The sequence below is a fragment of the Mirounga angustirostris genome, unplaced genomic scaffold (assembly GCF_029215605.1).
Source record: "Mirounga angustirostris isolate CCGP_5_RB_7025 unplaced genomic scaffold, mMirAng1.0.hap1 SCAF_4, whole genome shotgun sequence".
Taxonomy (NCBI): Eukaryota; Metazoa; Chordata; class Mammalia; order Carnivora; family Phocidae; genus Mirounga; species Mirounga angustirostris.
In genome coordinates this window covers 98,642,324-98,782,918 of record NW_026991712.1, presented here as the reverse complement: position 1 = coordinate 98,782,918, position 140,595 = coordinate 98,642,324, and the positions used below count along the sequence as shown (strand labels likewise).

Here is a 140,595-nt window from a genome sequence, read left to right as displayed (position 1 = left end):
CAACTCCTGGAGGAGAACTGGGTGAGAGCCCCATGCTGGGCTCCAGCCGCTCCAGCCCCCAGGTCCCAGCACTGCTCTGAGATCCTGGATGCCTGCTCCTAGCCACTCTGCTGTCTGGTCCCTTTGAGTGTGTGCACCCAGTGAGGGCTGTGGAGGCCAGAGCCTCATCTTCAGTCACTCATTCCTTTCCCTGTGTATTGCTAGACACTGAGCACAAAATGGTGAGCCAAAGAGTCTGTGAGGGAGACAGGTATTAGTCAGTCACACAGATAAGTATCTAACCATAAGACCAAAACAGAGGTAGGAAGATACAGGCTCTGGGAGAGCTTATAACAGAGGACCTGACCAAGGATGCAGGGCCGTGCAGGCCTACAGGAAAATCAAGGCAGAGGAAGCCATAGAAGGATTTCAAGCCATGTGGCGTGGTCTAGTCCTCTTCCTTATTCAACTCTGCCAACAATATGAACAACTTTCATTGATTAATTGCCTGGTGTGAGTGAGGCACTCTCTAAAAATGCAATGTCATTCCATCCTACAATAGCCCCATGAGTGGGTGATAATCTGCTCTTTTATAGATGTAGAAACTAAGGTTTAGTGACACTTAAAACTTGGCCAGGGTCACAGCAGGTGGTAAGTGGCAGAGCCTAGCTTGGAACCCCAACCTGGCTATTTTCAAAGTCTTGTCTGTCTTGTCAGATCACACTCTAGTAGGCATTTAACAGATGCTTGTTACATCTGTCACAACAAATGGGGACTTCATGCCAGTCTGGCAGGCTTTGAGCATCCCCAGGGCCTTAGCATCCTCCCTCTTCTTTCCCTCAGAAGGATTGTTTAGTCTGGCGCTGGGCAGGGGTACCTATGACAGATTCCTACTCAGATTTGTATCTGGCCCTGCTGCTAACCCTACATCTACCAGGAAAGGAGGAGGGGCTTTCCAGGGTGCTGTGCCCACCACCTGGGCCTCTGGGAAAGGAACTTCTTTTTTTTTTTTTAAGATTTTATTTATTTATTCAACAGAGAGAGATAGCAAGAGCAGGAACACAAGCAGGGGGAGTGGGAGAGGGAGAAGCAGGCTTCCCACCGAGCAAGGAGCCCGATGTGGGGCTCGATCCCCGGACCCTGAGACCATGACCTGAGCCGAAGGCAGACACTTAAAGACTGAGCCACCCAGGCGCCCCCCCTTTTTTGGGGGGGAAAGGCCCTTCTTGACTGGCAACCTCTCCACTGACTTCCTTTGGCTGGATCTTTTGTGACCCTTGTGTTTTCTCCCTGCCCACCCTTTGGGCATCTCCCAGGCCCCTGGCTAATTACTGGCCCAGGTGACATCTGGGCACTGATCACTTTAGCTGGCAACAGGCTTTGATATTATTCTTATTTTGCCTGATCATGACCTTCCTGGGAGAAGAGACTGGAAATATGCTCACCATACAACCAGCCAGATCTCCAGAGGAGGTTGTCATAGGCTGGGATTGCATGAGCAAGGTTGAATCAGGATCACTGAGTGTGACATCTGCAAGTTTGACACACTCTAGTCATTCTGGGGATACAGGGAAAAGGCTAAGGACATAACCCTCCCTCTGCCTGTGATATTTGGGGGAGCCTCAAAGAGGCATCGTTATCAGAGTGCTCTGTGGACACTCAATCCACGTTGGTTTTCCTGAAACGAGCTCCATGCCTACATGCAAGAAGCTCTCTCTACTCTCCCAAAGAACAGCTTTAGTCTTGAAGAGAATTTGGCCCAAGGCCTATGTTATGTTTGGAGTATTTTACTATAGCAGCGAAAACAACAAACCCTGGGGAGGGAGTAGAAATCTGATTTCCAGAATTGTTGCATTATATTCTTTTGAAAATCTGGTTCTAACAACAACAACAGCAAATTACAAGGTGTGTAAAGATGCAAGAAAGTTGGTTCATACATGAGGGGGAAAAAAGCAACCAATAGAAATTGTCCCTGGGGAAGCACAGACATTAGACTTACTAGGCAAAGACATTAAATGAAGTATTTTAAGTGTGTTCAAAGACTACAGGAAACCAGGTCTAAAGAATTAAAGGAAGGAGCGTCTGGCTGTTTCAGTTGGTGGAGCATGCAACTCTTGGTTTGTGAGTTTGAACCCCACATTGGGTGTAGAAATTACTTAAAAATAAATTCCTAAAAAAAATAAAGAGCTAAAGGAAAATATGAGACTAATATCTTACCAAAGAGAGAATATCAACAAAGATATAGAAATTATAAAAAAGGATCCAAATAGAAATTCTGGAGTTGAAAAGTACAATAACTGAAAGGAAAATTTCACCAGAGAGACTCAACAGTAGGCCTGAACAGCCAGAGACCTTCAGCTCAGGTCATGATCCTGGAGTCCTGGGATCACAGCCCTGCGTCAGGGTCCCCGCTCAGCGGGCAGTCTGCTTCTCCTTCTCCCTGTGCCTCTCCCCCTCACCCATATACACTCTCTCTCTCTTTCTAATGAAGAATTAAATCTTAAAAATCAGTGAATTTGAAGATAAACCCATTGAGATTATCCTGCCTGAATAACAGAAAGAATGAAGGAAAAACCAATGAAGTCTCAGAGACCAACGGAACAACAAGCCACACCAACATATGCATAATAGGAGTCCCATGCATAATGGGGTGCCTGGGTGACTCAGTCAGTCAAGCATTTGACTTTGCTCAGGTCATGATCTCGGGGTCCTGGGACTGAGTTCTGTGTGGGGCTCCCAGCTTAGCAGGGAGTCTGGTTCTCCCTCTCCCTCTGCACCCCCACCCTACTCATGCTCTCTCTCTCTCTCTCTCTTTCAAACAAGTAAATAAAATCTTTTTTAAAAAGGGAGAGGGAAGACAAAGCAGTAGAAAGAATATTTGAAGAAATAGTTCGACACTTTCCAAATTTGACAAAAAACATTAAACTACACATTCAAGAAGCTCAATGAACTCCAAGTAGGAATACTCAAAGACACCCACACCTAGAATCATCATAATCAAACTTTCAGAAGACAAGGAGACCTTGGAAAGCAGCAGGAGAGAAATGACTTACACAGTACAAGGACACCTCAATAAGGGTAACAGCTGAGTTTTCATCAGAAACCATGGAGGCTAGAGCACAGTGAGATGATATGCACAGTGTGCTGACAGGAAAAATACCTCTCTACCAAGAATTCCAAGAATTCTAAATCCAGCAAGAATTCTATATGCAGCCTTCAAAAATGAAGGCGAAATTAAGACTTTTCCAGATAAATAAGAACTGAGAGTTTGTCACTGAGCAGATGTGACCCATGAGAAATACCAAGGGAGTTCTTGGGCTGAAATGAAAATATACTACATAGTGGGGTGCCTGGGTGGCTCAGTTGGTTAAGTGTCTGCCTTCAGCTCAGGTCATGATCCTGGAGTCCTGGGATCACAGCCCTGTGTCAGGGTCCCCGCTCAGCGGGCAGTCTGCTTCTCCTTCTCCCTCTGCCTCTCCCCTCTCACCCATATACACTCTCTCTGTTTCTAATGAAGAATTAAATCTTAAAAAAAAAAAAAAAAGAAAATATACTACATAGTAACCTGAATCCACATAAAGAAATAAAGAGTGTGTAAAGGTAAATATGTAGGTACATACAAAAGACAGTGTATTTTTTTCTTACCTGATTTAAAAGAAAACTGCATAAAGCAATAATTATAAGTCTATGTCAATGGGCAAAAAAAATGTGTAAAGATGTCATTTGTGAAAATAACAGCATTAAGGAGGGGGAGTATGGAGCAATATAGGAGCAAATTTCTGGTGTACTATCAAAATTAAATTAGTGTATTTCCCTAATTGCCTCATTTGTTTGTTTCCTGGTTTGCCATTTCATTTGATTCAAGATCTTTATAAGATCCATAATTTGCAACTTCTGTATGTGAAGTCCCCCCCCACTTTTTTTTTTAAAGGTTTTATTTATTTGACAGAGAGAGACATAGCGAGAGCAGAACCCAAGCAGGGGGAGTGGGAGAGGGAGAAGCAGGCTTCTTGCCAAGCAGGGAGCCCAATGTGGGGCTTGATCCCAGGACCCTGGGATCATGACCTGAGCCAAAGGCAAACGCTTAAGACTGAGCCACCCAGACGCCCGTGAAGTCCCCTTTTTTAAAAGATTTTATTTATTTATTATTTGAGAGAGAGAGTGAGAGAGCACCAGTGGGGGGAGGGGCAGGGGGAGAGGGAGAGAGAGACTCTCAACACGGGGCTCGATTTCACGACCCTGCGATCATGACCTGAGCTGAAATCAAGAGTGGGACGCTCAACCAACTGAGCCACCCAGGCGCCCCATGTATGTGAAGTCTCTTTCAATCTCTGTAGCACATCCACGTTGGGTCTTTAAGAGATATGAAAATGTTTACAGATAATATCATGCACTCTCAGGGGGTACCAGGTGGCTCAGTCGGTTAAGCGCCCCACTCCTGGTTTTGGTTCAGGTCATGATCTCGGGGTCATGAGATCCAGCCCGGCATGGGTATCTGCGCTCAGCACAGAGTCTGCTTGAAATTCTCTCCCTCTCTCTAGGTCCCTCCCCCGACTTGCTAAATAAATAAATAAATAAATAGATAGATAGATAGATAGATAAAATCTTTTTAAAAACCCACTGTGCACTCTCAGGAATCTGCTTCAGAGTCATTCTATGGGAATAGAACCCAAATCATTTATGAGTTGACAATTTTCAAGGTAAGATGACAGATGCACGGGAGTTGGTTTTTCTCTAATCTTTGCTTTTGCAGATTTTTGAAAATTTTCAGAACAATATTTTAATATAAATAGTATACTCAATTCACTGTTCATATCACAATGCTTGAGAAAAATTAAACATTTTTCTCAGTATTTACAAATTTAAATTGGTGTAATCTAAGCCAGATTGTTCTAAAATGCTAATGGTAATCCCCAGGACAATCATCAAGAAAATAATTCAAAACACACACAACAAAAACAAAACAAAAAAATTCAAAACCCCCCAAAAAAACAAAAGGAAAATAATTCAAGAATATATAATAAAAGAAACAACAAGGGAATTAAAATGGTGTACCTGAGTGTTTTTTTATGAAAGGCTCACTCTCAGCTGTCAATGAAAAATTGGGGAGCCTTAATTCCCCGAGGAGGGGAAAGGGGCAGATTCTCCTGGACCTCATGCTCTACTCATTCCTTGAGATGAAATACTAATGTTACTTAGTTTTCAAAGCACTTTCCCAGATAAGATCATGTTTCCTCCTCACAACAACCTTATAAGGCAGACTTTATAATATCAGTTTTTTTTAAGATTTTATTGATTTATTTGAGAGAGAAAATGAGAGAGAGAGAGAGAGAGAGCGAGCATGAGAGGGGGAGGGTCAGAGGGAGAAGCAGACTCCCCGCCGAGCAGGGAGCCAGGTGCGGGACTCGATCCCGGGACTCCAGGATCATGACCTGAGCCGAAGGCAGTCGCTTAACCAACTGAGCCACCCAGGCGCCCCTATAATATTAGTTTTAAAAGTGAGGGCTCTGGGGCTCAGAGAGGTTAAGTAAAAGTCCAAGGACACACAGTCAGCATGTGAAAGGTGGGACTAAAATGAGGTCTGTCATATTCAAGTGCGAGGCTCTTTCCTCCAGAGCTCAGCTCAGCACTTGGCCATCAGAGATGCTGGTTTCCTATTCCTTTGTTCCCTTTTCTAACTTTTAATTCTAGAAAATATCAAACATACAGCAAAGTAAAGAGATAGTAACGTGAACCTTCACACACCCATCACTCAGCTTCAACAACTATGGCCAATCTTGACCCACCTATACCCCCACTCGCTATCTCCTGCCCCCTTCCCATTATTTTGAAGCAAATCCCAAATATATCCTTTCAAATGTAAAATATTAGCATGCATCTTTAAAAGGTAGGGATTTGTTTTTAAAACATAACCACAGGGGCGCCTGGGTGGCTCAGTCGTTAAGCGCCTGCCTTCCGCTCGGTCATGGTCTCGGGGTCCTGGGATCGAGCCCAGCATCAGGCTCCCTGCTCTGCGGGGAGCCTGCTTCTCCCTCTCTGCACCCCCTACTTGTGTTCCCTCTCTCGCTGTGTCTCTCTCTGTCAAATAAATAAATAAAATCTTAAAAAAAAAAAACAAAAAACATAACCACAAAGACTCTTACACTTCTGAAAAATTAATAATTCCTTAATATTATCAAATATCTAAGTTAGTGTTTCAATTTTCTGTCTCATAAATATTTTTTTGGAGTTTGTTTGCATATGAACCCAAATATCATTTGTACACTGAAGCCTCTTTCAGTCACAGATTCCCCTTTCCTCATTTCTTCCCCCCACCGCCCCCACCCCCCGGCAGTTTCCTTCCTGAAAACTCTGGTTCATTGGTCCTGTAGAGTTTCCCAGAATCCAGATTTTCCTAAATGTGGTGTCATCGTGTCACTGATTTGTTTCTCTGTCACTCGTTTCTTATAAATTGGAGGTTAGATCTAGAGACTTTATCAGATTCACATTCAATTTTTTTGACAAACATCCTTCATAGGTGCTGGGGTGTACTTTGGTCAGGACATACCCAGGGCTGATTATCTCCTTTTTTTCCTCATGACATTTTTATTTCTAAAACATAGAAACAGCTTCAATGCCTGATACCAGGAGAATAGTTACATAATGATGGTTCGTTGTTAACCATGGAATTTTATGCAGTCCTTAGCAATCATAGTTTTCAAAGAATACTGAGTGATGTGGGGAAAGCTTATCAGATCATTTTAAGGGAAAGAAGCAGGAATAAAAAATACATACAGTATGCTGTATATCTGTACAGAGGGAAAAGATTAGGAGGAACCACTAATAACAAGAAAAACAATTATGGTAATAGAGGCTATTACTAAAGGCTAGGATTATGGGGGATTTCTTGTCTCTCTTTTTTCTGCATTTTCTAATTTTTTTTTTAAAGATTTTATTTATTTATTTGACAGAGAGAGACACAGCGAGAGAGGGAACACAAGCAGGGGGAGTGGGAGAGGGAGAAGCAGGCTTCCCGCGGAGCAGGGAGCCTGATGTGGGACTTGATCCCAGGACCCTGGGATCACGACCTGAGCCGAAGGCAGTCGCTCAACCGACTGAGCCACCCAGGCGCCCTGCATTTTCTAATTTTTAATAAAATGTTCATATTGTTTTTATAATCGGTAAAAATAACTCAAAATATTTTGTAAAACTTCTACTTCTGTGTGTGAGGTTGTGATCTTCCTGAAGCCATCCTCCAGACCACAAAATGTTACCTTCTGAGGCGAGATCTAAACAAACCAAAGCAGTCTGACCAATTGAACAAATTACTGGTCAGTTGCTAGTTGGTGACTGGTTGTTTGATGTCTCTGAATGGTCATTTTGGTCACAGACAGCAGTCTGCTGGGGTGCACGGGCCTAGAAAGAGCAGACCCTTCAACTTAGCCAGCTGGGCCAGTGGGCCTGGGTTTTCAGAGAGCCCAATCCCACCGCCCTGGGCCCTCCTCCAAATTACTCACTATAAGACCTTTCACACACAGCCACAGAGACACAATGCCCCCAGCAACAGAGATAACTGGGGACAGCTACAGGTGCATGGAGCAAGGCTGGACCGGTCCAGCAGCCCACCGCCGGAGGTGAGCCTGAGTGGCCCTCGGCCAGGACAGCAGGACCAGGCTGCAGGGTTGACCCAGACAGAGCAAGAAGTGAGAATTCCATGTATGATTTCAATCTTCTCCTTCCGATCTAGGCTAACCCAGATCAATTCCCTGAACAAAGTAGGCATTGGATATTGATGTATAAGAGGAGGAGATTCGATTTTAGGATCTCTATTGGCCCTTTTCCAGCCCGGACACTCTAGTCTTTTCTGGGACCAGTTTCCTCCAAAGCCTATAAGCCATTTGAACTATATTAAAGGAAGAGATCTTTCACTTTCTCATTCATAAGTAACCATTTACACTATGTTCTCAAGTGTATACAACACACACACACACACACACAGAGGCTGTGAAATCCACACCACAACCCAAATTCCCCTCAACCCCCCAGGGAGACCACAGATCACCAGGGCAAACTTCCAGTCATGTTGTTCTCGCTTTCCTCTAAGTGGATGATATATTTGAAAACTTTCATTTTTCTGTTTATGAAGTTCGCATAAGCCAATTATACATGAATGGGAAAAGAGAAAAAGTATACACAAGAAAATAAAAAAGTCACTCTTAGCTACACCATTCTGTGACAACTACTGCCAACATTCTTTTGTATTTCCTTCCAGTATAGGACTAGTACTATGTTTATATTTGTATATAGTTAATATCATAATGTATATTCAGTTTTATATCAATCTTATACTTAATATTATAATCGTGAAATGTTTCCCACATCATTATAACTTTTACAGATATTCTTTTATTCTTTTAGCCTCTATATTTTCCTGAGCCGATTCATCTAATCCACAATTACTTACTGAACATCTGCTATGTACAAGATAGGCACCGTGGAGCATTCAAAGGGATGAGACCATAACAGCATTTCTGTCCATGGTGACACAGATGTGCAAAACTTTCAGACAAGGCCAGGGAGGAGTGGAAGACACAGGATGGGTGACTGTGGAGACCGCATTTTCTGAGCTGGAAATTGGTCCACAAGCTCTGACCAACGAGACCCGGGCGAGTCATCGAATAGCCCAGTGCCTCAGTTTCCTCATCTGTAAAGTAGGGATGATAATAGTGTCTATCTCTAAACTGCCCTGGAAAAATAGCACTATGCAAGTGTTCGCTGTTTGTATTATTTGGGGGATACAAAAGTATTTCAGAAGCTGTTGCTTGGTTGTCAAAATATTTGTGTTTCTAGCACATTCTAATGTAGGGATTGTGGAGCAAAATATTTGAACTATGAAGTGTCCTGGGAGATATAGAGTAAAGGCCATCCTTGGAGGAAGGGGGGATGGGGAAGGGAGGGAGAGACAGAGAGACATAAAGAGACAGAGGCAGAAAGAGACACAGAGACAGAGTTGTTCCAGCTAAGGATCAGTGAAGATACACAGAGGAAGAAAGATTTGAAATGGGCTCTAGAGTCTTCCTGAAAAATTATAACCCTTTGAGTTAAAAGTTCAAACACTGAGAGAGAGGAACCACATCTGACACATAGCCTCACCAGGTTTGAACTCCAACCCCAGAGCCTGCCCACCGCGTAGCACACGGCGGGCGGAGGAGACACTTCGTTCACCTCTGTGGAGCCGAAAGGAACAAAACAGAAAGTGAGAACACATGCAACTTCTAAACCGATGATTTCCCTCTTTAGTTTTCGCCAGGAGCCAAACCCTGAGCTGGGACTTTTGTTCTACTGCAAACCCTCAACCACCAATTTTTCAGCACAATGTCATCTGATAGGGGAATATCAGCAGAGGGCCAAACGGAGCATACTTTACGCAGCATTTGACTTTCTGGCTTACAGTCACAGATCATCTTTCCCAGAAACGATTCTCTTCATCCTTCCACATATTTGACAATAAGCAACTTTCTCATTAAAAAAAAAAAGGTTTCACCTGAGCAGTATTTATTTATTTATCTGTTTATTTATTTATTTATTTTAAAGATTTTATTTATTTATTTGACAGAGACACAGCGAGAGAGGGAACACAAGCAGGGGGAGTGGGGGAGGGAGAGGCAGGCTTCCCTACAAGCAGGGAGCCCCATGGGGGGCTCGATGACCTGAGCCGAAGGCAGACGCTTAACGACTGAGCCACCCAGGCTCCCCTCACCTGAGCAGTATTTAAAAAAAAAAAAAAGATGAATGAAGCCCAATGCCTAACTCTGTTGTTGTTGAAATAGCACGGATCGTGAGGTGAGCCCTGATTGCAGTCCCACAACCTGGGTTCAACTCTGAACGCCTTACGGAGGAGCCGGGAGCCACTCTAAGGTGAAGGTGGTGGAAACAGGGAAATCTGCAGACTTAGAAGGGTTTATGGAGATACTGGTATTCAGCCCTATAATATGATTCATAGGTTACAAAACAGCTTTGCACATATTTTATTACTTGGTCCTCACAACATCTGGTGAAGCAGCTCTTTTTATTATTCACCCAGAAAGAACTGAACCCAAAGAATTGAAGGAACTGGTCCAATGTAAGGACACCCAGGGCTTTCATGCCAGGTTTTCCCCTGCTTGACCTGAAACTCCTTGAGGACAAGAACTCTGCTGTATTCATCCTCAGATCCCCATCGAACTCAACATAGGACCTCGCTCAGAGCAGATAATAAATGTGTGCTTGGAGGATGCACATGTGTAGGCTTCGGACGATGCCTCATCTCTCCACACCTCAGAATGCTGGGTGAATGGCCCTTCTCCATTTGGAAGAGTCAATGACCAACTCCTCTCCTCTCTGAATTCCCTTCGGACACCTGTATGCACTGTCAACAGGGCAATAGGGCATCCGTTCTATTCTGTGTGCCTTACTGCGCTGAACGCTGGTGTACCCATTTCCTATTGCTTTTGTACCCACTTACCACAAACTTAACGGCTTAGAACAGCTCAAACTAATTTTCATACTGTTTTGGAAAACATTAGTCAGAAATCAGTTTCCACTTTCACTGGGCTAAAATCAAGGTGTCTTGATCAGGGCTGGTTCCTTCTGGAGCCTCGGAAGGGAGACGCTCTTTCCTGGCCTTTTTCAGCTTCCAGAAGCCACCCACATTCCTGGCCCTGTGGCTCCGCATTCAAAGCGCATCCCTCCAGCCTCTCCTTCTCCCCTCACATCGCCGTCTTCTCTTTTGGGGTCACATTTCCACCTGCCTTTTTCTTGTAAGGACACCTGTGATTCCATTTAGGTTCACCTGGATCAGGTAACATTCTCAGGGAGGAGGATTTGCATATTTTTAGGGAGCATTATTCAGATGACCACATTTATCGTTATTTGATACTGACAATTTACCTTTTAATTTTATACGTGCCTGTCTTTCCAGGACACTGTGAATGACTTGAGAGCAAGGACTGTACCTTGTTTACTTCCATGTTTTTGGCTCCTCATACAGTGCCTCACGTCCAGTAGAGGCTTCGTAAGTGATTATGTGCATAAATAATCCCATATCTGTGGATTGCTTCTGCCCTAGGATCATCACTGTAGAGCATTCCAAAGAAATCTAAATCTGACTTCAAAAAGCCTTAAAAGATGAGTCAGTCTTTAGCAAAATTCTCTTGGGGACATAGTGGAGGAGGGTACACAGCATAGTACATAGCAAAGCTTCTTTCAAAAAATGCCCTGGAGACATTTCTCCTTCCCCTCCAGACTCCTTCACTCAGTCTTTCCCTTTTTCTGCCCATCCACTGCCCCAAGCAGCCAGATTTGTCATTGTTCCTAGGGAAGATGCAGGAGCATCAGGATTTAATTTTGACAGTACCCATTCTTAACCAATGGGCAGGTCTCACTAGGAGAAGAAGAAGAAGGAAAAAAAAGCACTCTGCACTTCCTAAATCCCTGGGTGTGTTCCTGGATCTGTCTGCCACACAGGGTCTGCGAGGCATTGTGTCTAATTCCCAGTGATCCCATTTGGACCATAAATGGGACCAGCCCTCTGTTCTCCAGCCAGCGCCCAGAGGCTGACTCCGAGGGGTCAGGGGAGCGAGCTGCCTGGAGGCCTGTCTGGCCCCAAGGCTCTGGAACGTGCAACCTTCCCAAGGCAGCCCAGCATCTCCAGCGTGAACGTCTTGAAGGCCTTAGGCCTTCCTTCTTCCTCTTTCCAAGTTAAAGTCAAAAACCAAAAAATGAGTCTGAGTAAAATCTCACTTGCTTTAGTAACTCTTGGCTCTAAATTCCTGATGCTCTGACACCATCCAGCCCGTCCTGATTCTGCAAGCTTTGCTTCTAGGCACTTTGCTTGTGTGGGCAGGTCACTCCGAGGGCATAGTAATGACAAGAGTCTCAATGTTTTATTTACTTCCTTGTGGGTAAGTTTCCTAAAATGGAATAAATAGTCCGGAAGATATGACTGGACAGAATGAAAATTTTTGTAACTTTTGGTACATATCATTTGATTGTTTAAGGAATTACCCAAACATATCATCGCCAGCAACATGTAAGTACATACTGCCCCACAGTTTTGTTAACATGAGATTTATCATTTTTATTTGTTTTTACTAGTTTAATAGTTCCAGAATGGTATCTTAAAGTTGTTTAGATACATTTTTCTTTATTGCTTTCAAAGCTGTATATTTTTCTATGTGATGTTTGTTCTTCCTTTTTATTTGTTAATAAACTACTCATCTCCTCTGGCAACTTACAGACTGGAATCCAGACACAACTATATATTTGTATCAGTTCTTCCCTATTTCGCAATAAGCTTCCAATAATTATATTTTTCACATATATTTTTCCTATAGCCTGTGTCTACCGTAAGTTTTTTTTTTTTTATGTTTTATTTATTTATTCATGAGAGTCAGAGAAAGAGAGAGAGAGAGAGGCAGAGGCAGAGGGAGAAGCAGGCTCCCCGCCTAGCAGGGAGCCCGATGCAGGACTCGATCCCAGGACCCTGGGATCATGACCTGAGCTGAAGGCAGACGCCCAACCATCTGAGCTACCCAGGCGCTCCTCTACCGTAAGTTTTAAAATAATCTTTATTTTTTAAGAATGATGTTTATGTATTCATATTTCTCTATCTTGTCCTCAATATTTGTCATTTCTTCAGTAGACAGACCTTTATCACTCCTTTAAACACAAGATTTTTTTCTTTTTTTTTTTTTAAAGATTTTATTTATTTATTTGTGACAGAGAGAATGAGAGACAGCATGAGAGGGAGGAGGGTCAGAGGGAGAAGCAGACTCCCCGCCGAGAAGGGAGCCCGATGTGGGACTCGATCCCGGGACTCCAGGATCATGACCTGAGCCGAAGGCAGTCGCCCAACCAACTGAGCCACCCAGGCGCCCCCACAAGATTTTTTTCTTATTCTTGAAAATACTAGTGTGTGTTTCACTCTGAAATTATTCAATATGTTATAATGTATTACTCTAAAGTAATACATGGCATAAAGTAATGAACTTCCTTTCTATCATCCCATCGCCTGAACAATTAGTAAGCGATGAAATCTTTCTGCATTGTTGTATTGTTTGTTTTAAATTAAGTTTATAAAGTAGGACATCTGAGCCACAGGAATTTCTGTTCTGTTTCGTTCACTCAACAAAAAATTTTTTTGAGCACCTACTGTATGCCAGGACTGTTCTAGGTGCTAAGGATACAGTGTGAGCAAAACAAGCATTTCTGCCCACATGGAGCTAACATTCTGGTGAAGGAGTGGAAGAGGGAAAAACAAATTTTAAAAAATACATGATAGATGGATAAATAAATAACAAGTAAGGTAGGAAAAATGTTAGGGAGCCTGGCATTGGGTTGAAATTTCCAATGGGGAACTTCAGGACCTCACTGAGAAGGTGACATTTGAGCAGAGACCTGAAAGAAGGGAGAGAACAAGCGTGCAAATATGGGGGTGGGGGTGGTGGCACCTGGGTGGCTCAGTCCATTGAGCGATTTTGGTTTCGGCTCAGGTCCTGGTCTCAGGATGGTGGGACTGATCCTCGGGCTCCATGCTGAGTGTGGAGTGTGCTTGGAGATTCTCTCCGTCTGCCCCTGCCCCTCTGGTGCATTACTCGCTCTCGCGCTCTCTCTCTCTCTCTGTGTCAAGTAAATAAATAAATCTTTAACACACAGACACACACATATCTGGGGGAAAGCAGGTTCAAGAAGAGAGCAGCAATTGTAAAGGATCATCAAGTTCCTAACGTGCTCTGGCTGGGGGGCTAGAAAGCCCGTAAGAGAAAACGGAAATCTGTGAGGATCTGTGAGGAGGCTCCAGGCTATGGTAGGGACAGAAGGCCATGGGGAAACTCCATCAGGGGCCCCGGAGGTGGGCCAGCGAGAAGTGGTGGGTTCTGGATCTATTTTTGACCTGAAATAAAGAAGGTTAAGGATGACTCCACATATTTTGGCCAGACCATTGGAAGGTTTTGCCTTTCCTGAGATGGGAACAGGGAACTGGTTCTGCTTTAAGCTTAAGATGCTATACCCAACAGAGATGTTCCGCTGATTTTTTTTTTTTTTCCTGTTTGGGGACCTATCATTTTGATAAATGTGCTTTTTACAATGCATTTTCAATCATGTGAGAGATTCCTCATTTTTTCCCACTGTTCTCTAAGATTGATATCAGTTATTCAGCTTCTGTAAGTATTTTATAAAGCCTTAAACTAATATTGCATTAAATCTATCAACTTTGAAAACACTGTCACATTTATTAAATTTTGTTTTTCATTAATGATGCAGTATATCTCTCCATTTGTTCACATCCTCTTTTCCTTTTCCTGTTATGGCTTAATAATCATCTCGGAATAAATACTGTGGCTCAAAGAAAATCCTCAACCAAATTTGTTTTTGGTTTGCGGTTATGAATGGAATCTTTCTCTTTTCTTTATTTTATCTTTTTATTAATATGCGGCTGTATTTCACTAACAGCTAGAAATGCAGTTGTTCTGTGTGGGCTTCTTTTGGCTACATCTTTGCTGGATTCATTTATTATTTCTAGTAATTTAGGGGTTGCTTTTCTTGGAACTTTCAGGTATGTAATCCTGTCAACTACAGAAAGTAATATTTTTTTAATCCCTATATTTTTATGTCCTTCCCAAATAGTATTACCATTTCCATTACCATGTTGAAAGAATAGCCCTGGGTGAAACCTCTGCTCCTGCTTTCAATGGGAGGAACCATCCTCAATCTCCAGTAAGTGTGACATTGACCCTTCAGAAAAAGTACATGGTTCTTCTCATCGAAGAATAAAAATCTCCACATCTTATTTTGAAGCTTTAATGAGGAATTAATATTAAACTTTATTGACTGTCTTTTCATCAACTGTTACATAAATGAGTACACACTTAAAATTGCTTTTCTTTTTCACCCCTGATTTAATTTGCTACATTTTCTCTCTTTCTAAAATGGAAATTAACTAGTTAATGGAGGGCCAAGGAATCCAAATGCAATTATATTTTTCTTTCTTTCTCTTTAATTTTTACCAGCTTTTGGCTTATGTCTATTATTCTATTATTTAGGACCTAAAACTCGATAATTGTTAGGCACTTACTGTTCGATGTATGTTATCCCCCTTAATATTTGTGACCATAAGATCTACTTTATTTGACATCCTGTTTTTTACATACTCATAATAGAACTTAGAATATGCCCATCATTTTAGTTTTTTTTTTTAAAGTCTTTTGGGGGGGCGCATGGAGGGCTCAGTCGTTAGGCGTCTGCCTTCAGCTCAGGTCATGGTCCTGGGATCCTGGGATCGAGCCCCGCATCGGGCTCCGTGCTCAGCGGGAGGCCGGCTTCTCTCTCTGCCGCTCCCCCTGCTTGTGTTCCCCCTCTCGCTGTCTCTCTGTGTCAAATAAATAATGGTAATTGGTTCCACAGCAATAGAAAACTAATTTCGACACCCACCTTTCTTATCACATTATTTACAGACTTGGGGGCAGAGGCTGTAAGTTATTATCTATTTATTTACTTTAATCTTAAATGTATCTTTTAAAATAGGTAAAGGGCGCCTGGGTGGCTCAGTCAGTTAAGCGTCTGACTCTTGATTTCGGCTCAGGTCGTGATCTCAGGGTCGTGAGATCGAGCCCCGCATTGGGTTCTGTGCTGGGCGTGGAGCCTGCTTGGGACTCTCTCCCTCTCCCTCTCTCTCCCTCTCTCTAATAAAACAATTTTTTAAATAAAATAAAATAGGTAATACACCATTATACATTCATTATAACATTTAAAAGACCAACATACCAAATATTGGCAAGGATGTGGAGCAACTGGATTTCTCATGCCCTGCTAGTGGGAATAGAGAAGGGTCCAATCACTTTGCAAAACTGGCATTTCTTAAGACGTTAACATACACACATCTACAATCTAACCTTTCCACTCTGAGGTATTTACTCAAAAGAAATGAAAACATATTTTCACCCAAAGATTTATAGGCAAAAGTTCACAGCAGCCTTATTTGCATAACCCAAATCTGTAAACAACCCGCATGTTCATCAACATTTGGCTGGATAAACAAAATGTGGTACAACCATACAACAAAATACTATTCAGGAACATGCTCTTGAATACACAAAATAACATGAATAAATCTCTAAGCCATCACGCAATGTGCAAGAGCCAGATGCGAAAGAGATACCGCTTGATTCCATTTATATAAAATGCAAGCTGGCCTCAAATGACAGAGGGCAGTTCAGTGGTTGTAGGGGGCCAGGGTGGAGAGAGAGGGACAGCAAAGGGGCATGAGGAATCCTTGGGGGATGAGGCAAATATTCTGTATCCAGATTGTGATGGTGGTTTCACAAGTGTATACAATTTTTAAAATGTATTGCTTTGTGCATTTTAGACGGATGTAGTTTAACTGTGCAATAAACTCAGTAAACTTGGCAAGGAAAAACAGATCCACGTGGTTCAAAATTCAAAACGTACAAAAGGTGCAAAGTGGCCTTTTTTTAGTGGCCCTAACGGAGGCAACCACTGTTACCAATTTCCTGGGTAGCTTTCTGTAGATATTTTTACTTAATATAAAGTGAAGATCTTTACATATCAGCACATTAAAAAAGAAAGCCCTCCTCTTTCTTCTTTTTAATAGCTGTTTAATTGTCCCTTTATGGTTGTACCATAATTTACTGAACTAGTTTTTAATTGCTGGACATTAGGTTATTTCCAATCTTTTTACAAAGAAAACAACAATGAGCACAAACTGGTGGGTTATAGAATATGTGAATTTTTTTTATTTTTAAAGGTATTACTAAATTACTCTCCATAGAGGTCATAGCAATACCTATTCCCACCAGCAGCAAGAGTGCCTATTTTCCACAGCCTTGCTGGAGTACTATGTTATCAGCCTGTTCAATGGGCTAGATAAAAAAAGTATAGATCATTATAATTTTATTTTTTATTTCTCCTATTATGAGTAGGGTTGAGGGTCTTTTCACATTTTTTTTTAAGATTTTATTTATTTATTTGACAGACAGAGACACAGCGAGAGAGGGAACACAAGCCGGGGGAGTGGGAGAGGGAGAAGCAGGCTTCCCACGGAGCAGGGAGCCCAAAGCAGGGCTCGATCCCAGGACCCTGGGATCATGACCTGAACCTTAGGCAGACACTTAACAATTGAACCACCCAGGCACCCCATCTTTTCATATTTTTAAAGAGTTATTTATAGTTGTCTTTGCAGTTACCTTTTTGTGAAATGGTTATTCCTATCTGCCTATTTTTCTGTAGTGTTGTTGGGCTTTTTCATATTGCCTTCTAATAGTTCTTTATACCTGGTCTTGACTCAGATGCCCTAGGAAACTGGCTGAGACAAAGCTCACATTCTAATGCTTTACTGCGGGAGCACAATGTCAGGACTGCAAGAACGAAGAGAGATATAGAAGTGAGGCCAAAAAGTAGGGAAAGCAAATACAAGGTGGTACATTACCAAGCTGGTCACAGATTCACAAAGAAACAGATCATTGCGCGGTTATGTGAATATCAGGGGCCAGGGCTGGTGAGAATGAGGAGAAAGGGATATCCTCTGTCAGTTCCCTCCCAACTACAGTCTCTCAGAGGTCAATATTTGCCTCGCAGGGTGCTAATTGCCTTGCACTTCTGGGTGCCATGCCCAGCACAGCTGGTGGGGAAGCCAGATTTTGTGTCCTGTGGCATGGTGTTTCTCTGAGTCCAGAAGAGGGGGAGGCATAGCTCCCAGATCTGGGCAATCGTGGCTGCTGCCCAGCCTTCATCCTGGCAGAAGACAAGCCAGGCAGTGTGTTGGGGACAAGGCAATGAGGGCAGTGGCTAGGGGACTCCACTGAGCAAGCAACTGAGGTCCTGGAGAGCCCCAGGTAGATCTGAGCTATTCTGGAGAAAATTTTATATATTTTTTTACATAAAATTATAAATTTTATAGATACATTTCCCCTCTAATTGCTTAGATCTACCTGCAATATCCAAAAAGGATAATAATGTGTATATATATATAAATATATATAAGGACATTATATTTTATTGTATATATAATATATATTACATATAAATATATATCAATATAAATGAATATATATTACATATAAATGATATTATATATTATTATATATGTTATCCTTTGTGCTGTATTCTAAGTTTCAGATACTCCCTCCTGCCCAGTTTGTTATTTGATTTGACTATTTATGGTGATTTTTTTGTTAGGCAGAAAAGTTTTATTTTTATGGGACTGAATTTATCAATACTTTCTCTTATGGCTTCAACCCTTTCCCACTCTGAGATTATGAAAATTAAAAAAAAAAATCTTCCCATGTTTCCTTCTGGTGCTTCTAGGATTTCATTTTTGAAAGTTTAGATATCTCAGATTCATCTTGATTTTATTTTAGTATAAGGGCATATAGTATGGATCCAAGTTTATTTTTGTTCTAAATGGCCACACAGTTGATCCCGGTATAAAAGGACACCTTTATCATCTATTACGTTTCCTTACTTTTGAAGACTTTTTATTGAACTCGCTTTTGCCTACTGGGTCTGAGACTCACAAGGTGGAAGCAATGATTTAGGAGACGAGGGTCACGCAGTTAACGGAGCTCCACTTTGTCTCACACCGTGGTCCACTCCAGAGAGGGCAATGGTGGGAAAAGAGCAGGCAGTTATTTTTTTGTTATGTTATTTTTTTAACATAACTAATACTGCATTTTGTGATGCTGTGTGTCACGATTTGGACTATGATACATCAAAATGGGGTGATATCTGTATAACTAACAACACCTTGGGGAAATGAAGGAGATGGAACTTTGAATTATGGCTTCTTCCCCTGGAGAATGTCATAAAACATAAATGTAGTTTTGGATGTGCTATTTTTATTTGGCATGGTCTGTGGGAGATCCTCAAAGGTGTTTCAAGTGCAAAAAAGTCCAGACAGGAAAAAGGGGGGGGGGGGGATGAGTTCTTTTAAAAGAAACTGGGCCTCTGAGGCCACCCTTGGCCTAGAGCACTAACTCTGTCTTTGTGCCCCCCAGTGCAGTTTCAGTGACAGTGAATGATTTATGATCCATCCTTCCTGGCTAGGCATACATTTCTTAGGGGTGTAGGCTGAACCGAGCCCCGGCTACATTTAATCCCAGGGATTAGCCTAAAGCCTGAAACACAGTCATTGCTTCACATGTGTTTCTGGAATGAATGAAATAAAGATAATGATAATGAATCAACTCAGATCTCCTCCTGTGAAGCTTTTCCTGACACCATCACTGTTCCCTTCAACCCAACCTGGACTCTGGGAGTCCACTGAGTCCTTTGATTTAACCACTGACTTCCCCACTTCTCCTTTTATGCATCCCTCTTCCCTGTAACAGTGTGAACTCTTTTTTTTTTTTTAAAGATTTTATTTATTTGACAGAGAGAGACAGCGAGAGCAGGAACACAAGCAGGGGGAGTGGGAGAGGGAGAAGCAGGCTTCCCGCCGAGCAGGGAGCCCGATGTGGGACTCGATCCCAGGACCCTGGGATCATGACCTGAGCTGAAGGCAGACGCTCAACGACTGAGCCACCCAGGCGCCCAACAGTGTGAACTCTTTAGACACATGAACTGTCTTAATCAATCTTATGGCCCTAGCACTAGTAAACACTCAATAAATGTTTGTGGAGTGAATGAGTGAAGGAATGAATGGTCTGTAGACAGACTGTTAGAAAAGGTCTGAATGTTGCTAAGGGCTAGCTGGTGTCTCTAGTCTTCATGTCCAGAAAGGGGATTATCTTTCCAGAGGAGAAAATATGGTCAAGCGGGAAGAATATAGGCTTTGGACAGAGAACATCTGAGTTCTGATTCCAGCTCTGCCACTTCCTTTGGACAAGTCAACTTCTCTTTTCTGAGCTTTAGGGTCTTGCACTGTAGAGTAGATATAATGAGGATTGGAGATGAGGTTTGCCAAGCCCCCCCCCCCACCCCACCCAGGGCATGGCGTGTTCTAGGCCCTCTCTAACAGCCGTGCTGTTGCTGCTGTTATAATTATTATTTACCACTATGGTTATTTAGAGGTGTGGAGGAAGTATGGAGGAAGCTGTTACCTGTACAGTTTGGGGACAGGATGGAGTGTGGGGAGACCTTCGATAATTGCAATGGTGATAATGACCAGCAGATACTGAGCACCGAGTCTGTCGGGCATTCCACACACACCCTTTCGTTAAATCCTCACCACAACCCTTAACGTTGGTGGTATCACCCCACTTGTTGAAACGAGGAAGCTGAACCTCAAAGCACTTCTCTGAGATTCAAGGTCATAGAGGTAGTAGATGGTTGAGCTGGGTTCAACCCCAATCCATTTTGAAAGCTTTGCGTTAGGTTTGAACTCCTACTCTATCTTGAGTAACCCAGGAGCTAAGAATATTCTGGGAATGAAACCTAGGTTAGAGACCTGCCAAGAACCTAGATATTGAGTTAACTTATGTAGAATTACAAGAACATACACCCCCAACTTTTTTCATGAACCCATGCTTATCCCTCCTGCTGTCATTAATGATGTCTTAGTATTTAAACAACTGGGCTTGCCTAGACCAAATGGACTGTACCAGGTGTGGGGAAGTAGACTTGGGTGAAAAAAAATCTTCACCTGCACCTATTCCTTCAGCAGGGGCAAAGTACCCGTGGTTTTAGGACAGCTGTCTTTTAGGAAACTGCCCTGGGCCTGGCTCATCCCCTAATGGGAAATGTCATTGGTTTGCATTTCCCCAGCACGCATCAGATGTTGGCCTTAGCATACCATACATTCTCCAAGCATGGGGGACAGGAAGACTCACCCCAGGCATGACTGTCACAAAGCTTCCTCTGGCTGTAGCCTCTTTAACCCCTTCTCTAGTGCACGAGCTCGTCCTGGTGAGACTTCCCTTGGGCATCATAGAGTTTAGAACCGGATTCTGAATTCCCAGGCAGTGGGGCCATCATTGTGTTGGCCTTCTCTCCATCAGCCAGATGGTCTTAAATGTGCTCTGACTCCCCCCGCCCAGCACCCCCAATAAGTTGCACCTTGTAGGTCCTCAATAAATATGCCCTGAAAGGAGAGGTTAGCTGAGCAAGAGGAGTTGAGCAATACCACCTCTTGGCATCGGTTTTATGTGGCATTAGTATTCAGGAACGGTTGAGGGGATGCAGAGCAAGATTGATTTGTTTAAAACCCCTTTGTTTGTATATATGTCTCTCCCACAGAGAGGCCCGCTGAAAATAAACATAGCCTGCCCTGTGTGTCTCCACCACAGGAGGGGTATACGGCATGGATTAGAACTGTCTTCTTTGGGGGAGCTTTTCCAAAGGACACTATCTATTTACTCAGCAAATATTTACCGAGCAAGATGGGAGGAGGAAGGGCATTCCAGGGAGAGAGAACAGTTTGAACAAAGTTAAAGAGAGGGGAAACCGGGGATATGCTTGGGGTCCAGTGAGTAGTGAAATTCAGGAAGGAACATTTGAAAGGTAGGAAGGAACAGATCAAGAGCTTTGAATGTTTGGCACGGGAATTTGGTTTTATTTCAACAGGTAGGAGGGAGTCAAAGATTCTGAGCAAGATGGATGTAATCAAAACTGCTCATTAGGAAAATTAATTTGACAGTAGTGCCTAAAATGGACTGAGATGAAGAATAATTATACAGAGCAGCCAGCAATGACTGGGTACTTACTCTGTACCCAGCACCATGCCAAGTCGTTCATACACATTGTCTCATTCAATAAAAATAATAGATACTGCATTTAAGACTCAGTGCCTGGCTCCTTGTCTTTTCTAATCTTCACAATGAACCTGTGAGTTGAATATTATTCTTACCTCAATTTTACAGATGATGCCTGAGGTGCAAACAGGTTAAATACATTATACCCAAGGTCAGAAGTGTTAAGTGGCAGGGGCGCCCGGGGGGGCGCAGTCGGCTGAGCACCCAACTCTTGGTTTCAGCTCGGATCGTGATCTCAGGCTCATGAGATGGAGCCCCACCTCCAGCCCTGCGCTTAGTGCGGAGTCTGCTTGGGATTCTCTTTCCTTCTGCTTCTGTCCCTCCCCTCCCCCCAATGCTCGCTCACTCTCTCTTAAATAAATAAAGCTTTTTTAAAAAAAGTATTAAAAGCAGAGCCAGGGTTTAAACTCAGATCGGTCTGACTCTAAAGCGAACTCTTAAGGGAGGACATGTTAGGAAGTAATTGCAAAATCCTGACCAGTTTGATGAACTGGAAGAGGGGCAGGAGGGAAGGAAAAGAGAAAAGGGATGCACAACTGAACTGTGGATACATGACAGACATGACGTAGCAACTGGGGGACTATTGGAGAGACAGAGTGGTCAGAGATGGCCCAAGGTTTAGAGGATGGGTGACCAACAGAAAGGAGGCACTATAATGAAAATGAAGAACATAGGCAGTAAAGCAAGTTAAAGGAATTCCAACCATGTTGAGTTTGATGTGTTGATGGCATTATCATGTAGAGATATCTTGCAAGCATTTGGAAAACCCACCTTATTCCTTTTTTTTTTTTTAAGATTTTATTTATTTGTTTGAGAGAGAATGAGAGAGAGCGAGAGAGCACATGAGAGGGGGGAGGGTCAGAGGGAGAAGCAGACTCCCTGCTGGACTCCAGGATCATGACCTGAGCCAAAGGCAGTCGCTTAACCAACTGAGCCACCCAGGCACCCTGGAAAACCCACCTTACTCCTTACACCTTGTTCCTCATTTATAATGTCTCATTCTTAAGTGTCTCATTCTTTTCTTTTTTTAGATGTTATTTTTTTTTAAAAAGATTTTTTTATTTATTTGACAGAGAGAGCACAAGCAGAAAGAGAGGGAGAAGCAGGCTCCCCGCTGAGCAAGGAGCCTGATGTGGGACTCGATCCCAGGACCCTGGGATCATGACCCGGGCCGAAGGCAGCCGCTTAACCGACTGAGCCACCCAGGTGTTATTTTTTATTTTATTGTGATAAAATATGCCTAATATAAAATTTACCTTTTAACCATTTTAAGAGTCTTATTTTTTTAAACTAATATGAAATTGACTTCTGGTTACTGCTCCAGCATGGAAGGAGCTTGGAAGTCATCAGTCCATCCACCCAACAAGTAAAAAGCTGAACAAACTGAAAAAATCAACTCTTCTTAGATCTATCAGAACCCTGAGGTCGCAGAACACATTGCTGCCCCCCAGAACGGAGAGAGACAGGTACATACAAAGTATCGCAACTTTGCGTAGCAGAAACCTCCGTGGGAGTCAGTCCTGGGGGAGGAGAACCTAAACTGTAGCTGACAAGTTGCTGGAGGCTCAGTGTGGACAAGTCTGAGAGTGAAAAACTCCAGGGGGCAATCATGGGGATGTATCAGGCTCTCACTGAGCTTATCAGAGAAAAATCCCCTTGTACTTCCTTCCAGCACAGGAAGGAAAAAGTGACCATTTTGAAATATGCCAGAGCATTCCATTCTTCTTAACGAAGCCCTGCTCCCAAGAGAAACTATTTTACCACAGCCTAACCTATCGGGGTTTTCCCAGAGCTTAATCCTTAACTGAGGGAAGGGAAATACCCAACTTGAGCCCCTACTCCACCTCAGGGGAGAGAGAATGGAGAGGCCTATGTGAAGTTCACAGCCCAGGAACACAGCCTCACTAAAAGCCTGAGACCTAATCATCAGACTACAGAATGCTTCCCCTCCCCACATACCTGACCACCTCACCACTAAAGGCCTATTTCCCAGAGTTCCTTTTACCCAGTACATTATGGCAGGCTTTCAATAACCAAAACACACACACACAAAAACAAAACAAACAAACAAACAAAAGCTCTGCAAGGCATACTAAAAGGCGAAAACCACAGTTTGAAGAGGCAGAGCAAGCATCAGAACCAGATTCAGATATGGTAGGGGTGTCCTATTATCAGCCTGGGAATTAAAAACAACTACGATTAATACGCTAACGGCTCCAATGGAAAAAGTACACAACATGCAAGAACAGATGGGTAACGTAAACAGAGAGATGGAGAGTCTTAGAAAGAATCAAAAAGACATGCTAGAGATAAAACAACAACAACACCACAGTAACAGAAATAAAGAATGCCTTTGATGGGCTCATTAATAGACTGAGACAGCTGAGGAAAGAATCTCTGAGCTAGAGGATATGTCAATGGAAATTTCCAAGACTAAAAATCAAAGAGGAGGGGCACCTGGGTGGCTCAGCCGTTAAGCATCTGCCTTCGGCTCAGGTCATGATCCCAGGGTCCTGGGGTTGAGCCCCGCATTGGCTCCCTGTTCTGCGGGAAGCCTGCTTCTCCCTCTCCCGCTCCCCCTGCTTGTGTTCCCTCTCTCGCTGTGTCTCTCTCTGTCAAATAAATAAATAAAATATTTTTAAAAAATAAATATAATATAGATCATATATATAAATAAATATGATTACAAGTAAAGGAATGGGGAAAGATACACAATGCCAATCCTAACCAAAAAAGAGTGAGTGTAGCTTCTTTCACTCAGCATAATATCTTTGGCAGTCATCAAAGTTGTTTTATATATTAATAGTTTATTCCTTTTTAATCCATTGTATAGATGAACCACAGTTTTTTTTTCTCCATTAACTTATTGAAGGATATTTGGATTATTTCAGGTTTTGGCAATTATGAATAGAGCTGCTATAAATATTCCTGTGCAGGTTTTTGTGTAAACATAAACTTTCATTTCTCTAGGATAACTGCCCATGCGCGCAACTACTGGGTCGTAAGGTAATTTGTGTTTCATTTTATAAGAATTTATCCAAGGGCGCCTGGGTGGCTCAGTCGTTAAGCGTCTGCCTTCGGCTCAGGTCATGATCCCAGGGTCCTGGGATCGAGTCCCACATCGGGCTCCCTGCTTGGCAGGAAGCCTGCTTCTCCCTCTCCCACTCCCCCTGCTTGTGTTCCTGCTCTTGCTATGTCTCTGTCAAAAAAAGAAATAAAATCTTTAAAAAAAAAAAAAAAGAATTTATCCAATTGTTTCCCAGTGTGGCTGTACCCTTTTTCATCCCCACCAGCAATGTATCGGAACCACGTTCCAATGTATGACAGCATCTCATCAGCACTTGGTATTGTCAGGGGTTTTATTTTAGCCATTCTAACATGTGTACTGCTATCTCATTATTTTTTTTTTCTCAGATTTTATTTATTTATTTGAGAGAGAGAGAGAGCGCATGTGCATGAGCAGGGGATGGGGCAGAGGGAGAGGGAGAAGCAGACTCCCCGCTGAGCAGGGAGCCAGCCTGACGAAGGGGCTAAGGGGGCTCAGGGCTCTGGGCTCAATCCCAGGACCCTGGGATAATGACCTGAGCTGAAGGCAGGCGCTTAACTGATGGAGCCACCCAGGCGCCCCTCAAAGTTTTTAATAATGAAGTCCATTATATTTGTATTTTTCTTTTATGGATCACTGTTTTCTTGTCAAGTCTCAGAATTCTTTGCCTCACCCCCAGGTCATGAAGATTCTCCTGTTTTCTTCTGAAAGTTTTTTGTTTTGTTTTTTTAAGATTTTATTTATTTATTTATTTGACAGAGAGCGAGAGAGAGAACACAAGCAGGGGCAGCGGGAGAAGGAGAAGCAGGCTTCCTGCTGAGCAAGGAACCCGATGTAGGGCTTCATCCCAGGACCCTGGGATCACGACCTGAGCCAAGGCAGATGTTGGCTGAGCCACCCAGGCACCCCAAGGAGTTTTTAATGATAGCATAATACATATTAACGACAGAAAATGTAAATAATATAGACAGGCAAAAATGAAGCAACATCCTCTTTCTTTTTCCCAGCCCAAATCCTGTTCCCTTAAAATAGCCAGAAGAAGAGTTTGACTTATTCTTCCAATACACTTCATTTCTCTATAGATATACATCAGCTCAAAAAAACCTCATAGGATCATCTCGCAGCCACTTTTAGGCATTGCTCTCTTAACCTAACAATACAGATTCACCTCAGTCTTTTTAGAGGCATTGTCGTTGTAGAACTCCATCCAGCACCATGCAGTCCACAGCACAGTTTAAGGAATTTCATCAGCCGCTCAGATGCATGGACAGCAGATTATATTTTGTGAATTGCAGTAATTTATGCATCTTACAGATGCAGAGTATTTTAGGGTCTATTATCCTAAGGGGGATTTGAAAACAAAATTAAGAGCAACTGTAGCACAAGCTCCATTGTATGAGGCCCTCTTCCCTGGAGAATATTTAACCCCACGCCAGCGCTTCAGAGTTCTCTGGTCTTAGTCCCAGGGGTGCTGTGGCTTCTGAATTCTCAAAGTAGAATGCTTGATTTCTATTGCTCTTGCAAATTCTTTTCTTTCTTCTTTCCTCTTCTGAAAGTTTTATAGTTTGATGTTTTACATTGAAAATTACATGGATTAAACATCCATTCTGAGTTAATTTTTGTACATGGCATGAGGTTTGTTTTTCTGCTTATGGATCTCCAACTGTTTCAGCACAATTTGTTGGTAAAAAAAAAAACCTGTCCTTTTCTGCGCTGGATTGCCTTTGTGCCTTTGTGAGATATCAATTAGCCATATTTGTGTGTATCTGTTTCTAGATTCTCTATTTTGTTTCACTGATGTATGTGTCTCTCCTGTTTTGATTAATATAGCTTTGTAGCAAGTCTTAAAATCAGGTGATGTGATTCTCCCAGCTTTGTTCTTCTTTTGCAAAATTGTTTTAGTTCCTTTGCCTTTCTGTATAAATTTTAGAAACTGCTTGTCTATATCTACCAAAAATCTGCTGAGGTTTTGATAGGAACTGAGTTAAATTTATTGATCAAGTTGGAGAGAATCAAATCTATACCCTATTGAGTCTTCCAGTCCCTGAACATGGCATGATTTTCTATTTTATTAGGTCCTCTTTGATTTCTTTCATTAGTCTTTTATACTTTTAAGCATATAGATCCTGTATATGTTTTAGGAGATTTGTATCTAAATTTTTGATTTTCTTAGCTATTGAAAGTGATATTGGTTTTTTGAATTTTGGTTTCCAATTTTTATTGCTAGTATATAGATATAGGATGTGTGGATCTTACCTTTTGCAATATTGCTAAACTCAGTGCTAGGTGATGTTTTGTGTGTGTCTATGAATTCTTTGGGGTTATCTGTGAACAGAGACAGTTTTATTTCTTTCTTCCAATCCATATGACTTTTATTTCTTTTTTCTAAAATCATAAATAGATGTGAATTTTGTCAGGTGTTTTTTATGCATCAATTGCTGTAATCATGTTTTTTTTTTTTTTTTTAATGCTAAATGTGGGAATTACACTGCTTGGCTTTCAGATAATTTCAGATAATGAGTAATCCCTGCACTCCTTGGATAAACCCTATTTGGGCATGGTGTGTTATTCCCTTTTTATATAGTGATGGATCTGATTTTCTAATAATCTGTTGAGGATTTGTATCTATGTTCATGAGAATTATTTGTTTTTAATTTTCTTCTCTTGTGATGTGTTTTTTTGGTTTGGGTATAATGCTATTCTATTAATGGATCAATCCTTTATTTTAAGGAGGATTGAACCTAAGAAATGACAAGGATTCTGCAAACATCCCATGAACACAATTCCTGGATTCCAAACCAGTGCCATTTGCTGTGCTGTGAATTATATATAATTTCTTGTGTGTTTTGCTCCTGGATCTACTGTTGGCTACAGTGATAACTGACTTCTGTAATCTCAATATCTCATTGCCAATTATTAAAACTGTCTTCTTCCCTGCTGACACATTTTCAGTATTTGATATAACAAATGTTTCCATTTTCCTACAGCTGCACTGTCGACCTGATCTCTTTTTCCCTTCCTTTTTGCAGTCACCCCTGGAACTGCATAAAATCTACCAGCCAGGTAAGCCCAGGCTTCTGTGTGATTCAGAGCTACACGTAGTCCCTGACTTATGTATGGTTCGACTTAAGACCTTTCGGCTTTACGATGGTGCAAAAGCAATATATTCAATAGAAACTGTACTACGAATTTTGAGTTTTGATCTTTTCCATGGCTATCTAGACACCTTCCGATCTTCTCTCAGGATGCTGGGCCCTGGGAGCCAGCTGCAGCTCCCGGTCAGCCAGATGAGCAGGAAGGGTAAACAACCCCTATGTGTACAACCATACAGCTATTCTGTTTCTCACTTTTAGTACAGTATTCAATAAATTACATGTGATCTTTGACACTGTATGATGAAATGGGCTTATGTTAGATGATTCTGCCCAACTCTAGGCTAATGTAAGTGTTCTGAGCATGTTTAAGGTAGGCTCCACTAAGCTATGATATTCAGTGGTTTAGGTGTCTTAAATGCATTTTCAACCTAAAGATATTTTTGACTTATTATGGGTTTATTGAGATAACCCCATCATAAGCGGAAGAAGATCTGTATATTGATTTCCAGAGGGCTTAGGGAATTTCTGCTTCTTTCTCTCCAGAAAGGGACAAATAGTTCAGATAACCCCGGGCCTCTAGGTAGCATGCATTTGGCTGAATAGATTGCCTGTCTGGGGCTCATGATCATTCAGGTGAAGGCCAGCCAGGTCATCAGTGTGAAAGTAGATAAGGGGGGAACTTTCCACCAGGCAGCCCCTCTCCAAGTGATGAAAGGAATAGATGAGAAGTCAGCTACTCATTTGTTCTGTTTAATTTAATTTAATTTTTAAAATTTTATTTATTTATTTGAGAGAAAGAGACAGAGAGGAGCAAGAGCATGAGCTGTCGGGGGTGAGGGGGAGGCAAAGGCAGAGGGAGAAGCAGACTCCCCACTGAGCAGGGAGCCCAACACAGGGCTCCATCCTAGGACACTGGGATCATGACCTGAGCCAAAGGCAGACACTTAACCGGCTGAGCCACCCAGGTGCCCACATTTCGTTTAATTTTTAAAAAACACAATTTTAAATGTTTTCCTAAGTATTAAGTTGATATAGTCTTAATGTGGGGCGATGTCTATAAAATAGAGTGGGAAATTAAATAATAAATACATTATTTATGTATTATACCATTCAGGTAGTGCTTTTATATGCCAGGCACGGCTCTAAGCCTTTTACATATATGAAATCATTTAATTGTGACAAAACCCCCAACAAGGTAGGTATCATTGTAATCTCAATTTTACCAGGTAACTGTCACAAGAGGGGTTGTAGAATAATATGAATAGCCTTATTTATGCAATAAAAAAATCCCATCTATGAAAATACAAAAAATATTATGTGGAGGTGAGGTTCCCCACTCTAAGCCTGGAGTGTGTGCTTCACTTTTGTTGTACATACATTTGTTTGCTTAGATTTCTTTTTACAAGGATACATTACTTTTATATTGAAAATTACATTTTTATTCAAATTGCTCACCAAAAGTAATATGCACTGACTGTCAAATTTTTAGAAAATGAAAACACACACAAATGAGAAAATAGAAATGACCTGTGATCTCACCTCAGAGAGGAAATAAGCATTTTGGTGTTTATCTTTTTAGTTCTTTTCTCTTTGTATAAATAAGTGATTTTACATTTACCAAAAAGTTGGTTCACACTTGAGAGATAACAGAAAATATATATTGGCCTCTGTCGCCCATTCCTGGCTCCTAAAGAGCTCCTAAAACCCTTGTAATTTCCCATATGATCAGAGCCCCAGGAGTATCTCTTGTTCTAGCGAGGTGACTATTGGTGGGCTTCTGAGTGGGGGCTGGTCAATGGAAAGAGCAAACCATGACTTGAAGCTCGGAATCTTCAGGCTCTTCAAGAAGGAATGGCTGAAAATGGAGTTAATGATTGATCATACCTCTGTGAGACTAAGTCCATCAATGCCCACAGGTAAAGGCTCAGAAAGCTTTCAGGCTGACGACTATGTGGAGGTACGGGGAGAGGGGTCACTCCATGTCCCTTCTCACATACCTCACCCTGGGCATCTCTCCCATCTGGGTGTTCATCCTTTATCATATCCTTTATATAAGAAACTGGCAAATATAAGTCAGTGTTTCCCTGACTTCCGTGAGCAGCTCTGGCGAAGTAATCAAACCCAAGGTGGGGTCACTGGAATCTCTGATCTACAGCTGGCTGGTCAGAAACACGAGTGACAGCCTGAGCATGCGACTGGACTGGCGCCTGAAGTGGGGCTGGCGGGGAGGTGTCTGTGTTGTGGGACTGAGCCCTTCACCTGTGGCATCTGATGCTGTCTCCTAATTAGACGGTGTTGGAATGGGGTCGAATTATGGGAACCCCAGCTGGTGTCACAGAGAATTGCTTGCTCTGGGGAAAAACCTCTACACATTTGGAGACCAGAAGTGAGGTGCTCTGTCTAAAAGTAAAGAAGATACACAGGAGAGACACACATTGGGCAGGAGCTGGGTTTTCCCCATTCATAGGTGGAAAACGGAGTCTTTCCATACACAGTGCTGTAACGCTGTTTGAAAATCTGACTTTTTTGGCTAGCCATTTCACGATGAGCATCTGTCCGGGTCATTAAGCCTTCTTGCATGGTATGGCCTTGACCATAGTTTTGGTTGCCTGCAGCTACACTTTTCTTTTGCTATTGGAAATGGGAGAGCGTGATTAATTGAACATTTAAAGTGGTGGGATAATGTGATTGAGAAATCAGCTATATGTGGTTTTCTTGGCTGTGGACTCTTCAGGAAAGAATGTGAAGTATTTTCCCCACATCCTCCCAGGAGGGTAGCTAGACCTTCCAGTCCTGGAGGTCAAAGGGGAATTGGAGCTGGTTTTCCAAGCTGGAGAAGCGAGAGCCTTACCTTCGGGGCCGTTAGTTCTAGTACCTGAGAAGAAGGCGCGAGATCACGAGTGTCCACAAGTGGCAGATGTTGAGATCCAGCTGGAACACACATCCCCTGACCCCGCGCCAACCCCCCCTGGCCCCCCCGGGTGGTGGAATCTGGTTTGGGATGGCTGTGTGGAGGAACCAATAGTCACAGACAGAAAGGACCAGCGTTCAGCATGTAGTACAGGGAGCAGATGTTACTGTGGTCATTTCCCCTGAATAAAGACCAGCTGCCCCAGTTTTACAAGATCAAACCTTTGTTTGTTTGTTTGGGCATTTTTGGGTTTCTGTGGGTTTTGTTTTGTTTTTTGTTAAATCCAATGGGCCAGGGGATGAGGACCTAATAATGATTTTAAACTCACCAACTGTGGATGGGGCTTGTGATCAGATTTAAATAAACCTGGCAAAATGAAAAATACTGGCATTTCTTCTCCATCAAGTGTCATGGAACTATTCGTTTCCTCATTTATGCACGATGATATGAGGCACATTCATGTGACTAAATCTGTGTTCATCCTTGATCGCTGGCTGTTCATTTCAAACATCTCTTGGCCTGGAAAGCGGGGCAAGGTCAGCTGGGCCAGTCAGCTCCATGGATTAAGAGACCAAACTGGGCAAAGACGGATAAGAGTAGGGGAACCAGGTTCCAGTCCTCACTCTGTCGCTACTGTGCTTTATAACGCTGAGCAAGTCTCTTTAGCTCTCTGTGCCTCCGTTTTCCGGTCTGGGAAGTTCTGTGGGCCTGTAAGTCCTTGCTTCTCGGAGCCCTCAGTCTGTAGGAAGTTAAGAGAACTTGCCAGTAAATTAAATGACATATTCATGGAAACCATAAGCAGCTCAGTATCCTCCCATGTGCTCTGGTCAAACTAGATTGTGGGCCATGTTCCAGAACATGCGCTGAGGTTTACACGTCCGCGGTTTTGCTCTTGCTGTTCTCCTAGAACAAGTGGCCCTCGCTCCTGCCTGTGGAAATCCCACTAGGCCTTTGAAACTAGTGAAATAGTTCCATGACACTTGATGGAGAAGAAATGCCAGTATTTTTCATTTTGCCAAAACGACTCTCCACAAGGCCACCCCCCTTGGGACCCCCCTTCTTTTCTTTTTTCTTTCTTTTCCTTTCTTTCTTTCTTTCTTTCTTTCTTTCTTTCTTTCTTTCTTTCTTTCTTTCTTTCTTCCCTTCTTTCCTTCTCTTTCTTTCTTTCCTTCTTTCCTTCTCTTTCTTTCTTCCTTTCTTTCTTTTTCTTTCTTTCTTTCTTTCTTTCTTTCTTTCTTTCTTTCTTTCTTTCTTTCTTTCCTTCCTTCCTTCCTTCTTTCCTTCTCTTTCTTTCTTTCTTTCTTTCTTTCTTTCTTTCTTTCTCTCTCTCTTTCTTTCTTTTTTCCTCTCGCATCTTATGCCTGAGACTACAGTCATCAGGGTACATTTTTCGAGCTCCCTGAGGGCAGGGGCTGGGCCTCACTCCTCTCTGTGGCCCCCACAGGACCCAGCCCAGGATGCTACATGTTATGGTGCAGCCAAATGTTTGTGGAACTAAAATTGGGACCTGGGCCTAGGCTTGGCTCAAGTTTCAGGCTATTTCAGGCCCAGGAATGGGTGGGGCGATGAGGGGAATGCTGGGACTGCGAGATAAAAGGCCTGAGCAGGAATGTGGCCTAGGCTTCACAGCCTGGAAGGGCATCTCTGCCTCCTTCCTCTCCCCGCCACCCAGGCTGGTGCAGGGAAACGCTGTGTACTAGGAACTCTTCCATCAGACCCCTGCGGGCCCCTTAGGACCCTAGCCCTGCCCATCCCTTCCCTGGGTCCCTGGGGCGGGGGAGGGGTGGGCCAAGGCCCAAGCAGGTCTGCAGGAAATGGTTGGAGGGGCTGTGGGGAGAGGTTAAGGTCCAAGCTCCTGGTCTCCGCTTGGGCCCCACTGTTGCTTGTGGTCTAAAACATTGTGTTGACCCTTTGTCCGGGCTCTGTTTGGAGTGTGGAAGTGGCATGAGCTCATGCAAGAGGCCGAGGAGCCTTTCCTCACTGCTGCAGAATGGGACAAATGCTGAGGGTGGGGATGAGGGAGTTTAACTCTTTTCCTGGGGAAGAGTCCAGGCTTGCCATGCCTAAGGTGGAGGTTTCAACCCTCAGATGGCCGCCCACGCAGAACTCCTGCACATGACAGAGCAGAACGGAGGTTTGCGAGATCCAGACAGACGGGTGTGAGGGGCAGCGCTGGGAATCTAAGTCAGCTATAGGAAGGCCCGGGAGGGTGAAATGGTTAAAGGCTTGTTGAAAAACAGGGAGAGTCCCTCCTCCAGGGGCCCAGCTGGCTGCAAAGCCAGGAGCAGAGGCTCCAAGGGTGATGCAATGGGGCCCGCCCTGCACACCAGAGAGGGTGAGGAAGGCGGGCTCCCACCCAGCAGCAGCCTCCACACTGACAGCTGACCATACTCCTCCAGCTCCAACAAGCCAACCTTGGAGCAGGGCCTTTGGGGTAAAGGGGGCAGGATCCCAGCCACCGGAGACTTAGAGGGTTGAAGCTTCTGGCTGGCTGTCCCATTGCATCCAGCCCCAGTGTCCTTCCCGTCAAGGCAAATCCCTCTCTGAGCCCCCAACAGCAGATCTAATCAACCTGGCCAACCTCTTGTCTCTCCCAAATCCAAGACCATTTCCAGCCCTAGGGGCAGGTGGCCAGCGGTAGGTGGGAAGCCAAGGCTGGTGAGAGGTGGAGACAGGTTATGCAGTCCCCGATCCCGGCAAACTGGTACCTCCGCCTCACCAGCCCACTCTCCATGGTCTTGGGACAGGATATCTGCCAGGGAGACAGTATTCCAGGAACTTCTAAAACTCCAGGACAGAGCCAGGGGTTGGTAAGTCGATGCAAACTCTGGAGATGGACGGCCATCCTCCTCCCCACCCTGAGGTCTGGCATGGCAAATGCAGTTTACTTCTCAGAAGGACTTTGCAGGGTGGGGCACATGGAGAGAGGAAGGAAGAGGGCCCTACTCTGAAAAGGTATGGCGGGGGACAGATTTTGTGACCGAGTCCCGCTATTGACTCTAAGCCCCATGAGGACAGGAAGAGTGTCTGTCTTGTTGACTGCAGGCGCCCTGGCATCCAGCTCATCCCCTGACAAAAAGCCTGTGCTTAATAAATAACTGACTGGAAGAGACCTGGCCACAGTCTGGTGCCCAAGGCCAGTTTCACAATTTCTGGAGTCTGCTTTTTTGGTAAACTCCTTACCACTAACACACACGCGCGCGCGTGCGCGCCCCCCCCCCCCCCCACTCACAGGCACAAGAAAGTACACAAAGTAGCACAAAGAACCATCAAAACAGATTCCTTGAACATTGTTTACAATGACTGGATGCTTGCTCAGCCTTAACTTTTCCGGGCTGCAGCTTTGGAAAACGCAAACTGAAGAAAGATACATCAGGCTCTCCGGTCCAACCCAGGAGAAAGCATTTGAGGAAGTCTGCAGGGGCTCCTGGATACACAGTAGCCAGAGCCCCGGCCAGGCTGCACCAGGGAGGTGGCAGCTCTTCATGACTGGGACGGTTCCAGCTGCAATTCTCAAGGAAGTACAGTCCCAGTGTAAGCAAGGACTCAGCACCAGCACTGACAAGCAAGTAGCTACTGCTCTTCATTCTGGGAAGCGGGGCACCGAGAGAACTCCAAATTCTCCACGATAACACCTTCCCCTCTCGACTTTTAGCTGGAGCCACATTTTGGTAACTTGCATTTGCACAATACTTGTAACTTGTTCAAAGCTCTTTGATACTTATTATTTTATGAGATTGGATCATCACAAGCCCCAGATGGAGAGCTATCCCCCTGTTTTGCATGAAGAATCGGAGGCCCGGAAAGGCCCAGGATTCCAGCAGCCAAGTTGGTGTAGCAGAGTCAAGACTTGAGAGGCCACATCGCCGTCTGTCCGGATGCCCGGCTTCCCTCCACGCCATGCAGCACCCGCCGGCCCCCAGTGAGTTAGCCACCACGAATTCCAAGCCCTGGGCCACACATCCCCTATGGCCGAAAGGTGCCTTCCCCCCAGTTTCTATTTATAGCCAGGACAATTGACCCCACTCTTTACATTTTTGCTCCTTCTCTCTGGCAGGACCTGGGGGCTGTGACCCAACCTTGTCTATTTTGTTTGAAAGCCTGTCCCACTCTGACTCCTACTCTGACCCACACTTTATTCAGATGGCACTAAGTTGGACACCAGGGCCCAGCACGGGGAGCACGACCTAGCTAACTTTTATGGCAAGATGATGGAGTGCTTGGGAAATGCTGACAAGGACAAGCATGTAAGCAATCTCTGTATGTGGTAATGTGTTTTCGAAATATTGTAATCTGATCAAAGCAGAACACAAAGCGACATGCACCTACTAATCACAGGTATGTAAATGCCAGCTTCTGCAAATGGCCAAGAACCAGAAGTGAACTTAGAGAGATGTGAAGAGATTTTTATCTTCGCAGGTTTTTCTTTCCTATAGTGTTCCAAACAATAATAAATTATAAATATGATTGTCAGAAGCAGAGGAGGAGCAGAGAAGGAGAAGGCCCCTGGGGGACTGTCCATCTTCTCAAAAGGGCTAGAGTTACAAAGGGAGGGGGAGGACTGGACATGGGGAGTGAAGGAGCTGGGTGGGAGGCGGGAGCCAAGCATGGTTGCAGAGCCAGAGGCCCCATGCCCCCCTCCCCCGGCCCCGAGATGCAGAGGTGCATCTGGGAGCCTCGCCTCTGGGGGTCCCTCAGGACCAGGAGGGCAGATTAGCAATCTGGAGTCCTGCTTCAGGGATCCCCTACATGTCAATGTTCATGGTGCCTCCCAGAGTTGTGCAACATGGAGGCCCCGGGACAGAAAGAAGATGGGAGGCGATCCGCCGAACGTAGAGCCACTGAGCCTTGCTCCCTTGCTTCTGAGGTCATCCAAGATCTCTTGCAATTTTTCTGCACCTTTCATTTCAGAGGGCTAAAGGGAGGCCTGGCCTACAGACAGTGAAATGCCTCCAGGGCAAGGCCAGCCTTGCTCTGTGGGGTGCCAGCCTGGCAGGGAGCCAGCAGGTATGAAAGGCACCAACCTAGGCTCCCCTGGGACTTGGGAACAGTGCTCTCCATGGACATACCAAACTCGACATGTCTGAAGCTGACTCCTTATCTCAGCAGCCCCTCCACCCAGACTTGCTTCTCCTCCCATGTTCCCTATCCTGGTGGACGTCACCACCACCCGCCCTCGGCTTGTGAGGATCTGCAGGATCTGGCTCCACCTTCAGCTCTCACTCTGCTCCATTTTGCACCCTAGGCCCCACCTGCACTGAAATATTTACAGTGACTATGATACACCAAGTTATTTCATTGCCCTGACTTTTCTCATGCTATCCCTTCCCTACCTTGTCCAGCTGCTTATATGTCAAGAGTCAGCTCAAGGAGCATCTGTCTCTACAAAGCCTATCCTGCTCATCCCCACCCCCTACCCCCCCAGACCCCCCCATCTGTCCCCCAGTAGAGATCAGTACTTCTTTTGTCTCTGTGGCCCCACTATCTAGCGCTGCTCCTGGCACATCTTCAGCATTCGATGTATATTTTATGAATTTATTTATTTATTTATTTATTTATTTATTTATTTATTTTTAAAGATTTTATTTATTTATTTGAGAGAGAGAGAATGAGAGACAGACAGCATGAGAGGGAGGAGGGTCAGAGGGAGAAGCAGACCCCCTGCCGAGCAGGGAGCCCGATGCGGGACTCGATCCTGGGACTCCAGGATCATGACCTGAGCCGAAGGCAGTGGCTTAACCAACGGAGCCACCCAGGCGCCTCTATTTTATGAATTTAAAAAAATGAATGAATGCGGAGGGTACGCTTTGGGGTAGACAGAAGGGTCAATTTGATTAACCAGACCAAGCCCAGATGTGATGTGTGATACCCCAGGGCCCGCACATTTCTGGTGAGGGCATCTCCCAATTCATCTCTACCCTCAGGCTACTTCTTTCTAGAGCAGGGTCACTTCTGGCCCCAAGGCTCGTTGGCACCTTCCCTCCGCCACACACAACAGAGGCACCTGTCCTTGGGGCTCTGCTCTTCTCAAACGTGGGCCCCTGGTCATTGTTCTCCTCTGTGTGTGGATTGTGCTGTTCACGGGAGTGAGCCCTGACTCATCCACCTGACTTTACCTCAGAGGTGCCGAGTCAGATAGGTGATAGGTGGGTGGGTGGGCTGAGGACAGGTCATTTCTTGTCATCCATGAGAAGCGACCCCCTTAGCTGGGCCAAGTGGGACTGTCTAGGAGGGAGAGGGGCGGCGTGCAACAGTTCTCACCCGGGTGAGTTCTTGGGGCTCTAGCCCACAAAGGTGGGGGCAATAGCATCTACCCTTGTCCTCTGTGGCAGGCTGGTTTCCGGAAAGGCCCTGGGCCCTGGTCCAATGTGAACCACATAGCCCTGCTGCCTTTTCCAGGGCAGGGAGGGAGGACTGTCCCTCCTGCCTTCCAGTCTAAGCACCCAGTTCCCCTAGCTCGGCCTCCCCAGCCTGCCAGTTTCCTTCCTGGCTCAAACTGCAAAGGTACTGCTCTGTCAGGGCCTGGCTCTATTTTCAGCATCCTCAGCAGCAGCAGCGGCCAGTTCTATGAGTGAGGTGTTAGGGAAAACCTGTTACTTTGATGCAGGAGGAGTCAGAGAAAAGGGATCTTCCATCTCCAGGAGTCTCAGTCTGATTGCTAACACGCATGGCAGAACTTGGGCTTGGAGAGACAAAGCTCTCAGACAATGGGAGTTTTAAAGATCAAATCCAAAGGACAGACACATCTACTTTTTTTGTGTTTTTGTTTTTTTTTTTCTTTTTTCTTTTTTTTTGGTTTTTGTTGTTGTTTTTAATAAGCTATCCTAAGTCACATGTTTTCCTATTCTAGGGATGTGGAGTTTTCACCTCTGTTCCAACTGGCTCTGCCTCTGTTCTCTGAGCAGGCACCTCTGATCCCTGGACTCTGACAACAGTTTGGGCAAACCCACAGGATACGAGCTACTTTAGGCTATAGGTCCAAAGACTCCTGGGTGGGCAAGTATGGCTCGTGGCCCCTGCTGAGAGATAAAGAGGAAGGTACCAGTCTGGCACCCTTGTGGATGAATCTGGTATTCTGGTCCTCCTGCTCTCTGTCCCTTGTGGGACAGGAATACAGCTGAGAAGGAAGTTGGGGGCTTGAAAGAGGGGTCAGAGGAGAGAATTCTAACAGTTAGGATGAGGATCTGCAGAAGTATGCTTCCTTTTGGGCACTTTCGAAGCCTGATTTAAACAGATGGCCCCCTGGGGTGGGGTGGTTGGAACATGAGCTTCTCTGACTAAGACTCTAGGGCCCCAGAGGCATATATTTCACACTCTCCCCAGTCTTGAACACAAAGCAGTGAAAAAGATGTCATTTCAAAGCACAGCTTCTTTCTTGAAGAGTTGAGCCTGTCAAAGACCTGGTGGGCTTCTGGATATAAGGCGGTGGGCTTGGTGAGGCAGGGAGAATTTGAGAAAAGGGCACTGGGAAGACCTGAATTACTCATCACAGTAGAGAGGAATCTGGCTTCCCAGAGTCATTCAAGGAGGAGAGGGGGAGGTGGAAGAATGGGAAGGGAGTAACGGATGGGGTAACTGGGTGACTGGGCATTAAGGAGGACACATATTATAATGAGCCCTGGGTGTTATATACAATTGATGAATCACTGAACTCTACCTCTGAAACGAATAATATACTATATGTTAATTAATTCAATTTAAATAAAATAATATAGGAAGGGAGTAACAGGAGGAAGCACAATAGACAGCAGTGGGCTAGAGGAGCTTTGTGGGGTGGTGTGGCCAGTGAGAAACCCCAGGTGACAGGACAGCCAAAATAACTTTTCAGAACATTTCAGAAATGTGATTTTAAATTGTTTGCTGTGTGATGTAATCTCTCCCCTGTGGCCCACAAACCTTCATTAAAAGTTCTGCTACATGTTACAGCATTATTTTTGCAATTGTTTTGGAATAGGGGTGGGGGCTGTGTTCCATATTTGAATTGACAGCAGGAACTGAAGAAACGGCCAACACCGCTAGAATAGTGAATACAACTTCAGATATGGCAGAAAACTAGAGCCAGAGGTAACCATGAAAATCTAAGTCCCCCCCACCCCCGCCCCAGTAATTCACAGAAATCCTGGGGAGGGCACTGGACTTTCCACAGGACATGGGCATTCAGCCAGTGTCATTTAAATCTCAAAGGACATGCTACCTCAGCTGACATTAGGTTCCAAATAGGCTTTGCCTTTGCAGCTGGACTAAGCCTTGCAAAACAAAATGTATCACACACACCTTTACCATCCAGGGCCTTAGCATAGAGCACATATTGGGGCCAGTAAAAGAATGCCCTGGGTGCCACCGGGAGTTGGCAGAGTCTATGCTGGGGGTGGGGGTGGGGGAGCAAGAAAACCATTCGGGGCAGGACTTGTCTCTCCCACCCCCAAATCCCTCTCCTTCTCTCCACTCTCTATCCATTAGCCCTATCCCAATGGCCAGATATTAGCTCTGCGGCCTCAAGGTCTTGTAAACAAGCAAGACCCAGCGGAGACGGTGGTGGAGGAGGTCACAAAAGGTTGTGCGGAAGCCAAACTGCTCTGAGTCTGTTCTGCTCACCCCGTAAGTGTGAGCAGAAGGGGAAGAGGCTCCTGGTCCAAAGGGTCTGGGGCAGTGAATGGGTTGTCTGGGTCCCCGACTATTTCCTGGTACTGGCTGTAGAATATGTCGCGTGGGGCTCTGGTCTTTGCTTCCAAACATCCCCCATACGCCCTTCTGAGGCCTTGCGGGGAACCCCACAGCCCAAAGAAACCCTCCCTCTTCCCGCCAAGTTCCGAGGCGTCCTTGCGGAAACCACGCGCCGCTCACAGGGCTGATGCCGCCATCTGGCGGCGGAAAGTGTCCGGCTCACTCTGGGACCCAGAGAGGCAGGAAGAAGAAGGCGTGGCTTTCGAAGCCCGGTCCAGCGTGGTGACGTCATGACAGGGCGCCCTTTCTCCCCGCCTCTTCCCCTTACCCCGCCCCGCTCGGAGCTGCCAGTACTTGACGTGGCGTCACCGCCCTCTACCCTTACTTTGCGTGCGTGTTTGCGTGCGGCGGAGGTGGCGGCGCGGGCCGGTCGGAGCTCGGCGTTGCTGCTCTTGGTGCTCCTGTCGCCGCCGTCGCTGTCCGGCTGGTCTAGACTGCCGAGCGGACGAGACGCTGGCCACAGCACCTTAGCACCGGACGCAGCTCCGCGCGGGCCCGGCGGGAGGGTGGGCGAACGCGTGTCGGAGGGTGCCGCGCGGGCGGGCGGGCGGGCGCCGGTGAGGGAAAGAGGCGGGGGCGGCGGGTCAGCCGCGGGCCGGGCCGGCCGGGGGATGTCGATGCCTGACGCGATGCCGCTGCCCGGGGTCGGGGAGGAGCTGAAGCAGGCCAAGGAGATTGAGGACGCTGAAAAGTACTCCTTCATGGCCACCGTCACCAAGGCGCCCAAGAAGGTGCGGGGGCTCTGGGTGGCGGCGGGGGCCTGGGATGGGGCCTCGCGGAAGGGGCGCGAGCGAGCCCAGGGCCCGGGCTCCAGCTAGTTCGGGACTTAAGGGGCCAGGTTTGAGGTGGTCCGGGCCGACTGAAGTGTGAGGGGTGGCGGGTGAGTGACCCCAGGCCTATCCCGAGCTGGAAAGGCCGCCCCTGACCTCACTTTCCTTTGTCCCTCGGCCCTAGTCCTCCGGGATCTTTCTGAAATCCGAAAGGGCCGGGCCTTTAATTTGCGGCGGAGTTTTCCTGGATGAAGGGCCTTTCGAAGACGGGAGGGGGGGTGGTGAGCCAACTCAGTCGACCCTTGTGACCAGCCCCCGGGGATGGCGCTGTACAGAAAATCTCCCCTCAGGTGAGTGGGTAAATCCGGCAGAGCTGCTTTGGGCAAATCCTTGGGAGCAGTGGCTGGTTTATCCAACAACTGCGTGCTAGCTTGGAGGCCAGAGGAAAAAATACGTGGAGCTAGCTCTTCTATGCAGGTGAAAGCAGCGAGGGCAGTGTGAGATTGAAAAGGAAAGTAAGATTCTCACCTTCTGTGGTCATCCAGTTGCTTCGAGATATGTAAGATGTTAAGGTTTGCAGGTTGGTGACAGACACTGTCATGGATACAGGTTGATCGTAGTCATGTGAGTAGATCACTTAGCATCCCTTGAGAAAGGAGCTTGGGTGGGTTGGAGGGGTGGGTGGTAAGGAAGGATTGCTCATTCTTTACCGCACTTAACTGAGGCAGAACAAGTTTAGTCTATTGTGCTGCAGGTTGAGCTCAGAGGACACCCTTCTAATTCTCTTGTCGTGAAAGATTAAATAGCAGCCTTTGGAGATTTTAGTCTAACTAGCTCTCTGAACGATGGAATTGGGATCCCAAGTGCTTTGTGAGCATTTGCTGCCAACCACATCTTGACTTTCCACATACCTGGCACCCAGTTAACAGTAGACGGGAGAACCTTTGCAGAGAGGTGACCTTTCTGAAACTGATGAGAAGCTGGGTAAATATTTTCCTCCTGTAAAGACAGAGTTTCAAGGCTGTCTCTGCCTGCAGTGTTTGATGGGATGCAGTGCTTGTATAAGCTGAATACATGGTTTGCAGGAATACAGTCCTTGAGGCTTCTACACCTGAATTAGTTATACTGTCATAGTGGGAGGGATGACTTTGTTTTTAAATGAGATTAATCTACCACTCCAGAAATCAAATGCAGGATTGAAAAGACGGGTTGCCATGGTGCGCTGTAGCTCCCTTTTCCCACAAAATTAAGGAACTTACCGATAGAATGCCTTAAAAAGGTAGTAGAAGATCCTTTGATTCTGTGGAGTCTGATTAACCTTATTTTTAGTGCTCTCAGTTCAGTTGACTGCTTTGTTGGGGCAGTAACTGTAATCTGCAGTATTTGGAGACACAGTCACAGTCTTTCTAAGAATGCTTAAGGGTAATACCTACGATGAGTTAGGGGAAAAGCTCTGGTACCCTAATTCCCTGAACTCTTCCTCTCCCCATTAGCCTATCCTCTTTTGTCTAGTTGCTTCAGGGATTAAGCGTCTTTATTCTTACGTGCCTTAATTTTAGTAAGCCCGTATTCTTGCCAAGTGCCACTAATTAGTAGTGCAAAGTTTGTATTGTAGATTGTAAACTCCATAAAGGCAGGGACTCTTATTCACCGGTGTATGTATTGTGCCTAGCTCTATACCTAGCATACAGTAGATATTCAAAACTTAATTTCCCACCTGGCTAACTAGTAATTGAGATGTCTGTAGGACCACCTACCAGGAATAAATATTCCTTTTCCTCTTTTCTTCCCAGGAGGAATATTGTTAATATGTATTATTGTCAAGCCAAATGCTAATGATTTTAAAGAGTCATTCCATTAGCTGAAATGAGGAGTCTCTGCCAGGAATGTGGGAAGACCCTATTATAAGTTTCCGTTTGTTGGTAAATGTCCCTCGTGTTTCTTATTAATCTTGCTCTTTCTGAGGTTTGTTGTTTAGCATTTACACAGCACTTTGTATTAGAGTGATTTATGATGACTAATTACCCTTTCCCTAGTGATGATTAAAGGCATTTATTTAGTTAATGAGTTGACTGAGGACTAGTCAAGGTCACATAGCAAGTTCTAGGTGATCCGTTTTTTCAGAACAACTGAATTGGATATTGTGTCTTAAGTCACTTTTGTACCTCTGCCATGTGTGGATAATGTGAGAAAGCATGAGAAAAGAGAAAAAATGTAGCTTGGTGTGTACTGAATGATGTAAGAAAAAGGCCTCTTCAAAAGGTGCTGGCCTTACCCTATGAGGATTCCAGTGTGGCTCTAGACCAAGTAATCCTTAGATCATTCCAAGGCCCCTCAGGAAGTGAGGTGCCAGTCAATCTATAGATTACTTTAGGGTGACCTTGATGGTCCTTAGATCGGATTCCAGTGTAACTGGTGAAATCTTACTCATTTTGGGGGAAGAGTAGATGTCCATCAATTAAAAGCATAGATTGAGATTCTTCAACTGTAATCCTAACTTAGTTTTGTATGCCTGAGGGTCTACCACAGTACTGTGAAGTTAATAGGACTTGTTGGTTTGATTCAAGGTTTGATCTGGGTGTCAAGAAGTCAACTAAATGGGTACCACCTTAAGCAAGTGAGGTTCCGTGCCTCAGTTTCCTCATCTACCAAAAAGTACTTTTTATTTGGAATAGGTAGAGACAGGTGCATGTTAGGAGCTAAGATTGCATAAGTGGTTTTAAGGAAGTCTATTAGTATACTTACACTCCCTCTTTTTAGTGAGCATTTGAGATGGCTTATAACACAAGACACATACAATATAAATAGAAAGTCAAAACTAGGGGTGCCTGGGTGGCTCAGTCAGTTAAGTGTCTGCCTTCAGCTCAGGTCATAATCCCAGGGTCCTGAGATCGAGTCCCGCATAGGGCTCCCTGCTTACTGGGGAGCCTGCTTCTCCCTCTCCCCTCTGTTCGTGCGTTCGCTAACTCTCTCAAATAAATAAATAAATCTTAAAAAAAAAAGAAAAAGTCAAAACTATAGAAGGAAGGGAAAAAATACTAACCGTAAGGGCTAAGACAGGTGATGAGGCTGATCGTCACATGCAGCTCCACACTTCCTAGAAGTCAGAGGATAAAGGGAATCACATTAGCAGACACGGGAAATAATACATATACCATTTTCTTGGGAAGACAGCTTTGGCTGACACAGATTTCTAAAGGAGATGTTCATGGGACAGTATTAACAAGCTATAGTATGAGTCAACATGGTAAGGCTTGTTCACAACTCTTACTGTTTATTTCAGATTGTATTGCCAGGAAAATTTGGGTGAGAAAAGGGGTCCCTTACTTGTAAGGGTAGTATATATTATGCCACAACTAAAGAGGATCCTTGTTTAATGTTGGCAGTTATCAGTAGACCCAAATAAACCGGCTAGTTACTCCTAATCCCTGGTTATTTATCCCTCTTCCTGCTACTTTGTATTGTGGGAGTGAGAGCTGTCCTTGGGCCTTTGGAAATTGACATTGTATCAAGTTAATTTTTTTTTTCTAAGAGTAAACCCAAGTCTCCACCTTGATGAAACTTCCTAAGACAAGCTTCTCTGGAAGGCCTATCAGAGCATTCGCTATTCTCTGCACTTCTGAACATTTATGGGGGGTAGGGGCTGTCTGTACATCTGAATATTTATTGGGGGGTACTCTCCAGAGTGCTATATTAGGCACTGAACCTAAGATCTATGCAGACAGACTTTTACCACCAGCACAGTAGAGGGAAAGAGAAGACATAAAACAACTGCTTTTGATTGTAGGATATTCTTTATTTGAATAAGGCATATATAGCAGCCTCAGTTTATCAAAAGGGTCGGCTAGGACTTCGGAAGCACACTAAGTAGAGCCCTAGTGAGTACTCCTTAGCTGTTAACCTGTTGGGTGAGATGCAGGATGCTCCTCTTCTCATCAGGGCTGTATTATGGCTAATTCTTGGTACAGTTTTATAGAATTTGCACGGATACTTCTTAGATTCACCGAGAAGAGGTTTGACAGGTGGATATTTCCTATCTTCTCTACATCATCAGTATCTCTTGATCTCTTCAGGGCAGCTACTGTTTTAGTGACAGTCTTCAAACAGAAGTCAGGGGTGCAAGAAGATCTTGTTTGGATTTCTCCACAGATACTGATTATCTCTTTTTCTTATTTGAGTTGTTAATAGTGTCCAAATTACTTTGTTCTAAGTTCCTTTAGACTTTTATCTTGTAACAGAGAGAAATCTGTATATTGTCTAGATCCCTTGCTGACAAGATGACAATTGTGTTATCTTTTATTTTATCAGAGGGTTATCATTTGGATCCAGTGTGTGTTACCCAATGTATTCTTGTAAAGTTATTTATGAAGGATATTTTGATACATAGAATCATGTAGATTTCTAGTTGCCTGTGACTCTTCATAAATTTACTCTGCCACCTCAAGTAGTTATGATCTGTAAACAAGATTCTTACCACAATTGTCTTTCCCACCCTTGTCAACGGTGTCAGCATCTTGCATATGATAAGCAGTTAAAACTTCACAGAGAAGTATTGTCACCTTTTCTCTTACGATTCCATATTTCCCTTTGACTCATTCAGGTAGTTCTCTTGCTCTCCCACTCTTGGCTTGGCTGTTACATAAGATCTCTTTAACTTCCCCTTTTTGGTCCTAAAACTGAGGAGTACAATGTACATCAAGCACTTGATTTTTGGAGTCAGGTTTACCTCCAGTCCCCACCATCCAAAAACCATGTGACTTTGGGCAAGTGACTTAACCTGTGGAGCCTCCATTTTCTTGTCTGTAAAATGAGGAATAATGATAGTACTACAGGATTGTTCAGGGGATTAGCATTTAGTAAATATTCTTAGTGCTTTTGTTCCTTTATAACTGGACTGACCATATTTCTCGTTTGCCTGGTGCAGTTCTGGTTTAGACCTGTTATCCCATCATGCTGTTCAATGACTGCCTCTGTAAACTTTGAAAAGCACCCTGGTTTATATGGAATTTTGAAATAGTGTTAAAGAGCCAAAACAAAGATGTTTCTATTGGAATATCTTTTAAACAGGAAAAAAATTTTCCCTGAGAAAAATGTTATTTTATGTACGGCTTAAACCTATTGAACACTAAAATTTTGGATTTCTTTTTTTTTTTTTTAAGATTTTATTTATTTATTTGATAGAGACACAGCAAGAGAGGGAACACAAGCAGGGGGAGTGGGAGAGGGAGAAGCAGGCTGCCCGCTGAGCAGGGAGCCCGATGTGGGGCTCCATCCCAGGACCCTGGGATCATGACCTGAGACGAAGGCAGCCGCTTAACGACTGAGGCACCCAGTCGCCCCTAAAATTTTGGATTTCTAAGAGGTACGCAGACAACGGGAGAACTTAGAGCTTGTGATAGAACTGGGATGTGCTCTACCTGACCCCTCCTCCCCCACCCCCTGCAGTACACAGTGCCTCTGTAGAAGGTGGGCGCCTTTCAGACAGTGGGCTAGCTGAGTCCAGGAGTTTATTTCCTCAAACTGCAATCATCTGGGAGCCTTTCCAAACTGGAATCCTTGAATTACATGAAACAATTCCAAAGACCCTTTTGAGGTGTGACTTTATCTTTTTATATAATCACCTTCAGATCACATCCCTGTGTACTCCCAACTCCCTCCCTCAGGTACTGTTTCTCTTTGCTCTAAACAGCCTGCTTCTCATTACATTTAACTGATTTTCTCCTGCAGAAGTGTGTGGCCTTTGCCCCAAAGCAATTACAGAGCTAGGGTGGAACACCCATGCTTTTGTTGACACTCAGACTGGTTTCATTTTTTTCCTTTCTCTGTTCAGTCTCTCTAAAGGATTCAGTCCGGTGCCTTAATCTCAGAATGAGTGTAATGATTGGTGCTACTCAGCAATATACAATGGGGCTTAATCATTTACTACCCAAACAGGCCACAAAGTGAAAAAGTATAATGAACCACCGGTAAAAGGTGGTATTTGGAATCCTGTGGCCGAGACGAGGAAAAGACTTTGAAGAAACACAAATAGAGGACTGGCCCAGCATGCTCCTGCTTTCTTGCCACAGAAGTCCCAGTGCCTCAGCTGACATGCCTCTGTACTTAACCGGTAGAGCTTAATGGGCTGAAAATGTTCTCCTTCACCAGCCCAAACCAGTTCACTGCTAAAATGGACACACCGTACTCAGTTGTGTGCTCGAATGAGGCGTGAGCAGGAGAGTCTTGGGACTGCTCACTGTTCCATGCTGTTCATCTTGGACCTGCCTCAGGCTTAGTTCTTTACAATCTGAAGAACTGCCCAGCTAGAACAGGCCCTCTTGTCTATTTTTCTCGAAGAGCGTGTGTGTGTTCAGTGCCATCAGCGGAATCCCACTGAGCATGCTGTGTGCTCCAGGTGCCAAGGGAAACACTAGCGTGCTGATCCGCTGATCCGCAGTGGTGCACAGCTCTGTGAGCTGGATGATGAACTGGTGAGTGACCCAGTGAGGGGTTAAAGGCCCGAGGAGATGAGTGTAACCATGTTTCATTTCCGTCTCCTGAATGAAGCTGTCCATTTCACTGTGTTTGAATAATGTCAGGATTTTGGAAGTTCTGTTTTTAATAGTAAATGTTTCTAGCTCTTATGGTACTTATTAAAGTGAACCTTTGGGGCACAGGTTTCCATGGGCATAATGGGAATTACTTTATTCCTTTCCCCCAGGACTGGCTTGACCTCAAGTCAGAGTTTTTGGGCTATGACTTGTCTTCATTATGATCTTAGGATCCTGAAATCAAAAAAGGGACCTATCAGAAAAGTAAGTAGGACAGTGGTTCTGCTCTGCCCTTTTTGACCACCTCCTTCCTCAGAGGTCTTATGAAAGATTTGTTTGGGCTCTCGGGATGGTTAGCTTTATTTTGGAGATGTAGAGACGATCTCTTCGCCTTGAATTTTTAAAGTGCACACCCTCATCTCTGTTTCTACTTTTAGGAGACAGGTCAGTAAGTAGGTAAGTGTGTGGAAGGTAGAGAACTGGAATAGGTTTCTCTTTTGCCAGTTTGAGGGATGCTCCTGAGATAGTCACTGGATTAGAAACTCTAGAATGATGGTTCTTGATCTTTTGAGTCACAGATCCCTTTAAGAATCTTATGAAAATTATAGTTCTTTGGGAAAATTCAGGAACACAAAAACTTACATATATGTTTCAAAGGACTTGTGGTACTTCCTGAAACTCATTCATGGATCCTGGGTTTAAAAACCCTGTTAAAAGAGGAGGTCTCTAAGCCATGGTATCTCTTTTCTTTACAGATCCAGAAACTGCTGAGACTGTTTTCAGCTTGCAGTTTGTCCTTGAAACAAAGCTGAGGTTGTTGATGTTCTTTGTCATCTCCCTCTTTGGGATATTCCTCAGCTTCCCAAGAGACTCATTATCAGTGCCTTGAGGGTTCAGCTCAGGAACTTAGGCATACTGAAACCAACATTTCAGCAGCTTCTGGGGGTTCTTGGACTATCTCATACCCTCTGCCCTTCATATGAACTGTGGTGCCTCTAAAGCTTCAGAGCTGATTCTCAGGAGTGCTTAAGGAACTCACGTGCTATACTATCAAAACCAAACAAAATAACTTGTTCCTCTGTATAAAAAATAGGACTGTTTTCAGGACTGACTTGATATCTGAATCTTAATTTTCATTTGATTTCTGTAAACCAGGCATATTGAGGGCAAGGACCATATCTCACACTTAATGTATAGTATGCAGTGCTTGGCATGTAAGTACTGTCAGTATTTGTTTATTGAGTAAAATATTGTGAGATGATTATCACTAGGAGAAAGTGAGTTGGACTCACTGGGTTGTTTTGGCTCCCTGTCCCTTTCAGTTGGCAAAACGTTGTTTTTCTAACTCAGATCCCTCTCATTTGGGTGATAATGGAAATACCAAGAACTGCAGGTGAGAAATTGATAAGAATTTCCAACAGCTTAGTAGATCCTTTTATAATGCCAGAAATAGGAGGTAAGGGAGGAGACTGTTGAGATACAAGGCCTCCAGCTTCTTCGCCCAGTAGCTGAGAACCACAGGGCAGTAGGCTAGAAGCTTCGGGATATCCTTACATGTAATGGGAAGGTAATTTGATGTCCCACCAAGTTTTAAACCCTTGTCATTAGGGACACTGCCCTAAGTTGAAAGTGGTGTTCTGGTTTACACATGCTCTTGATTTAAGGAACAGAGGCTTACTCTTAGGGTGTTTGAGATTTGAGGGCCAGTAGTGAGTTGGACAGTTTCATTTTGGAATTTGTGTTGGAAAGTAATAAACAACAGCGCTGCCCGGCAATGCTGGGCAAACTTCTGATTCTTATTCTGCAACCCTAGCTGCCCCTTCTGAACCAACAGCTGAGCTCCATGTTCAAAAGCTTTATATGCCCTTGTCTTTGAAATACACCTTCTTTAGAGTTACAGTCTTCTGGGAACTGGGCCAATGCTTGTCCTAACCAGGAATCAGACTCTAGTTGGCATTGAGGATTTTGTGTGTTTTTGTTTCCCTAAGTATGTGACGTAAGCAGGATTCAGGGGAAAGGGAGATCTTCAGAATTTTGTAGTTTTGCAAGTAGAAATAGGCACTTCGTAAAGATGGCAGATGTGTTCGATTGTTCTGGTAACTAATTCAGTTTCCTGTGGGTGGCCAGGTAGTATCCTACTTCTAAATCAGTACTTGAGTTTTTAGTGCCCAGCTTCAGAACACCAGACTTCTTAGCACGCAAGACATGAAGATTCCCAATGTTCAATTCTTATGGAGAGTAGCCCAGCTGGCTTGTCATGCTGGACTAGATGAATTGTGAATGTTAATTATACTGATCAATACAGTGGCCTTGGTAACAGACTTGTAGCTGCTGTAGAATCTGTTTACTTCAGGTTTATAACAGAAAAGAGACCAAGCTGGTTGGGAACATGATGTTCTAAATGTAATAAGCTGTATTGTAAGTCCAGGGAAAATGCATGCTGGAGGCACTGACCCTATTGCACCCTTCCCCAGAATTTCCCAGAGGAAAGCATTACTCTGGGGGTGGTTTCTGTTCTTATTTGCCAGTTGAAAATGAATTAAGGTTGGCAGAGGCATGGCTTTTGTGAGATGGGGTAAAGGATATTTACAAATCCTAAAGGTTAGATGGAGAGCACCCATGTTGGGAGGCATCTCATTCCTCTACCTAGCGTGTAATTAGGAGTGGAGAGTTGATGAGATTAGTTGCAACCCTTGCATTCAGAAGAAGGAACCCCTCCTATTTGAGGAATAGAGGGTTCAGAATTCTGCACATTCTTTTCTGACTCCACAGGGAGGGGATTAGCTGAACACTGGGCATGGTTGGAATGAGAGCACCTTGCCAATTCTTACTGGTTTTGGACCAAGCCATTGTAAAAATACAGTCTCTCTTCCTGTAACAAGCTCTTTGTCATGTTCTCCTAAACCCTGTAGATCTATTTGATGGATTGCCTGTACCTGACAGATGGAGTTGGTATTAAAGAGGCAGATTTTCTGCTTCCTTTGCCTTATTTGTTTTATCTCTGAACAAGATATGTCTAGCCTGTTTGTTCCCTGTGTGCCTTCAGTTGCTTTATCAAGAGCCTGGTAAACTCAGTGTGCTTGTGTTTGCTTTTTCAGATCCTGCTTAGACTGTCTCCGATGAGTACTTCTCATGGAGTGGAAGGAATGGAAGGAATCAGTCACCTAGAGAGCTTTTCAAAACATTCATTTCAGGGCCCTAACCTAGATCTACTTAATCAGAATGGGAAGGGTTGAGGGATAAGGGGCAAGTAGAGAATAGGATAGTATGTGCTTTTTGAAACAGCTTAAACTTGAAAGATCCCATATTTAGAACCAGTCTTTTAGATTATCTAGCAAGACTGGCCAAAATTGTTATGAAATCTGATACTGGGATGGTAATGTAGCTCCCACCTACCTCGAATGACTTTGGCCATGAGGAAAAATCGTGTGCCCCATGTGAGAGGTCCTGAAAATAGCCTATGGTTACTCTTCTTTTCCAGAGTATTCAGAGTAAGCCGTGGCCAGAAATTATGCAGCTCTATCAGCTCAGGGTTGAGCACCTACTACTATATCTGAGGACCTGTACTGGGCACTTAGGATTCATCAGTGAACAAGACAAAGATCCATATCCTCTGGAGTTTACATTCTTGTGAGGTTATTATTCAGGTCACATAAATCTAGTGTAGTGGTTCTTAACCATTTGGGGCTTGGAGCCCTATCAGAGCTGTGTTCATCTTCCAGAAAAGTAAACACACATTTTTATATAAGTACATATGTGTATATATATGACATATAAGGGGAGTTGGCAGCCTGAAGCCCATCCATGAACCCAGGCTAAAAACCTAGAATGCTTGCCTAGAATTGAGAACCTGGTGATTGGGATCAGGCCAGGCCATGGGTTGGGTGTTTGGGTCTATTATCTGCTAGCCACACTGGTTTATAGTTTTTTCTTCTGTATAGCCAAGGCCATTTGCAAAGAACTTGAGGGTGTCTCTAAAAAAAAGCAAGTGCAAGGAATTACTAGGCCTCCACTACACCAATGGCATCTCTTGAGTCTGTGCTCTCTTTGAATGATTTTGACTCTGTTCCCATTCCCACCTCTTGATTTCTGGTTGGCTGAGCTTCTTGGACTCAGTAGATTAAAAATCAGGTCAGAAGATGAGAATTTCCTTAACACGATAATTTATACTATCAATTCCTGGACTAAGAGTGGTAGTAAAATTATAAAGATCATGAGAGGACATTTTAGCGGAATTCTGGCTTCAGAACACAACCTCACAGAAGGAGCTGATTGATGAGGGGCTGAGGAAATAGCCAAGGAGTAAAGACTGGAGAGAGATGAGAGGAAATAAAGGAGGGCAGAACTCAGGCAGTTGAGCCGGCAAGCCAGGTAGCCTTAAGCCAAAAGGAGTGGATTTGAGACCCAGACCAAAAAAAAAAAAAGATTCCTTTTTAGTCCTGAAGGGTCTGTCACTATTCCTTTATTATCAAACAGAACTCAGGATAAAAAGGGGAGGGCAGATGAGGTCTTGCTCTATGTATACCAGTATCAGTATGTCTCTATCCTTGGAAAAGTTGGTGTTTGAGTTGAATGAGTGGCTGAACCCTGCCTCGGGGTTAGTACCATGTATAACATATACTGCAGAAGTATGAATGAAATTTCATTTGGGACACTGGGAGAAAGAATTATTTAGAATGATGTGGCCAGATTTAGAGGTTTGGAGTGCAGGGAGCACACAGAGTCTTGTGCCAGTTCTACCTTTACCTCCCTGGAATCTGATCTTTAGTGTAACTGCAGATCAAGACCTCTTGAAGGGTGGTCTTTCCAGGGAATTCTTGTTTCTCTGCCTGAGATCTAATGGGAACTTTCCAGACCCACACTGAGGGATTGCTGAAAAAGTGCCGTATTCAAGACCTTCTAGGCCAAACTGCTATACCCTCAGAGCCTATTAAAGAACAGAGCCCACAGTTCTCCCCACAGGAGTCTGGAGGCTCTAGATGATTCCAGTTGTAACTGCTCTAGTTTGTCCAGCATACAGAAAAGCTGTTCTATGAAACTTTCCAACCTGTTAGTATATGGACATCTCATTGTTTGCTCAATGATGCATTAAAACCAAAGCTCCCTAATCTAGGGGAATAGAATCACACCACTAATTTATTTTCTATTTTTAAAGAAGCCCTTTGAATGATCAAAGGAATTTCAGACCTCACTTCCTGGGACTGTTTAAGGTTCTATTCAGTGTGTAAGCTATGTAGTTAAAACCTGCTACTCGGCTTTTGGAAAGAGTCTCCTAAAAACCATATAGCCAGAATGTTTTTTTCATTCATTAAATGAGTAGTTTAAATAAATATCTACTGTGGATATGAAATCAAAATTCAATAATCATATTGCTTAAATCCAGAATACCTCAATAAAATTAATAACGTTATAAGAACTTTTTTTTAGTCGTAGTAAAGTCAGAGAATTTGTTTTGTATTTGAAAAATCTGACTTTGCAAGATCTTTCAGACGTGTTATAAGATGCAGGGTGACTTGGAGTAGATACTGTTTGAGTACCACACCACAGATGAGAAAGGGACCTGGTGGAGTTCTCAGTTTAAGGGCATGAACTCTGATTGTGCTGTGTGTGAGAGAAAAGTGCCCAGATTCCCATTGTGCACAACATAAATAAGTTGCCTTAAAAAGCGCATTTAAAATATCTTGTCTGTTGCATATTTTAAAGTATGGTCATTTCTTATGAAAATAGCAGGTTTCCCAGATGATGGGGGAAAAAAAATCATTGGTTGGTTTTAACCATACCTAATTTGAACCTCCTTGTGTAAGTAATCACAGGTGGAATTTCTACATTGCTCTTGATGCCTACAAGACATTCTCAGGTCATTTCTCTCATCCTAATGGTCAGGATTAGGTTGTCCATGCATTCTCCTCCTCCCCATCCCACCCCCAGAAGACAGTGGACGTATATGCTAGAACAGAGCTTTTTGCTTCCACGATGTTTGGACTCTTACTCTCTTCTCAGCCTTTCCACCCTGAGGAACCATACCCCTCAAGGCAATTCATTGGCAACTTTAATATATTACATTTCTTTGCATCATTGCACTTCTCCCAAAATCAGTGTAGATTTTGGAACAGAAAGAATTCTTTTCCTTCTCTAGAGTTCACAGGTGTTCATCTGGAAGCTCAGAAAGTTTCAGTGCAATAGTAGACTACTCTGTAGCTGACCTCTTGAAAATAAGGGGGAAAGCTGCTGTTTTCCCCAGCCTATTCCAAAAGAAGGATAATAGTACAGGGCCGGTAGGGATTTTTTTTCTCCCTTGCTTTTTTCCTTTTTTTTTTTTTTTAATCTCAGTATTGTTAGCAAATTTGCCTTCAGCAAGTCACTTAATCCCCACCCCTGTTCTGTTTTTTTCATCTGTGAAGAGTAAATCCTGTACTCAAAAGATTCTAAAATTTTTTGAAAATACAAATCCTCTATAAGGAAATCATATCTGCAGGCCACTGATGTTGAAGCAGAGTGCTTAAACTAGAATGTCACAGAAATCTAGGCATTCAGGGGATGCCTGGGTGGATCCGTCGGTTAAGCGTCTGCCTTTGGCTCAGGTCATGATCTCAGGGTGCTGGGAGTAGATTTGGGCTCCTTGCTCAGCAGGGATCCTGCTTCTCCCTCTACCTGCTGCTCCCCCTGCTTGTGCGTCTTCGCTCTCTCTCTCGACAAATAAAATAAAAATCTTAAAAAAAAAAAAAAATCTAGGCTTTCAGGACCTTTGTTTTTACGATACTGGTAAGTGTGGATTTTGAATTTATAATCAACTTTAAGTAAAATCCTGATGTAATGGTCGAAGGTGGTTTTACTTGTTCTTTGTATGCCAAAATTTAAACAAAAATGATTTGAAAAATATTGAGATCAGTGATGTTCTGACATTGTTATTTATTGATAAAATTTGCTGAGTAACTCTTCTATACCAAACTTGATTTCGACTTTTAGTTTGCAATATAGCCTAAAGCGAGAGATCTTTATCCTTGTGCGTCTGTCCACTTTACTCATTAGAAAATGTTTAGGAAGTCATGGGTCAGGAAAACTCCACTTTGGTATTTTGGTCTGGGAAATATAGAGTGAGGGGATTGTACTGTATTCATTCTGGAGCAACAGGTAGTTTGTTTTTTGGGGTTTTTGTGTTTGGTATTTTGTTTTTGATTTTTTTGTTTTGGTTTTTTTTGAGAGAGCATGAGTGAGCGCATGGGGCTGGGGGTGGGGGGATGGGAGGGGGAGAGGAAGCAAATCTTAAGCAGGCTCCACACTCAGTGCAGAGCCAATGCAGGGCTTGCCCTCAAGACCCTGAAATCATGAGAGCTAAAATCAAGAGTCGGATGCTTAACCAACTGAGCTGCCCAGGTAGTTCTTATTTTTAAATAGCCCCAAAGACATTACAGCCAACAATTCCTTTCAGTTTCTTTCTTACAGGCGATCTAAGGTCATGATTTCATACTGAGACTTTTATCTAAAATTGAACATATACACCTTGAGTTTAGAAAGCCAGGAAGAGATGGCAAATATTACCTCTCTAAAATGAAAAATGTAGTTATGTTTTTGATGTGACCGATTGTCAGATTCTTGTCCTTGTGTTATATCTCTAGTCTCCTTCTAGAAGTTTAATATTTTGTGTTTTGTTAAGAGCTGTGGAAACTAAAGCCACCTGCAGCTGATCTTTAAAGTGATTTTACCTTGTTTTTTTGAAATTGAAACTATTCTACCTCTCTACAGAGTGGATTCCGAAAGATCCCGTTGACCCATACTACATAGTTACTGTTTAGTATTAGGTCTTTAAAGTCAGATTTTTTTATTTAATGTTTTGATGGCTTTTTCCTCCCCTGAGCCAGTACTTTATGGGAAGTGGTGGATGGTAACTAAAAAACTGATGTGGTTTCTGTCTTATTAACCTTTGTTGGGCGTTAGCCTGGGGTTTAGAAAGCACACCTACGTAAACTGAGCTGCCACTTTTTTGGAGCTACTTGTAGTTCTTCTGCCATAAACTATTTGGCAAGGATTTGCATGTCTTGCACCTCTCAATGGATATAGCCTTCCCAAAAGCTGCTCTGACTTACAGGTGGGATTCATTCACTCAAGCAAATGTGTGTAGAGGGTTTGAATTTGTAAGATGTAATTGGCTTTCAATTTCATTTAAGCTAAACTTCTAGATCAAGGAAGGAAGAATTGTTTTTGTACATCTCCAATCTTGTTCCTTCTTGGCAGGCTAAGATATTATACAGATGGCATTTACTCAGTCTGTGTGGCCACCTTCCAAAATATCAGAAACTCCGTCTTCCTTCTAGACCTGTCCATTGATCGATTGCTTGCTTTCACTGTTAACTTTTCTTCTCATAAAAATTCGTTTGACGAATACATATTTACCTATTTATAAGCATTTGACAAATTTTCATCTTAACGAACATCCCAGCATACCTTGCAGTGGGATTTGCCTGTTTAATTTCTTGTGAGCTTTATTTAAAGTCAAGATTGGCTTTAGGCTATTGACTTTTTATTACAAACATATAAGGTGAACAGTAGTAACCTGGCTCAGTCCTTCCTAGCATTTAAGAATTACTGATTCTTATACAAAGTGATTCCTAAGTAAAAAAAAAAAAAAGTGCAGAATATTTTAGCATTCTATTTTTTGAGTAAGAAAAGAAAAGAAGTATAAATATATACTTGCTTTTTTTCTACCTCCAGAAATGAACATAAACCAGAAACCAATGAAAATGGTGATGGGGGGGGGTGGTTAGAAATGGCAGTGAGACTTCTCTGAATATACCTTTAAAACTTTTTGAGACATGTGTTTCATATGTAAAAAAAAGAGTAAAAAGGAAACCTTAAAATTGCTGTAATAGACACAAATGAATCTAACTACATATCAAATTGATTATATAATCACCCAGAAAACCATACTTGAACTATACATCATTTGTGAGATATTTCCTAAAGACAAAAAGGACTTCAGTGAAATATTAGCACTTCACTATGTAGAATATTGTTAGTAATATTACCCTTACAATTTTGAAATTGTTTTAGATGTATTATAGAATAAAACAAGTAAGTGTATCATTGGTAATAGAGACCAAGATTGTCAACATATAAGGGGAAAGAAATACAAATAGGAAAATTAAAAGTTTTTAAAAAGGTAATGTTAAATTTGAAATGGATATATCAGTACAAACTCATGAATAAAAAGATTTCTCTGCCCCCTGAAAGAACTTATTAGCACTGACACCTCTAATAACAATTAGCCCACTTTATACTCAGATATTATTTTCTAAATAACATTCCCCACTGAAAGATATCAGTGCTCTTTGGAGAAATGGCTGATTCCAGGTCTGAAGCAGAGAAAGAACAAGGTGAGCCTGGTGTATCTTCTTATGCCAGAAAGGAAGGAAGCACTTAAACAGAAGAGTCAGCTTGAAGGAGACTCCCACTGGCTCAGTTTGGGACAATTGGAGCATTCAGTGTACTCATTGTATAATTTAGTGTAACAGATTGAATAAATAAAAATATGAATGACAAGTAAAGAAACAAGTGAAAGAGGGAGAAGAAAAGCCTTTCTTTACAAAATAATGCCAGCTAATACATGTGGAAAGAATGATAGGGAAAAAACCATGATTCTGAAACAGTCCCACCAATATAATTGGTTCAGGCAAGGATTATGAACAGATGGTAAAGTCACTAGGGAACAGGATATTCACAGGCTGAAAAATATCACCCCACAGTTTAACCTTTACTTGTAAAGGAGAAAATACACCTTTCAGAGACTGATGGTCTCACTTTAACTAGGGTTCAGCTTGGTGTCACTAATCATGGAACAACCTGACGTTATGTGCTGCCTGATATGATGCAAAGTAAAGTATACAACATTATCTATGAAATATTCTTTTTAAATTTTTATTTACTTTTTTAAGGATTATTTGACAGAGAGAGAGAGAGCACAAGTAAGCAGAGTGGCAGGCAGAGGGAGAGGGAGAAGCAAATTCCCCACTGAGCAGGGAGCCTGATGTGGGGCTTGATCCCAGACCCTGGGATCATGACCTGAGCTGAAGGCAGCTGCTTAACTGACTGAGCCACCTAGGTGCCCCTATCTATGAAATATTCTTGCCAAAATTTTAATCTCTTTCAAATCAGACCTCAAAACTGAACTTCCAGTTTACAGGAAAGAACTAATCTAAAAAATTCAGAATATAGGAGATTCCATAAGGCAACTGGCCTGGACTCTTCCAGGAAAAAATATCACAGGGGAAAAAAAATAAAAGCAAGAGAACTGTTCTAGATTACCAGACTAGCTAAAGGAACCTAACAACCAAATGCATTTAGTGAACCTTGATTCCATCCTGGGTTGGAAGAGTTGGGGAGGCATTTGGGTCTATAACTATGAAAGATTCTTTTTTTTTTTTTTTAAAGATTTTATTTATTTATTAGAGAGAATGAGATAGAGAGAGCATGAGAGGGAGGAGGGTCAGAGGGAGAAGCAGACTCCCCGCCGAGCAGGGAGCCCGATGCGGGACTCGATCCCGGGACTCCAGGATCATGACCTGAGCCGAAGGCAGTCGCTTAACCAACTGAGCCACCCAGGCGCCCCGAAAGATTCTTTTTTTAAATTGCTCAAGTATGATTAACACAGTGTTATATTAGTTTTAGGTGTACAATATAATGATACGGCAATTCTGTACATTACTCAGTGCTCATCAAGATAAGTCTTAATCTCCTTTATTTCAACCCCACTGCCCCCAACCATTTCTCTGTCAACCACCAATTTGTTCTCTGTACTTAAAGAGTTTTTTGTTTGTCTCTTTTTTTTGTTTGCTTTTTTAAATTCCACATACGAGTGAAATTTATATGGTATTTGTCTTTCTCTGATTGACTTATTTCCCTTAGCATAATACCCCTGGTTGCTGCAGATGGCAAGATTTCATACTTTGTTATGGCCACATAATATTCCATTGTGCACATACCACATCTTCATGAAAGGTATTCCTGAGATAATTGGAGAAGTTTGAATACAGCCTGGATGAGATAGGGTTATTAATATTCATAAAAATATGAGAATGTTATTGTGGTTCTGTAAGAGAATATCCTTATTCTTAGGAGATTCATTCTTAAGAATTTATTGGTGAGTTTTCATGTTTGCAATTTTTTTTTGGCAGGATCACTTGAAAGTTTGCATATGTACATGTGTGTATATATACAGAGGAAGAAACCTAATGTGGAAAATGGGAGGATTCAGTGTAGATGGAGGGTATACAGGTGTTCATTCTACTATTTTAAAGTGTTTACATGTAGAAAATGATAATAAAGTTGGGAAAATGGGACAGTGGGGGTGGAGAGTGAGTTGGAAGGGAACTTTGGTGTATCACTGAAGTCATGGGTATGTTCCAGGAATCTAGATTTCTTTAGTCACCTGTACAAAAATAAATAAATATAAATATATATTTATATGTATAAGTATATAAATATATATATATATATAAATAACCTAGAGTGATGATAATTGAATGTCAGGGGAAAAGGAAGAATGACCAGCATATTTTCATATAATACTGGTAGCAGATTGAGGATGAGGAAAGTATGGACAGGCCAGGCAGTTGGACAGGCAGATAGCTAAATAGACATTGAAATATAGTGGAGAATGTGTTGTAAATTACGGTTTTCAAAAGATTAGGAAGCCCCTCCCTGTCCTACTTGTTGCCACTTTTTAACCTCTTAATTTTACCTCTGGTTGGCAGTTGGAGGCCCAGATCATTCACTTTCATTAGACCATTTTAGGAGCTAACAGAAAGCCACTGAGGTACGTTGTCTCATATGAAGGGTGGAGGATGGGGGAGTGGCTGATAAGGGTAAAACCACTCCTTGGCAGAGGTTTTCAAGCTTTATGTTACTTCCTCGCCAGTTAAGTGACTTGGCAGTGAGCCCTGGTGTTGCCTCACCCCTTCCTCCCACCGACATTGATGAAAGATCAAGTTAAGTCCCATTTTTGAAAGGAGTGTTTCTTCTGGAAGTGGATTCTAGCAGTATGTGTGTGCACGCACACGCTCATATTATGTCCTGTTACCCTTGCAACGGAGATGGGTGGAGTGGAAGGAGATGTGTGCTGTGATTAGTCAGCTTGCTGTCTCCCTGCCCACCCCCCTCCCCGCCGAAGCTCAAGCCCCATCTGGGGAAACTGAGAACTTAAGAAACTTGAGACAGGGAAGGAGGACAGGGAGCAGCCAAAACCTGCTGAGTCTCAGAAGACTGGTTTCTGCACTAGGGAATGGAAGAAGTGACTGAAGGAGGCCGTGGATTTGACTCTGTGGCCTGAGATTGATTCCCTTGAGATAAATTATTTTCTGGTGGTGTACTTGAGAGCAACGTGTTGGGAAGAGGATACCCTTCTTTGGGAAATTTCTTTTACCTAATTGAAGGTCTGAAAGATGTGCAGACTTACATAGTTCTTGTACCAAAAAATTGGTGTTTATTGATAACTATTTCTTTGGATTCATCTGAAATGGAATCAGACTGATCACTGGTATCAAGGAAAGGTCAGGCACCTATTTAGTTTAGGCTGACAGCCATACCCTCTTCCTTCCCTCTGAAAAGAGAGCAGATGAGAGTAGATTCTGTAGAAGAAGAAGGAATCTATTAGCCAGAAGATGTGTGAAAGATGGATTAGAAAAGATGTAGGAATCCTGGAAGGTGTTATGACACGTTGCTTAGTAATTGACCTTGTTAAAATTTTTAGCTTCTGATAGTCTTTTTGCTCAGTTGCTAAGTATTAGCTAAGAAATATGCTGACCATCATTTCAAAACAGAGAATTCTGCACACAGTATGCTAGAGGAGACAGGGTGACAGATTATATAAATTTGGGAATGCCTCAGGAAATCAGCAGTGTACCAGAAGGAGAGATACTGGCCTCTCACATACTCCTCAGCAGTTAAGACAGACCAGTCCCTCTATGCACTTCTAAGCTATGCTTGCTTAATGGTTAGTTTTCCTAATAATTGCTATTTACCTTTGAGTCTAGTCCTTCGCCCTTAGGAGGAAACCTTTCTGAGGAAATTAAAAGCTGCTAGATAGGCATGTGAAATCACAGGTTTTGTGAGATGTCTAGCCTAACCTCTGATTTTTGGAGGCCTAAGCTGAACAATATCCAGATAAGCCTGTTAAGACTGCAATATCTATGGGGTGCCTGGGTGGCTTAGTCAGTTAAGCGTCTACCTTCGGCTCGGGTCATGATCCCGGGGTCCTGGGATCGAGTCCCATGTCGGGCTCTCTGCTTTGCGGGGAGCCTGCTTCTCCCTCTCCCCCTGCTCTTTCTCTCTCTCTCTCTCTCTCTGTCAAATAAATAAAATCTTAAAAAAAAAAAAAAGACTGCAATATCTAGGATCTTCCTTAAGAAGCAGTAAAAATTCGGGCGCCTGGGTGGCTCAGTTGGTTAAGCGACTGCCTTCGGCTCAGGTCATGGTCCCGGAGTCCCGGGATCGAGTCCCACATCGGGCTCCCGGCTCAGCAGGGAGCCTGCTTCTCCCTCTGACCCTCTCCCCTCTCATGCTGTCTCTCATTCTCTCTCTCTCAAATAAATAAATAAAATCTTTAAAAAAAAAAAGCAGTAAAAATTCTGTAACAGCCATTTGTGTTATTGTTACCCTCTTGGTCAAACCAAATCTACAGATTGTAAGGGCCCATATTTGCTTTCATAGACCTTTCCTGGGATAACGCTGGTTGCTTAGTTGGTGCCTCCCAAATGTGTCAACCAAAAGAATATAATCCATGAATATTATCCTGATCACCATCCTTTGGCTATAGTGTCATAGTGCAATTCTGATGGCTTTCAGTTCTCTGGGATTCAGCAGCTAGACAGCAAAATTGGGTGGGACCTGGGAAGGAAGTGTGGCTAAGCTATTATTTAACATCTGGGGAGATAGAACATGTGTTTGTGGAAGTAAATTTCAGCTTCTAATGGTAAAAAATATCAGTTGGGATAAATTGAGCCAGTAGTATACAACAGTTTTTCTTCCCTGGAGGGTTATAACTGTTTTGGGTTGCCTGTGATCCCTTTTTTTTGATAAATTATATACAGCAATTCTTTCAGATCACTTTGTCACCAGACTTAACCACGAGGTGGTGGGTGCACTGTATCCCAAATTGTTTCTTTGGAAAGCTTCTTTTCATCATTTTCAGTGTCAAATGGAAGAAAGTTTATACCCACTGAGCCCTTTGAAGAGGTGCTTTAAAATAGCACATTGAGGGGCGCCTGGGTGGCTCAGTCGTTAAGCGTCTGCCTTAGGCTCAGGTCATGATTCCAGGGTGCTGGGATCTAGTCCCACATCGGGCTCCCTCCTCAGGGGGAAGCCTGCTTCTCCCTCTCCCACTCCCGCTGCTTGTGTTCCTGCTCTCGCTATCTCTGTCTCTGTCAAATAAATAAATAAAATCTAAAAAAAAAAAAAAGAAAAGAAAATAGCACATTGAATTGGCCTGGTATTTAATTGAGTTTTTAAGGCACAGCAAATAGACTTCTGTATTTGGATGTGCTATTTGGAGAATGGGTCAATCTGACCTTCTAACCTTTCTCAGATGTAATATTAGTTCAAGAGTGAAACACTGGCATGCTTGTTGTGGGTAAGGCTGTTTATGGAGTGGCGAGTATTCAAAGTCATTCTTTAACATAGGACTTTTTGATTTTCAGATACTTTTTTTTTTTAAGATTTTATTTATTTATTTGACAGAGACAAAGTGAGAGAGGGAACACAAGCAGGAGGAGCGGCAGGCAGAGGGAGAAGCAGGCTTCCCGCCAAGCAGGGAGCCCGATGCGGGGCTCGATCCTAGGACCCTGGGATCATGACCTGAGCCGAATGCAGACGCTTAATGACTGAGCCACCCAGGCGCCCCTGATTTTCAGATACTTTTTGAAGTTCCAACTACCTTATCTCTTTTTCCTTCCCCCTCTTTCCCATTCTGCATCATATTTAGAACTAGCCTTCCTTACAGATACAGCTTTGAAGAAACACTGAAGTACACCAGTTGAGACTTAATTATGATTGGAAGAAATGATGACAATAGGAAGTAATGTAAACAGAACAGTTTTGCAGCCATCCTTGGATTTCATTTTTACCTAAATGATCATATTGTGTCAATGTGGTGAATCCATCCCAATTTAGAGGGCTGTTACTGAGATCTGGTTTCACTAGAGGGAAAACCTGTGATACTCAAAAACTGCTTTTGACAACAGTGTCTTGGTTTACAATGTGAAGGTGAATAGCATTCCAGGAGGTACTTCCAAAGGAGGACAGAGCTACAGGCTGTAAGGCGGCCGTGGAGCGAGCAGGCCTGGTGGAAACTGGCAGAGCAGCAGTTGTGATCTAGGTTCTCTTTAGCATGCAGTTTGGTGGTGGGAGGGGAGACAGGTTATCATGCATCTTCGTATAGCCGGACCACCTTATTTGTAAGAAGTGAAAATATTAAAGAGCTCTGAGAATAGACAGCCACCCATCCGTGTCACGGCTTGAGTTAACAGTCTGCCCACTTCAAATATGGACCATACTCATTATTTGAGACGTGGGGCACTGCACTATCAGTAAGCTGCTTGCAACACAGTCTAATATTTTTAGATGGGAAAGATTTTGCTAAGCTTTAGGCTACTGTTGAGCTGCATTAATACAAGGTAGGATTATGACTATTAAATTAGTTCTTAGGTTGCTGAAGAAACACGTTTCTATCTTGCCACAGCCACCTCTCTTTTTATTTAAGAAACGGCGAATGTTACTGCATTTCCCTCCCCCACCCCCGCCACCACCAGGTAGGTGGTGTCTGGGAATATGCCCGGAGCCTTTTGAAAAAAGATGAACAGGGGAGGAAATCGTAACAGCTAAGAGAGAAGACTAGCTTCCGACTAGACTGCCCATGCCAGGAACAAGGAGGCTGATGGAGGAAGGGCTGCCTCTGGAGAGTGTTAAAAGGCATGCCGGTCTCTTGGCTGTATTTTTTCTGCCACCAAAAGAACTGCATATTGGGTTGAAAGTCATTACGTTGGTCCTGGATTAATCTCTTCACTAAAACTAGCTTTGCTGACTGCAGAAGTCATGTGAACATGCGATGGGAAATCCTATCTAGAAGGGCAGACGCTGACCTGTGGCCACTTCAACGAGTGGGTTTTTTGTTTGTTTTGTTTTTAGATTTATCTATCTGAGAGTGAGAAAGAGAGAGCACATGGGGGGAGGGGCAGAGGCAGAGGGAGAGAAATTTAAGCAGACTCCATGCTGAGCACAGAGCCAGGGCTCGATCTCATGACCCCGAGATCCCGACCCGAACTGAAACCAAGGGTGGGTCGCTTAACCAAACGTGCCACCCAGGTGCCCCTCAAGAGTGGGGTTGGTTGGTTTGTTGGTTGGTTTTTCTGAAAGGCACTGTGCTTTTAGCATTTTAAACTACTTAAGTTTTAGTACCTAAACTAAACAAGCTGCTTAGGATGTATAAAGGTATTTGTTAATCAGGTTCTGGTGCCATGTATGTTGTTTAGGCTGAGTCCCTTTTACTTTCTTCTTCTGTGTTGCACATTTAAGCCTGATTCTCACATGCTAGCTGATGCTACCCTAGCTGGAGGGCACGTGTGTCAGAGGAGGGGGATGTTTTGCAGCTGTAACAGATGGGCAGTTTACTGTTCTGGCTTCAAAGTGGGTATAACCACGTTGCTAGCATTTTTTTTTTTTTTAAGATTTTATTTATTTATTTGACAGATAGCGAGAGCAGGAACACAAGCAGCGGGAGTGGGAGAGGGAGAAGCAGGCTTCCCGCCGAGCAGGAAGCCTGATGCAGGGCTCGATCCCAGGACTCTGGGATCATGACCTGAGCTGAAGGCAGACACTTAATGACTGAGCCACCCAGGCACCGCCCCCCCCCCCCCACATTGCTAGCATTATGGGGAGAAGACTTTTAATCTGTAATAGCTTTTATATTTCCAGAGATCCCTGCTGAAGACTTAGCTTAATGGAGTCTCCATGGGAACCTTTTCAGATTTAGTCAGATTGTGAGGAGAATCTCAATTCATAGTCTCAAACTGTTTTGTTTTTCAGGAGGCTGAAGCTTATTTTATATCTTAAAGGGTTTATCAGAGCTTAAATAAAAAGTTCAGGAGGAAGGTTTAAACCATTTAATAGAAAAAAATGTTTTCATACACCTTAGAAGCATCCATTAATTTGACTGTAAATTGTATTGTAAGGTATTTGCCATTTGTTAAAGCCAATTTTCCAAGTATCCTTCAAACAATTACTTAGTTTTGGTGTATTTCATTTAAAGAAGTTTTTAATACAGAATTTACCAAGTCATTTATTTTCTCCTTCAAATTAGTCCTATAATTAGTTGGATTTTACTGTGGAGTGCACAGATTTTTTTTTTTTTTTAATTTTGCTTTCTTTACTGTATGCAAGTATTTTACTGGATGTAGAAAGTTCTGGGCATACTACATTGCCTTTGTGAAGTATAGGTATGATTGGACTCTGACCTGGCACCCCAGTACCCATTACCATTTCAAGGCAGCTCCATAATTTTTCAAACAGCAAGACCATTGCTGATTTTAGGATAAGAATGTGCTACAAGAGAATCTTCTGGGGAAAAAACAAAAACAAAAAAAAACAAGCAGAAGCACTAGGAGATTGTGCTATTTTTTGGTAGAGTTGGGAGGAAGGGTAAAGAGCTTAATGTGTGTCAAGGTTGTAAGAGGAAAGAAAACTATGGAATGTGAGAAGAAAGATTTGTGAAATTTGGACAGAATGCTAAAAGAAGTTGTGTTTAAGCTCTCCCCGCCCCCCCAACAAAAAAATTCTACAATTGGAAAGAGGCAGTAATTGGCATTTGGGGAGGAGTCAGCAAGTCGCCTCTGCCCACCCTCGTTCTGGTGGGAGAGTTGCTGGCTTAGTAGGAGCTATATAATAACATTAGGTTTTAGGGAAGGAAATGTATGGCCTTAAAAAATGGAACATTTCATAGAATGCTTGTTGTAAGTTTTCAACTGTTTGTCTTCCTCTTACAGCAAATCCAGTTTGCTGATGACATGCAGGAGTTCACCAAATTCCCCACCAAGACAGGCCGGCGATCTTTGTCTCGCTCCATCTCCCAGTCCTCCACTGACAGCTACAGTTCAGGTAGGTATGAACTTTGTGTCCACTCTGATCTCTCTTCCCAGTTCTAGAGCCGTAAGCTAGTTCTCTACCCACTGCTCTGTTTATCTAGAATCTAAAAGTATCTCATATCAGAACTTCCCATCTTTCTGCTGAAAGCTGATAATTAGCACTTGGGCAATGGGAATGTTCCCACCCAGGCTTGTAGCTGGGGAGGCTTTTGTCATCTGGAGATTTCTCTTCCCCTGGCTGTCTCTGTGTGTGGTCTGCGGCCAGTGCCTGTTTGGTAGTACTGGGCTGGTTCCCATTCCCACGTTTCTCCGCCCACGTCACAAAGGGAGAAAATCAATTCTATTTTGGCTGACGGAACGGGCCTTGAAAAAAAGGTGTACTTTGGAAGCATGATTTCCAACTTTGTTGTTTAAGATATACCCCGCCACCTGTCTTTTTCTTTCTTGGCTCCAAGACTGCCTGAATGGTGACAGGAAGAATGAGTATTTGGGCTCCTTTTATTTGCTAGGTTACCCTTTATGTTGAAGTGTCCTCCCCTGTTCACCTCTGGAGTAGGAAAGGTTCAACTACGGTAATGTGGCTCCAGCTCTGTTTCTTTTTAGTCCTCCTGTCCTATTTTAACCCTATATAAGTCGGCTTTTTTTTTTTTAATTGTGTCCTTCTCAACTTTAGAGGGAGTACTGGAAAGTTAATGTGGAAAAGGATGTAGAATTTAGGATTTGAGTACTAGCGGAATAGACACTGAAAGATCCACAGGGGCATCTGATCTAACCCCTGCCCTCTCATTGTTCAACTGAGGAAACATTTAAGAGTTTAAGAGCCTTGCCCAAGGTCATAGATTGCTGTTAGTTTTAGCATAGAGATTTGCTGTCTCCATAAATGACTTTACCAGAATACTGTTTGTACAGTGTTATTAACATTAAGGACCAGGCTTGAGCAAGTGAATGGATTGTAAAAAAAAACAACAAGTAAATGCATTTTAAAAAAACGTGTCCTCTGCTCTGTGCCATTGATAACCCAGCGTAGGTGAGATAGGCAGATAGGAGCAATTTTGTGGTCTACAGGATGAAGTACTGAAATAAATGAATATTCAGAGTCACTGTGGCATGTGTGCAAGAAAAGTTTCCAAATATAATGGCTGTCATAAATAAAAGGTGTCTTGGAGTGACAGATACCAAAGAGTGGGAGTGATAAGCAGACCGATTCCAGCTAAGAGAGAATTAATTATGAAAAACTGGGCTATAAGAGGAAGAAGGAAGGAGTGAGTGAAGAAAGCTTTGGCAAAGTTCTCAAAGATCTTGATGTCCATGTATTAACAAGAGCCTATCAGAGCATTTTTAAAAGCTTTATGAGCCAGGGGCGCCTGGGTGGCTCAGTCGTTGGGTGTCTGGCTTCGGCTCAGGTCATGATCCCAGGGTCTTGGGATCGAGCCCCGCATTGGGCCTCCTGCTCAGCGGGAAGTCTGCTTCTCCCTCTCCCTCTGCCTCTCCCCGTGCTTGTGTTCCCTCTTTCACTGTGTCTCTCTCTGTCAAATAAATAAAATCTTAAAAAAAAAAAAGCTTTATGATCTAGTTAAATTGTCCCGGTGGGACAGATACCTTTGGGAGTATTTGTGTTAGCTAGCAGTGTGTAGAAGACAGCGAGAGAGACCTGATGCACTGGCAGAGACAGAGACCAAGAAATACTCGTCGATTCACAGAGGAAAGAAGTGAATTGAGAGTGGGGGAGTGATTATTGTATGTCCCCCTGCATATTGTCTGAAAGGACATTTTTATATGAAGCTGCTTTTTTTCCTTAAAGTTGAACATATTGAGTGATCTCAGGGCTGACAGTAGAACCAGAACTACTTACTCACCTTTTGAGTTTCTTTCCATTTCTGTATTCCTTGAGCACAACCTAGTGTAAAATCCCTTGTAAGATTCTCTTATCACTGTCATCCGTTTTAGTGGTTCTCAGAGTGTGGTCTTCTGAACGGTGGCAGCAGCAACACCTGGGGACTTGTTAGAAATGCTAATTCTTGGGCCCCACCTGAGACCTACTGAGTGGGAATCTCTGGCGGTGGGGCCTAGCCATTTGTATTTTAACAAACCTTCCACATGATTCTGATGAATGCTGTAGATGCTTGAGTTTGAGAAGCAGTGTTCTACAGAAATGGTGTTCCTTACATGCCCTAAAGTATTCTTCCATTTTTGCCATGTCTGGTTCCAGTCCACATTGGGACCAAGTGCCTCTGTTAGCTGGGATCCCTAGAGCTGGTTCAAGAGTGGGATCCGTAGCTTCTATTACAGGGACTAATGGCAGAGTATCATCAGGGTGGATGAAGGGGCCACAACACTGAAAGAGCCACAACACTTTCATTCATCTGTTAGACTCTGAAGGAGTAGAGCTGAGAGTGATGTAAAAGGTGACTCCAATTCCGAGGTCGTTTAACTTAAATGAGAGTCCTTTGGGGAGTGCATTTTGTGGAGTTGGGACCGTTGCGGTTTTTCTATCCTTGTTTCTTTCTCTCCTGGCTCTAGCTGCATCCTACACCGATAGCTCTGATGATGAGGTTTCCCCCCGAGAGAAACAGCAAACCAACTCCAAGGGCAGCAGCAATTTCTGTGTGAAGAACATCAAGCAGGCAGAATTTGGACGCCGGGAGATTGAGATTGCAGAGCAAGGTAAAGAAAGGGAGTGGGTAGGGGACCAGAAGCAACCCACTTGCTGGTCATGAGGATCCACAGACAACTTCACACTTGAAAGCTAACTTGAAAGTCGCCTCAAAAAATTCAGCACTGTGGACTCTTGTATTAGCAGATCTCTCTGTGTGCAGCTTGAGCCTCAGGGTTCTTGTTCTCCTTGCTTCCTGTTCTCAGCACATAGTAATTACACAGAGTAGTTTCTGTTTTCCTCCCCCCATGACACCATATTTGGAGATCTCCTTTTGGAGTCAGCAAGTCCCGGATCACTACATGGTGGTTAGGTCTGCGGGATTCTACCAGAGCTGCCAATCTCAGAGACCCACATTTCCCAGAAGCAGCAGATGTGGGAGGGTTTTCAGCTAGGGATGTGGTGACCAGGGTCTCTTTGGTCTTTGGTCCTTAGCACCCTCTGCTGGAGCAAGAGTGGAAGTGACTGACAGTCGGTTAGATCTTGGTTTCCCCACCCACCCCACTCCTGATAAGGTCTTTTTACTCATTACTTTCACACTGAAGACGTGCTCTCTACTGGGGGGAAGTATGGAAACCAAACAGACTGACAGAATGGGGTTAGGTAGAATAGAAAAAGCAGGAAGTGCTCTTCTGCTGAGGGTGAAGTCTTCCTTCCTGGTTTGATGGTTATATATAGGAGTCCATTAGCCAATGCCGTAACCACTTCCCTCTCCTCCGCAGTGAATAATAAGACTCCCCCTCCATTTTGACCAGATGTGAGAATTTACTTCATTCTCCATTCAGTCCTCTGCATAGAAGGCTGAAATGGTGGAGGAAGAGAGACATTTCCAAGTCGTTGGATGATAACTCCCCAACTGTCTTTCTGCTGTTGAAGCCTCCAGTCATCATGGAAATTTGCTTAGAGTGTTTCTACCCTATCTTGTAGTATCTCAGCAGATCCAGACCACCCCTAGATGTTGCTGGGGCAGAAATTGATAATACTGCTAGTGCAGACCTAGCTCAAATCCTCTGTTCTTTCACAGACATGTCTGCTCTGATTTCACTCAGGAAACGTGCTCAGGGGGAGAAGCCCTTGGCTGGTGCTAAAATAGTGGGCTGCACACACATCACAGCCCAGACAGCGGTGAGTTTGTTGGGAGACACAAGAGGGACTTCAGATGAGGGGAAAAAAGAAAGTTTTTTTTACTTGCTTTTCCTTCCCTATCTATCCAGTCTCCAAATGCTAATGACTATTAGGTGGGACCTCCTGTTGCACAGGAATGGGGTTTTCTACTCTGTGTGGATAGCTATAACCTATGTTTAACAGACCTGACTCAGGGAGATCTAGGTCTGCAAAAATCTGCCTGTTAACGAAAATGTTAAGACTTTCAGGAACACATCTTCTGGGTGAAGTTAGATACCAGTAGGCTCCCTCGCAGAACCATAGCCTCTTGTAACTTCCCAGTGTAGCACCAGTTGCCGCAGAGTTACTGGGTACTGCCCTCTTGTGTGCCGCCCCTACCTGGCCCTCCTCTTTCTCACCCTGTCTTCCTGAATGTCTATGTAGGTGTTGATTGAGACACTCTGTGCCCTGGGGGCTCAGTGCCGCTGGTCCGCTTGCAACATCTACTCCACTCAGAATGAAGTGGCTGCAGCCCTGGCTGAGGCTGGTAAGTTTCGCTTTTTTCACCAACTTTACCTTGAAATAATTATCTAAATAGAATATTTTCAGATCAAAATTGTCTTTACAGTTACACGTATGTCTAGGGGCTGTAAAACATGGAGGGTAATAAGAATAGCCACAGGAAGAAAGTGGGTGATAAAATGAAGGTCCATATCCCTGATGAAATATCATATGGTCATTAAGAATGACCTTTGAAAAGAATCATAAATACATGGGGAGATGCATAATTCTAATGGTAAGTGAACAAGGAGGAATATTAAACTGTATGAGGTATATGAGTTCAGCTGGTCTCTTTTCACCAAAGGCTCATCACTTTTGAGGGAACACAAGTAAGAAGTGCCTTCTAGATTAGTAGCTCATTAGATATTGCACTGAAAATACATGGACTACTTATAAGTTCAGTTTAGGTTGAAACAGTTTTTATTGTAAAGATATTCAAAGAAAATCACCATGAAGTTTCTTGAAGGACTTACCATGTCCCTGGGATCCTCAGAGAGCAACTTTATAATACTTTTGTTTTTCTTGTTCTTTTCTGGTGTTTATTGCAGAAAATTTAGGAGTTTCCAGAATGATAATAATAATCCTACTTCACAGGGATAATATTTGACACATTTTTCCTTTTTTCTATTCACTTTTTAAAGAGATAAATAAATCTCAATATACAATTGATAACCTAAAACATAACATTTTCAGAAGTAGTTTTCCATGTCACTGAAAACTTCTTGAAAGCATCATTTGTAATAATCATACGGCCACGTGATTTTACTTCACTGTTTTACTCACATTGAACATTTTGGTTGTTTCAAGATTCTTGCTAATACAAATAATGTTCTAGTGAACAACTTTATTTTGATTCCCATTTCATTATCTCCTGAGGTTGGAGTTCCAAGTATAAAATTGGCCAAAGAGAATAACATTTTAAAATTCTAAAATATTTTTATAAACAAAAATCTCTTAAATTTGTTACCGATTTCTGAACTACAGGTGCCGTTTTGACTTTTTGCCCTTTCGAAGTTGTTTCCTTTCCATCATAGTTTCTGTAGCCTTTTTCTCTTCACATGGATCTCAGGAAGTGGTATTGGTATAGCAAACTCCCAGAAGGAGGAATCAGCTGATCTGTTCCCATCCTACAGGAGTTGCGGTGTTTGCTTGGAAGGGCGAGTCGGAAGATGACTTCTGGTGGTGTATTGACCGCTGTGTGAACATGGATGGTTGGCAAGCTAACATGGTAATGATGTATATTCATCCTACACTTTGACCATAGATTTGTTTCCCTTTTTTCCCCTCAAAGCATGGTTCCCTAAATATGTTTTGGATGTATGTTCTGATATACTTACTCTGTTGCCAAAGTGTTTAGCTGATACCTGTTCAGAATGGGTCTGAGTACTGAACGGAAAGGTGGGGGAAGGGTAGGACTAAAGTGAACACATGTGGCTCAAACACAGCAGAGTGAAATAGAAAGAAATAATGTGGTTCCTCTTTGGAGTAGAATTCTGGTTTCTTTCCTTCCTGCCCCAGCTCTCCTTTTGCATCCCACGGAGCTATATATTTCAAGACTCTAGACTAAAAACGAGTCTATGATTAGCCTAATACTCTTCACTATAGCCAAGAACAAACTTAGGAATCCTTTTAACCATTCTACACCAACAGATTTGACTGTGTTTCCACTGTCTAAACCTGCTCTAAGGAGCCCTGAGGAGTGCTCTTCCAAAACATACAGGGCTCTCTTACTAGTACAGAAAGTGGGTTCGAAGTTCCCCCCAGCTCTAGCAGCCTGAATGCCCATAGAAGTCTTCTGGCTGTTCTATAGATCCTGGATGATGGGGGAGACTTAACCCACTGGGTTTATAAGAAGTATCCAAACGTGTTTAAGAAGATCCGAGGCATTGTGGAAGAGAGCGTGACTGGTGTTCACAGGTAACAGATTCTGGAGTAGCTGCCCCTTGTGTCCTTGCCTCAGCAAACTCTCCTGGTCTCCGTTAGGCTCGAGGGCTGTGTTTCAGACTTGTAACTAAATGGGAATACCTTCATTAGATAAAACTACTCCGTTTTTACCTCTAAAGAATCCAGGAGATCCTAAAAGGAAGTTATCTCAGGTTCTAGTTCACACATTTTTCTTTCCCACTTATTCCACTGTGAGTCTCAACCAGTATTGGGAGGTGTAGGAATGAATATATCTGGAAAAACTGTATTCAATATTGTATTATAATTTTATATTTGAAATATGAAAAAAAATCTTATTGTAAAACTATAAATTATACACACTACAAAAAGTAAAACTGGGCAAAATATTCTTGGCTTGTCGAAAACCCTGGAAGATCTCTCTCTGAAAGAGTGTTTCTCAGTTGGGGGCACACTGCACATGCTCACACATGCACACATAGGGAACTGAAGCAGAGTTATTGATAATCTTTGTTTATCAGAAGTAGGCATGTTCAGTTTTCTTAATTGAGAAAATGCTGGTCTAAGGAAATACATCCCCTTTTATGGAAGAGAAGTCCATTTCTTCTGTTGAAAGGGTTTTTTTTTTTTTTTCCCCTTTCCAAGAAAAGGGCGGGGGCCCAGGGGGGGAGAAAATGAAAAGAGGTGAGGAGGGATGACAAGGAAATGATCTTGTTTACTAATATCCTTGGGCAGTAAATACAGCTGGGGTGGGCAGCATGGAGCTCGCAGAGAATTAGGCAGATTTCGCCACATAGTATGTTTTACCAGCTAACTTTGGTTTTGTTTGTTTTTGTGGCTTCTTCTCCCTTTAGGCTGTATCAGCTCTCCAAAGCTGGGAAGCTCTGTGTTCCGGCCATGAATGTCAATGACTCTGTTACCAAACAGAAGTTTGATAACTTGTACTGCTGCCGAGAGTCTATTTTGGATGGGTAGGTTGAAATGTATAGATACTTAAACTTCTAAGGGGACAGGTTTGGGTTGGGTCGCAGTGTTAGTCTGATACCACTCCAGTCTTGTCCCGTGGTCTTCCTTTGCCGTTAAAGTTTCGTTAGAGGGGTTCATGTCATACTGAGCCCAGCCAGCTTCCAGCTGGAGTTCTCGTGGGGCATTGCCTCACACTTTTGCTTTTGTGCAGAGTGACTGTGTTTGGGCTAATAATGTTTAAGTTGAGCCCTTATCTGTTTTCCCACAGCCTGAAGAGGACCACAGATGTGATGTTTGGTGGGAAACAAGTGGTGGTGTGTGGCTATGGTGAGGTAAATAGCTGGGCCTCAGTGTCTTTTCATAGACTTACTAGAAATGTTGAGTGAAGGACATCTGTGCTGTCAGTGTGGTCACTGATGTGGGGTTAAAATATGCTTTGAGATGATCTCAATAACAGAAGTGCTTTATTCAGATTTATGAAGAGAGAAATACAAAATCCATTGAGTTCTCAGATCTCACCACACTATCTTGTGGAATGGCATGTTGGCATCATCCGCCCCTCCCCCCACCATAACAGTTACCTCTTAAGAGACTTACTTCAAGTGAATATGTAGCATTTTAGTCACATAAGTGACCTGGTATTAGAGTGAAGGGTGGGATCCGAAGTGGTATGTAGTTATCTCTAAACTAGACTAGGTGTAGGAGATTGTGTTGTCATCCGTGACCCATGGTGGTTCCTGAACTGCTGGGCTGGGCTATCCTTGAGTTAGATGCATCTCAAATGGGAGTTAATCAGGTTTTTCTGGAATGAGCTATTAGAAGTTACAATTGCTCTTCCTTGGTCTTGTTTTCCTAACGGTAATGTTTATTTGATCTCCGCATTCCTTTTACCGCCCCAAGCCCCAGCCCTTGCTATGAAATATGAATGTCTGCTCAGTCACCTCTCTGACTGAGGGTCACAGCATAATCTGGATCTGTTTAAGCTCTGCTTGGCTTGGAGCATCCCTGCAAGGGCTCACTAGAGGATTGGTGATTTCAGGGAGGTTAATTCTCATCTCCCGAAGAGCCTACCTGCCCTAGTACCCGTGCCTTAGTGGACCTGACACCCCTACTTCTTTCTTCTGCTCTGTAGGTGGGAAAGGGCTGCTGTGCCGCTCTCAAGGCCCTTGGAGCAATTGTCTACATCACAGAAATCGACCCCATCTGTGCTCTGCAGGCCTGGTAAGATTGTGTTTCTGAGAGTTTATGGTTGATTATATTAACCACTCCTTGCAGAAATCTCTCAAAGGAAGAGAAAGTTATGAGGATGGTTCTGTTCCCTCCGTTGTAACCGCAGGGCACTCCTAGAGCTTCTTGGCATTTTCCCTTCCTGAATGGAACCTCGGGGAGTCCAAAGAGTCCGGTGTGTAGTGTAGCACAGCTTGTCACTTACTCTGTGAGGTAGCACTGGACCTGACTTCAGAAGGGAATTTAGCAGTCTCATTTTGTGACCAGCTTCTGTCCCACTGCCTCCTTGCTTTGCTCATCGTGTTCCTTCCTTTTCTTCCAGCATGGATGGGTTCAGGGTGGTAAAGCTCAATGAAGTCATCCGGCAAGTTGATGTCGTAATAACTTGCACGGGTAAGTATCAGTGCTTTGGTGTACGTGGAGGACTGGTAACTCTGAGGCCAAACCTTGAAAGTGGTCTGACTTTCAGATAAAGTAGGTGAGACCTGTGCTTGGTGTAAAAGTCTCAGAACCAGAATAAGCTATCAGAACCTTAACATGTTTTCCAGAACCAAGAGCCTTTTCCCCTGATGGTTGTTTATACTGTTGAATCTTAAAACCGGACCACTGAGCCTAAAGAGCTGTTACGCAGTGTACTCGTTTCTCACAAAGGATGCATGCCCTTTAATGCAGCAGACCTCCTCTTTCCCATGTTCTCACTGGAAGCCAGTCGATACCTTTGTTCCCCAGCATCTTTCTTCAGCTACTCTCGTTTACCTTTAGGAAATAAGAATGTAGTGACACGGGAGCATTTGGACCGCATGAAAAACAGCTGTATCGTATGCAATATGGGCCACTCCAACACGGAAATTGATGTGGTAAGTTTTCCCTCATTGATTTGCTGCAGGGCCTTTTTCCCCTCCCTTCCATTATAGCCACCGTCAACTGTGCCGTCTTCCTTTCAGACCAGCCTGCGCACTCCAGAGCTGACATGGGAGCGCGTGCGTTCTCAGGTGGACCATGTCATCTGGCCAGATGGCAAACGTGTCGTCCTCCTGGCAGAGGTACACACACGGGAGGGCAGTGTCGTTAGATCCATGGCAGAGGGGGGAGGCAGGGAAAAAGCATTAGGCTCACGTTTCCCTGAACTCCATCTTTGGATAGACATATAGTTCTTAACCTTTCTGGTCCCTAAAATAGAACCACTCAAAAAAAAAAAAAAAAAATCTACCTTTTACCAAGTAACACAGTATTTCTTGACCCCAGCGGCTGCTTTAGCTTGTCATACTCACATGGGCTTACAGGAAATAAGATACAATCTAGAGTCATGATCTGGAACTGTAATTATTTTTCTACCAACTGAGTCCTGTCCTGCATTTGCTTTGCTTGTATGACACTGGAATCAGACGGAGGGGGAGAGCACAGCTCATCTCAGGGCTCTCTTACCTTTTCAGGGTCGTCTGCTCAACCTGAGCTGCTCCACAGTTCCCACCTTTGTTCTGTCCATCACAGCTACAACACAGGTATGTGACCAAATGCCTGCTTCTCCTGCCCTGAGATTAGTGGAACCGGGCCTCGGTCAGAGTTCAATGAGACTGTGCCCTGCTATGTTTTTTTCAACTGGTTTCAGGTCACGGGTGGTCAAGATGGGCTTTCTTGAGTGTAGAGAAGAGTCATCAGTCAAGCAGAGTCAGTGTTTGTGTCCCTTTGAGTTGGCTGTGTTAGTTGAGAATGTAGGGCTCCAGCTTAGTTGTATTTAGTCTGCTCTTATATTAGGAACTAAACGATAGCAGCGGCAAATTCTCTTACGATGATGTGTGGTGGTGTTTATTGCAGGCCAAGTTCTGGGTGCTGTCACTATGATAGATCACTGTAGTACCTTCCCCGAGACCTTGTTAGATCTAGTTTTATTTTTATGTCCCTGTCTAAGAAGTTTTGTTGTGTTTTCTGATCCTCTTTTCCCAACCTAGGCTTTGGCACTGATAGAACTCTATAATGCACCCGAGGGACGATACAAACAAGACGTATACCTGCTTCCTAAGAAAATGGGTGAGCAAGAAACAGTAGGAACCTGTATTGATCCCCAGACTTTTGCATGATTTGGTAAAATGATGATCATTGAAATGAAAGTATTGGATTTACAGTCAAGAGTTCTAATCCGCATCCTAGCATTTTGTGGTTTCTGGACCTCAGGACAAATTCTAATCTCCATGAGCCTCAGTATCTTTATCAATAATGTGAGAGTAACATTTACATACATTGCAGAATTGTAGTAAGAATTAGAGCTAATGAGTAAACGTGCTTAGCACAGTGGTTTAGGGTAGATACTCTTTTTTTTTTTTTTTTTTTTTAAGATTTTATTTATTTATTTGAGACAGAGAGAATGAGAGAGACAAAGAGCACATGAGAGCGGGGAGGGTCAGAGGGAGAAGCAGGCTCCCTGTCGAGCAGGGAGCCCGATGCAGGACTCGATCCCGGGGCTCCAGGATCATGACCTGAGCCAAAGGCAGTCGCTTAACCAACTGAGCCACCCAGGCGCCCTAGGGTAGATACTCTTATTCGTAGTAGCCATATGGAGTTCAGTAAACTTCCCACCACCAGTGACTACAGCCTGGGACCAAGACGAGAGAAACAGAAATCTAGGTTTTATCATCCATCCTCTGTGTAAATATGCAACCTTCTGATATTCTGGGGGACAGCTGTGTTTTGTTCCTGTGGCATAATACATCATCTCTGGTTCTTTCCCTTCTTGAATAGTGGCACCCACCTCCCGTCTATAATTGGTCAGCCCCTGACCCCTTAATTAAAGCTGAAAGACTTCTCACTCTCATCTCCTCCAACAGCTTACCTCAGATTGTTGTTGTTTTTTTCTTTAATTCATATTCATAAAAGTAAAGCCCAGGAAGTGTCTATGAAAGAGTAATAAATTTGTACCAGCTGCCTTAGAAATCCATGATCCTAAGATTTGAGGCCTTTATGGATGTTATTCTAAATAAATCTTAATGACACAAAGCTCTTTTGATTTGTAATTTGAACTGTAATTCAGTTAAGGAAGTTGCTGCAGGAAGGTGAGAGTCATACATAGCATGTTGGCCACTGGGGTAAAGCCAAAAGCTTGGCCGGAGAATGATGGGGAGGTACAAGTCCACCTCATTTTGTCACCCTGGCAAATGGCTTTCTACATGCATTCTGGATGTACAGAGAGAAGTACCCTGCCAGAGGGGCAACTTTGAGTGTTCTTTAAGCAATTATTTCGAGTTATAGATGCTTTCACAGTTATTCCATTCCTTGTCCTCTTTCTCGAAAAGCTTCGGATGAAAATAGGGGAGGTTATGCCCTGAGAGGCAGATTGAAATGGAGTCTGCTCCCCTGCCACTGTGTTCTTCCTAGATGAGTACGTGGCCAGCTTGCACCTGCCATCATTTGATGCCCACCTGACAGAGCTGACAGATGACCAAGCAAAATATCTGGGACTCAACAAAAATGGGCCATTCAAACCCAATTATTACAGGTAACTTGGGGGAAAACAAGTGAGAAGCTCTTTTACCCAATATTAAACAAGTATACTAGCCAGCTTTCTTAAATAAAGTGGTGTGCCTGATTTTGAAGAGTACAAGAACTCTGCTCCAGACTAACAAGGTAGGCAGAGAAATTGTATATCTAGTAGTAGATGTAAAGGAGTAAGGGTTTTCTAGAATTTTGAAGCTTGGGCCTCACCCCCAGAGATTCTGATATAATTGGTCTGGCATGGGCCCAGACTTATTTTATAAAAGCTCCCTAGATTAATGTTTAGACAGGGTTGAAAACCATTGGCTTATATTATTAGGGAGCAGGAAATGGAACCAGAGATGGCATTGCCAGAAACCCTGTGGAAGCACAGGGAAGGATGATCCACGGGGAATGGCTGTAGGGAACCCTAGCTGGGGCCAGGGAGGGACCCTGGGGAGTGTCCTCTGTTTCTGATTTTTCTCTGGGAGCTCTCATGTGGAAGACCCATGTGCTAACCAACCAGTCTCTTTCTTTACAGATACTAATGGACCATATTACCAAGGACCAGTCCACATGAACCACACAACTCTAAAAGAAATCTTTTTTAAGATAACTTTTATTTTCTTCTTATTCCTTTCCTGTTGATTTTTTTTTCTATAATTTCTTTTTCTTTTTTTTTTTTTTCATCTCATCGTCCAAGTTCTGCAGACCACACAGGAACTTGCTTCATGGCTCTTTAGATGAAACTGAGGTTCAAGGTTCCTCACCCTAGTCACTAAAGAAGGATTTTACTCTCCCAGCCCAGAAAGGTGATTCTTTCTTTCCCATTTCTGGGGACTTTAGTCTTAATTGGGTACCTTATTAACAGGAAATGCTAAGGTACCTTCTTTGTTGAACAATCTGCAATGTCTAAATTGCCTTAAAAGAGCCCATTTCTTAGCTGCTGTAATCAGTGCTCTTCACTTTGTCAGAGGAGCAGGGATGGTACCCACTAGCCAGGTAGGTTAGATGTTAGGTGGCGCATGCTCATTTCTCCAGGTGTTCCAAGCCCTGTTTCCTGTGTGAAGGTGGTGTGTCCGGTTCAGAGATGTGTACTGTTAAGATCCAGTTGGTCCACTTGGATTTAGTACAGCCCTTCCTCCATTCCCACCAGACCTTCTCATTTTTCAAGTTTTTAACCAGATTGCACTCTACTAAGTTTAATTTTGTCCCCTAGCATTGATTTCCGTTGTACAAAAAGGAAAAAAAAAGAGTAAGAAAAATGTTTAGTGTTAACACTGAGGAACTGCTTGGGTGATTAGTTGTTACCAGTTTCTCTTTTGAACCTTCGGAGCTGAGAGTGCAGAATTGAGTCTGGAGAAATGCTGGCCTCAAACTCATCGTAAGTCCTTCTGTTACTAGCCCATAGTTTATAGCATCAGTGAACTGGGGCCATAACCGCAAGTTCTGTCAGCTCTGCCCCATACAGCTTGTGCTGAAGGCGAATTTCTTGAGCCATTATTCAGTCTAAAACACTGAGCTCTATCTTTAGGATTTATCCTTTAAGAGCAAATTCCTGGTCAGCTGTGCTTCTGCAACCTAAAATATTTAAAGGGAGATAGATGTGGATGGGAGGAGAGGGATAAATTGGGCCAGGGTGAGGGAAATGTAGTTCCGTATAACTGGTCTGGGACTTTAGGCCCCATGTATAACGTTAGTTTTACAGAAGTGGTACCTCTTTTAATTGACATGTGTCACAAAAAGTTTATGAACCAAGATCTTAAAGGGCAGTTTGTGCACAGAGAAGGTAATCAGTGTGTCCTGGCTCATGCTCGGAAAGAATCCCTAGAAAGGCCCTCAAAGATTGGAGAGGTGTGTCCCCATGCCATGCACCCTGCTTACCAGCATTTCTGCATGGTCCGATGAGCTTTATGCTCATGAGCTTTAAGTATGTAATTATGCAGGATTCTAAATCCTCAACTTGTTCTAGCTGGCGATCCTTCAAAATTGGGTCAGGCATTAGTGCTAGGTACTAGCAATGTTCAATTCTCTGTTGCCATTGATCAGAGAGACAGACGTTAAAAACAGTAATATAAGAAAGGAAAGCTTTCACTCTGCAGCCTTCTAGCAGAGTCTTGCCAAAACATTTTTCCTTTTCCTCTCCTGGTTCTCCCCCACCCAGCCCCTTCCCGCTCCTTTTCAGTGTGACCATGCTTTCTTCTCTGTAGATGCTAACAGTTCAGGCCCTTTTTCCCAGGGCACTGAACCAGCCAATCAGAACACCCCATCCTTGAGGGGCGGTAACCTGGCCAACAGTGGTATCCATCGTGTCAGCTCTGCTGGAGGCGAGGGGCCCAGGTCCCGCTGCCCTCTGGCCTGCCCCTTGCTCCCAATCTATTACTGTGTCCATAGGAATAATAGGTAAGGGCTCCATCTCTGTCAAGCCATGTAACAAAGGACACTGTGGGAAAATGTCTGGCATCAGAGGGAGCGTGTGGAGAGCAACTCGGGAAGAACAAGTTTATTTTGTATTGAATGATTTTTAATGAATGCAATATTAATCCTTGCAGATGAGCAATAATCATTAAAGTCAATTAAAACGATAAGACCTTATTGGGATTCTGTGTCATTCTTGCCTGAACAGCAGAACGTCATTAGAACTTGTTTTCTAGGGCAGGATAAGTCACAGGTCAGGCAGCAGTCTCTAACAGATTTGCTGAGGACCTGATATGGAGAGGAGCAGGCTGGATGCAGAGTTCTTCAGGACTATCTTAAGGTGTGTTCCCCTGCTCTGTGCCAAAGCACTTGCACTCAAAACTCCTTCAAGAAGCCGATCTGCAAGGTGCCTGGCTGGCTCATTCGGCGGAATGTGCAGGTCTTGTCCTCGGGGTTGTGAGTTCGAGCCCTCTGTTGGGTGTGGAGATTACTTAAAATCTAAAAAAACAAATCTGCTTAAACTTCAGGGCCCCTCACTTGCATAGTCCCCCTTCAATACCCTATACCTAATTCTTACCCTTGAAGAATGTCTCCGGGGTGCCTGGGCAGCTCAGTCAGTTAAGCGGCTGACTCTTGGTTTCAGCTCAGGTCATGGTCTCAGTCATGAGATCGAGTCCCGTGTTGGGCTTATTATGGCGTCTTATTACGGAGTCTTCTTGAGACTCTCTTCCTCTGTCCCTTCCCCCTGCTTGCTCGCTTGCTCTCTCTCAAATAAATCCTTAAAAAAAAAAAAAAGAATGTCTCCAAAATTAGGAAAGCTTCAGCCCCTCCCATACCTGTATCCAACTCTGGAGTTGTCTCTGTGTCTTCTGATGTAACAATGTATCTATTAATAATATTCAAAAGTAATACCTTTTCTTTTTTGTTAAATTGGTCCCAAACAATGATGATTTCTATGCAGACTGGTAAAATGAGTGTTTTTAATGCTGGGAGGCTTTATCCATGCACATAAATCCAAATTTAAGATAAACTTCACATTGCCTAAATAGAGATTTAAACTTTCAACTGTCTCATAAGTCTCTTTTATAACTTTTGAGATTATAAAAAGTTGCCCATTATGGTGGGAAAATATCTTAAAATATTTGAATATAAAGAATTTAAATGAACTGTTGACCTTATAGTTTCATAAAATTGATTCTTCGGAATGTATTTTTTTTTTATTGCCTATTATGTGCCAAGGTCTGTCTTAGATTCTTGAGACATACATCAGTGAGAATCCAATTTCTTCCTTTGTGGAGTTTACATAAAATTACAACAAGTCTTAGATTCCTCTTCCCCTTTTTCCTTCACCCACAATTCTGCAATTCAGTAGGGCAGAGCAAGCTAGGCATCCGCATGGATTTGTAGCCTGGTATGTGGATGTGGGAGCTGGGGGCGAGGCCCAGTGCAGGGAGTCATCCTAAGTGGGATGAGGAGGGCAATGGGATTGGATAAGAACAGGGACTTGATCAAATAAGCAAAAATATTAAGGATAACGGAAGTCAGCTTTCTCATTTTCAGAGAAGGTGTTCCAAACTGGAAAGAGAAAAAGACTAGAATGAACTCTGGTGTTGTGTTTGAACAGGAGGTATTGCTGTGAATTCATGAATTTCAACGTAAATACGGGAATGTGTGTGCGCGAGTGTGCATGCACAAACATTCTCTAGCTCTAAGAGCCTTGCAGCAGTCTCCTTCCCCTGACACAGTGCACACATCTAGCATCCAGATTCAGGCATTACATTCTCCACTTAAAGGAGCCAGGACCATTTGGAGAAAGGCTGATTTCCATGGATGGGCAGGAAAAGCACAAGATGAACCAGAAATAAAGGAAGTCAAAAAGTGATGGGGGCATGTCAAAAGGACACACAAGCCAGCTTTGAAGGGACTTAGGCTGGGCAAATCTGAGACAATCTGACATCAAAATAATGGCTTACAAACCATTAAATAAAATAGGAAACTATGAGTCTACACTGATATGAATGAATGAATGGAGAAATAAGGAATTGGATATGTACATAGTTTTAAAGTACCTCCCCATAAAATATTAAGTACAATGGGAGAAAGTTTTAAAGTGGGGAAGCTGGCAGACCACCTTCACTGAACAAAATGAAAATAACGGGATTCTAAATCCTCCACCACTGGGATGCATTGAGAAGGACACAGCATCCCTTCTGTGATATTTCTGCCAAAGATGCAAAACCCAAATGTAATCACGAGGAACCATCAGACAAATCCAAATTGTTTTACCAAATTACTTGCCTATAGTCAGTCTTCAAAAGTGCCAAGGTCACCAAAGTCAAAGAATGACCAAAGAACTGCAGAGACTAATAAAAAAACTAAATAAACTGAACTGGATCATTTTACTGTAAACATTACTGGGACAACCGGTGAAACCTGAAAGGAGGCCAAGAACTAGGTGGTGGGAACATCGGTGTTGATTTCCTGATGTGAATGGCTGAATTGTTGTTCTATAGTGTCCTTGCTTGGAGGAAATAAGCACTCAAATATTAGGGGTTGATGTGTCATCAGGTCAATGATTCACTCTCGGATGGGCTAGGGAAAGATGATTTGTAATGTACTTGCTACTATTTTGTAAGTTTTATTGCAAAGTTAAAGAATTTTACTCAGAGTTCAAAGACCAAAAAAAAAAAAAAAAAAAAAATCAGACTTTAGTTTCATCAATTGAGAAAAATTTTTTAAATCTATTGGCTCTATTTAGGAACATCTTAGACCAGATAATAAAGGTTAAGCCTCCTGGGTTAGCAAAGGAAAAGAAATCAACAGAAAAACAGTATTTTACCTGCCTACACAAAACCATATTTCACTGACAATTCCCAATGAAAGTAATACACAGACCTGGACAGATGAACAGAAAGGTAGACATTCCTGTGTGGGCGCACTGTGGTGTAACCACTCAAGAGTGCTCCCTGGGGCGCCTGGGTGGCTCAGTTGGTTAAGCGACTGCCTTCGGCTCGGGTCATGATCCTGGACTCCCGGGATCGAGTCCCACATCGGGCTCCCTGCTCAGCGGGGAGTCTGCTTCTCCCTCTGACCCTCCCCCCTCTCATGCTCTCTCTATCTTATTCTCTCTCTCAAATAAAAAAAAAAAATTAAAAAAAAAATGCTCCCTGAACAAAGTCTTAGCTGCCAAATAACTTCTGAATGTGGGAAATTTCAGATAAATCTGCGAATTCTGAGAGAACTTAGAACAAGAATTGACATCAGTACTTACCTGCTAACTGGGTGCAAAACTCTGGGTTAGAGCTGGGGTCAGTAAGCGATAGCCTTCCCATGAGCCCAATCTGGCCCATTGCCTGTGTTAGTACAGCTCACAAGCTAAAGAATGGTTTTCACCTTTTTAAATGTTTTTTTTAAATCGTGACTGAGGGGTGCCTGGGTGGCCCAGTCAGTTAAGCATCTGCCTTCGGCTCAGGTCATGATCCCAGGGTCCTGGAATGAGTCCCACATTGGGCTCTCTGCTCAGCGGGGAGCCTGCTTCTCCCTCTGCCTGCCACTCCCCTGCTTGTGCTCTCTCTCTGACAAATAAAATCTTTAAAATAAATTGTGACTGATACTTTGTGACACATGAAAATTACATAAAATTCAAATTTCAGTGTCCATGAATGAAATTTTATACACAGCCACACTTACTTATGTAATATCTATGACTCCTTTCATGCCACGATAGCAGAGAGTTAAGTAGGTGCAACCAAATGGCTCACAAAGTACAAAATATTTACAGGCCTTTTATGGAAAAAGTTTGCTGACTGCAGGCATAAAGGTTGTATTAGGTATAAAGGGAAAGATGTGTTGAAAGGCATTTCATTTGCATTCTATTAGGTAAGAGAGGGAGTCTGAGAGCAGAAGCTGAGAGAATGAAAGCATTGGAAAGTAAAGGTTATTGAACAGAGAGAGTATTCTAGTCCAGGTAGCAGATGCTCAATCCATCTGCATCCTGGCCAGGAGTCCCTCTGGTACTAGGAAATCTCAGCAAACGGATAAAGCAACTTAAAAATTACTTGGGGAAGATAATTTGTGATTCCAGTCTAGAGTGCGTGACTGAGTAATCAATTTAGACATCTTAATCAGTTTTAAATTGCAACCATTTCTCTATATATGGTATTGGAATCTATATTACCGGAACTTTTTTTTTTTTTTAAAGATTTTATTTATTTATTTGAGAGAGAATGAGATAGAGAGCGGGAGAGGGGGGAGGGTCAGAGGGAGAAGCAGACTCCCTGCTGAGCAGGGAGCCCCATGCGGGACTTGATCCTGGGACTCCAGGATCATGACCTGAGCCGAAGGCAGTCACTTAACCAATTGAGCCACCCAGGCGCTCCACTACCGGAATTTTTAGTAGTATTATTTTGTTTGTGTTTGGTTTGCCAGATAATTAAAGTACTCCAAAAAGGAAATTGAATATATTAAATACATAAATGCAATAGGAAATGTTTAAAGGTGTTTAAGTTTATAAATTGGATATTCAAATTTCCCTTAATTAAAAGTAATTAACATTAGCCAGATTTATAAATAGAAGATCAAGAAGCCAAACTTTAAAAAGCTTATGTAATGTTTTTGTCACTCTAGTAAATTGAATATTAATTTTTTTTTATTGAAGTGATGTCTTCTCTGCCCATACAGCAGCCCTTGAAGACATTTTAAAATGTCCTCTAAAAAGAATTTTTCTTCTGAACTGCGGGCCAGAGGATACAAGTCTCTGATGGTGGGGCTTTTCCCCCTCATCTGGTCCTCCTGTGGCGTGGTTCTCCACTGCAACCACCAGAGGGCGAGTTTTCTCACATTGTCTGGTTATCACACATGGTCTCTGGCCGGCAAATGATAATGAGATGTAGCTCCACAATCCCTTCTCTGAAACCCCTGTGTTTTGAAGTTGAGAGTATTTCAGATTTTTAGGAAATACACAAATACACAGTATATCATGTAATACCTATTGGGGGTGTGGGGCAGCATTCCATAAGCAAATGTGTTGATATTTCTTCAATTAAATTTTAATATTCATGGAATAAGGGATAAGGACTATCAGTAGCCTCCCATCAGTACAGATCGGGTTTTGCTGCCAAATTGATTTGTGCCAAACTTCAGGGAAAAACTTTTTTTAAAAGATTTATTTGTCAGAGAGAGAGAGAACAAGCAGGGGGAGCGGCAGGCAGAGGGAGAAGCAGGCTCCCCGCTGAGCAGGGAGCCTGATGCGGGACTCAATCCCAGGACCCTGGGATCATGACCTGAGCTGAAGGCAGACGCTTAACCGACTGAGCACCCAGGCGTCCCAGGGAAAAACTTCTTGATTTTTAGAATTTTTAAAAAATTTTGGAGTTGTGGATAATGGTCTGTGGCTCTGGAATATTAAGAGTAACACAGTGTTGTAACTGGGTCCATTCTAAACGCTTTCCACAATTAGCATACTTGATCTTCACAATAACCCCATAAAACAGGTACTACTCATCTCCCCATTGTACCGATGGGGAAGTTGAGCCAGGGGGGCTAAGTAACTTGCCCAAGGGTACACAACTCCTAAATTGGTGGAGCCGGGATTAACCCAGACATTCTGGCTCCAGGGTCCACGCTTAACAAACACTAGGCAATATGGCTTGTAGGAAACAGCCTCAAACCAGGTTTCTAGTATGAGTCACATATGGAGCTGGTTAAAAATATAAAGTCCCAATCCTGTCCCAGACCCACTGAAACAAACTCAGGGCCAAGAGGAAATCAAATACCTCGAGTCCTAGTGCACTTGATAGGTAGACTGAGGATTTAACCTCCAGTCTTTCTGGCTCCCTGTGGCCTTTCTTCTGAGTTCCCTTGAAGCTCCCCAGGGGTACTTTGAGGCAGTTTCTCCATGGTTCTCATTTCTTAGCAAAGATCCTTTCAGCAGAAGAAACGGCATGGGCATGAAGCCCCACACTGCAGATGCTGTGACTTGGCAGATGCTTCCTGAATAGCAAGCCCTGACCGCCTAGGGAACCTGCTGCCTCCGGGTGCACAGAACTCTTGCTTCCCAGAGCCAGAGCCAAACTGAGTCAAAGTCACCTACTCTCCGGGCCTCACAGATCCCATGATGACCCGTTGGGCCCTTGTGCTCTGCATTGGGTTGTTCAATCACAAAAGTTCACACACATATTCATTACCGACCCCACTATTTTCATGCACAAACACCAAACGAAAGGTGCTTTCTCTTCAATGATTCTCTTGCCTTTGTATTTCTATCTGGGCAAAGTACTTCTGAAGGGCCACTTAGAGGTGTCTTCACGTCAGGGAAAGCGTAATGAGGGGCTTGAACTGGATAAATATGAGCACAATGCTCTCCTGAAGGTTAACTGAGCATAGCCTTTTCTGAGGGGCACTAGCTCTTACCGCTTGCTTTCAGGCAAATCGGTCGACAGAGGGGAGAGCTGTGTGTGAATTTTCTTTCAAGCAAAGATGGTTTTACCTCAAATTTAATGGTAAGGTAGAGGAAGAAGGGAAGTGTCTTTCTCTGTCACGCGTACAATGGGGAACAACCCATCACCGGTGGCTTTTTCCTATCTATGCTGTGGGCTTACTAATGTGTGTGCTTTGGTTGTTGGATAGAGTGTTCTGTGTGTCTGTCAGCTCTGGTTGGTTTATTATGTTAAGTCCTCTGTTTCCTTGCTTGTCTTCTGTCTGGTTGTTCTATCCATTATCATGAGTGGGGTATTGAAGTCTCCAACTATTATCGTACAACTATCCATTTCTCCCTTCAATTCTATCAGTTTTTGCTTCATACATTTTGACGGTCTTCATTAGATGCATAAATGTTTATAATTATTATAGTTTTGTGCTGTATCGAGCCTTTTCTTACTACATAATGTCCTCCTTTGGGGCTCCTGGATGGCTCAGTCAATTGGGCATCCGACTCTTGGTTTCCATTCGGGTTGTGCTCTCAGCATCGTGATCTCAGGGTCGTGAAATTGAGCCCCGCCTCTTGGCTCCCGGCTCAGCACAGAGTCTGCTTGAGATTCTCTCTCCCCCTCCTTCCGACCCTCTCCCCGCTCACATGCACTCTCTCTGTCAAATAAATAAAAACCTTTTTAAAAAATACATAATGTCCTTCTTTGTCTCTTCTAAATTTTTGATTTAAAATTGATTCTGGGGCGCCTGGGTGGCTCAGTTGGTTAAGCGACTGCCTTCGGCTCAGGTCATGATCCCGGAGTCCTGGGATCAGGCTCCCGGCTCGGCGGGGAGCCTGCTTCTCCCTCTGACCCTATCCCCTCTCATGCTGTTTCTCTCTCTCTCAAATAAATAAATAAAATCTTTAAAAAAAAATGTTAAAATTGATTCTGTCTGGGGCGCCTGGGTGGCATAGTCAGTTAAGCGACCGACTCTTGGTTTCAGTTCAGGCTGTGATCTCGGGGTCATGATCTCAGGGTGGTGAGATGGAGCCCTGTGTCGGGCTCTGCATTCAGCATGGAGTCTGCTTAAGATTCTCTCTTCCTCTCCCTCTGCCCCTACCCTCATGCTTGCGCTTGCATGCGCTCTCTCTATAAATACATAAATAAATAAAACCAATTGTCTGATATGAATATGGCCACCCCTGCTCTCTTCTGGTGGCTATTTGCATGGAACATCTTTTTCCATCCTCCCCTTTCAACTTGATAGTGTCTTTGGATCTCAGGTGAGTCTCTTATAGACAGCATATAGTTAGGTCGTGTGTTTGTCCGTTCTGCCAATCTCTGTCTTTTGATTGCTGAGTTAAATCTATTTACACTTAGTTACTTATAAAGAGGGACTTACTTCTGTCATTGCACTATTTGTATTCTATATGCCCTATAGCTTTTTTTGGTCCCTCATTTCCTGCATTACTGTCTTTTGTGTTTAGCTGATTTTTTGTAGTGAGTTGTTTAAATTCCTTTCTCATTTCCTTTTGTGTATATTATACAGCTATTTTCTTTGTGGTTACCATGGGATTACATTTAAGAGTCTAACTTTATAATGCTCTCATTTGAATTTATACTTTCAGTAACATACAGAAACTCTGCTCCTTTACAGCTCTGTCCTTACCCCTTTTGGTTACTGATATTACAGAATATCATCTTTACACATTGTGTGCCCCAAAACAAACAATTCTTTTAAATTCACTATTCTAAATTATGTAGAAAACAAAGTGTGGAGTCACAAACCAAAGATACAGTAATACTAGTTTTCACACTAACAATTTTTTCTTTAAATGTATCGGTCTCATGTAGAAAACAAAAGGTACAGTTACAAGCCATTGGGAGATGGGGAGTTGCTACTGTGCTAACAGCTGAAATTGATCAAAGCGAAGGTAATTTATTCTCTGGGTCTTCCCCTGGAAGCTGCAGAGCCTTCAGCAAATCTCAGAGTTCCAAAACAGTTACATTAGACAGATTCTGCCAGTGCAATTGTCCTCTAGGTGGGGAGACAGATTTCCTGGTGCTTCCTACTCTGCCATCTTCCTAGAATCCTCTCCCTGCAACCCCTAACACTTACATATCATTTGACTACGTCCCACCATCCCCCCCTCCCCCAGGTCAAGCTGTCAGATAAGACCACAGCCCCGGGCAACAGCTTGACTGTAACCTTGTGAGAGACCTTGACAAAGATGCTCTCCTTGTCCAAACTTCAGTAAGCCTCCTCTGAGCCCTTTTCCTGATGAGGCCTTGACCTTGGTCCCCTGTCCTTGCCAGGCCTGCATAGCCCAAGTGTAACAAGAATTCTGCTAAGTCAGTTTAGCAAGAATCTCCTCACCCTTGATATCTGATCATATTCTTCATTCTCTACCCTTGATATCCGATCACCCTGGACTGCCTTCAGCAAGAATCCTGTTAGGTCAGTTTAGCAAGAATCGCCCTACCCTAGGTGTCTCCTCTTAGTAATATCTTTTTTTTTCATCTGCTAACCCCCTCATTCCACTTGTTGGCTACAAGTTCCTAGCTGTCTTTGCTGGATTTAGAGTTGAGCCCAATCTTTCTCACTTCGTGATAGCCTGGACACCTATTGCAAGAGTCCTACTGAAGTCTTCCTTACCACGTTAACAAGTGCCAGAATATTTGTGCTTTAACATCCCTGAGCTAGAGGCACTCAGCAAAGCCATCCCCAGACTGCTGACCCATAGAAACGATGAGATAATAACTGTTTGTTGTTTTGATCCTTAAATGTGAGGGTAACTTGCTATGCAGAACTAGAAACTAATGTATAGTGCTCACACTCTCCTTTCGTAGCTGGGGCTCTCTTACTTCCATTGCCTGGAGTGTTGGCTGCTTAGCAGTTGCTGTTTCCAGAAGTCTTTCTCCAGTGACTGCCTTGGGTAAAGAGAACTACCTTGCCTAAAAGATATACCCCTTCCCCAGGCAGTCTGCCAGCGAGGATTTGTCCATGCAGGAATATAAAGGCCTGGCTCCTTGGCCTCCATTGTGGGACAACTCAGCTCTACAGGGCCCTGAAGGGTCCACCGAGATCTCTGCTACAGCTGCGTCACAGTTCAGCTTCTCCCTCCCCCATTCCTGGTGCTCTCACCTCCATAAGGGGGTTTGTACCAGGGTCTGTCTCCAACACACCTCCTAAATGCAAATCTCTGCCTCAGAGCCTGCTTTCCGGGGAACCTGGCCTCAGCCACTATGTGACCTTGAGCAAATACTTTACCTTTCTTTATCCTGGTTTCTTTGTCAGCAAAATGGGAGAAACACCAGTGTCCATCCCAGAGCATTGTTGTGAGGATTAAATGAGTTTAGGTCCTTGGCATGGTGCCTGCCATATGGTCAGCACATATACATAGTTGCTGTTATTATTATTTCTATTATCTATCAAAAGGACATTCTAAGCTCCCTTGCCCTCACCTCAACAAACCAGCTAGTGCCAAGATCTTGAGGTAGCCACAAACTTGGCATGCTAGAGAGATAGAGCGGGGGTGGGGGTGGGGGTGGGGGTGCATGAGGCCAAAGGAGGAGAGCAGCAGGAGATGAGGTCAGAGAAGCAGGCAGGGCCCTGCTGGGCCCACGTGGGCCTTGGATGTTAGGGTGAAGAGTTAGGATTTAAATCTAAGGGAGGTGGGGAGCCATGGCAGATTGGGAGCAAATAAGTTACACAAGTTGCTTTGGGGTTCTAAAAGCCCAGCCTGGGGGTGCCTGGGTGGCTCAGTTGGTTAAGCGTCTGCCTTAGGCTCAGGTCAGGATCCCAGGGTCTTGGGATAGAGTCCCGCATCGGGCTCCCTGCTCAGTGGGGAGTCTGCTTCTCCCTCTCCTTCTGTCCCTCCCCCCACTTGTATTCTCTATCAAATAAATAAATAAAATATTTAAAAAATAATAATAAAAGCCCAGCCTGGCTTGCTGGGAGAGTCAGGGAAACAGCAGCGAGTGAAGTGAGGGAGACTACAGGAGTGATGTTCATGAAATGGGAGCGTGGGGACAGGTTTTGGTGGGAGAGTCACCCAGGTGCCCCAAAATTCTTTTTTTTTTTAATGCTTTATAGTTTTCAAAATGATTTCACATAAATGAGCTCATTCGATCCACAGCCTCATAAAACAGATGGGATTATCATCATTTTACAGATGAGGAAAGACGGAAGTCATAACCATTCTCCTAAGTGTCACTAAAAATTCTTCTTAATATTAAACACAAATATTCATGGCGTCTGTATATTCAATTTTATCCATGCCCCCATTTTTAGTCATTTTCTTATTGGCTACTTCTCAAATTAGGTTGGTCCCAACTTTACACAACTGAAAATACCACTGGCTGGAACATCATCATATATATATCTTTGTCTAAATATTTGTTTCCTTAGGATCTGTTACTAGAAGTGGAATTACTGAACTAAAACCTTAAACCTTCCCTATTCTGAATAGAGCTGAAACAGTATAGGATGTTTAAAGGTCTATTCCCACCCACTCCCCCAGCTTGCGGTAGGTCAGTCTTAGTACTTGACCAAACTGGTCACTAAAATTAGATAGCAGTTATGTGTTGGGTTTTGCGGGACCTGCTGGTTTTATCCAAGAAGGCTTGGTGCATTAGTCCTTTTCCTGCAAATTCCTTGTTTTTTCCTATCACCTTGGCCCAGCCCAGCTTGGACGAAATGCTAATTTACAAAGTATATTATTAGATATGAGAAGAAGGGGGCAAAGGACAGGAAGATCAGTACGAGTAAGTAGCAGCACAGTGGCTTTAGATTTATTTATTAGTTTACAACAAAGACTTAAAGTACCTACTAGTTGGGTGGTGGAAATTTCGCAAAAGTTGCATCACGGAGACTTTCTGAGAATTGAGCTGGAGTAGCCAAGATGGAGCTCCGGAGAGACAAAGATGGAGAAAATGCATTTAAGGACTTCACAGCATAGTAACAGGTAATTATCAAACATTACCCCTAAGGAGTTTAATGGGCATCTCAAATTTGACATGTCCAAAACAAAAATCTTGATCTTCTTCCTAAACCTGTTTTTCTTTCTCTCTGACTTCCCTATTTTAATAAGCAGCACAGCCACTCACCTAGTTACTCAAGCCAAAAATCTAGGACTCATCCTTTACTCCGCTCTATGTTGTTGATAGGATTCCAGCCGTTCACTAAATCCTTTAGAATCTACCCACACAATATCGAAATATCATAACTCCATCCTGGTGCAAGCACCGTCATTGTCATCTATAAAGTCTCCGAACCTGCCTACCCTCATCCACTCTCAACTCTCTAATCCCTTCTCCAAAAAGCAGCCAGATTGGTTTTGTATACATTAGACCATGACAGCTCCCTGGTTAACACCCTCTGATGGTTTTCCATTTCACTTAGAATAAAATTCAAAATTCTTTTCATGCTCTGCATTTATGTTCCTCTGCATTATCTGGCCCTCACCTCCTCCTATTCTTCCCCTGGCTCACTCACCTGCTACACCGACCACAGGTCCCTCTGCTTAAGTTGCTCCAGGGCGCTTTGCATGGTTCTCACTTCTTCAGAACTCATTTTTTTTTTTTTTTTTTTTTAAATCGTACTCTCAGGCTTGCCTCACCTGGGCATCCGACCTAACATAGCCATGCGTCCCATCACCACTGCCACTTCCTAATCCCTTACACTTCCTTTTGTTTCTTCTCAGCACTTCTTTCTCTAATATCGTATTTGCGTGCTCATCGTTCATTGTGTCTCTGTCCTACTCGCTACTATGTCAGGTACCATTAGCGCAGGAACTTGATGTGTGCCCCGTTCTATCGCACCGCCTGGAAACACAGAGACGTTTATTGTTTGTTGAATGAATGATGAATGCATGCTTGTCACAACACTAATTATTTTACTGATTTATTCATTTGTTTAGCATATCTCCCCCAGGTGAGTGTGAACTCCGTGAAGACTGGGATCGTGCCCATTTTGTTCACTGTTATATCCCCTAAGCTTTTTTTTTTTTTTTAAGATTTTTATTTATTTGACAGAGAGAGACACAGCGAGAGAGGGAACACAAGCAGAGGGAGAGGGAGAAGCAGGCCTCCCGCGAAGCGGGGAGCCCGATGTGGGGCTCGATCCCAGGACTCTGGGATCATGACCTGAGCCGAAGGCAGATGCTTAACCACTGAGCCACCCAGGCGCCCCTATCCCCTAAGCTTTGAACAGAGCTATAACAGTGACAAGTGCAAAGCTATTGTTAAAGCGAGGTGGGCGCAACTAAACCGACCTAAGGAGCTATGGGAGTACTCACAGATGAAACTGCACCTAAACAAGTACTGAAAAGGGGCGAAAACCAAGAGGACAGAGAAAGGTAAGAGTCCCGGCAGAGGCAATCTCGCGAGGTGTTGGGCAACCAAGATGGCTTCCAGCACTTGCCGCCACACCTAATATGGCGACCAGGGAGCGTTCCTGGAGGAAATTACGCGAGAGTTGCATCACGGCTATAGTCCGTGAATTGAGCCGGGGGTGTGGAGCAGCCAAGATGGAGCCGGCAGCCGGCGGACCCGGGCCACTGATCATGAACAACAAACAGCCCCAGCCGCCACCACCTCCGCCACCGGCAACCGCGCAGCCTCCACCCGGAGCCCCGCGGGTCGGCGGGGGCCTCCTGCCCGGGGGCAAAGCCCGGGAGTTCAACCGCAACCAGCGCAAAGACTCGGAGGTCAGGAGCTTCGGGGGGCGCGTATAGCACCGGGCGGGTGGCCGCGGGGGACCCGGGTTCGGGGCCGCTTTCGGGTTCCAGCTGGGCTTCCCGGAGGGTTGGAAAGGGCCCGGTGGGAGAGTTGTCATTTTACAGCGAAAGGAGCAGGAAGCAAGGCTGGCGGCCCCGGTGCCAGGGGCGTGAAGCCGGGGTCCCATCCCGAGCTCGCCGTTTGCCAGAACCTCCCGGGGCCGGCGACTCCTCGTTTGCTTCTCTGGGGCCGGGGCTGAGGGTGCGGCCTCCAGGCCCCAGCCCCTGGGGAAGCCGCTCCCGGCCCCAGTTCGGGGGTGAGGAGTCAGTGGTCTGCGTGCGCTCCAGGGGGCGGGCGGCTGCACCCCGACCCCTAATCATCTCTGTGGGCTTGTCCTGTGGGCTCCGCAGCGTGCGGTGGGCTGCGTGTGTGGGCAGGGAAGGGAGCTGGAAGCCGGACGGAGCTAATCATCACTAATAGTACTACGCGCCCGGAGATTTTGAGAGTAGGAGGGAGTACCATTCCCCGTTCAGTCTGACCTTAGCTATTTACAGGTCCAGGCCTGTAAACACACACACACTGTAATCAAGCATTAGGGCTCAACATTCCCTTTCTTGCTAGTGGGCTGTTCCTCCGGTTGTCTGAAGCTGACTAGTCACCTCACCCCGAGTTAAAGAATTCCTCCCACTCCCTCCCAATGTAGTTTTCATGAATGAAGACACACACGTCGCAGCATTTTAGGGCTTCTTGATCAGTACGTTCCCAGAGTATTTACTGTGAGGTCTCCTTCACCAGCGATAACTCAGAGGCTGATCAGCAGTGAGGCGCTTATTAATGAGAGGGAATTCCTCCTTGTCCAGAAGCAGTATACTAGGTCATTCCAAAGGCTGATAGTGAAATCATTTCCTCTCAAGCTTTGGTATTTTGTTGGCAAGTGCAAAGCTCTGGTAAAACGTGTCAAAATTTGGCAAGTCCAAAATAGAGGTACTCTGAGCTTAAGGTGAATTATTTGAAAAAGCAATGAAACTGACTTTTTAGGAGCCTTTGCCTGGTGGGGTGATGAAGGATTATGAAAGTGGTGGGGGTGAACCCACCTTCATCAGGAGAGGAGTTACAGTTTAAAAACAGTTTAAAATTTTCTTAGGTAGCCTTGAAAGAGCAAATAAATACCCTTATGCGATTTAAATTTCTCCTTCTACCGTTTAATTTCCATATAGACACAACATGTGGAAGGCTAGCCAGTGAACACATTTAAGCTGAGAGATCTGTTTCAGTTTATTTTCTTAGAGATGTTGGTGCTGCACTCAGCTCTTTGGAGCCTAGCTGGAATCAGTAGGCTAGGAGCTTGAGCAATGCCTGGGAGCCATCTCTTGATGAGAGCCCCCTTTGCACTACATAATTCTGATTAGTCCTTAAAAACCTTCAAGATAGATTTTCGTCATCCCCATTCCATAAATGAACTGAAGCTCAGTAACTTATGAAAGTATACACACTCTGTTGCCTCTGACAGTGTAGATAGAGTTCTTCATGTTTTTCAGTGTCTGTGGGTTTGTTATGTCATTTTGTGGCTGGTCTTTGTCTTCCCAAGTAGCTTGTAATTAAGCCTGAGGACTTTACCTACTTCATCACCTCTTCTCTCTTCCCAGCACAAGGCTCTCAAGATGGTGTGTTCTCGGTGATCACCTATCCCCAGCAGTGAAAAGATTCTCTTTGTCACATTCTTTCCTGTGTGTGGGAGGGAAACCATTCTGTTAGGCTGCCGCCTTCTCTGTCAGTTCTCACTGAAATTTGAGAGAAGGGCAGGAAAGCTGAGAATGTCAGTACTCATATTGTCCTGAGCTGTTGATAGCCTACTACTAGCCAGAAAGAAGTGAGGCTTCCGGCATCTCAGCACCATGTGGAACGGGTCATTCACTGCACAGAATACATAGAAGCTCTGTGTTCATTTATCTAACAAGCGTTTATTTGACTGTAAACTCTTCATTCATTCATTCAGGCGAGGTAGCATGCTGGGCATTGTGAAGTTACTGGTGAGCAGAGTGGACAAAGTTCTCCTTCTCAAGGAACTTGCAGTCTCATGGAGAGGCAGACAGGAAACACATACCCATGCTGGTACATAATGAGAAGTTGTGCTCTTAAAGGAAAGTGGAAGGTGCTCTGCAAGGGCTTAATAGGGAAACCTGAGCTAGCCCCGGAGACAAAAAGTGATAAAAGCTCAGAAAGGGGAGGCAATGGTGTCTTGTAACGCAGCAGCGTCTCTGGACGCATATGTATCTCTTCCTTTGGAAAGCACTCACAGTGGTCTTTGGCATTACTGCCTCCTTTTCTCCGCAGGGCTATTCCGAGTCGCCAGACCTAGAGTTTGAATATGCTGACACAGACAAGTGGGCTGCAGAGCTCGCGGGTAAAGCACAGACCTTCTTACTATTTCGAGGTGTTTGTTTTCTGTATTGGTCTTTAATAAAATTAAGAGTCAGTGTCATTTTGGAGTTCATTTTTTCCTTTGGTTAGCTAGTAATGATATATATACATATATAGAATCGTATAAGCATGTGCATATAAACATGTTAGTTATGGGACTGAAGCTTTGTGTATCTCATACCTTTGGCTTTTCCTTTACTTTGGTGAAGCACCTCTGCTGTGTGGTCAGCTCAGTCGGCGGTGGCCCAGTCGCAGACAGTGACGCTCCTTGGCCATACGCTCTCCTCCCGACAGTGGTCTCTCCTAGAGCAGTAGGTCATGCCTGCATCTGTGCACGTCTGCCGCTGCCCCTCACATGTCACGTGAGGCTAGCCCGAGCTGCTTCTCAGGCCTCCACAGTGCAGGTCCTAGTTAGGAGGTCATGGCCACTTGAGAGACACATGTCCATGGTGGCAGTCCACCTCGTGTGGCATGGTGGGATTGATGTGCACTGGACTGGAAATGCCTGGATTTATGTGTAACGGGCATTCTGATTATCTGCTGCAAGGGGAGTCAGCACTCTCTCCATTATGCACGTCGGAGCGCTAAGATCCCCTTAGTAACTGGATAGTCCAGGAGTCACTGTGACTCAGGGACAGAGTGGGGCCTAGAGGCAACTGCCTTATATTCTCTGCTGCGTATGAGACCCGCTATGGCACGTGGACATGGAGCTGATGAGACTTTGTTCTTGATAGAGCTTTACAGCTACACAGAAGGGCCAGAATTCCTGATGAATCGAAAATGCTTTGAGGAGGACTTCCGGATCCACGGTGAGATGATTCTCTGCACTTCTTGGTTCCTTTGACCCTTGCCGTGACAGCTGCAGGGCTTCTCTTGGTCACCCGAGTGCCTTGAGTCGTCCTGGCCTGGCCTGAGAAACCTGCCGAACCATGACTGCTCCAGGCCGCATGTGACCTTTAGGGTGGGCTTGCTGGGGCTCTGGTGGTGGCTTTTCAGAGTGTGAGTACTGGGGGGAAAAGCTTTCTGTGATTAAAATTGCACCAAAAATAGCAGTGTTTCAGTCTGGAAATTCGTAGAGCAGCAGCGTGACCTAGAGAGTAACTTTTCTTTCTGAGTTTTCTGGTCTTGTGGCAGTCTTGAATTTGGTGAGTTAACATTGTGTTCATTTCATTGTGAGGATTTTTCTGGGCTCAGGTGTAACTGGTCTCTTGCCCTACAGTAACAGATAAGAAATGGACCGAGCTGGATACCAACCAGCACCGTACCCATGCCATGAGGCTCCTGGATGGCCTGGAAGTCACTGCCAGGGAGAAAAGACTCAAGGTGGCTCGAGCAATTCTCTACGTCGCCCAAGGTACTGAGCCGGCCCCCAGGCCCTCTGATGCCGCCTTCGGTGACGTTGTCCAGCCCGATAGTGGGAGGGACTCTGTGAGCTGTGCCCTGTGTTTGCAGGCACCTTTGGAGAGTGCAGCTCGGAGGCAGATGTGCAGTCCTGGATGCGCTACAACATCTTTCTGCTCCTGGAGGTGGGCACGTTCAATGCGTTGGTGGAGCTTCTGAACATGGAGATAGAGTGAGTTGTTCTGAGGAGCTGGAGTAGGGAAGGGGAGGCAGGGGGCGAGGGGACAGAGCTGGCAGAACTCAGTGGTTTTGAGAAGGGTGAATGGGCCAACTGGGGCTGATGGTGTGGTCCCAGGCTCTATTCTGACCACTCAGGTTGAACTGTGGCCTCTCGGGCAGTCGAAGCACTCATCATAGAGTTTCAGTCCCCCCACTGGGCGGCCCTTGTCAGGGCAACTCCTCGTCTTCCTTCCTGGGGGAAGGCCTGACTCCCAAATCTCTCCTGCAGCAACAGTGCGGCGTGCAGCAGCGCGGTGAGGAAGCCGGCCATCTCCCTGGCCGACAGCACAGACCTGAGGTGAGGCATGCAGCAAGCCTGGGCTCCCTGAGAATGAGATCAGAGCCGGGAGCGGGAGGGCGTCTTCGGGGGCCCTCGCTGTGTGTGTGCGCCTTCTGCGCATGCCGATCTCCATCTGCCCCGAGTCGGCCCTGCAGGGGGCTCTCCCTCAGTGGGGCTCTGGGCTGAGACCCCACCCACAGGAAATCTAGGGTGAGCCACTTGATAGAGCCACTGTGACATGTGGCCTCCTGCCCACACTGCTGCTGGCGATACTTTGTGCTTGGTGAAACACACGACGTGGCTCCTTGGCTCCACCTTCGGGTGCACAGCTTGACCCCTGACTCCTTCATGATATTCTGTGGCCTCACAGGAAGTAATAGCAACTGCTGAACAGTGAGATCCCATTTTTGTGAGGCTTAGCATCTGTCTCTGTGAGTTTGGGAGTTTTCAGACCGGGCGTTCGTGGCGTTCCCCACTGCGGTCAGGTCCCTGGGCGCTGCCTGCTGGCTCCCGATTTCCGCTCCTTCACGGTGGCACTTGCTTGTTCTTGCTTTGACCCTGCGCTGCTTCATCTGATCCGGCACCTACTTCCGCAGCTCACTCCCACCTCTGAGCTCCTCTTGCTCCAGGAAGCTTAGGGCCAGAAATGCTTTGGGCCATTCTTGTTCATATTTAATCCATTCAACCATTGATGAAGCACCTGCTTTGATAAGCACTTAGCTTGATGCTGGAATGCAAAGCAGAGTAAGATCTGGTCATGCCCTTAATAGCAGAGGACAAGAAAGGGCACCCCACGGGGCGCTCTGTGGGACTTTTAGTTTTCTCTGCGTCACAGCCCTCTGCCACCGACTAGCCTTTGTGCACGTGCTTTCCTCCTGTTAGCTGGACTGTGGAGAAGCCAGGACACTCCCTTGCTTCCCCATTCTGCACCATTATGAGTTGGCTTTTGTTCCCAGGGTCCTGCTTAACATCATGTACCTGATTGTGGAGACTGTTCACCAGGAGTGTGAGGGCGATAAGGCTGAGTGGAGGACCATGCGACAGACCTTCAGGGCTGAGCTGGGTAGGGCCCTGCAGATCCTGGGGTTTTGAGGCCCTGCCTGGGAGCTGAGGCTCCTGGCCTTGGGGAGGGTCTTGTTCCTGCTGGTCCTGATCCCTTTGTGTTACCTCTAGGTTCCCCCCTGTACAACAACGAACCATTTGCCATCATGCTGTTTGGGATGGTGACCAAATTTTGCAGCGGCCATGCCCCTCACTTCCCCATGAAGAAAGTTCTCTTGCTGCTCTGGAAGACCGTGTTGGTGAGCACCTCCTTGAAGGGGAACTCAGCTGCTAGGGGTCAGGGCAGGAGAGAGACTTTGCACTGCATATCCTTTTAAATGTTGAATTATGTGAAAAACTATATATAATTTAATATATAACTAACCTATAAACTTTGGTTTAAAACAAAACAAAACAGCAGTTTTGCCTCACTATAGCCAAAGAGGACTTGGCCCGTGGGTCAGAATAGACTGTTGGCTCCCTGACTCCTGCAAGCTGCTTCTCTAGTCATAAAACGCCTTCTCCCCAGACAGGCTGCTTCCGAACCTGGAGTATATGAAGGCAGAAGTAGAGCTGGTGTAATTGGGTCCCCTCAGGCAGAGGTCCCTTGAAGGAAGCAAGAGCGAGCCTTGTGCTCGTGCCTCTCCCCGGGGAGGGTGTAGAGCCTGTTTCTGGCTGGGGAAGGATTGGCTAGCACCCTTGGCCCGGGGGCCATTGTCAGTAGCGATGCCCAGTGCCCTTCCCACTTGGAGGAGTGACCTCAGCAGAGAGTGGAGCTGTAGGTGGGATTCCTTGTCCCCTCGGGGCTCCCGTCCTCCTTGCAGAGCAGGGCAGCTCTGCGGAGCCAGGCTCAGTGAGTTTGGCGCCTCTTTAGAGTGCTGTGCACATTTTGTTTTGGTCAGACATCCTCTTGGTTCCTCACAAAGCCTCACTGAAGCCAGAGATAAAAGCTGAATACCACTGGGGTTTTGGCTTCTAGGGGCATGTTGAGAGGAAACTTTTTTTTGGAGTATCTAAAAGTGTATCCCCAGTTTGAAAGACTGGCATGTACGGCCTTTGGAGCATGTGAGTCTCACAGACTTGTCTAGGAACCTGAAGGGGTAGGCTCTTCAGACTGCCTTCTCGACCAAGAGTGTATCATACATACAGAGTTAAGCATGTCCACTAGCTCAGTCAGCCTGCATGTCTCCTTCCCTTGGTCTCTTTTCTCTGCTCCCACGTTGGCGTCACTGGATCCTCATGTGATCAATCGCTTGTTCAGAGACTGGTGCGGGTTGTGGTGTCCCAGAGGGCTCGGGGACCCACTCGTGGAGGTGTTGAGCCCGGCCCCGTCCCTTGTCCACGATGCAGTGCACACTGGGCGGCTTTGAGGAGCTACAGAGCATGAAGGCTGAGAAGCGCACCATCCTGGGCCTCCCCCCGCTGCCTGAGGACAGCATCAAGGTGATCCGCAACATGAGGGCTGCCTCTCCGCCGGCATCTGCCTCGGACCTGATTGAGCAGCAGCAGAAGCGGGGCCGTCGGGAGCACAAGGTGAGGGTGACGGATGTCCCCTGTGAGTCCCGAGGGTCTCAAGGTGCACAGCACATGGCAGCATGATCCCTGGGTGAGCAGGGTTGTTGGAAATCATCGCTGACCAGCTAGTCCAAATGAAGGCCTCTGGGCCAGGGACACTGTGTCTCTAGCCCAGGGTCCAGCTTATCGTGGGTACTCACAACATGGCACTTTTGAGGCACTGGGACAAGAAAGGCTTTGTCTTTTGGGCCCAGCCTTGACTTCCTCTCAGGTTTTTCCCCTGCCCTTGGCCCTGCCTACCACCTTTCTGTGTTACAGCCTCTCTAGCCTCCTTGCCCTTTATGGTTGCTCGGTTGGCGCTTGTCTGATTTCCCTTCCCCGTTTTCAGGCGCTGATAAAACAGGACAACTTGGATGCCTTCAACGAGCGGGATCCCTACAAAGCTGATGACTCTCGAGAAGAGGAAGAGGAGAATGATGATGACAACAGTCTGGAGGGGGAGACATTCCCCCTTGAGCGGGATGAAGTGATGCCTCCCCCATTACAGCACCCTCAGACTGACAGGCTCACCTGCCCCAAAGGGCTTCCGTGGGCTCCCAAGGTCAGGTGAGGCTCAGACTTCTGGCACGCTTCTGGCTCCTGAAACCAGAGGCCTCCCACCCCCAGGCCTGGCACCTGGTCTGAGTCACCACAGGAGGTTCTCTGTGGGGCCAGGCTGACTTTGGCTCTGGGATGGAGCTCTCATAAAGTACCCTCTGTTGGCCCAGAGGTCTCGGGGTGCTGGACTTGCTCAGAGAGATCCATGTATGGCTCTTGAGTCAGTAATAATGAGTTAGCTCTTGGTCAGCCATACTATCATGAAGTGGGAATAGGGAAAAATGAAAACCAGGACATTTAACTGAACCCATCTCCACTCATGGTGGAGTTGTATGTGGTTTTTAACAGAAAAATTAAAGATTAAGGAAGAGTTTTTAGAATCATAATTAAGTTGTTTGAGATATGTGCGCATGAATCAATGGGTAGGAAGGTACCTGGATATATAGAAATGGTATCTGTTTGAAAAGGCACCAATTAGGGGCACCTGGGTGGCTTAGCCAGTTAAGGGTCTGCCTTCGGCTCAGGTCATGATCTCGGGGTCCTGGGATCGAGCCCCGCATCAGGCTCCCTGCTCAGCGGGAAGCCTGCTTCTCTCTCTCTCCCTCTGCCCCTCCCCCTGCTCGTGCTCTCTCGCTTGCTGTCTCTCTCTCTGATGGATAAATAAAATCTTTAAAAAAAAAAAAAAGGCACCAACTTAAGAAATAGGTGGACACGTGAAAGGATACAGAAGTCAGTTTCTCGATCTGAAACCCCAGTTTTCAGTGATCTGTGACGGCAGTACAGAACTAGTCCTCATGCAAGGTGTGCCAGTTGTTTAAAACGGACCCAGGACACACATGAAAATATCTGTGGTTGATAGGTCTAATTGTTGTAATAACTTTAAATATTTGAGAAATTCTTTTGAAAACAGATTTGTTAGTTGAATAAAGTATGCTTTTCAGTTTGAGGTAGCACCTTAATTTTACAGGTAAACTAGTTACACATAGTTTCAGGTTATTGATCCAACAATATTATAAAGGATGTTAAAATAGTCTGAAGATTTTAGTTCATTTGTTCATTTTTTCTGTTTATCTTTCCTTTTTTTTTTTTTTTTTACCTAAAAAGAAAAACAATGGTGGGAGACATTTTCTTCTGGCTTCACAGTTTCTGGGCATTCTATGTTTTATTGACCATGACACCTTGAAATAACATTTAATAAAAACCTCGTTCTTTCTCTTGGACAGAGAGAAAGACATTGAGATGTTCCTGGAGTCCAGCCGCAGCAAGTTTATAGGTTACACTCTAGGCAGGTGAGTGTGATCTGACATCCTTTTGAAGAAAGGTAACGGGAGTTCATTCTCCTGGCCTTTGGTGTTTAGGGATTGAGGCGAATTGCTGTCTAGGCTTAACACAGGGTTTTCTTTATTCTCCAGTGACACGAACACAGTGGTGGGGCTGCCCAGGCCAATCCACGAAAGCATCAAGACTCTGAAACAGGTAGGTGGCTTTGGATGAGCTTTTGACCTACTTTGGTCCCAAGTGAGTAAAGTGAGAGCAGTCAGTTGGGAGAAACCTTTTGAAGACTGTTGTCTGCCTGAAGGAACCTGGGGTGGAGGCATAGGTGGACCATGGCGATACCCTTTAATACAGCTCTTTGTAAGTTCTATTTATTTTAGCTGAGTTTTTGTTGGGGACTTAACTGAGAGTTTATTAAAGATAGTACTTGATAGGTGGAGTTTTAAAGGGCCTGATAAATAACCCTCCCTTTTCCAAGTCCAAGTTCTAAGACAGTTGAGATAGAGGAGTAGGCAGATGGTAATCAAATCAGCTTTATTGCTGATAGAGTGACTGGACAATGAGGCATAAGAAAGAACACAGCAGTGATATGCACCCTAATGCTTTACTTCCAGAATTAGGTGGACTCATCTACCCAGGGTCAGGCAGTGCTGGAACCCTGCTAAGCCTGGTTGAGGAGCAGAAAAGAACATAGGCTTTTCTTTTTTCTAAAGCGAAAAGAGAAGGTGGTTGGGCTCAGAAAGTCCTGTTCCTCCCCTGATACTCACTAGTCGGCGAAGGGAGGAGTGGGTGTGTGGAAAGGGGCAGGGGAGAGTGGAGGTTTTTTACACGTGCATATCCCTCCATGTGGGAGGAAACATCAAGAGTGGGGAAGAGGTGTCTCCCCTGACAAGATGTCAGGAGTGGAAATTTTGATATGTTTTTGAAATCTATTTTTGAGATTTGTAGTATAAGTGAGTTAGGTGGGCCCTGTGCTGCTAGGCATTTCTGAATCCTTGACCCTCCCTCTAATAGTTTTCCCCTGTCTCTATGGTTATCTGAAAAGCCCCTTTCCTTTGTTTTTTTTTCCTAATCTGTCGTGTGCTTTTTAGACTGGGTTTAAGAAATATATGCCCACTGGGCCACTGGGGTGGCTCAGTTGGTTAAGTGTCTGCCTTGGGCTTAGGTCATGATCCCAGGGTCCTGGGATCGGGTTGTGCATTGTGTTTCCTGCTCAGTGGGGAGTCTGCTCCCTCTCCCTCTGCCCCCACTCCCGCGTCCCTGGCTCATGCTCACTCTATCTCAAGTGAATGAATAAAATCTTTAGAAAAAATTAAAAAAGAAAAAAAAAGAAATATGTGCCCACTTAGAAGAATATTTCAGGATTTAAGTTAGGGATCTTTGTGGTGACTTAGCCCTCTTTGAGGAGATTGTGTCTGAAGAAAATCAAGTGGGGTCTTTGCCAGGGTGTGGGGCTTTGGCCAGAGAATGAGAGGTGTTTCTCTGCTCTCTCTCCAGCACAAGTACACGTCGATTGCAGAGGTCCAGGCACAGATGGAGGAGGAGTACCTTCGCTCTCCGCTCTCGGGGGTGAGTCCGAGGCCTTCTCTAGCCACCGGACCCCCAGCCGTTCCCAGGCACTGCGCTGGGCCCAGACCGCAAAGCTGCCCCAGGCCCTGCCCTCAAAGCTCCCAGTCCCGCTCCCACTGCAGGGGTGGCGTGTGTCTGTGTGGGGGTCCAGAGTGCAGACTCTGAGCCTGTCACCTGCCCCTGACTCCCAGCTCCACCACTCAGTAGGTGGCCACTTAGGCAAGTTACCGGCTCTCTCTGTGCTTTAGTTTTCTCACCCGTAGAATGGGAATAATAATAGTACCTTCTTCACAGAGTTGTAGTGTGGATTAACTGAGTTACTACAGGTCAAGTGCCTCACATGTTGTATTATTCAAGGTTTGCTGTCGTTATTTACATCGGTACTTACAGATGCTCCTCTAGCCACCTAGCGAGCTGGCTCAGGAGACCAGTCGGGACAGGGGTTTGCATTTGTATCTATTGTGTTGAAAGGGAGAAGAGGAAGTTGAGCAAGTACCTGCAGAAACCCTCTATCAAGGCTTGCTTCCCAGCCTACCTCAGTATATGGTGAGTGCTCTTGCTTTTGGGGTGTTGCCTCCTCCTCAGGAGTACTCTGGGTCTGGGACCGTTCCCAGTACACTGGCCTTGAGAGCACGCCCTTCCAGTGTCCTTCAGCCCCTCCTGCCACCCACCTGAGCTCCTCCGGAAGGTCTGCCTCTCAGGGCTCAGCTCTGCTTCTCCCCAGATCGCACTGCTGAAGATCCTGCTGGCCGCAGCCCCCACCTCAAAGGCCAAAACGGACTCGATCAACATCCTAGCAGATGTCCTGCCTGAGGAGATGCCGTGAGTAGTGTTCCCGTGAATGGAGCAGGTCAGGGGCCGCAGGGTAGAGGGGAAAGGGAAGTGTTTTCCTCTCGGTCCCAGTCTTGCCAGGTTGTTTCTCTATTTGGCTCAGTTTCTCTGTAGGTTAAGTTTAGGGTATTCCTGGCTCAGAAGAAAGAAACTATCAGATTAAATGTTTAGTTTTACCGGTTGGGGAAGTGGCTTAGTGTGGTGGGCCTGGATTCTGGTATGGATTCTGCCTCTGAGTGAACTTGGGAAAAGTCTGCCACTGAGTGAACCTGGGGAAAAGTCGTTTCCTCCTCTGTAAAATGAATCAGGCGGTGTTAGACATTTCCCGAAACCTTCCCTCGAAAGCTGTGTGATCAGGACATCCAGGAGGTGTAGGTTTAACTTCTGGACACTTTACCAGCCGACAGCTGCCCCTGAGCTGGGTGTGGATTCTTTCCTCTTCACTGGTGATTTGGCATGCAGAATATTTTTGGGTATCTCAGGGCGCTAGTGAAATCCTTAGGGGTTGTTTTTCCCTGTGGCGCTGACCTTGCTTTGATATGAGAGTACAGACGGAGCTCATTTTCTGCTTTGAGAAGGACCTGGGCCTTGATCTGACCTCCCGCCTGCCTGCCAGTACCACCCAGGTCTGAGTCTGGCAGTGATAGCCAGGTGAGGGAGGAGGCAGGGATTGGCTAATACCAAAGGGAGTGTCCCAGAACACGAGGCCATCATGATGATCCTTGGAAGAAGGGTTCCCGAGTCAAATACTAAATCTCCTCTTACAGAGATTTACAGTGAGAAGCCCTGAATTAAGAAACCGATTTAACTCAGTGCTTCTTCAATTTATCTGACTTCCAAAGCCCTTTTTTCTCCATAGTACGAAACGTCTCAATGTACTGGTATTCACAGAATACACTTTGAGGGACCCAAGTTCATATGGTAGCAAAAACTTAGGAAGAACTTGAAAAGGAGAAGTTCATTCTGTGAGAAATCAGGGAAGCAGGCTAAGAATGTGTTAGGGGCCTCACAAGAAATACACTGTGCTGAGCTGGATTGCCTGCGAGGCGGGCGGAAGGAGCCCCGGGCCCGATCCCGGAGATGTCCGTGGGGGTGGGGGTGAAGCGGGCCCTCTGCCCAGGGGCGGCTCAGGAATCCCATCTCTCCTGTGAGCACCAGGAACAGCGGTGCTGTACGTGCTGGTGGCTCACCCGGGGAATTGTGTTTCCAGCACCACGGTGTTGCAGAGCATGAAGCTGGGGGTGGATGTGAACCGCCACAAAGAGGTCATTGTTAAGGCCATCTCTGCTGTCCTGCTGTTGCTGCTCAAGCATTTTAAGTTGAACCACGTCTACCAGGTACCTGCAGGGCCTTCCTTCCCGTTCACTGGGCCAGGGCCTCAGACAGTGAAGAACCGAGGCCTTGACCTTCAAACCCCCTTGAGCTCTGCATGAATGTTTTAAGGCACAGTCCTCTGACCAAGCCCTTTTATCATTGGAGGAAAGAGGGTGAGGTCCTAAAGGGCATGCTTATTCTTTTCTGTTTGTTCCAGTTTGAATACATGGCCCAGCACCTGGTGTTTGCCAACTGCATCCCTTTGATCCTAAAGTTCTTCAATCAAAACATCATGTCTTACATCACCGCCAAGAACAGGTGATAAGGATGAGGGAGCAGGAAGGGGTGGGTATGGCCAGATGGCAGGGCTCCTGGCTGGCCTCTCCGCCTGAGCCCGTTCAGCCCCTACAAGCCAGCGCTCTGCCCGGCCTCAGGACACAGAGAGGAACGAGACACGGTCCCTGCTGTGGAGAATGCCAGTGTGTCGAGTCTGAGTGTAGCCACTCCAGTGACACAGGTGACTCTGTCTGTGCCTGCGTGGGAGGGTTCTCATCCAGGGCTCCAGTACTGGCCTCACCGTTTGGTGGTGTTCTGAGGAGACTGGCCAGGCCTCCTGCTCTCTGAGGGCCTCCGCCATGTGCACTGTAAGGCCCTATCTGCTCTTACCCCTGCCCCCCTCGCCTGGGCCCGCTGTGTTTGATGGTGCACCGCAGTGTGAGCTCTCGGCCAGACACTGTCCCCACTAGGGGCTTGGCGTACATCAATTGCCTTGAGAAATCTTCCCCCTGGCCCCAGGCTCGTTGCTGTGGGGAAGGCAGGGTCTCCGGACCTTACAAGATGGCGGGATGATCTCTGGCCATAGAGGGACCCTACAAGTTCTCTGGTAGCAGGGATTTCATCTCTTGTAGCTGGGGGGACGAGGGGGGTGCACACAAGGCAGAGTCCTGCTTCCACTCCCAAGTGAGGGAGGAAGGCCGGGAGCCAGCCCTGTCGCAGCTGCTTCACCAGCCCGCAGCCTTTGCTCAGGGTGGGCGCCCAGCTTCTTTTGCTCTCCGCAGCATTTCTGTCCTGGATTACCCCCACTGCGTGGTGCACGAGCTGCCGGAGCTGACCGCTGAGAGTCTGGTGAGTGGCTGTATGCTTCCCCGGCCGCTCCTTTGGCTGAGGGGTGGTGGTGGAGGGCCTGCCTCCCCTGACACAGGGATAGAGGTGTTCACATGGGAGGTCACTGTTGAGGACTGGCTTTTAAAGCACCGAAATGGCATAGAAGGGCCAGAGGAGGGAGCTTGCCGAGGGGAAAGATGTGGATATAGGGAGTGGTTCATCAGGAGCGTGGTCTTCAGGGGCTGGTGACCCAGGGCTCGCCTGGTCGGGTGGCTTTGCTCTCCCACACTGGATCTCCGTGGGGCACGGCTCTGAGGGAGCTGGGTGCAGATGCCCCAGCTGTGGGGGCTAAGGGCACAGTCCCCAAAATCATGCTCCACGTTTCCTGCAGAAAAATTCTAGGGAGCTCCCTTTCCCCTGCCAAGCTCTGGGATGGAAGTCCTCCTGGGCTGAGGAGCGGAGGGCCCGGCAGTTCCGAGAGAGGCGTGTTGGCTGTGGACACTGCTGAGCACGTGCAGCTGTGAGGGTTATAACTGTTCCCGGGTTCTCCCTGCAGGAGGCAGGTGACAATAACCAGTTTTGCTGGAGGAACCTCTTTTCCTGTATCAATCTGCTTCGGATCTTGAACAAGCTGACAAAATGGAAGCATTCGAGGACCATGGTGAGCTAGTGCAGTCAGCGGGCACACAACTTGGAAATCAAGACAGAGGGCCACACCCCGTGTCCCCTCCCAGGGTGTCCCCGGGGCAGGCTTGCTGCTGCCCCTACCCCCTTCTCACCCGACTCACTGTTGCCACGTCCTTGCATTTAACGGCTCATTCCTGGTTCCTCGCTGAGTTGAACTGGAAGCTAGAAGAGGCTCAGTCATGCCCTGAAGCCAGTGGACACTTAGAGAAGGGATTTTTCTATGTCCTCTTAATATCCAGTGGTAACACAGCCAGGATTCTGAGAGTCTCCCTTAACCCTGAGTCTGAGGATGCCTTTGGGGTGGGGAGGTCCGTGGATCCTCGGAAATTTTACATACATGCGCATAGGAACGTTCCCAGTGAGCGAGTTCACGGCTTCCCTCAGATTTCACGGCTTCCCTCAGATATCACAATGACCCACGATTTTAGTGGTGGGAGTCCACGTCCCGGGAAACCCCTCCGTCTGGGGCCACGGAGATGGTCGGTTCCCCTGCCTGTAACCCCAGAAGGGGTAAGCAGCAAGGTGGTCGTACAGGTGTTGATCTCTGCCCTCTATCCGGCCCTCTCGTGGCCCTTCCAGATGCTGGTGGTGTTCAAGTCGGCCCCCATCCTGAAGCGGGCCCTGAAGGTGAAGCAGGCCATGATGCAACTGTACGTGCTGAAGCTGCTCAAGGTGCAGACCAAGTACCTGGGACGGCAGTGGCGGAAGAGCAACATGAAGACCATGTCTGCCATCTACCAGAAGGTGCGGCATCGGCTGAACGACGACTGGGCATACGGCAATGGTAAGGCTCTGGCGCGAAGCTGAGGGGGGGCTCCTTTCCCTCCGAGGAACCCACGGAGTCCAGTTCCTGCTTCTCTAGCATCCGGATAGGAGCTCCAAGAACGACTTTGAGAAACTGCCTGGGATTGGCGCACGTGATCACACCCCATTCCTCTGTCCCCTGGAAGGTGTTCCTTTTCCAGAAACTGTCACAAGACAGTTGCCCATCTTTTCTCTCCCTACTGTCACTGCCTCGGTTCTGACCACTGAAATTCTCACAGACCCTGATGGCTTCCTTGGCCCCCTTTTCTTCCCCTCTGTCAGTGCCTCAAACTGAGCCCCAGTGATCTTTTTAAAAAATTTTTATTTATTTTTAAATTTTTTTTTTTTAAGATTTTATTTATTTGTCAGAGAGAGAGCACAAGCTGGGGGAGCGGCAGGCAGAGCAGGGGGAGAGGGAGAAGCAGGCTCCCTGCTGAGCAAGGAGCCTGACGTCAGACTCGATCCCAGGACCCTGGGATCATGACCCGGGCCGAAGACACTTAACCAACTGAGCCACCCAGGTGTCCCCCCAGTGATCTTTTTGAAAAGCAGATCCTGTGGTGCTAACTCCCTGAGGAAAATTCATTAGCTTCTGATTTCCCTTAGAATTTGAGCCAAACTCTTAAGCAAGGCATGTGAGGCTGGCCCAGTGTCCCTTCCCCTCCTGCGTAATCTGATCCAGCTTCTCTTCAGCTCAGCCTCCATCACACGCAGGGATCTTGGCCCATTAGCCGCGTTGTCCCCCATGTTTCTTGCTCCTGGCAGGGCGCCTCCCTCGTACCTGTAACTGTTCGGTATCCACATGTATTCTTCCCGTCTGGGCGGCTGCCCCGGCCTCCAGGCAGAGTGGGCTCTTCCTGGGCTTTCCCGAGCACGCTGCCACGCCGTTCTGGTTTCTTGCCTGCGGCCGCATGGCCAAATGACCACATCAGCACCCCAGTGCCCTGTGAATTTGTGTGGAGCCGGAGTGGCCCCCAGTCCCTGGTCAGGGCACTGAGAGAATGAGCAAATGAGGGGCTCTGCGGCTTCCTGCCATCCATCCCAGAGAGCCAGGGAGAATGTGACTTCAGAGAAGCGTGTCATTCCTGTGGCTCTCCCTGGCTGGGTCCCCCCCCCGCAAAACTGCAGTGTGGCCTCTTTCTCTGTAGATCTGGCCTCTCTCTTTTCACCTGATTTTCCTTTGTATCGAAGTAAAAAGTCCTGTCAGTCTTCCTGAGGATGGGGATTGGAGGTCTCCTGCTTGGGGCTGACAGCATTTCGAGCCAGGGTCAGCCTGGCCCCGAGCTTCAGTGAACCCAGAGGGGAGCTGCCATGAGGGCTCGGCTCCTAAACATGTCTTCCCGCTTTGTCCCAGATCTTGATGCCCGGCCTTGGGACTTCCAGGCAGAGGAATGTGCCCTCCGTGCCAATATCGAACGCTTCAACGCCCGGCGGTACGACCGGGCCCACAGCAACCCAGACTTCCTGCCTGTGGACAACTGCCTGCAAAGTGTCCTGGGCCAGCGGGTGGACCTCCCTGAGGACTTCCAGATGAACTATGACCTCTGGTTAGAAAGGGAGGTCTTCTCCAAGCCCATTTCTTGGGAGGAGCTGCTGCAGTGAGGCTTCTGGGCAGGGGACTGACAAGGAACGAAGAGCTGACCTGGAGGTGCCCCAGGGGCTGTCCTGGTCCGTGGCTGCAGTGCTCCCACCTCCCTCCAGGTGGCAGCACAGCCCCACCGTGCCCTCCCTAGGCCGAGCTGGGCTGCCGGAGGGGAGGCCAGATTTGGCCCCTCGTTGATTCCCAGCGTCCTGCTCCGAGTGCAGTCTGCTCTCTGCTTGGGGTCCTCTCTTCCTTCACTCCTCCCCACCCTCTTCTCTTGGACATGGTTGGTTGCAGCTCATTTCTCATTCAGGCCAAGGCTGGGAAAAGCTGGGGTGGGCTGGGAAGCTCTTGCATCTGAATTGCAGGGGTAGTGCTGACTCTTCCCGAGACACACAAATCCTTGGCATGTCAGCCTGCCAAGGAGGAGGGTCAGGGCCAGAAAGTCGGAATCTTTGGTTTTGCTTTGAAGGTTTCTGATGTCATTCCAGCCTCCTGCTAAGTTTCATCCAGAAGCAATTGCAGAGGCTCCTACAGCTGCCTCAGTGCTTTGATTTTGGGCAGGGTTAGGGGGTAGGAAGAGAAGCTTCCCTTAAGCAGAGGTGCCGTTTTTCCTCTTGGTTTGCGAGGGTCTGTAAATACCTATATATAAATCTCTGTGTATTCTCTTGTGTCATGTGGGGGTTTTTAACGTGTTTGTGTATTCTGTTTACATTAAAAGGAAGCAAAACCAATCCCCATTGCCGTGTCTGCAGGAAATACGGCCCCTGAATATCTCCTCAGGTCTAGAAAGTGGCTTTTCCTGCCAGCATTGATGGGTCACCCACTTGTTCCCTGCCAGGCTGCCTGCCTTTCCCACCTGAGGGGGAGAAATGGGGAGTTGGCACTTATCCAGAGGGTTTTCTCCCCACATCAGTCTGGAATCACTTCAGCCCAGCTCCAGGGTTCCGGGCTGCTGGGGTGACAAGTTGTCCTATACCCCTGGGTTTGATGTAATTGCAGTAGAAGCCCCAGGCATCTCTGGATCACACTCTGGAGTTGGCCCCCACCAAACCAATTTCAGTGCTAGCGAGGGAGGGGCTGGGTCAGAGAGGGGGGTTGGCTACTACAGGTCTAGCAAGGGTAGGTGGTTGGGACTAAGAGGAAACCTCTGTGCCCAGAGCCTGGGGCAGTGGTCAGCTTCACGGTGGGAAGGAGTGTGTTGGGGGAGCCCAGTTGCTGGGGAAGAGGCAAGGAAACTCTCTGTGGTAGGTGTCAGTTTGAGGTCTCGGGGATCCTGCACCTGGCCCTCAGATCCCTGGACACATCTGCTTTCACCTACTTCCATCTTGGAGGCGCTGTTTCTGATGCAGGTGATATGATAGGACTGTTCTCTTTTCAGAATCACTTGAAGGTCCCTTATCTTACCTGTAGGCCATGTGTATGAGGTCTTAAGGCTCTGAGGGGTCTTGGCTTACAAAGGAAGTGTACTCTGGGGAAAATGTCCCTTTTGTTGGTTCCGTGCCTGCCTGGCCTGGGTCTTGGCTGAGGCTCGGTGTAGGCCCCGAGCTGGGCTTCCAGGAGAAGTCTGTATGATTTGGAGCCGCAGGGACAAAGCCCGCACTGTCCTTTTTCTGTGAGTCACACAGCCTCTGAGGTGGGAAGTCCCTGTGACTGACTGACTTTTTGCCCCTCAGTAACTTGCACCAGACAAGGGAATCTGACACGATTTGTGTGTGCGTGTTGGGTTTTCTACTGTTCCTTGCCAGGACCGATAGGAAGTATGTATCATGAGATTTTAGTCGGGGTAAGATAGATTTTCACGTTCATACTCCACCAGGCAGCCTGGCTCATGGAACCAGCTTGTCTGAAGTTTTGCTTCCTTCCCCTTTTCTGAAGCTTCACTTAATCAGAGGTGCAATTTTTTCCTCTTGGCTTGCAACGGTCTGTAAATGCCTATATATCTAGTTTATATTTCAGTTTGTACAAAAAAGAACACAGATTATCAAAGCTGCAAGGGCCATGAAGCCTGAGTGGGCGGGTGAATCCCTGCATCTGTAGGCCCAGGACTGGCCCAGGAGAGGAAGCGCCTTTTCCCAACCACAGAGTGTGCTAAAGGTTTTCTTTCTCATCTGGGTCCCGAGATGGGCAGGGTGCATGAAGGCCCTTTGTAAATAGTTGAGTTACACAAAATGTTGGTTATTGCTAACCAGGCTCAAGGTCCAGGGCTCCTTCCATCCACTGAGGGATGGGTTACCTTGTGGCCGTATCATCTGAGGGAACTGGCAATCAAAAGCGTTACCACTTACTGGGTGTCACGTAGTTACCAGGCCCAGTACCGATGCTTCTTGAAAGTTCATTTTCCACACAGGAGCCAGCCACTGGTGCCAGCCAGTGCTCTAATGTTATTGTTTATAATAACCCTGAAAGGTACCAGCGTTGCAGGGCCTGTTTTGCGCATGAGAAGTGGGCACAGAAAGGGTAAAGAACTTGCCCAAGGTCACGAAATAATGAGAGCCAGAGCCTGGATACAACCAAGGTCTCTGCAAAGTGTATGTCCCATGGCCCCCCTGCCCCAACACACACACACCCTTTCTCTCATGAATCATTTTGATTCCCCGGCACTTACACCAGTGCATTCATTTGCTCTTTTATTCCCTTCAGTCAGTACTTAATATTTGCTCAAGCATGGTCCTTGGCAAGGAGATTGTTGGCAAATGTCCGCTAGGCCTTGCCCTGGCTTCTAATGTGCCCCAAATGTGCCCTCGTCCAGGTGGTTTGGGGGCTGTCGCTGCCACCTTCCCTTTCAGCCTGAGCCTGGGCGTTTTGCTCTTCTGGGTCCCAGAGGACTCGCGTGTGGCTGCCCCACCATTCCTGTTAGGCTTCTGTGCCGGGAGGCTGGCTTCCTGTCCTCTCATGAACCGAGGCGGGGAAGCAGTACTTGTACCATTCATTTGTCACTCAGCACGCTCAGCCTTGGGCTGCAGGCTCACATGTACTCACTGAAGGACCTTGAGCTCATCAAGCTCCACGCCTCAGTTGGCTTATCTGTAAAAACTGGTTTAATAACAGCAAGGTGGTCATGAGGGCTGAATAAGTGGATAATGGCTCTACGGACCTGGCTGAGGAGGGACAGCACGGCTTGTAAGTGACAGCTATTCGTAGTCCTGCTAAGGGCCCTTCCAACTCTAGCCCACTCTGGATTTGCTTCCACTTCCTGAATCCCCTGGAAAAGAGACCACCCCCGCCTTCAAGGGCCAGAACAATGTCTTAGGGCTCCTCTGGTGCCTCCTCCTGAGCCTACAGAAGGCTTTCAAAAGTCAGCCATTCACCCAGCCACCCTGCTGTCCTACCCTGAAGGCCTCTTCTCTGGGCCAGGCCTTGTTCCAGAAGCCCCGGGCGTCCAGATGAACAGAACACCACACTCTCACTTTCCTTGTCAGTCGATAGACAGGTGGCTACAAGAGCAAGCGAGAGCAGTAACGTGGTGGGCACCGAGACAGACAGCCGCGGGGCCACCTGGGCTCTACTGGCCCCAGCCAGTGCCCTGGAGAAGAGACTGGGCGGGGGAGGCTGCCGTGGGTGAGGGGCGAGCGCGGGGGCTCTGAGAGCATTGCCCCTGGGGAGAATGGTGAGGATGCGCCTGGGGCAGAGGCTGGGCCTGATATAGGGAATGCCCGGCTCCTGGCGAGGTGGGGCCAGCTCGGTTCCTGTCTGGGGCTGCAGAGGGTCTGCACTTCAGGGCTGTAATTCAGGTTGATGTGTAAATGCCTGGGGGGAGGTGGGGAAGGAAGATTGAATGCCTCTCATGAGAAGCATTTCCTCACACTGGACTGAGCTCAGAAGCCTGGACTGAAGGGCCTGTTAGCGAGGGCTCTCTGCTCTGGGCCTGGGGTCTGTGCCCCTGCCAGCACCGAGATTTAGAGCTTCTCTGGGTGGCCCTCACTGGGGCAGAGCGGGGCCTTAGCAAAAGGACATTGAGCCTAGCAACTCTCTTAAATTTGGGATTTCAGGTGGGGCCACTTCCCCTTTCCTTTTCCAGAAGGGGATGAGCATAGCTCCCAGCCTGGCCTGGGGCCTAGGTTGAGAGCTGAAGTTACCTCTGGAGTGAGGCTGGGGGCAGGGGCATCTGAAGACCTGGGGGCTGAGTCTTAGGGGTGAGATGTCTAGAGTGTGGAGGAGGAGGGGAGGATGGGAGGATGGGAGGATGGCTAATGGGAAGCAGGTGGAAGGGCTGCCTGTGTCCCAGCCGAGGGACAGGCCGGCTGGGATGGCGCAGTCAGTGGGAGAAGCCATCAGCTCACAGATAATCCCAGGGAACAGGCTCCGGGATGCCCATTCATATTCATTATGTGTGAAGTGGGCGGTTGTAAAGTTAGCTTTCTCTTCATTTAGCTGTCACTGGACAGAGAAATATGAGCTGTGGGCAGATGCCCCTGGATGGGAGCCAGTAGCTGGTCTCTGGCCTCCCCGTGCCCTCCTCCACCAGGGCCTCCCTCCCGCATGGTTCACTCCCAGCCTCCGCCTGCCTCCACTCCTGCTGCGTGGATCTCTCTCTCGGCTTTACTGCCTTCTCTCATCCCTCTCTTCCCCACTTCTGCTTCCTTTGCTTTCACAGATCCTTTCCTCCCCGTGCACCGCCCCCCACCCCCCACTGAGCTGTGTGAGAGAGGGAATTGTTTTTTTCTTGACCATTGTTCTATCTCTGGCAGCCAGCACAATGCTTGGCACAGAGTGGGCACTCAATAAATATTTGTAGAACAAACTAATCTTTCTGCATCTCTCTGACTTTGTGACACAGAACTCCAAAATCTTGCTGACCACTCCTTGGGTGAAGAACCTTCTAGTGCACTGGTCTTAGCCCTGAGTTAGAAGTGTGGGTTTGAGGCCCAGTCATTATTGACCAGCTGTGTGAAGGGTGTTGTGCTCCTCGGAGGTGCTGGGGCTGCTTCTCCCTATTGCTCCCACTCTTCCCTTCCTGATGCACACAGGGCTCTCGCGTGGACCTCAGAGCCACCAGCATCAGTACCGAGAGGAGAGAAATCGCCAGCAGCCAGGCCCTCAAATGAAGGGAAGGGAAGGAAGACACTGGTTTCTTCTGAGGGGAGCTTGAGCCTGGTCGCACTGTCTTAGAGGAAAATCTGATCTGATGGGGCACTTGCTCCCTCTGGGAACGAGCGCAGCACTGGTGTCTTTGTGTGCTCGGGTTTCTCTGTGCCTGGAAGAGGCTCCTAGCTGAGGCTGAGCTCTGAGCAATGTGGTTGTGTTTACTGGGAGGGTGGGAGGGCCAGGCCTGCTTTCTTCCTGCCTTCTAGGCTGCGGAGATAAGGCAGAAAGTGGGGATGAAGGGTAGAATGGCTAATACTCTGAAACCACAAGAAAGAGTCCTGGCTTTCGTCTCTGCCCCACAGCTCAGACATGCCCCTGGGGCATCTGGGAGAAGGGGGTTGCCCCACCCCCACGGTTCTGGCCCAGGGGAGCTCAGAGCCCTCAGTGGACTCCCCCATCTTTCATTCCAGCCCCCCTTCCACTGCCAGTTCAGCCACAAGTTTATCTCCGCCTTCCCACCCCAGCTCCCCATTTTCCCTTCCACATGGGCCCAGCAGCCCTCGACCCGATCCTAGGCAGGTGAAAGGGCCAGGCATGGCGTCTATTGGCCTTGGGGGCCCTGCTGCAGGCCCACCTTCCCCTAGCCCCCAGGATCCCCGCTGGCCCCTTAGGAGGGCCTGCCCAGCCTGAACCCTGGGCACGGACCAGCTAACCCATTGTCAAACCCTGAGGATACACAATTACCTGGTCTAAAAAATACTGCCATCTTTATTATTATGCTGGGCAGCACACCTTTTTTTTTTTTTACAAAAGTGGGGTTTGAGATCTCAGGGGCTTAGAATCCGTGGAAGTCTGTTTTATTCTTACCAACATCTAATGAGTAAACCAGGGGAGCTTACAGTTTCTATGGCATAGCTCTGGCCTGAGCCCACAGAAGAGAATCCAAATATTTGGTGGTTTCTGGTGGCCTTTCTGCCCCCTTGGAGGGGGTGAGGACTTCATGGCATGTTGGGGGCGGGGGCACAGGGCAGGAGTAAGGGGTGGCTGGAGCTGGGCCTCCCGGCACCTTTTCTGGCACCTTTTCCCCAGTGGCCTTCAGGCCCTTGTGAACTCCGGACGCCGAGTGCTCGCCCCCTGGTGGTGCGAGGAGGGAGTCAGGCTGGCCCTAGATGCTCATGCTGCAACACTAGTTTCCCCTTAGTCACAAAGAGCTGCTCCTGGTTCAACCTGTGTCATCCTCTTGTTTTCCTGGGTTCCCTGAATGAGGAACCAGTTCAGCCATTTCAGCTGGAGGGATGACACTTAAACTTGGACAAAGTCTGCAGAAGCAGGGCAGTGTCTTCCTCCCTCCAGCCCAGAGTTGGATGAAGGGACCCAGTGTGTGGTAGGAAGAGTCCTACCTGCTTTGCAGCCCCCTTTGTCCTGGGCAGCCCCACCTTATTTTAAGAGAAAAAAAAAAAACTCTAGCTTGTTCCCTGCAGGAGGCTGAGGATCCCAGCTGCTCTGCCTGGGCCTCCGGGAACCGACTGGGGCTTGGAGGCAGAGGTGTGCCCTCTCTGGCATCCAGGCTGGGATGGGGTGGGAGCAGCTGGGAACAGAAAAGGGGGGTGGGCAGCTTAGTCTGCATGTCCACGCAACCGATCACGTGGTCCAGTTCAGTAGGCTGGGTGGCTCCTTGGACTTCACCCTGAGCGAGATGAGGCTTGGAGACCTATAGTCGCCATCTGGGGTAGGCTCAAAGCTGTGGCCCCCCAGGGCAGGGGAGAAGCCATGGATGGAGTAGATGCCAGGGTGGGCTCCAGGGGAGGCTGGCACCCCCATGAAGCCAGCCACATTCCCATGAGAGTGGGAGTATGGAGACATGCATGGGGAGGGCATGCCCTCTGGAGACACGAGGCAGGGGCCGGGGGGGCTCCCGGACCCTGGACTGGGCCACAGGGAGTTCTGCAGCTGAAAAGAGAGACAGAAAAGAAGGCCCATGAATCAACAGCCCAGGGGCTGCCTCCCTTACCTGGGGGTTCTGTCTTTGCCCTCAGGGCTCTGGAAACTTAGCAGGAAACCTCCACTTGGCCCAGGTCTAGAATCTGCTCCCGCCTACCCCCGACACTTGAAATGGCATCTCCGGAGCCCCCTGCCACTGCACCTCCAAATGAGATTTGCTTCAGTACCAGCTGTTCGGCATGCCTCATTCACGAGACAGGGAGGAGCCTCACTTTGCAGAGGAGAAGTGATTTACCCATGGTCCCGCAGAGTCCTAATGCTGCTTCAGGTCTCCCTGGGGCCCACGCTACCCTGGGGGATGTGGCCAGGCCCTGACGCAGGGCCAGCTGGGGTCTCACCTGCAGGTGGCTGTCTGTTCGGGGCAGCACAGAGATGTCGTAGGCAGATGTGAAGGGGTTCCGCCCCTCCTGGATCTTCCCATAGCGCTCGCGCTTCCGCCACTTCGCTCTGCGGTTCTGGAACCAGACCTGGGGAACGAGGGGAGAGGCTGAGGGAGTGACAAAGCGGCCCTGAGGAATAGAGCCCCCTGGGGAGAGAGTGGGTGGGGGTGTCCTGCAGGATGGGGAGCTGGCTCTGGCTGGAGGAGCTTGAGCTGCAGCAGCCTGTAAATCCCTATTCTCCGGGCCAGGGGAACCGGGGGGCGGGGGGGGGGGCTTCTTGGTCCCTTGGGCCACCCATCACCCCCCAGTCACCAGGCTGAGTCACTCTCTTGGTTCTCCAGCCCGCCTGTGCCACTAAGGGTGTCGTGGAATCTGTGGCCGCAGAGGCTCTGGGCACTGGCTAGGCGTACCAGGGCACAGACCTCTAGCCCCCCTGCCTCATCTCCGCTCCCGGGCTCCCTGCCTCCCAGCCTCAGGTCAGAGCCCAGCTCCTTAAGAAGGCCCCTGGGCACTGAGCCCTGCCCTTCTCCGCAGCCTCACCCCCAGCCAGGCAGTATGGCTTGATTCTTCCTACTTGCCTCTCAAGCCAACTTGCCTCTGAATGCATCTGCTACCTTGTGACTCCCTGCCTCGCCTCAGCCTTCCCCTGCCTCGACTTACCGCCTCACCCTGACACACACGCATATGTTGCCGCTGGCCTGGGTGATGCGCTGGCATCTCTCTCGTACTCACCACACCCTATTACCATTGTCCCTTTTGTAATCTGTGTCTCCCACTCACTTGGGAGCTCCCGGCAGGTGAGGGTGGCCTCCCTGTGTCACGCGCATCTGTGTACCTATCTGTGCCGAATCTGTCACTTGGCGGAGGCCCTGTGGCTGTTACATTTATGGTACCAGTGCCCACGTTTTGTATTTCTGTCATTTAATAAACATTTCTGTGTCAGGCTCTGGGCTAGATGTTGGCAATATCAAAACCAAACCAAACCAAACCATCCCCTTGCTTTCCAGGGATCTAGCTGGGAGCCATGACAAAAGAAGTTGTGTGTGTGTGTGAGAGTGTGTGTGTGTGAAAGGAACCCCACCTCGGCCCCTCACACACGCCCCCATGGTGGCCGTTCCTACCGCTCAGACAGGTGAAGCCACGACAGTTAAGGAGCTTGGCAGACCCCGAACCCCCTAAGCCCCAGATGCAGAGATCCCAGAGCAGGCCTGGGGCAAGGTCAGGGACGGACCATCCCACCTGCCCAGCTGCTGGGCCTTTCCTTCTCTATCCTCCCTCCCCCTCGGGTAGATGAAGGAGTCTGGACTGCTTCACCGGGCATTCCTCCCCGTCATCCCTGGTTGTCTCTGCAGCGCCCACTGTAGACTTCCGCCTGCACTTGGGCCTTGCCCTCTGCACTGTTCTGTGTGGTGGCTTACTGCTCTCCATGGGGTAGGGCCTGCGGGTGGCTGTCACATCCCTGTCAGAGAAAAGAGCCTTGTGGCCGCCCCTGCACCCCTTCGGCGTTGAAAAGGCCTGGGAGAGGAGTGGGGGGCTGTGCTCCGCCTCTCCAAGGCAGTTCCATGGCCACGGCTATCCAGAGGCTCGCAGAGGGTCCGGAGACTTGATGTTCCGGACTTCCGTGGCTCATGGACTCTGGGACTGTTGTGAATGCTCGGTCTCTTACCCTGCTGGCCCAGGTCCTGGGGCGCCCTGGGAGGACAGTCCTAGAAGTGTGTTTTGGGTGCTGCCTGGGAGGAAAATGAAAGCAGGAGGACCCAGAAGAGAAGGGGAAACAGCCTAAGCCCCTCTGGTCCTACGCTGAATCCAGCTGTAGGGCCTTCTCTGCTAGAAGGCAGCCGGCCTCTTCGTGGACTGGCCTGCCAGGCCCCATATTCAGCCAGAGGGAGGCCCCATACAGGGTGTGCTGTGTATGAGCTCTGTCCCTATTAGGTCTCCTCTGTGGTGGGAAAGAGAATCTCCTCTGTCTAGAAGTCACCTCCTCACCTCTCCTGAGAAGCCCAAATCCCACCCCTCTCCCAGTGCCTCCTACTTGGCCTCAGGGAGCCTGTTGTGCCTCATGCCAGTTCAAAGTCAAAGCAAGGCAAACAACCACCATCTTCCTCTTGGGCCAGGCTTTTACTGAAGCCTCCTTCCCCATCCCCACCCTCCGCCTGCCACCTTCATGTTCTTTCTCACTTCCGACATGTCTTGGACGTGGACTTCCCTTCTCCCTTTCCCCTGTTCTCAGCATCCCTCCGTCCCTTCACCCCCAACCCCTACCTGAAGCTGGCCACAGCCTACCCAGGAAGCCCTGCGGCCTGATCTCTGCTGGGGAGAGTTGGTTGGGTGGGGAAGGGCCCCTGGCCAAGCTCTCCCGGCTGGGGTCTGGGAGATGGCGGGCTTGACAGTCGCTGGCTCGGGATGGCTTTGAGCATCACTGGGTCTCAGACCCCCCCCCCCCCCGCAGTGGGGACCCTCCTGTTCTGGGCAGCTACCTCGGGAGTAGCCCGATGTGTTCAGCATTTCACTGCTTCCGAAAGGCTGTCACATCTGTGATCCTCAAAGACCATCCTAGGTAGGAAAAGCGAGACTGAGAGATCCAAGGACATGCCCCAAGTCACCTGGTCAGCTAGAAGTGGCAGAGCAAGGACTCCCAGACAGGTAGGTCTTTGGACTCCCAGAGGCCACCACCCCCATGAGGCACTTGGGCTGCAGGCCCGTGGTGGCAGCGGAGCTGGGCATGGAGGGGTGCTGAGAGCAGGCATCTGGGAAAGGCGGGTCTCCGTGGCACCAGCACCCACCTCTCCCGGCCCTTCCATGGCCTGGCCCGTGGTCAGGGTGGGAGAGGCAGCCAGAGAGGCCCATGCCCGGGGTGCCCTCACCTGTACCCGGGCCTCGGTGAGGTCCGTTCGCAGAGCCAGCTGCTCCCGGGCATACACATCAGGGTAGTGGGTTTTCTGGAAGACTCTCTCCAGCTCTTCCAGCTGGAACGTGCTGAAGGTCGTGCGGTTACGGCGCTTCTTGCTCTTGTTCTTGGCCAACTCCATGGAATCAGGCAGTCCCGGGGACAGAGGGACACGCAGGCTGGCCAGACAAGGGCCTGGGGAGTCTTGCAAGTTAGAGGGCCCGTCTCTGGGCCCCCCTCGGCAGTCCAAGGGCAGCTGGGGGAAGCTGGCAGCTTTGGAGGCCTTCTCCTCGGCTGCAATGGAAAACACAAAAAGGAGGATGGAAACCGAACCAGGGGGTTTTGTGGGTGGACTGGGGGAGGGGGCAGGACGTTTGACGCTTCAGTCCCCGCCTCCCCCTTCCTTTCTCTTCCCTCGTCCCAGCAGCCACCCTCCATGGGAGCCTGGCATTCGGAGGCCTGCTTGCTGAGCCTCCAGCTGGGGAGGGGGCCCTGGGGAACCATGTGCTCTGTGGTCTGGGCGGATCTGCTGGGGCCAGACGAGGGTTCATTTCGGGGAAGCGCTTTGTGGTGGTGCGTCCCACAGGGTGTGGGGGTGCCAGGGTTGGCGCCATGGCAGGGCCTGGCGCAGAGGCGGGAGGAGGGGGTGAGCAGGGGGTGGTGGACGTCTCCTGCCCCTGCCAGGAAGTGCCTCCTTGGCCCTGGCTGTTGGGGGTGGGGGGAGGGAACGTGGTTCCCAGGTCCTCATGCCCCTGCCTCTGGTCCCAGGTCCAGGCAGGGGACAGACAGGGACACTCAGATCCCCTTTGGCTTGTCTGGCTGTGCCTCATTCTTTGGACCCCAAATCTCAGGGCAATGTCAAATCCCCCAGCCCTGGGGCGTGAAGGGCAAGATGGGGCAAAGAAGCGTCCAAAAAAAGATTATCTCATTCCTCCGAAAATTGTGATGTTTGGGCCCAAGACTTGAGCTCCAGCATTAGAGAGCAGAAGGTCGGCTATCTGCAGAGGAGAGTCAGGGCTTGGGGGACCAGTGTCGAAAGAGGACCCAGCTCCCAACCCCATCACTCTGGCCATGGACTGCCCCCTCCCTCCTCGGCAGTTTCCAATGGCCCCCCCACTGCCCATGATGAGCAAGCAGGGAGGGAGGACCTGACTGCAGCTGGGCACAGTTCCCAGCAGCCCCACTCTGACACGCTAACCCTCACTCGGTAGGCTTGGTGGAGCCCTGCCACAACCCGGTCATGGTGAAAAATAGGTCACCCCGATTGCTCCGCCCTCTCCTCTGGCGAGGCCCCCAGCGGCACTGCCATGAAATCTCCAAGAGTCCACTGGGACAGCAGGAGCCCTGCCACAAAGATGCCCCACTGACTCATGCAGCCTGGCCCTTGCCCTGGCCCATCCCCAGCAGGGGCCTGGGCCCCCGGAGGCCCAGCAGGCTGGCACCAGGAGGCTGTTTCCTCCTTGGGACTCGGTGTCAGGATCACAGCTACCATCAGGGAAGCATGGGACCAGGGAGATGGGATTCTCGGGCTCTGGCTCTGAAGAGTCCCTGTCTGCATTATGGAGGACAAGTCAGGCAAGGTCTCCCCCAGCTGGAAGGTGGTCAGGGACCTCCCAGGACCACCCAGGCTGTGCAGGAAGCTCCACGGCCTGGCAGAGTCAGGGGACCTGCCCTCGGGCACCAAGCTCACAGCTCAGGCGGAGCATCGAGGAGAAAGTGTGCCAGCCACTGACTTCCATTCTTGGCCCACATGTTTTGGTTCTAGAGGTAGTTCCATGGGCAGCAGCTTAGGGAGAAGGACTCATGGAAGCTGAGCCAAATAATTGAAAATGGTCAGGGGGAGTGGGAGACTGGAAGGGGACACCCCACATCTAGCAGGTTTGAGGGGGTGGTCTTGGAGTTCTGGGTTCAAAGGGAGGTCCTGCTGGACTCGAGGCAAAAAAGGGTGAGGGTGGCTCAGGGATGGGGATAAGGGGAGCATTGACATCACTACAGAGGGCCCTCCAAACTTCTGAGGCTTTGCTCATCTGGCTCTTGGGCCCTCAGTGTCTGTCCAAACAGGATCTGCCCAGAGGAAGTGACTAGCTCTGGGCTCTGAGCGACCAGAGTAAGAGATAAAAGCACAGCAGGACTTTTCGGAATAGCCACCCAGAAAAGGCTGCTGGCCTCCGCTGGCCTCCCTCGCCTGCCCAGTCTACAGCCCTGCCAGGGGACCGGGGTACTTGTCCCCTCCTCATCGCCATGGCCCTGAAACCTCCATCTACCTGAAGGACTCTGGGGAGAAGCCAGCATCCCCCTCTTTGGGGGGACAGGGGCACACCTCCTAGAATGTCTCCGGAAGAGCAAGGCGCAGTGGCGAAAAGAGGGGAGGTGGGGTCAGCGAAGGGCAGCAGTCAAGGAAAGGAAGGAAAGGCAGCCCCAAGTTTGAGTCTGAGCTTGTAAACAGCAGGGTGCACCCGGAGGCCCCGAGCACTTTCCAGGTGTATGCAGGCTGTGTTTGGGGGTCACCTGCACCCGGTGGGGACACTGGGTGGTTAAGGGGGAGTGTTCATGGTAGAGATTGGAATCCTGGGGCTCAGCACCAGGGGGTCCACAGCCCCCACACCTGCAGCACCACAGCCGAGGTCCGGCGGGCCAGAAAGACAGGAGCCAGGACAAAAACCTCTGAGGCGGCCACGGTGCTCGGTCCCTGACCGGCTCCCACGCCCCGCTGCTCGCCCGCACCCTGGGGCCGCCAGAGCCCCCCCCCTCCCCCGCTAGCGGCTCGGGAGCCCTACTGCTCGCTCCGGACGCCAACCGGGAGCCCCACTGCCCTCTCAGCTAGCGTCCACTGAGGCCGCCGGGCCCACCCCCCGGTTTTCGGCCTGCGCGCGGTTTCCCACGCGATGCGCAGAGCTCGCAGAGGCCTGGGCTCTCGCAGCTCCGCAGCTCCGGCTGAAGCCGTCGTGTGCATAAACGCCGTGCGCGGGACCCCAGCGGGGCTTGGTGCTCTCCCTAGAGTTTCCGGCTTTGGCCTAGACGCCTCAGCCGGCGGGGGGCCTCTGACTTGGAATCCTTCACGAGGTCTGCGGCCGGTCCGGTGAGCGCGGCCTTCGGTGCTCCGTTCTGGGCCTCCGAGGCGGCGGGCGCGTTCCCAGGTCAGAGAGCCAAGCCGGGGAGCGGACCGGGAAGGACCGGCCCGGCACTTCTCCGGCCCTCTGAGCAGCCGCGCTGCACCGCCAGGACGCGGCCGGGGTCCAGGGCAGGGCTGGGCGCTCTCGGCCAAGGGCGCCGCAAAGAGCGGGAGAAGCGCGCCAGGCTCTCCAGCGCCGGACTGCCCGGCCTCGGCGAGATCGCGCCGCAGATGGGGCGCAGCTGCACGCTCACTGGTTTGAACTGGAAACGCTCGGAGCCCGTCAAGTTAGAAGCAGGGAAATTTTGCCGCCACTTCCCACCTCGTAGACTGCGTGGCCCGAGTCCCCCGGGGCCGTTCCTCCCCCGCAGCCCCGCTCCGCCGCAGGGACGCAAGCGGCCTGCGCTCGCCGAGTTGCGGCCCTGGGCACCCGCAAGGCGAGAGGCGGCCGGGGTCCCAGGCTCCGCTGGCACCCGCTGCTCCTGTTTTTCGTTTGGTCGGTCCTCCGCTCAACTTGAATCGTTAATTTTCCTCTCCCACTTGATTTTGCTGCTTTCTGCTCTGTTATGATGTCCCTTTTTTCCTTTCATTTTTTTCCCTGCTTCTACTCTTCTTCGTCCTTTCTCTCCTTCTCCATTTACCCGCTTCGTTCGATCGTTTGATCCTGCGCTTGCTTTTTTCCTGGTTCTTCTGTTCGTTCTCCGTTTGTTTATTGACGTTCTGCCCTGCTTGCCGACTTTCGTCTACCTCTCCTCGTCTCTCTCCTCCGTTGTTTTGTTCATTTTCCTTTTCCTTCTTTTTGGTGGTTAACACTCCTTGGTTTTACTTTTACGCATTTCGTTGCTGACACCCTCGCCGTCGCCGGGTCCCTCCACGCCCCGCCGCTCGTTCTGCCCCAGCGCTCTCCGCAGTGGGCCCCTCCTGGCGGCCTCGCGGTGCGTGCGGATCCCGCGCGCCCAGCAGGACGCGGGCCCGAGGGGTGGGTCCCTCCCGTCGCGGCGCGCCCAGCCAGCGCGGGTACCTGTCCCCGGCGGTGCTCATGTGGCTGCGCGGCCGCCGCCGTCTGGCGGGGATCAGAGGAGCCAGGCCAACTGCTTTTCATTAAGTCCCAACTGTGGTTTTTATCAGGAGAGCCTCTTTCAAAGGGCACAGACACGAAGCTCCGCGGACTCGCTCATTTCCTCCGCTGACCCCCACACACCTCCCCGCCCTCCCCGACACATTCCCACCGCCCTGGGCGAAGGCCCGAGCTGCCTGGCCGCTCGGTGGAGGCCGGCGAGGCGCCAGTGGGTGGAGGCGGGATGGGGCCGATCTCAGAGGATCCAGTCCTGGGCCTAAGGTGCGGGATGTGGCAGCGCAGATGGGGCGGGCGCCCAGACTCCTGCAGGTCAGCGGGTGCAGTGGACGGCGGCAGGGCTGCGGGCCCGTGTGGCAGGCCCCGGCGTTCAGGCGCGTTCTCCGGAGATGGCGCGGTCCAACTGGCCTTGGCGCATGGGGCACCGGCCCAGGAGCCCGAGGCGCCTAGGGGATAGGCCCGCCCGGGGTGCTCTCGACGGCCCCAGCCGAGACGATCCAGTGCGAGGAAGCCAAGACTGCGAGAAGGGCGGCCATCACCGTGCATAACGACGGGGAGGCCAGGTTAGTCTGAGAAATAAGAACACAGTTATTCCGCATTGAGAACGGCCCCGGTACTGCGGGACCGGCCGCGGCCGCGCCGCCGAATGCCTAACGCGCCGGCAGCGCCTTCCCCACGGAGGCTGGGCCTGGGGGGTGGGGGCGGAGAAGCCGGCGGAGGCCAGGCCGCAGCCCTCGGCTGAGTCCTGCTGGGCCACTCGAGGTCGGGGCCCAAGCTCAGGGCCCCGAACGGGCGCCACACACAAAAGCCGCGCTTCTCTCCCCGCATCGGGACCGAGGGCTCCGCGTGGCGCCCGGGGCCCTGGGCCCGGTCCGGGCTTCTGGGTCAGTGGCAGCTCCAGGCCAGCTCGGGCCAAGCATGATTTCTCCTTCCCGCCTCCGGTCGCCTTCGGGCTTCACTGGGCCCGGGGCCGTCGCCGTCGCCGCTCCACCCTCGCGCGACCTCCCGCCTCCCGTTCCCGTCCCGGGAGGCACGGAGGGCTCTGCCTCCCGCGGGGCGAGGGCTTCGCCGGCCTGGGCCAGCGCCGGTGGGGCTTCTGAGGGAGCCGTGGCGAAGGGCTAGAGGGTCTAAAAGTGGAGAGCTGGGCGAGCGGGCGAGGGAAGCAGGGAGGCCCGGGCGGGCCGGGGAAGGGAAGGAGAGCGGGTCGGGGCTGCGCGCTACGCCCGCGCCGCGCGTTACCTTCCGCGGGGCCCTCGTAGAAGTGGCTGCCGTTGCGCGCCGGGCCGGGCCCGAGGTCCTGCAGGTACTTGGCGGGCGGCTTGGCCGGCTCTGGGAGGTAGGGCTCCGAGGGCCCGCAGGCCGGAAAACGGGTCAGGCGGGGGCCGCGGGGCGGCGCGGGGTGCAGGTGAGGCGCGCCGGCGGGGGTCCCCTGGGGGCCGGGTGGCTCGTCCCCCGCGGCCGCGTAGGGACCGGGCTCGGGCCCCACGCCGAAAAGCGCGCAGCGCTCGGGGTCCATGCCGGCTCCCGGCGCACAGGCCGCCGGGGCTCCGGGGCTCGCGCTGCCCGTGCGGCCTGTGAGCGCCCGCCAAGGGGGAGGGACCTGGGCGCGGGGGCGCGGAGCCCCCGGGAGCGGCGCGCGCCGCGGGGGGCGGGGGGCGGGGGGCAGGGGAGGGGGCCGCGCCTCTGACTTAATGCTGGAACCATCCACGTCACGTGCGGCCCCGCGCGGGTTAACCCCTCGGAGCCCGGGAGCCCCCTGATTCACCCCAGGCCGCGTATCAGAGGCAGTTCGAGCAGAGGGAGGAAACCACCTTCTCTCGACGGCAGGGTCCCTTTTGTCTGCCCATCTTGGTGAGTCCCTTGCTCAGAGCAGCACCCTTGGGCCTGACATCCAGCCTGGAGGTTCTCGCCCCCAGAGGCGTGAGGCACGCCCAACAAACACTCTTAGGCCTGGTCTCCCGACATAAGCCTGGGCTAAGGGCGGGGTGGGGGAGGGGCTGGGCTGGGCCTTTACCTAACTCTTGGCTGGGAGCTGGAAAAACGTTGCCTCTGCAAAAACACCTCCCTTGCAGATCCCTTGTTCCTCACGGACAGGAGTCCTTGGGAGGAGGTGTGTGGGAAGAGGTGTGTGGAAACAGCTCTAATCCGGGAATGGGGGCTGGGAAGTTTGGGCCTGGGCACTATCATTAATTAGCTGTGGGACCTTGAACTGTCACTGGTGTCTTCATCTGACTCTGGAGTCTGGACCAAGGCAATCCTTGGAGCCTTTCTGTGTATTCCTGGTGGGTTTGAGAAGCAGAGGCAGAACCAGAAGGTTCAGGGAGACTTGCAGGGACAGCTCAGGACTGAACAGGGTTCGGCAGAGGCTGTCTTTGAAGCAGGTGGAGGGATACCTAGAGGGTTTGAGGTTTGAACAGCAGATGTGGAGTGAATACCTTTCAAATGACTTGGGAATGCATGGGGATCCACTGGAGAGAGGCTGGCTGCAGCCCAGACCTCAGGGCTCTGCTGCCCCAGGCCTGCTATTTTGCAGGGAGATGAGGGTAGGGTGGCATCTCCTAGGTGTTGACTCTCCCCAGCCAAAAGGAAGCATAGGACTAGGGAGGTGGCTTGGAATTTCTGAGAAGAGAAACAGCCCCCACCCTAAGATCCGGGAAGAAATACCTGAGTGCCCTGGGACCCTGCTCCCTTCTGTGGATTGAGGAGTCCCCAAGTCTGGGTTACACTGTTTTTTATTTTCAGTGCCTCCAGAGACTAGTGAGAGGGATGGGGAGTCAAACATCATTTGTATTTCATTTGAATTCTCAATTTTTAAAGGAATCCAAGAGGCCTGGTGTGAACACCTCCCTCTTCCGCTGGGGGCTTAGAGGGGGTTTCTTGGCTGTCCTCAGCCAGAGTTGGGCTGTAAATCAAGGCCAAACAGGAACCAGAAGCCTTGCATCTCACAAGTAGTCATTAAGCCATTATTAAACATACCGTAATTTCTCTGAAGCCTTATTGGTTTAAACACCACATTGGAGGTATTATGGCCATTAGGGCCCCTAATCACAGACTGCAGACTGGGCTAGTGAGGTGGGAGCACCTGGGGCTGGGATTTCCAGCCAAGAGGGAGGTTCAGCTCAGAATTAAGCTTTCCTCTCTGGCCTCATGGTGGGGAGGGGGGGATCCATTCTCTAGGATCCAGTGGATCGCAGCTCTGGGCAATCAGTTTGCAGTGATCCCTTTTGCTCATTAGTAAGGTTTTTTTTATAGTTATTGGGCTAAGGCTGTGGGTATTGTTGACTCTTCAGGAGGATGTCAATGTCAACTCAGGACGCCGCTTCTGTTCCACAAAGGAATCGGGCAGCTTACTGTGAGAGATGCACGGAGGATGCAGGAAAAACATCACCAACAGTTTAAACAAGGCAGCCGGGCTTAAATGCCAAGTGTTTTGCCTCAGGTGATAAGTCTTTCTCAGCCTCAGTGTCCTCATCGTAAAAATGGGCTGTGCACGCGGACAAAGGATGTTGGAGAAGCACTTATGTTTTGATGGATGTGATGTACTGTGTTAGTTCATGAGATTATTATTACTATTATGGTATCCAGAGATGGCAATTGGCAGAAAGTTCCTGACTCCGGGGACTGAATGGGCTAGAGGCTGGGGCTGATCAGAGAGACCTAGGGACCAACCCATAGCCCTGCCCAAGCTCAGAAGCTCCTCCTGCCATTCCTCACTCTCTGACCAGAACCAGTTTCCATGCTGTCAGTTGAACTGAGGCTGGAGAAAACCCCAGCTTACATTCACATCGGATGGATAGATAGAGTTGCCCTCTGGGTGGCTTTTTTCCCAGGATAATGCGACACAGGGTACGCTTTCCTTGTTTCCCTTTTAAACCACTAGTGTAAACTCTTTATCTGTATGGGATATGGGGAGAGTTTGATGGGGCAGAGGTGCGTAGGAAACACACAAATTGGCACTCTTAGGTTGTCCAGGTTTTCCCTTAGGAGAGCTGAGAGATCCCGGAGTACCACAGGGGCCCTCATTTTACAGATAAAAACAATAGCTAATACTTCTTATAGTGTACCAGCCACTATCCAACGTATCCTATAGACAAGAGTTTATTTAATCCTCCCAACTCCACGAAGTAGGCACAACTATTATCCCCACTTTATAGAGAAGAGAGTGAGGCCACAGAAGGGAGCCATTCGTCCACGGTGGACACGGCCACGTCGTGGCAGAACCAGAATTTATGCCCAGCTCCGTGGTTCCCCGCCTGACACTGAGCGTCCCTCAGTCCTTCTTCTTCAGCTAACTTGACAAAGCTGAAATCATCCAACGCACGCCCTCGTGTTCCCAGAGGAAGGTTGGGACTTCTCCCTGAAAAGGAAGTTGAGGCCAAAGTGGACTAGGGCCAGAGGTGGTCCAGGGTGGAGCCACACTGCTGCACTCCTGATGGCGGAGAGGCAGTTTATTTATTTTATTTTTATTTTTTAAAAAGATTTTATTTATTTATTTGACAGAGAGAGACACAGCGAGAGAGGGAACCCAAGCAGGGGGAGGGGAGAGGGAGAAGCAGGCTTCCCGCGGAGCAAGGAGCCTGATGTGGGGCTCGATCCCAGGGCCCTGGGATCATGACCTGAGCTGAAGGCAGACGCTTAACGACTGAGCCACCCAGGCGCCCCAAGGAGTGGCAGTTTATTGAGACACGCTGTACCTCATGCTGGGGTGGCTGGGACAGTAGGCGGAGGGTGGTTTCTGCTAAGCTGCGACCAAATGAAACAGAGCGGCGAACACCTGAGAGGTTTCACGACCCACTGACGCAGCCAGATATGGGGCAGAGTCCTAAGAGAATTTACGAATTCACCGTGTGTGCTGTTTGATAATCACTTGCATCGCAATAGTGTTTGTCACTGCTGTATTATCCATGGAGTAAGTGAGATGAACTGATGCGATGATCCAGATCATTCTAGGTCCTATCATGAAAAGCCTTAAACAACAACAACAACTAACTTCCCACCTGCTGAGAAAAACTTTTAAAATAAAAATGGTACTAACTGGCTGTGTCTAGGCAACTGTTTTGCACCAGCCAGTTGCTTCATTCATTCATTCATTCATTCATTCATTCATTCATTCATTCATCCACTAGGAGGACCTACTACGTGACAGGCACAGTGTACCAGCACTGAGGTACTAAGCGTGCCTCCTGCCTTGGGGGAGCAGACGCTTTGCTGGAGTGGAAATGTCTCCTCCACCACGACAAAATCAGCACTGGGATGTGAATTAGGGTGGACTCTGGTCTCGAGAGCAGAGTTCCTGGCATCTCAGCCTCACCTGTGAGGTTGGTTCTAGAATCAGGGAAGCAGCCCCAACTCCTACTTTCTTTCATTTTTGACTTCCCTCAGCCTACACCACAGGACGGCGAAGGCCCCTCCCTTTTGCCGCAAGGGGTCGGAACAACGGGAAAGATGTCACCTCAGATCTGACATATACAAAACTTCCTTCCAGCCAGGAAAGACTCAGTTGCTTTTTTTTTTTTTTTTTCTCGAAGGGAAGAGAGTTGGTATTGCCCTTGTCCTGTTTAGACTCTGAAATCCTAAATTGATCCCTATGAAAATTCTGGGTTTGGGAGCCCAAGGAGATTGTTTCTCATTAGTGACATTCTTCCTGGAAGGTCAGGCTAAGGAATGGTAAATAAACCTTCAGATCCAGTGCTTCCTCCTCACCCATGATATTTAAAAGAAAGAAAGAAGGGGGCGGGGAGCTTTGTGCTGTGGAGACCCAGAATCCTGGGCTGACAATCCAAGCTGCAGTCTGGGCTTTGGGGTGAAATTTCTGAGACATTAGGGAGCTATTTTTTCGCTTCTGTTAATTTGATCTGTTTCCTTGGGACAGCCACTCAACCTGTCCGTACCTCAATTTCTCCCCTGGAAAGCGAGAGGAATGATTTTGTAGTTCAGCTTTGATGGAATGAACAAAACAGTGTTTAGACAGATGTTTCTTGAGCCTGCCTCCACCCTGAACCTATATTCCTCTGCTTACGCTCTCTGCCCACCACCCTGGGGTCGGGCTGGGATGGGGGCAGTGAACAGCGAGGTGGGGCTGTGTCTGGGATGTGTCCTGAGTGCCTGGTCTGGCCTGATGCCTGTCTTACTGCCTTTGTGTGAAGGTAAACGGGTTCTGAGGCAAATGCCAACGCAGACCAGCAGAAGTCATTTTGTGGGAGAGTTTCTGGTGAACTCATTCTTGGTGTAAAACAGAAGGAGGCAGGTTTGGACTTCTTGGCAATTCTAATACTCTGATCAATTAATATGGTGCATTCGTTTATTCATCAAACATGTATTGAGTGCCTGCCATGTGCCAGATAGTGGGGCTGCACGGTGAGGACTGAGTCCGAGGACAGAAGCCTTACTCCCAGGGCTTTTCCAGGCTGGCAGGGGAGACACAGGGCAATGGGCACTTAGATCACAGGCTGTGTTGTGCTGGCAGGAAGCACAGGGGCCGTGGTGGCCATGAGATGGGCACCTGTCCCAGCCTTGGGCTGGGGGAAGCTGGTCATGGAACACTTCCAGGTAGAAAGTTGAGCGGGGCTTTACAGGGGAAGGGGGTGTGGAGGGGACAGGCGAGAGAGCATCCAGAGAGAACAGCCCAGAGGTGGGAAAGAGGAAGCCACGTTTGGGGAACATGGATTTGTTGAATTGCTGGGGCTGGAGCAGGAAGAGTCCGGGCTGAAGTGGGAGGAAGAGAGACAGAGGCGGAGGAGTCCACCCGAATCAAGAGAGACTCCAGGTCACAGGCATCCATCCGTGCACCATGCACCATGCACCGCATCCGCCAAGCCCAGCTTCATGCACCAGATCTGCAAGTGGGAGATGAGAGGGAGCAAGCCCCAGGGCCCAGAAGTCCCCGACTTTAGGGGGGCACATGACCCATACCTAGCAGGCAGGTAGTAAGAAAGCCTGCAGAGAAGAAGCAGAGAAGAAGCAGAACAACATGTCTAGCTGCTGGGCACCCTGACGTTGGAGAGTTGGTGGAGAGCAGAGGAGCTGTGTGCGGCAGGCTAAGCGTGGCGATCCGTGAGACCCTTCCGTAGCAGAGCTTTGGCTCTTACAGGGAATGCTGGCCAGGGCACCTCTTGAACTCATTTCAGCAGGAAATCCATTGGTTCCAGAGTGTAGATTCCAGATTTGTTGTTTTTACGGGGCTAACAAGTATGTAATTAGCACATCTGGGGCCCTTCAAAGGAAATGCAAACATACACCATTGAACACCCTTAGAGATGTGAGTGGGACCCACCCCAGAGTTCTGGAAGGAGCTTACCACCATGTCACAGAGACGTCCACTCTAGTCCAGGGTCTGCTCCTGCGCTGGAGGAAGAGAGAGAGAGCCAAGACCGAGTCTGAACTTTATGAGGGACTGAGAGAAAAGCAAATGACAAGGGTCAAAGGGCCTCTGCCTGGCCTCCTCTGGAGTCACCCGGGAAGGAGAGGTAGTGGGCCGGGTAATAATAATGTCCACCGCTCACAGAGAACATAGAGTGTGCCAGGCAAACGCCATCTCATCTCGTCTTCACGTTGTTACACAGCTGACGTTAATATTCCCATTTTAACAAATGAAGAAAAGGAGATTGGTCTGTGTGTCAGTTATCTAATACTGTATAGCAAATCACCCCAAAACTTGGTGGGCTTAGAACAACAGTAGTCGGTGACTACGGGTCAGGGATTCAGGAGCAGCTTGACTGAGTGGTCTGTCTTGGGGTGTCCCATGACCCCAAGTCAGATCTGGGCTGGGCTGCAGGGCTCTGAGGCTTGGTGTGGCATGCAGGATGGATTTCCAAGGTGGCTCACTGCCATAGTTGGCAGGTTGGTGTCGGCTGTTGATGGGAGGCCCCAGTTCCTCCCCTTGGGGGGCCTCTCCACCTGGCTGCTTGGGTGTCCTCACAGCCTGGCCGCTGGCTTCCCCCACAGCGAACGATCTGAGAGACCCAGGTGCAAGGTGCAGTGTCTTTTATGACCCAGCCTCGGAACGCACGCACGCACGCACGATTCGGCCATATTGGATTGGGCACACAGTTCTGATTGGTTCTGATTGATCGTCGGAGAGGATGCCACCAGTGCGGGGCCACTGTGGAGGCTGGCAACGCCAGATTGGCTCAGGAAACTGCCTGGATCACATGGCTGCGGAGTGCGACTGGGATTCACGCTCGAGCTGCCTGACTCCGTGGGGAGGCTCGAAGGCCACGTGTTGGCTCAGAAAGACTGGCTACATTGAAGAGTTAAGAAGAGGCCCTGAAGGGACAGGATGAGGAGCCCGGCAGGCAAGTGGCAAAGCCCAGTGGGCAGTGAGAGCCCCACTCACTGCCTGTCCTGAGGGAGACTGATATGGAAGTGGGGACAAGGTGTGCCCTCTGTGGTCAGCAGCCACAGCACAGACTCCTAGGGGCTCCCTCAGTACAGTGAGCTGATCTCAGGGCTCCTCCGGGGCTCTTCGTTCATGTGGGTGAAGGAAGGAAGCAGGCGCACCTTTTCCCTGAGCAGGTACTAGAATATCCTATTTGCATTGCTGTCAGCTTAGCAAGGGGAACCCCGGCCTTAGACCTGGAATTGAGTGATCGGGAGCGGGGGGCAGTGTTGAGAGCCCACTCTGAGTTGGGTCTGAACCAGGCACTGTACTTTTTAAAATTGCATATAACCCACCCAGGAGGTAGATGCTGTCATTTCTACTTCCCAGTTGATAATACAGAACTCAGAGAATGAAGTCAGTTGTCCAAGGTGTCATATACTTCCTAAATGGTGGAACCAGGAGGGACCCCCAGGCAGGTGGCCTAATCAGCTTGCGCCATCTCCAGCGTGCTGCCTTGAGTCTTCTCAGACCGACAAGGGCTGCACTTTCCCTCCTGCTGTTCAGTGGATCTGAGCCCTGGGGGGTTTGGGGGGTGGGCAGAGACCATGCTGGGCAGAATCGGGAGATGAGGGGCTAAAAATGCACCCCCACTCCAAAATCTGGGTGGATCCTTCTCACTAGATTTTTTTTTTCTTCTGGGGAGATGAGATTTGGACACATGAACAATTACCCAGGAATTCGAGGATGTTCGCTAAGTGTGAGACTGGGTTGCCCTTGCGGAGGAACAGACATAAGCAGGGAGGCGTGGTGTACTCTGAGTCACTTCCAGGTAGAGAAGAAAACCGCTGTGCGGTCGCGAGCATATCAGCACCCATCGCTGGACTCCCAGCTGCACAGCCCTGGGGACCAAAGCAAAGGGCCATTCCCCCGTGCAGAGAGTCCCTGGAGATTTCTGGGCTACAGCCTGAGAAAATGTGAAGGATCCAGACAGATGGAGAGGAGTTGCTGAGCCCAGGTCAAGGAGACACGGTGCTTCTGAGCACGGGGTGCGTGGCTGCCTCCAGCAGAGGGTTGTGTGAAGGAGTAGCAGGTGTGACAGAGACGGGCTGGGCAGGACCGGAATGTGGCAGGTGTGGAAAATGGAGCCTTCTTTCTTTTAGATAATGGGAGCCACTGGGGAGTAGTGAGAAGCCCTTGCAGGAGGCCTGGCCCTTACTAAGTGTTTGGAACGTTAGTAGTAGTATGGTTGTTATTTAGCAGGAGAAGGAGAGCTGTGCTTTGGGGAGAGAATTTTGGTGGCGTGAGCAGAAAAATAATAGTAATGATGATACCTAATATTTCTTGAGCAGTTACCATGGGCCGGGCTCTTTAAGTACACTGTCTTACTGAATTCTGACCTTCTTAGGAGGCAAGTACCACTATCTCCGTTTTACAGGTGAGAAAACTAGGGCACGGAGAAGTCAGTCACTTGCCCAAGGTAGTGGGGGCACACAGGACAAGGGGACACAGCATGTAAGAAAGTGGTCCTGGCATGAGGTGACTAAGGCCTGAACTGGGGTGTGGCCGAGGGGATGAAGAGGGATGGCCGGAGGGAAGAGGTATTTAGTGGGAAGAAGTGACTTATTGCCATGGTTGGGGGGGCGGGGGTGTGGCGTGTGGATGACCAGCCGCCCGGAGAATGGCTGCTGCCGAGACAGGGCCCAGGGATATGTCTTCAGGGGACATCTGGAACCTCTGAGGCAGACGTCCATCCGGGAGGGGGTCCTGCACTCCCTACACATTGTCGACTGCAAAGTGAAGGCTACTCTCTGGACTTTGGGGGCAGAGGGAGGCAGGCTCCCCGTGGACTTGCCAGGCTCTGGAATCCTGTGATCACTGCCCTCCTGGTGACAGCACCAGGCACACCAGGTGCTGAGTGCGAATGGGTCTGGAGGCTGGCTGTCCTGGCCCTCAGAGAGTGTGGGCCCTGGCGGGGAGGCCTCTGCTGGGGCCAGAGGTAGAGAGGTAGAGAGCCCAGTCCTGGGGTGGGCATGATTCCTGGCGAAGGAGCGGGATGCTTTGGGCGCCGGGTAGAGGACAGTGGAGAAGACCAGGCCCGCAGCTGTTCTGAGTCAATCCGTGAAGATTATGAAACACTTGGTCCCTTTAAATGGGAGCGGAGAGCCCAAGGCCCCGGCTTCAGGGAAGGTGGCTCTCTCCAGAGAGGTCCCAAACTTTGGCACTGAGATGACAGTGAGGATTTTAGAAGCAGCTCCTGCCCTTGGGGCTGGGGGTGCTGTGCCAGGCCAGGGGTCTGGGTGCGTCTGCCGTGGGAGTCTGAGGTTCTGTTGGTGGGGTGTGAACATGGTGTGTGCATGTGTGGAGTGTGTGTGGCTGGGTCTCCCTCTTTGGAAGAAGCCTCAAAGCCCTGCATCTGCTTTGGGGGCCCCTTGCAGCCGAAACAGGCAAGCCCTGGATTTGGCGGGGTCCGTACAGGGGAGGGTGTCTGTAACCACACACAGACCCCGGGACGTCTGGGGAGAAGCAGCTCTGTAGGCACATTCACACCAGACCCATTGGACGAAGAGACCGGATATTTTGCTGTTTGATAAACTTCATAAAACAGTGGAGCTGAGTGATTTTGCTGCTGCCTGAATGGAAGTATTCTAAGAACCCATGCCAAGAAGATAAATAAGGCCGGGGCTCCAGGAGAGGAGCTAAAACAAATGTGCAGTGAGAGGTACATCAAAGTAAAACTAGCTCTCCTGACGACCGCGGGTTCCGCGTGTGCTGAAGTGTGTGCGTGTGCGTGCGTGTGCGTGTATGTGTGTGTGCGCGTGTGTTGGGGCAAGTGTTTGGCAGACACCAGGCTATATGGAAGGGCCCGGAGCTGTACCCTGGGCTCCTGCCAGCCCCTCTGAAGGCAGCCCTCCACACAACAGGCCTGCTTGGGATTTAGTTAGGACCAGGCCCCGCCCTGCTTGGTACAAAGGGAAACCAGTGTTAGCCACCGTGGGGAGTTTGAGGCCCCGCAGGCAGCCAGCTGGGGTTAATTCAGACTGGAATACGTGCGCCGAGGGGTCAGGAATCCCTCAGGGGGCAGGCCGATCAGCCCACATAGGCCAGTTGAAGGATTTATTCTGTACCGATGACAGAGGGTACAAGCTTGGGTATAGAAACATCGAGACTCTCGTATTTGGTTCCAAACACTCCAGGGGGTGAGGGGGAAGGACAGGGGCGTGGAGATAGAATGCTAGATCAGGATGGGCGTCACCTAAACCTCACCTAGTCCGAAGGTGCTCAAAGGATGGTCCTCAGCCCAGCAGCAGCGTGGCATCAGGGAACTTGCTAGAAAGGCAAATGATTGGCCCTACCTCAGACCTATGAAGCCAGAAAGTCTTGGGGGTGCGGCCCAGCACACTGGTTTGACTTTTTTTTTCTGGGCACTACTGATGGCGCCTTTAGCTCAAGCACCACGGATCTAGGCTGTCATCTTCATTTAAAAACGAGGCAAGGGAGGCCTAGAGAGGGAAGCTTTGCCAAGAGTATATAGCTAATTAGGACACAGCCACATCCCCCCTCACCCATATGTTCTCAGCTATTTATTTTGCAAATAACATGGGGGGGGTGTTTAATAAATTTTTTCTTAGAGGCAATTGTTATGTTTATATATTTTCCATTTGTTAATAAGCTATTTAGATCAGCAGTGTTGCTGGGGCTCAAACCATGGAGTTATTTGCTATAAAGTTCAGGCTCTGGGAAGTGGACTCTCCAGTAGGGCCCCAAGCCCAGGCAGCCCGCCCATGTCCCCCAGCTGCCCCCCCAAGTCACCAGCACCTTCTTCCCCTCTCTGTCCCCAGATGCTCTGTCTGTGACTACACCACCAGCCCCACAGGCTCACTCCCTGCAGATGTTTTGGTCAATAATCCCTCCCTCCATCTGCCTGGCCAAGTGCGGGTGGACGTGGCAGGATTAGTTTCGCCCACTGGCCTTCACTGGCTGTGCGAGAAGACCTGCCTCCCCTTCCGGAGGCTCTTGCAGTGGGCCCAGCATGTTTCCAATATCACCTCCGTGTTTTCCCCAACGGAATAATGCTTTAATGGGGCAGATTTGTTCTCTGTAAGGGAAACATGTGGGCTCCCGTCAGACACCGGGAGAATGAGTTGCCCTCCGTCACAACCATCTGGTCACCTCTTGGGGCTCCCATTCCCAGGAGAAGGGCAGTTTTCTGGAGCCGGTGGTGTGAGGAGTGAGGGGGTCTCTGAGACTTCTGGGTGAGTAACTCTTCTACAAGAGCAGAACCGTGACAGATAGCCTATTTACATCAGCCCCAGTTCCTGGAAAGTTCATGCAAAACTTCTGTTGTGGTCTGAACTCAAACAGTCAAGGACCCGCTGAGTCCAGGGTCAACTGGACCTTAGGGCAGAATTGTAGGTGGAATTAGAGTGGGGGAGAAATGCGCTCTCTTCCTCCTCCAAAGGCCTAGGTGGAGATGGTTGGCAAGAGGGTGGGGGGAGGAGGCCCCCTTCCGTCAGAGAGAGCCTTCCCTGGCCCCAAACCTTACTGAACTAAGGCCCTGACCTCTTGGGAACTTGCTTTTCTTCGCCTGAGTCCAGGATTCTTTCCCGAGCCCTGAAGTTTTTGAAGCCGGAATTCCTCAACTTCGAGAGAGTGGTGACACCCTGGGATGGTTTGCTTGATTCCCCAACATTCTCCTCGGCTTCTCCTGCCCAACTAGGGGTCCGTAACCTGCAGTTAAGTAATTAAAGTTAATTGAAGTTTATTTCGTTTTGAGCATTTCACGAAGCCCTAGAGATAATTGGAGTTTCCCTGGAGTGTTGCAAAACTGGATTTGGAAATCTCAGATCAAGAGAACTGTTGGGCAATGGATGATGGAGACAAAGGAGAAAAGGAGAGAGAAAGAAGTGAGGGAGAGGAAGGAGAGGCAGCTTTCTGCTTCCACTGGGTTTCCCCGCTGTGCTGGGGGGCTCTGGCGGGTTTAACAGTGATTTGATTCCAAGATGGTTGATTCCGTTCCTAAGTACCAAGAACAGACAGAGCCAGAGCCCAAGGAGCGACGGGAAAGAGACAAAGAGAGTACCTCCCTGGATCCCTCCTCCTCAAGTTCAGGACAGTATCAGCCCAGGAGGAGACACCCTGTGTTTCTGAACCTCCTTTCCCCCTGCTCTGCAAAAACCCTAAAGGATTTTAGGGAAGCCTCTCTTTCTGAATGTGAAGTCTGCTGATATGAGTTGGGCCCCTGGAAACTTGCCTCCTGCCCCGGAAGATTTATTTTATTAAGTGGTCCACACCTGAAAGTAATTCAGTCTCTCGGCTTGGGTTGGGGGGCTGCGAAGGGAGGACAGAGGCGCGACGCCGGCGCCCCAGTCCCTCGGCAGCTCCGCGCCCTGCGCCCCCCGGAGCCCTGGTCTGTCCGTCTCGCTTGCACCGCCGCCGGCCTCCCGCGCCCGCCTGGTGGAGAGCGGCCGGGCGCGCGAGCGGGCTAGGGGTGGGGGTATGCCAGGCCAGCCGGAGTGGCGTGAGGCTGTGGGTAGGGGCTGCGCCCAGCGTCGCCTCCCCCCGCTCCCCCACCCCGCACCCTCGTGCCTCCGGACCTGCTGATCCCGATGCCCGCGTCCCGCCCGCGGAGATTGTTTGCCGCGGGCCCAGGAATTCCCTCCCAAAATGGGAATGAGAGAGATTGAAATAGATAAAAGCATTCAAAGTTTAATGTCCACATCAAATCTCTATAAAACCAGATCAAAGGGAACAGGCGCTTGGTTTCTTCCCGGATCGCCGGGGAGCCCCGAAGATGGAGCCCCAGGCCGCGCGGCGCGTTCTTCTCTCCAGCCGGGGCCTCGGACTCCAGCCCCGCGGCCGGGGCGCAGCGGGCGGAACGGACGCGGTGCCCGTGAACTTGAGGCCCGGTAAACTGACAGCAGCCCATAGGTTGTCCGCCGCGCGGCCAGACTGGCCGGGAGCCGAGCCGGAGGCGGCGGGCCGAGGAAACGCGCTAGCGGAGAGCGCGGCTCCTCGGGGTCCGCGAAGGACAGATGGCCCGACGCGCGGGCGGCCGGACAGGCGGCCGGGTGCTGGCTGCTCCGAACCCGCCGCTGCCACTCGCGGGCCGCTTGGGTCCCACCGGGCCCCCGATGGCTGCCTGGCGTCGGATGACCGCGCCCTGCCCTGTGGGCTCCCGCGCCTGCCCGGGCTCCCGCGGCGTCCGCCGTGCCTCTGCTTTCGTTTTCTCCTGCCCTTTCGCAGTTCCATTTTTCCAGAAACAGACCTGTGGGTTTCCCTTTCCGTTCCCGAAATGATTCTTCTAAGGTGAATGACTCAAAATGGAGCTTTCTTCTCGTGGTCACTGGGAGACTCTGCAGGAGTGAAACTCCTGGGTGTTTCCAGCGAGGCGCGCGACGTGGGCTCTTGTCTGATCATAAACCTGAAATCTAAAAGAGCTTTCCAAGGTTAGGGCCACAAGAAATGTGAAGATAAACCCTCACATCTCTAAGATAAATATGGAGAACTGTATTAGTAGCAAAATTACAGTCGCTTTCTCTCATCCCGCATAAAAAAGAACTGTAAATTAAGGAAGTGCTCTGCGTGTATCAGTTTTATGTGCTGTAGCATTCCACCCCTCCAGACATAACTTTCCATGTCTGCAGAGCCAGCTCATAGGTAAAACCACATGTCTTTTCGGTGTGCCTGTATGAGCTGGCACAGTTCTATGGCAGCGATGGACGGTTCATGGTGCAGGGGTTGGGAGAAGGGATGGGCATGCATGGAGGGCCAATGTGTGTTTGGAGACCTGGGGGAAACACCCAGGACTCACGCTGGTAAATAAACTGGTCGAAGAGGATTTCACCTCATATGTAGTCTGAAATTACAGGAAATCCATTCGCGGAGAAAGGGGCCGAAAAATTAAAGAGAGGCCAGGGAAATGAAGTTGTTGCTGTGGAGGGAAGGGAGGAAGGAAGGAAGGAAGGAAGGAAGGAAGGAAGGAAGGAAGGAAGGAAGGAAGGAAGGTAGAGAGAGAGAAAGAAAAAAGAAAGAGAAAGAAGACAAAATGTAGAGACAGATACAGTGCTGAAAGACACAAAAAGGATGGAAATGTCACAAAAAGATGGATGACAAGAGGGAACTGTAGAGAGAAGAGAGAACACTCTTAGAAAAAGAAATGTGGAAAGAGAGATAGAGAAGAGAGACAGAAAGGAGAAGGAAGCACAAAAAGTCGTGGAAGAAGAGAGACATCAGGAGGGATGGGAGACAAAGAGCCAAAGAGCCCGAGCCCAGACTGGGGGTGGGGTGGGTGGGGAGGAGGAGATAGAAGCCCTGGAAGCTGGGAGCCTTCCCAGGGCTAGGCGCCTCCCCAGGGCCTCGCTTCTCAGATTTCCCCAACGCAAGGGAAATCCAGGGAAGCCTTTGTGGGCGCCGTTTGTTTGCTCCAGACCCGGATCTGATGATGCTGTTGATTTGGTTTTTAAACAGTGGGTTTGCAGCCTTCTGGGCTGGGGCAGGGGTCTGCTAGCCATCCTCAACCCTGCAGATTGGATTGAATTTCGGCCACTTTGATGGTCCTGTGCTTGTCTCCCAGTTTTCCAATTTCCAATCCCCTCCACCCGGCTGGGGGTTGAAGAAGGACTTTAAAGACGCCTTTGATAACGTCTCACGGTTACATATTTCCATAACAATTTTCTTTACCAGACCGTTATGTCTGATGCAGCCCCAGATGGTCTGTGGGAGAGAAAGGGAACCAGTGTCCCAGGCTGCCAGGCCCTGGAGACCGGCGTGGGGAGGCCAACTCTGCTGCTATCCAGGGCGCTTCTGTCCTCTTGTTGCCCCTACCCCCAACTCTTCCTTGGCCACACTCTCTGAATCCTTCTCAGGGCCAGGGACCCATCCTCTGTACACGGCTCAGGCACTGGCACGACCCTAAATGTCTCCTTTCCACCCAAACTTCCCTATACCGGATCCCCTTCCACGCGCTCTGCTCAGTGACACTTTGTTGGGTGGATAAACCACTCCATGCTCATGTCTTAGTAGGGCAAATTGATTCCAGGTGCCCCTTCTGGAGAATTTTAACAGGCCTTTCTGGAAACACAGTGCCCTGAGGAGCCTGAGGAGACTTGCCTTCTTTCTCAAACAAATTTATTGAATATTACTGTGTGAAGGCACTGGGATGGATGCAAAAGACAATCCAACATGTCTGGGCCCTTACGGAGGGCAGCGTCTGCATTGCTGGGGAAATGAGACGTGCCTGCCCCTAACTTGAGCTGAAGGCGGAATGCATGTGAAGAATGCGGGAAAGAGGGGTAATGAAGTGGCTTTGGCGCTCAGGGGCAGCAAAATGACTGGCTGGCGACATCTGGGAAAGCTTCATGGAGGAGGTGGCCCCTCTTCTGGGTTCTGGAGGACATGCAAGGCTAGACTGTGTGGTAATGGGGAATGGTAGGCACTGTGATGGGCGGATGGGCGAGACTTTGGGAGGCAGGGGCATTTTCTGGTGCTTTCTCCCCAGACCCGACCTGGGAAGTCATTGGAACAAATGTCTCTCATTCAATTCATTTCACCCAACATGTGTTGAAGTGGGGGCACCAAACTGGGCATGTGCTGGGCACTAGGGCACAGAGATGGAGGAGACAGGTTCCTGCCCTCCCGGGCACTGTTGATATAGATCAAGTTCTACAGAATTCCAAGGGGCTGCTCTGGGCTATGGGGCAGAGAAAGGGGAAGCCAAGCATTTAGTGGCCAGCCCCCACCCCCACTGCAGCCAGAGCAGTTGCACTTTTCCACTGGGATTCCATGTAAAAGTTCCTTTGGGGGGCGCCTGGGTGGCTCAGTCGTT

At 47.6% G+C, this 140,595-nt stretch overlaps 3 protein-coding genes and 2 long non-coding RNA genes across 9 annotated transcripts; 3 read left to right on the top strand and 2 right to left on the bottom strand.

Moving 5' to 3' along the window:
- Nucleotides 1-34,035: 34,035 nt before the first annotated feature.
- On the top strand, nt 34,036-38,729 carry LOC129046397 (uncharacterized). The gene is made up of 3 exons (XR_008507586.2): nt 34,036-34,678; nt 34,814-35,094; nt 37,607-38,729. It is a non-coding gene; the product is annotated as an uncharacterized LOC129046397 (long non-coding RNA).
- A 1,108-nt stretch (nt 38,730-39,837) lies between these two features.
- AHCYL1 (adenosylhomocysteinase like 1) lies at nt 39,838-79,371 on the top strand. Of its 4 annotated transcripts, XM_064588698.1 has the most exons (18): nt 40,075-40,211; nt 40,435-40,600; nt 64,807-64,918; nt 67,426-67,569; nt 68,583-68,683; nt 69,107-69,209; nt 70,357-70,451; nt 71,034-71,140; nt 71,980-72,096; nt 72,360-72,423; nt 73,224-73,312; nt 73,641-73,711; nt 74,081-74,175; nt 74,263-74,361; nt 74,752-74,820; nt 75,268-75,346; nt 76,688-76,808; nt 77,325-79,371. In XM_064588698.1, the coding sequence occupies exons 3-18, from the start codon at nt 64,828-64,830 to the stop codon at nt 77,329-77,331; spliced, it is 1,452 nt and encodes a 483-aa protein (XP_064444768.1). In that variant the 5' UTR covers nt 40,075-40,211; nt 40,435-40,600; nt 64,807-64,827; the 3' UTR covers nt 77,332-79,371. The 4 variants fall into 4 exon arrangements, with proteins under 4 accessions (XP_064444766.1, XP_045752970.1, XP_045752971.1 ...); XM_045897014.3 differs by lacking the exon at nt 40,435-40,600 and having other exon boundaries at nt 39,841-40,211; XM_064588696.1 differs by lacking the exons at nt 40,435-40,600; nt 77,325-79,371 and having other exon boundaries at nt 39,838-40,211; nt 76,606-76,736.
- Nucleotides 78,773-80,131, bottom strand: LOC129046442 (uncharacterized). Its single transcript, XR_008507742.2, has 2 exons — nt 79,779-80,131; nt 78,773-79,699 (listed from the first exon to the last, which is right to left on the bottom strand). It is a non-coding gene; the product is annotated as an uncharacterized LOC129046442 (long non-coding RNA).
- Nucleotides 80,132-92,096: 11,965 nt separating this feature from the next.
- Nucleotides 92,097-113,716, top strand: STRIP1 (striatin interacting protein 1). Of its 2 annotated transcripts, XM_045897013.3 has the most exons (21): nt 92,097-92,318; nt 94,663-94,732; nt 95,484-95,558; nt 95,969-96,103; nt 96,202-96,322; nt 96,599-96,667; nt 97,606-97,712; nt 97,823-97,950; nt 99,041-99,223; nt 99,594-99,811; nt 101,026-101,091; nt 101,215-101,278; nt 102,575-102,646; nt 103,118-103,192; nt 103,371-103,468; nt 104,688-104,814; nt 105,009-105,109; nt 105,850-105,916; nt 106,452-106,556; nt 107,162-107,366; nt 108,741-113,716. In XM_045897013.3, the coding sequence occupies exons 1-21, from the start codon at nt 92,139-92,141 to the stop codon at nt 108,986-108,988; spliced, it is 2,514 nt and encodes an 837-aa protein (XP_045752969.1). In that variant the 5' UTR covers nt 92,097-92,138; the 3' UTR covers nt 108,989-113,716. The 2 variants fall into 2 exon arrangements, with proteins under 2 accessions (XP_045752969.1, XP_064444765.1); XM_064588695.1 differs by lacking the exon at nt 94,663-94,732.
- Nucleotides 113,717-114,745: 1,029 nt separating this feature from the next.
- ALX3 (ALX homeobox 3) lies at nt 114,746-125,081 on the bottom strand. Its single transcript, XM_045897011.3, has 4 exons — nt 124,691-125,081; nt 119,242-119,558; nt 116,336-116,464; nt 114,746-115,946 (listed from the first exon to the last, which is right to left on the bottom strand). The coding sequence occupies exons 1-4, from the start codon at nt 124,965-124,967 to the stop codon at nt 115,638-115,640; spliced, it is 1,032 nt and encodes a 343-aa protein (XP_045752967.1). The 5' UTR covers nt 124,968-125,081; the 3' UTR covers nt 114,746-115,637.
- Nucleotides 125,082-140,595: the final 15,514 nt, after the last annotated feature.

Coding starts and splice junctions, on each gene's coding strand:
- ALX3 (XM_045897011.3), bottom strand. CDS start 124,967: ATGGACCCCGAGCGCTGCGCGCTTTTCGGCGTGGGGCCCGAGCCCGGT. Junction 116,465..119,241: donor TCACCGAGGCCCGGGTACAG/GTGAGGGCACCC, acceptor CTCGTTCCCCAG/GTCTGGTTCCAGAACCGCAG. Junction 115,947..116,335: donor GAACAGACAGCCACCTGCAG/GTGAGACCCCAG, acceptor CTCTCTTTTCAG/CTGCAGAACTCCCTGTGGCC.
- AHCYL1 (XM_045897014.3), top strand. CDS start 40,092: ATGTCGATGCCTGACGCGATGCCGCTGCCCGGGGTCGGGGAGGAGCTG. Junction 72,097..72,359: donor CGAGAGTCTATTTTGGATGG/GTAGGTTGAAAT, acceptor GTTTTCCCACAG/CCTGAAGAGGACCACAGATG. Junction 73,313..73,640: donor ATCTGTGCTCTGCAGGCCTG/GTAAGATTGTGT, acceptor CTTTTCTTCCAG/CATGGATGGGTTCAGGGTGG.
- STRIP1 (XM_045897013.3), top strand. CDS start 92,139: ATGGAGCCGGCAGCCGGCGGACCCGGGCCACTGATCATGAACAACAAA. Junction 96,104..96,201: donor AATTCTCTACGTCGCCCAAG/GTACTGAGCCGG, acceptor CTGTGTTTGCAG/GCACCTTTGGAGAGTGCAGC. Junction 99,224..99,593: donor GGGGCCGTCGGGAGCACAAG/GTGAGGGTGACG, acceptor CCCCGTTTTCAG/GCGCTGATAAAACAGGACAA.